Genomic DNA, 144,179 nt, shown 5'->3' with positions numbered 1-144,179 from the left:
TGTCCTCTATTATAAACATCATTTTGAGCACTCCATACAATTTTCTCAATGTATGGTTGTTATTGCATTTACTGTAGCACTGGACTGAGATGTGTGGGAAGAAAGAAGATTGAGGCACTGCTTGTTTGGCCAAAGAATGAATTTATCTTCAAGGAGGCAAATATATTCAACTTTGGCTGAGAAGGAGGAAAAGCATTGTAGTTCAGCGTGAAGCCAGCTGAATTCGATTCTACATCCATTACTTGTCCCACACATCTGGAAGGCATTAGATTGAAGAAAGCTGCCTTAAACTATTCAGTTATCCACTTCTATCTTACATTACAAGTCCATTATAAATGACCTGAGATGCCCTTTATGACTGTGGGAAGGCAGAAATCAACTTGTATCAATAAAAGATCAATCATTCCAAAAAGCTGAAAAATGGGAAGGAGTCTAGGTGAGAAGGTGCCTGGAAATAACACCAAATTTCACCAGAAAAGGGAGTACCTAGTTCTAAAACAAACTATCTTGTAGTTAATCTCCCTTGAACATGGAGGATTTACTCAAAGGCAAAGTTTATGGAACTTTGCCTTCTAGGCCATGCTGGAAGATAAAAGGAAAGTGGAATCACTAGGCTGGCTGGAAGACTTCTGATTTGGGCTGTTTGTTTAGTGTTTTCTTCTCAAACATACCACAAATCAGCATTTGATCAACCCGGTTGAGAGATGGCATGTAAAAGCAAGTGAATCAGAGAGTGAATGGGAATTAATTATTGAAACTCTTTAAATATGCAGACTTCTTTTATTCCTTTTCATATCTACTATTGTACAAGAATCCAAATCTTTTGAACTTGATCCCCAAGTGTGACCACCCCTACTTTAAAGTAGAAAATAAGGGAGCTCAGGTTAAACAACCACAATTTTTGTAACAGGTCCTGGGATTGCATTCAACCTTGTTCCTGCATCCTTTGCCAATATAACCTCTGGTTACTTCCTACAGTTCCGGGCCAAGCTGAAGGGCACCGCCCATCCATAAGGTCTGCTGAGGGCTTCTCTTTCTGCAGCTATGAAGCAGTTTGGAGAGTTACTCCATAGAAAGAAAAAACCCGGTTTCTATGTTTCCATCAAAGGACTGGAGCTGTGCTACAGAATCCCTGTATCTCTTTCCATCCTTTGTGCACCCTTGGGGCAGGAGTTCTTCTATCATGTTTTCATTTTTCCTTTTTCTTTGTGATGCTTTCTCCTTCCATGAACATCTTTTCTCTGTGTAGCCCCCCCCCCCCACATCCTCCTTTTCCCACTTCTCCTTATCCTTTGAAGATCAAGCAAGTCACACAATTTACCCCAAAAACTCTGCTGAGCTGGCATCCCCACACGCTTCCTTTCAACTAGCCTTTCTTTTAATATCCTTGCCCTTACTCTCTTCCCTGGACCCTTGGGAGATGCACATCTCCTCATCTTCTAAGACACACCCTGCTCACACCATGTTCACATTTCCGAACCTAGAAATCTTACTTTCCTTAACCAAATGTCGTATGGCACCAAGCATGCAGCCCCACTTTCCTTCCCCTCATCCCTTCAGTTTCATCTCACCAGCAAATATAATTACTTACTCTGAGCGGAAGATTTTTTTTTAAAAAAAATGTTGCCTTATTCCATTAGAGATGCCTCTGCTTCCTGCCAGATCAGCCTTCCCATTCCATGGAGTCTTTCTTGCCTCCTTCCCTCTTGAAAATAAAGACACTGAGGAAATTTCAGTCTCTCCTTGAATTGCAGCCTCTGCTTGTGTGTGAGTGTGTGTGTATGTGTGTGTGAGTGAGTGAGTGTGTGTGTGTGTGATTCCAACCAGGTCTTTCCCCACCTCCTTTCCCCTTCTTTCTTTCGCTCTCTCTTTCTTCCTTGAGGGCCAGGTACTGACGTTTCTCTGTCTCTTAGCAACTGCCTCCTCATCTCTGAGCAACAGGAGAGCGGAGGGGCTGCAGACCCCACTGAGCTGAGGCAGGGAGGCAGTGGCCAGGGTGGGGTGGAGTGTGAGGGGTGGGGGTGGGGGGTGGGCAGGAGGCAATGGATGCATAAAAAATGTGCCCACGAGATCCTAGAGACAAGCGAGGGAAGACACATGCTCTGAGGTGGGGGAAGCAGAATCGGGCAGACAAGGGGGCGGCTGGAAAGCTGGGAGACAGACGTGGGCAGAAAAAGATCAGACAGGGACATGCCAGTGCATGCATGCACGCACAGAAGCACAGAAACGGGTGGGTGGGGAGGAACCAGGAATAAAGAGGAGATGCCAAGGAAGCAGTTTCTCCTTGCTAGCGCTGAAGAGTTGCTTGCACCTTCTCACAATAGAAGGGCTGAGAAGAAATAGTCTTGCATGGCACACAACTCTTGCCTTTGCCTGGAGCAGATGTTTTGCCCCAACATCTGCATTAGCCTTCTTCTTAACCTTCCCATCCTCCTTTCCACCAATGGGGTTAACCCTTTCCTCACTCTGGTGCTTGTAGTTATTTTTCACCACCACTCCCACCCTCTTACAGGGATCTGTTTTCTTCTTTCTCTGTAGGGGACCTTGGCACTTCCTAGGGGTGGTTTCATGTATGTTTTATGGCTGCTATCTTGCTGTCATCTGATGGGTAGACAGCTGGTGCAAACCTTCCGAAGGGGTGCTTGGTGTTCCTCCCTTGGGTGGCTGTTAATTGGTTTTTCTTTCAAGATCCCACTAGGTTGTGAAGGAACTTCCTGTGTGAAATGGACTTCAGAAGGCAGATAGGATGCTAGCTAGCTGAATCTTAGAGAAGCACAGCAGTCAGTAAATGCCTTCTTTCAGATGCACAATTTTAAGCCTCACCAGGTGCCACTCCATAGGAAATTTGCTAAATGTCATGGACAGAGTGTCCTTACTGGCTCTCTCTGAAACTTGTGACTTGAAAATTATAGTCTGGGCTTCAGTTTATCCTGGCTTTACCTTTACCCTGAAGCCAGGGTTATAATTCTTTCTGCGCCATGGACCTTCTGAGAGTCCAGTGAAATCTATAGGCCTCTCCTCCGAGAAATGCCTTTAAATACATAAAATATCAGTTGTTTTATAAATGAAAGCAATTATGCTCACATACAGCTATATTTAATTTAATAGTTTAAATTATCAGACGATTAAATTAAATAATAAATATGTACCACAGTAATATTTGTGCTTCTTCATTCATCAGTAAGAAGACCAGCTAAATCTTAGAGGTTAAGTGAAATTAAGGCTATAATTTTTCCCCTCCTCCAAGGTCATGGACCCCCTGACATCTAGCCATTGACCCCAAATTAAAAATTCTTGCCTGATAGGAAGATTGCAAAATTCATGACCTCTCATAAGAACCCATAGGAAACATGAAACTGGACATTTTACAGGGGCAAAACTTGTTTTCAGCTAATCTCCTTTGCCAAAGAAAGATTCAGGTTGCACGAGCAATGTTTGTCATGCCTAGGGCTATGTGAACTTTTTTTTTGTTTTTAAATCTTATTTTGCACCAAAATATGCTCTATGGAGGAAAATAAAAATTCTGAATACACAGTGTAATGTATTCAGGAGACGGATTATCTTGATCAGTGAAAGAGCAAAAAATGGAACTAGCAAGAAAAATAATTAGGATATTGTCCATAACTTCAGGACCTTCCCCAGTTTCAGTTCTTAAGTCCTCTCCTTTAGAAGGATCCTGAGGCAGGATCTAAGTAGGGGTGTTTAGAATATCCTTATTATGGTGTTTGAGAGCTAGTTACAAACATATTTACAGCTACAAACCGGGAGACCATGAGTTCTAATCCTGCCTTGGGCACAAAGCCAGCTGGGTGACCTTGGGCCAGCCCCTGTCTCTCAGCTCACAATGATATCAATCCAAAAATCTTACTTAGAGTGCTTAGAGTTGCTTGTGCCCATTTTCTCCATTTGCAACTAATGAACAAACTTGGCTTTTGTATTAATACATTTATTTGCAGCCATATGTTTTAGCAGAATTCATATAAAATTGCAACAATCCATATGTTCTAATATTAACAGCACTATCTGTCAGCATCTGCTTTCTTATCTCCCTTGCAGCCATTGCAAACAATGCAACTGGCTTTGTTACATGTTCATCTACATTAGTCAGCAGGAAATAAGATTTTTTTTTCCTTCTATGCTAGACTGATTCAGTTGGCTTAACAAGAGCTTGATGAATGTAGATCTAGGTTCCTGATATAATTGACAGTGTAGTAATGAATGGATCAGATCTTCCTGATGTGAATTATTACAAATACATAAACACTGTGCAGTTGTTAACCCTTTCTATCTACCATTCAAATGGGCTGTTGGAAGTCCAATGAAACTGTGTTTAAGGGAAAGGGTAATTGTAAATAGAGATATAATAGATCCCTGTCCATCTTTAAAAGATCAATACCACTGGGCCAACTTTTATACCTACCCTATATCTTCATTTTCTTCAATTCTTTAAAAAATAAGTGGACCATCAATAGTAAAGGTAAAGTGCTTATCTCTGTTTCTTGGCCAAGAGAGCCAGTGTTATCTGAAGACATTTTCCATGGTCATGTGGCCAGCATGGAATTGGATATACTCCAAAGATGCATGGAATGCTGTTACCTTCTCATCAAAGTACTACTTATCAATCTACTTGCATTTGCATGCTTTCAAATTGCTAGGTGAGCAGAAGTTGGGCCAGGTAATGGGAGCTCACCCTATTGTGCGCCACTCAGGTCTTGAACCCAGGCTGTCAGCTTTCCAGTTAAGCTCAACCGCTTTAACCACTGAGCCATCCCACCCCTGGGGACCATTAGTAGTGAATCATAATCTACACTGTTCAATCACATTTTGTGATTTTAAACTGCTTTCTTAAGGAGCCATTGTGATTTATCTGTATTTGTATGTGTCATCATATAATTTGAACATTAGGTAATTTTATGTTAACTAATCTATCTATATCAGTAATTAAAACTTCTCCCATAATTTTCCTCTATTTATCATGCAGAAAATATATCAATAAATACTGCATAAAGTCATTTTGAGGGACCATTAATGATTTGTGAATCAGACGTTCTAAACTGAAACACTGATCTATAGTACGATGTTCCTTTCTGACACTTGCCTGTCCTTCTGCTATTATCTGCCTACCTATTGTTCCAATCAATAAATCTGTTTAAAAGATACCTGGTATATAACTTTCACTCTGTGTCAATAAGTCTTATGGGGTGAAGGTTAGCGAGGTTGTAGAATCTCCCTTTTTAAATATTGAAATTGCTACACTATTTTTCCAGTCTACAAGGATTTGCTCCCATGGCATTGATATAAGTAAACAAGGACATGAGAGTAGGAGACCATCAATCATGGAATATCTTAAAAAATTCTGGCGGTAACATATCTTCTCCCTGGGCTTTGCCAGCTGCCTGTTGTCAAATTATTCTTTTAACTTCTGCAGCAGTGATTGGGGGTTATTTTAATTATGTTTTTAATATATCTGTACTCATTAACTGCTGGCTTTATATTCTAATATCCTCAAATTTATTTTTGAAATAAACTATCCAAAATTTAGATGAAATCTGTGCTTCTCTTATTATTTTCTTATTAGTATTTGGCCTTGGGAAACTAGTTCCCAGAATTTTGCATCAGTATTTTGTAAACATAACAGTCTTCGGTCTTGCCCTGGCTTTATAGTACCCTTGTTTCCTTCTCCTTATCAATGCTCAATATTTTCAGTATTTATCTCTCATTGCATCTATTCTGCCAAATGATTTATCCTTTATAATTTGTTTCACTTAACTAAGCAGTTCCTTAATCTGTGGTTCTTTTTCCTTGCCATGATTTACACACCAATGGTTTAAAATTCCCAACCATATTCCTAGCCACTTCCTCATATTTGATATTTGCATTTTCAGGTTTTTGAATAAGTGTGACCCTCTGCTATAGCATTGTTGGGCTAGATCGTTGCATTGATCTTACAACTTTGGCCAAGGTGATGTCCACTTTAACTGTTTCTGATTCTAGTAGCTTTTATATGGTGACTGTCTTGTGCTACATTATTTCCACATATCCACATTAAGTCTGAGTCAAGTGGTAAGTGATCATTTTGGTCAATGTATAATATGAAAATATGGTGTTACTGGGATTATTGATGGTGATATGAATATATAATGAAAAACAGTAGTCCCACTCTGTAGCTGACTGATGTATTAGAACCCCAAGTCAATAGCAATAGCACTTAGACTTATATACCACTTCACAATGCTTTTACAGCCCTCTCTAAGCAGTTTACAGACTCAGCTTATTGCCCCCAACAATCTGGGTCCTCATTTTACCAACCTCGGAAGAATTGAAGACTGAGTCAACTTTGAGCCTTCGATTTGCCAAATTGCAGTCAGCCAGCAGTCAGCAGAAGAAGCCTGCAGTACTTCTCTCTAAACACTGAGCCACCGTGGCTCAATTCCATTGTTATCCATGTAAACTGGACATTTGTAATTTATACATTAATTTAAGTAGTTCTATTCCACATTTGTTTTGGATCTTGTCATGTGAAATAGAAACTAGAAGAAACTACCTTTCATTTAAAAAAAAGCCTTTACCCTTTCAGCTCTGTATTTCCAAACCTGAGCCCATTCTAGCATTATAATCCCCACAAATAATTAAACCTGCACTTGTAGGATGATGAAACATATCAAATAATGTCTCTTTCAGGTTATCCCAATTTACGTTGTCGGGGGACATTGTCCCTTGAGATTTTAGCCTTAGCATTTGAATTTCACATATTCCATAATTTCCAGATCAAGATGTACTGTGGTCAGGCTCTTTGTAAGCCACCTTTAACATCTTTTGGTCTTTCTTGGCCCATTTATAAAAACACCTATAGCCAAGGAATGTTATCACATCATTTCCCATCAACCAAGTTTCTTGGAGAAAAATAATATCTTGTAGAAAATAAAAACATTCTCCACCTATGCATTTACTATTTGGTCTACTCTCATTGCAAAGGGAATATGACAAACATATTGTATCTATTGGCCTTTAAAGAAACTGAATCATCCTCTGGCTATTTCATTTGTTCCATTGAATTTAAAATTCCCTGAGCATCTTTGTAAACATAATAATTTGTAACCCTGGAGATATTTAGTGTAAACTTTTATGTTGTGTCCTGGGCTTTCTTGAAAAGTCTCAAGTTCAATTCTAATTCTAGTTTCTTTCTCCTGTGCACTTCTGTAGTAGTCTTATAAATTTCTGCACTAGCCATCCTCATTGTCTTATTCATCTTGACTGGCAAAATATTTTATGATGTTCTGGAAATCACTGGCTCTCAGCTGTTCCAGTTTATGTCCCTTTGTATACTTTCTTTCATGACCCTTTACAGTGTTTACTGTATGTCGCTTTGCCATTTTCTTTTGATAATACGCATATTATTAGAAGGTTTACTTCTGCACACTCCAGCTCCATTCTGTCAATCCATCCACAATTCTTAGCTCAGTTGTCCTGAAAGTGCTTCTTCCAAAAAGTAACTGGACTTTTTGGGGGATGGGGGTTGAAAATGTTTCACTTCTCATCCAAGAAACTTTTTCTGTTCAGAACTAAAGAAGCTTCTTGGATGAGAACTGAAACGTTTTTAAACAAACAAAAAAAAAGTCCAGTTGCCTTTTGGAAAAAGTACCTTTGGGACATCTAATGACCTTGATGATTGAGACTCTCCATAGACATAGCTTGGTTGTTATGCTCAATATTCCCACTTGTAATATATATGAAACCTCTATTCTTTTGTTTTTCCATTGTTAATTGGTTCAAGTTGCTTGTTGGACTTACAATCTACATTTCCTCCAAAAGTTCAGTAGCAAGCATAGATCTGCTTTCTCCTACTTCTCTTCCTTCCTTGCCCAACAATTCCTGCACCACAATCTGTGAGGTAGGCTGGGCTAATGCAGAATGGTTCAAAGCTGAACCCTTGGTGTGAACCTGGATCTATCCAGCCTTTGCCATTTAGTCAGTATTTCTCAAACAGAGACATAAAAGTGCAAGGAAGAAAAAAAAAAGTATTTTTTTTTACTTTTTTCCTTCCTTGAACAAATGTTCAATACAATACTATACTCAAAAAAGCACTTTAAGAATAATATTTATAAAAAAACCTATTTTTAAGAACAATACTGATATGATAGAAACTTTTACAAGGATGATTGAATTGACATATACATTGTATCCCATTAGTAGGATTACTGTACCACTCATAAAAGATATAATGCATATTCTCCAACTTATCTTCCTGTTCTTTGTCTCTCCAAAATCCATACCTTTCAGCTGTTTCTATGATGAACCTTTAGAGTGGCTGTAGCTTCTATGTGTTGCTGGGCACAATATATTTCAAATGGCAGAATTATCAATTTATCTAGAGGACCCTGCTAAGGGAAAGTACACACTATTAACTGGAGCAGCAAAAATCAAGCTGGGGAGGTTTTCTAAATTGGCCTTAGGAAATTGTCTAGTTTTGATTCTTGGATAAAATGGGTGGTAAAATCTATTAAGAGCCAGCAAGCATCAAGAGCTGATGGGAGAATAGAAGCTGTAATCCAATGTTATGGGGAAAGGAGAGTTCTAGTTGTTGTTTTTTAAAAAAGAAAAGTATACAATAAAATGTGCTGGGACAAAGGGATAATCCACATTTGCAGGCAGGATATTGATCTTAGAATTCCTGCAAACACAGTAGCAGCTTTTCTTTTGTTATGAAAAAAAATGCCTGGTTTTCACCTTCTGAAGAGAATGAAATTTGCTCTGTTCTATTTGCCAAGACGTTATTAAGCTGCAATCCCATCATAGAAAAGTACTCCCACCATAGTGCCTTATATAGTAGCTACTGCCTAAATGCCCTTGAGAACATATAATGTACTCTTACGTTTTTGAGGATGACCAAGAATCCCTGCATTACTGGAGAAAATCACTATGCATTTCATATGGGGTTTAGAAATGCTCTCCCCCACCACCTCATTTAACATTGTAGAAAGAATCAATTTGAAAAGTGTGGATTTGATGTTAAAATAATATGATTCTGATCTAGTCAGATCCCTTATACCTGATGTGTAATAGCACACCACAACTTGTTATTATGTTAGCATGGTTCACTTTCCCCCCATTATATTCCTTACTTGTTTAGTTTCCTATTCCGCTCTCTTTTCTCTAAGATGTACCCGTTGCTCTCCTTCATGGACCAGCAGTTTTATGACAAGCCTGGAGAAACATGTCTGCTGGCATCAGCTAAAAGCCTTGAAAGCTTCAAGGTCTTTAGTGCAGGGACTTGTGGGGCCAAGGAGAAATGAGATTAAAAAAAGAGCAGGAGCAATTATAGAAGCATAATGATAGGGGATAAGAGAGTACAGAGCATGTGAGAGGTGGGATGAAATAAAACAGCCTGAGAGCCAACTCATGCTTACACAAATAAGAGGAATCTGAGGAAATCATCTGGTCTATTTACTCTGCAGGATAGAAGTAGACGGCAGATCTGCATTAAAAAAATATTATCTTTCTTTTTTCGTTTCTGTTATAATTTTGCACCAGTGAGGTTAAAACCAATTTCGTTGTATTTAAGTACAATGACAATAAAGATTATACTTATACTTATTAGGCTGTTTTGCAAGAGAGAAATAACAGGCATACAGTATGTTTTTCTTTAACCCTTCCTTATCTATGGGTCCACGATTCAGGGTTCCCCTATACGCTCCCCATCCTGTTGCTGTAAACGTGACCAACGCTACAGGAAGACATCATGGCTACAAATCACCCTTTGTCATTTTGTGACAGCGAAGCTACGTTGTCCTTGAAACTTCAGTTTTATTCAAAGAGTTAAATTAAAGTAATTACCCCTGACATACTCAAAAAAACCTTTGTGGTGTTGATGGTGATGACTTTGGGCATTTCTGCAAACTTCAGCTCTTTCTTCTCTTTAGCCTTTCTGACACAGACCCTGCTGTTTCTGATAACTGGCTGCCTTGCTGCCTTGTCCTTTTTGAGCCGTACATTTCTCCTTCTGCCTTCTCTATGTGTTCCTTCCTCCCCTGTTCCCTTTCACTGTCTCCCATTTTCCCTTCTAGTAGGAACTGTCTCCATTGAGACATTAGTATCTTGTTTTTCTATTTGTATTGATTATTTGTATGTATTAGTTTGTCAAACATGTACAAGATAGCAGGTATAAATATAAACATGGATATAAACAAAGGAAATGAATACAAATAGATTGGGACAGTAGGACAGGGACGTTAGGCACTGTGGTGCGCTTATGCATGCCCCCTTTACGGACCTCTTAGGAATGGGGTAAGGTCCACGGTAGACAATTTAAGGTTGAAGATGTGGGAGTTATAGGATGTAACAATGGAGTCAGGTAGAGCATTCCATGTGTTGACCACTCTGTTGCTGAAGTCGTATTTTCTGCAATCAAGTTTGGAGTGGTTTACTTTGAGTTTGTATCGATTGCCCTTGTATTCCATGTTGTTTTCTAGACCCTTTTCTCTTTCACGATTTCAAGTCATTGGATAGGACTAACCTTCCTTTAAGGTTCTCCAAATCAGCTTTTCTAAAGTTAACAGTGCAGATACAACTTTCTTCAATTTCTCTTTTTCCTTGATATCATGATTATGCCCCCCCCCGTTCCAAGTGCTTTACTTTCTCTTCAACCAACCAATTGCTCCCTCTTAGTAATAATTTGATCCAAGATTGTAGACTGACTTATTCCCATTTATACCTTATGACAAATGAAAATGTAAGAAAGAGAGGAGGAAAAAAAGCTTAGCTCTTGACTCTTGTCATAATTAGATTTCCTACAGATGTAAGACTCATGGAAATTTATTTTTGTTGCTATTGTGTGACTCTTTGATAGTTTGGTCATCTGACATAGAAAGGATTCATCCATACTTCTGCTTGTCCAGTCAGCTCCTCTTTTGTTTCTCTCTCCTCTTATTATTACCCAAACACAAAGAATGGAAATTAGTCTGATTCAGGACTTGCTTTCCAAAGCTACATTCCAATCATGTGTCATCTCACCAAGTTTCAGTGATGCATGTGATGTCATATTTGTTCTTCTACAATATGTTAGGATTCCAAGTGATCTGTGTTTTCTATACTCCATGCATTAGTGAAGAAATATCTGAGATTGTGCATGGTATCCCCTAGTGCAGTGATGGCAAACCTTTTAGAGGCTGAGTGCCCAAACTGCAACCTAAAACCCACTTATTTATCACAAGGTGCCAACATGGCAATTTAACCTGAATATTGAGCTTTTACTACCTAAAATAATGATAAACAATGCAGAGTTCAGATAATTGTTCTAAGAAAAATGTGATAAATGCACTTTTATGCCCCTTCACTTTTTCTGCTTTTGAAATATTACATTTAGCAACAATAAAAAATAAAAACTTTTGTAATATCATTTCTCCTCCCCTTCTCTCTCACTCTTTCCCCTTCCCTCTCTCTCTCCTTCACTCCCTCTCTCTCTCCCCCCTGTGGGAGAAATGCAAAGGAGCTGAGATGGGCGACCGCACGGGTGCCCAGAGGGAGGGCTCTGAGTGCCACCTCTGGCACATGTGCCATAGGTTCTCCCTAGTGATTTGTTGTTACAGTTGCATGCCAATCTTTCTTCCACCCTTGCACTTATTGCTTTGTTTCTAGTCCTTGATATTGTATTTAATTCTGGGCTTTTGCCACTGTCCTCCACCCCACCCCACCCCAGTTTAACATTTTCCTGATAAGTGAATGGTGGGGCACCTGATGAACACGTTCATCTCAGTCTTTATCAGATGTAGCTTATCTCTTGCTAGGATTTTCATGCACGTCAAGGAGCCCCAAGCTCTTCTTGACCACTCTATTTAGTCACTTCTTCACCACTCTCATTCTCTCTTCTTATGCTACAATGCTCAACTGGAAGGATTGATGAAAATACTACTTGAGCTCCCCATTCTTTCAGCTAGCTTCTGGAAATCTGTTCAAGGCCTGGCAGTTTTCATCTCTATATGAGTCAATAGGAAGAGATTAGATATTGATGGTTTTGAAGAATCTTGGCAGTCTGCCATCAGAAGAATACAAGCACCTGGCATTTACTGCAATGTCTTATCAGCCTCCGTTCCCCTTAGAAGGGATGTTCTAAAATGGTGCAATTGTTGATAGAACAGGAGATCAGACTTGTCTCAACCTCACCATATAAAGCATCTGTTCCTTTCCTTAGTCATATATATTATATGACTTCCATTGTATGATGTATGATATATAATATATGCGATACATGAAATATCGTATATGGTATGTGCTATATCATGTAACAATTTAAGGGAGAGACTGCAATGAACCAGTCACCATCTAAAAAAGAAAGTACAATCTGGTTTTGGGTATAGCCATGGCATAATCCAAAGAAGTATGACAAAGCAGGTGGATAAGAATAAAAAAGAAACTGAAATGAAAGAACGTGTAATAGCAGCAGAAATAATGGAAAAAAGGAAGGATGATTAAAAAAATTGATTAGCACGAGGTAAAGATGAAAGGCATGGTTTTTGGTTGAAACATCTGACTACTCTACATCCACCCATTGCCAAACAGTTTAACAACACACTGCAAAGGAGTGAAATTAAATATTGATTAACATCTGTCAAAATCCACTTGATAATGGAAGAGCCAAGAAAAAGGGCAGCACCAGACAACTGCAGGCCAATTACCTGCTTGTTAATAACTTTCAAATTCCAAGTTGTCAATTGTGACAACTGATGCAATCCTGTTGCAGGAAATTAAGGGACTCAGATATCAGAATCAAAAGAAGTTGCTTCATTGATACCAATGGTTCAGAGCAAGTTAAGGCAAGACAGCCATTTGACATCTGAACAACCACTTATAGAAAAGACAGCCTTTATATATTTTTCAAAAGCACCAGAACATGTGAATATAACATGCTAGTGCTGATGTGTTTGTAGTTTCTGTTACTACATTTCTTGCTAAACTTGTTCTAGTAATTTCTTGTGGCTAGCTTGTCCTTCTTGAGCCATATGTGTGAACTGTAGCTGAACCTGCAGTTTTGGCTTTTAACATTTCCTGTTTTTGTACACGTCTCAAAAGCAGATCTTTATTTCTTTTTTCTGCCATATCTTACTTTTATATTTTAATTTACTGTATATCCTGCCTTAATCCAACAGCATCTAGTTGAAAACAAACTCTTTCCACTTGAACAGAAAAGAAACTGCCCAAATAGCAGAGGAACAAGCTCCTAAATAAAGCAGAAACTAGTTGGATAGACCAGGTTGCCCTGATAAAAAAACACTTTCCTAAATGAAAATATGAGCCGAGGTGGCACAGTGGTTAAATGCAGCACCACAGGCTACTTCAGCTGACTGCAGTTCTGTAGTTCGGCTGTTCAAATCTCACCGGCTCAGGGTTGACTCAGCCTTCCATCCTTCCGAGGTGGGTAAAATGAGGACCCGGATTGTTGTTGGGGGCAATATGCTGACTCTGTAAACTGCTTAGAGAGGGCTGAAAGCCCTATGAAGCGGTATATAAGTCTAACTGCTATTGCTATTGCTATGATTGCAAAAACCTGCAAGAGAAGGAAGACTAACTTGAATGTAACTTGGATTGATTACTAAAAGACATTTGACTCCCTACCACATGACCAGTATGCACATGCACACACGCACACACAAGCAGGCAATGCAGATAACAATGAGACCTGGTGATGGCTAAGAGAGGAATGCTGAAGAAAGAGACAGAGAGGCTAACTCTGGCTGTATAAGACCAAGCCTTAAGAACAGATGCATGCAAAGTCAGGATTGAGAAGATAGCAACAGACAGCAAGTGCCTCCTCTGCAAAGAAGCTGAAGAAGCAGTAGACCACCTACGGGAGTTAGCTGCTGCAAGAAGATCACACAGACTGACTACAAACAATGGCATGACAGAGTAGCAACAATGGTGCATTGAAACATCTGCAAGAAATACTATTTGCCTGTAAGCAAGAACCAGTGGGACCATAAAACAGAGAAAGTAAAAGACAATGAAGAAATCAAAATGCTTTTGGAGTGTATACTTCAAAAAGACAAGCACCTGCCACATAACACCCCAGATTTAAGAGAATAAGAGAGATTTTAAAAAAGTCTGCATAATGGACCTGGCAGTAGGTTGACACAGCAGAATAGAAGGGAAAGAACTAGAGAAAAATCACAAAATATAAAGACCCACAAATAAAAGTAGAATGACTATAGCAAAACAAAGCAAAGACAGTGCCAATAGTATTAGGCACCTTGGAGGCAATTCCAAAACATCTGAAGTATCACTTGAACATCCTTGGCATTAACAAAATCATCTTCAGTTAGTTGCAAGATGCAGCTTTTGTTGGAACAGCTCACACCCTGCAATGATACCTTTTACATTGTAAAATAACATCTGCTGACCCCAGATTGTGAAGGACTTGGTAGACAGATAAAAATGTCAATCTAGACTAAACATCTGGCTGACTGTGCGATCAACCATTATAATAATAATATTTCACATAAATTCTACAGATATTTTCAAAGTGCTATAGAATGCTGTGATTGTCAGGAGTGGTTGCACTAAAGTATTGGATTTTGAAATGGTTTTCTGACAGACCATGACAATAGTGCTATCATTTTAAAATTTGCATTATTCAACCATCTGCTACATTGTGTGAAATCTATGTTGTGGGTGACTGTTGTTTCTGAGTTAGTATGACAGATGTATCTTGAATAGGTCTGTGTTAGAGAGTTATTTCTGTAATTTTTGACAGAACAAATGTCTTGTATATCTATGGATTTATGTTAGTTTGTCTGCCAGTCTGGATCCTGAAGTTACTCCCCTCAAAGGATTTCCATCACTGTGTTGTATTTGGAGAAAATATGTTTACAGATTGCAGAGATATCTGAGAACTTCAGCTTTTTATGTCCAGCTTCTGCTATAAAATATTTCGTGCACTTAAATGCTTGTACACATACTACCCCGAGCTCATAATATCTGTGGATGTTGTCCCTTTGTACCTCATGACACTGACACAAATCTGTTCCTGGGAACAAATAGTCTGTTATAATAGACCTCTAAGTTTCTCTCCTCATTTGCTGTATACGAGGCAAATTACTAGAACTTGAAAAATCTAAAGACTTTATACATGTACTTAGTGGTCTGATGAAATGCTAGTATATAGACTTTGGGATTAGACAATAGGCAGAGTTGGTTAAGAGATGAAGAGAAAATCTTTTGAGAGAAATGCCAGGTTTGTTCTTGATTGCTGGGCTGAATTACAACTCCAGAGTCCATGGCTAGTTACAAGCTTTTCACTGATCTCTAGGTTGCATGGCTAGCAGATAGAGCTGTGAGCTCATGTAGAATTAGATCTTATGTTCAAATAAGTTAACCTCCCTAAACAATCCCCCAAAATATTCACAGGTATGACCGAGGGGTGGTGGAAACTGAGGTATGTTGTGACTTTATGACACACTCCTCCTGACGCCTTTTGCCTCCAATAATAGGATGGAATCAGTAGTGGAATTCAAATAATTTAATAACCGGTTCTCTGCCCTAATGATTTCTTGCAACAACCAGTTCACCAAACTGCTCAGAAAGTTAACAACCGGTTCTCCCGAAGTGGTGTGAAGTGGCTGAATCCCACCACTGGATGGACATCTGAAAAAATGGAGATGTGATATCACCATACATGTCTTCATTACCTCATGGTTGCCAGTGAATGCCTGTACCAATCCCACTTTTAGGCTCTGCTTTTTACAAATTGATCCAATGATGGATCATTTCTGATTCCTGATGCCATACCTGTGAATGTTTAATTCTGTAATCAAATATTATTTATTGTCAAAGATGACAAGAGTGAGTAGAAGAAATACTTGAGAGATTTTCTGAATTTGGTGTGGAACTTGATTGGCTTTGGATATTACGCATTTGGGGGAATAGTGGGCTCTATTCACTGTTTTGCCTCTGATTGCCTAGGTAAGGCCACACTTGGAATATTACATCCAGTTTTGGTCACCACAAAAACAAAAGATATTGAGACTCTAGAAAGAGTGCAGAGAAGAGTAACAAGGATGATTATGGGACTGGAGGCTAATCTACAAAGAACGGCTGCAGGAATTGGGTATGTCTAGTTTAATGAAAAGAAGGACTAGGGGAGACATGATAGCAGTGTTCCAATATCTCAGGGGTTGCCACAAAGAAGAGGGAGTCAAACTATTCTCCAAAGCACCTGAGGGCAGAACAAGAAGAAATGGGGATTGAATTTAGGGGGTGGTTAGCTTATTTGAACATAAGATCTCCTTGTACATAAATTCACTGCTCTGTCTGGTAGCCATGCAGCCTGGCCAGCAGTGAGCATATTTAAGAAAGTGAACTGTGCTCAGTCTCATTTTGGTATCTGAGTGGAGAGTTAACATACTCTAAAAAATCCTGTAAGTGTCTTGAAAGCCGTAAGACTCTGATGCAGCTTCCCTGATGCCACTGGAGGGCTTGGCGTCTGAAAGCCTTTTCCCCTTCCCGCATCCTGCTCCATATCTGACCTTGCCATTTTCATTGAATTAAGTTGGAGGAAGCCATAACACTGAAGGACAGAAAATTTAATCAGCTGGAAATGTGAATATATCAGACTTCTCTATCTCTTTTGGCAGGTTCATTTGCAGATGGTTCTGCTTTACCTACTACAGCTGTCTATTTGTTTGCTTGTCTTGGTATAAGGATGGTGAGGGTTACTGAGATACAATGACTTTACAATAAAATATTAAGAAAAAGATGGCAAGATACTATATAATTGACTCATCAAGCTGGTCCTTTTCAGATGTGCACTGACAGCTCTGCGTAGCAGATTCTGACATCACAGAGAAAAATAAAGAGTTATCTAATTCTGTAATTAAATATTATTTATTGTTAAGGATGACAAAAGTGAGCAGAAGAAATACTTGAGAGATTTTCTTAATTCTGTGTGGAACTTGATTGGCTTTGGATACTATGCATTTGGGGGAATAGTGGGGCTCCATTCACTGCTCTGCCTCTGATTGCCTTGGTAAGGCCGCACTTGGAACATTACATCCAGTTTTAACCTTGGTCATCACAATGTTAAAAAGATATTGAGACTCTAGAAAGAGTGCAGAGAAGAGTAACAAGGATGATGAGGGGACTGGAGGCTAATCTACAAAGAACAGCTGCGGGAATTGGGTATTTTTAGTTTAATGAAGGAAAAGGGATGACATGATATCAGGGGTTGCCACAAAGAAGGAGTCAAACTATTCTCCAAAACACCTGAGGGTAGGACGGGAAGAAATGGGTGGAAACTAATCCAGGAGAGAACCAACCTAGAATTAAGGAGTCATTTCCTGACAGTTAGAATCAGTGGAATGACTTGCCTCCAGAAGTTGTGAATGCTCCATCACTGGAGGTTTTTAAGAAGAGATTGGACAGCGATTTGTCTGAAATGATATAGGGTTTCCTGCCTGAGCAGGGGGTTGGACTAGAAGACCGCCAAGATCCTTTCCAACACTATTATTCTGTTTTGTTTTTTCCTGCCTTTTTCTATCATACCAGGTTATGATCAGAAGGAAACTTTGCCCCATCCAAGAGAAGGACAAAGTGCTAGAAGTGGATATGTGGAAGACAGATCTTTGAAGAAGCAATGTATCCAGAAGTGTTATAACAAGGGAATGTGATGAGAAGGAGACTTTGCTGTGGGTGCTATTTCCTAAGGAAAATAACTTGCTATGCTGAGATAACATCGGCTATATGACATTAAGTTTGGATTATTATTGGTGTAGCTATTATTCATATCCCAACTTTGTGAATAGCAGGCTTATCTAAATGACTTACAAGCAAGATAAAAACAGTGTAAACAAAGCACAATGAATATTATTTATAAACAATCAAACCAAAATCTCCTAACGTCCTTCCAGCAGAGCAGCTGATCAGATTGTTGACTGGAGAGAGGATCAGTTTCCCGAATGAGAGTTGTTTAACTTTTTGCCTCACTTTGTGTGTCTGTGTGTGTGTGTGTGTGCGTGCGTGTGTGTGCGCGCGTATGTGCACCAGGGGTGGGTTTCAACCGGTACGGACTGGTACGGCTGTACCAGATGGTGAAATTTAGCATGCCTTCCCGTACCCCTTGGTCCAGAGGCTCCGTACCGGAACACTCACTCCCCTGGCCTGTCCCATTCACTTGCCCCGCCCATCCACACTATGCTACAAAAAAGTTTGCAGAAGAAGAACCAGAAGAAGAAAACTGGTGAGTGGCTGGGGGCGGGGGGAAGGATATTGGGGAAGAGGAAAGAGGCAGAGGGGCTGGAAGAGTGTTTGGGTTTTAAAAACTTTGGAGTGAATCCAGGAAGAGGAAAGAGGCAGAGGGGCTGGAAGGGTGTGTGCATGTGCACTGGCTGTGAGTTTTGAAATGTTGGAGGGAATCCAAGAAGAGGAAAGAGGCAGAAGGGCTGGAAGAGTGTGTCTAAGGTGGTCAGTAATGTTGAAGACCGGCAAGGACAGTCATTTTCCTTCTGTAAGTAGCTGTTTTATTGTTTTGTGTACTTATTTTATTCTTATTTAAATAGTAAGTACACAAAATAATAAATTTCCTTTTTTTATATCTTCTTTTTGTAGGTCATTCTTTGGGGCAAAGAATTCAGTGACATCGACTTGGCACTCCCACTCAGTCACATGACTGCCAAGCTACTCCCATCCAGTCTCATAATCACCAAGCCACTCCCACTCAATCATATGACCACCAAGCCACTCCCACAAAACAGGCCACACCTACAGAATAGATTCTAAAAAAAATTGAAACCCACCACTGGTGTGCACACATGTGCATGTGCATGCATGGCAGTGAGTGAGATGTGTGTGGGGAGGTATGAGGGGAAGCATTTCACTGACATAATTGCCTTTGTACAATATCAGCTTGTAAAGAACAAGCGGTGTTATTTGCCAGCTGCTCCTTCCTCCAAGATACATTTATGAACGCTGTAAGAACTGGACTGCAAGAATCCAGATGACTGCTAGATAACAATGCAGCAGAGACAGGCCAAAATGAACTCTTATCATCTTCTGAGTATTTGTTGCCTGTATCTGATAAATCCTCTGTAGATGCAATAACATTTAATACAAGGATGGCACTTGAGAAGGAAGTAGAATTAAGATTTCCCCCAAATCATATATTAAAGGAACTCACAAATCTTTCCTCATTTTTGTTCAAGGATTAATATCCCAAATTGCAAGCAGGAAATGGCTGTTGCCAAAGCCAGTGTGGGCATTCACATTTCCTGTCTGTTGTGGATTAAGCTGGCATAAAGAGATGAAACAGCTAACTGAATACACTACCTCACCATGCTACAAATCGGAAAGGGATCTACACATCACTGAGAGAATGTCAGAGAAATTTTAAATTTTTTTAGAAATGTGAATATAATGATTCAGTCTGAATTGTTAAAAAACATTTTAATTTATTTAAATATAACAAGCAAACAAAAGTATCACTGATAATATACTATGGTAATAAACTATCCACCGGGCAATGATTAAAATAAACGGAACTAAAAAAATAAAGAAATAAAATAAAATCCACATGATACCAATATGCAATTAATTCAGTCCTTAACGAATTATACCAGGATCTCAGTTTTATCCCCAAAGGTGTCTTTTCGAGAGGCAACTGGATTTTTTTTGTTTTTCTTTGAAGACATTTTGCTTCATATCCTGGAAGCTTATTCAGCTCTTCTCCAGCTTCTCAGATGAGAAGCAAAACATCTTCAAAGAAAAACAAGAAAGTCCAGTTGCCTCTTGATAAAACACATTTGGGACAACTATGACCAGGATGACTGAGAATCTCCATAGATAGTTTTAGAATATAAAGGCATTTTTAAAAAGTTGACATTCCTGAATATCAGGAGTGTGCATTTCTTTCTATTCACATAAGATCTTTTTTTTTTTTGCCAAGCTGGGCTCCAGGGTCAATAAAACCAGAATTGTACATGAAAAATCAAATGACATACTTTAGATCTATAGATGTCACTTTTACATCTCTATCTGCTATGCCTTCTCCCCCAAGATTATGTTCAAATAGTTTGGAACTTGAAACCAAAGGGCAGCTGTAAGTGGACATGACATTCAGTCTGATTGGTACAGCTATTCACATAAAGAGAGAAAAGAAGCAGTAGGTCAATGGAGAAGGGCATAAGATGTTCCTTTGCTAATTTATATAGTGGATGAATTTGTGTGGAGTAAAGTTTGGTTGCACATAGAACTAATTTCCGTAACTGAAACCGAAAGGGACAGCTTCTCAATATTGACCTGAAGGACAACTTTGTGATGGTTCAGTCTACTGTGAAAATATTCTCTACTGGTTGGCAACATTAGTGCCCCTGCATGCTCTTTCTTATTGTATGTAGTATATAGAATAACATTGTTGGAAGGGACCTTGGAGATCTCCCAGTCCAACCACCTGCTTAAGCCTATACCATTTCAGACAAATGGTTATCCAATCTCTTCTTAAAAACTTCCAATGTTGGAGCATTTACAACTTCTGGAGGCAAGTTGTTTTACTGATTAATTGTTCTAACTGTCAGGAAATTTCTCCTTAGTTTTAAGTTGCTTCTCTCCTTGATTAGTTTCCACCTATTGCTTCTTGTCCTGCCCTCAGGTGCTTTGGAGAATAGCTTGACCCTCTCTTCTTTGTGGCAGCCTCTGAGATATTGGAACACTGCTATCATGTCAACCCTTTTCCTTCTTTTCATTAAACTAGACATAGCCAATGCCAGCAATGGTTCTTTATATGTTTTAGCCTCCATCATCTTTGTTGCTCTTTTCTGCACTCTCTCTAGGATCTCAACATCTTTTTTACATCATGGCGACCAAAACAGAATGCAGTATTCCAAGTGTGGCCTTTTGAAGGCATCATAAAGTGGTATTAATATTAATACTTTATGTGTTAATGTGAATAGTTCGGTTTGAGAGTGGTAATAGACTCAGGCAGAAAGACCAATTGCTGAAATCTGGCTTTGGCTTGCAAAATTTCACAAAAGCTTGAACTCAAATACAAAGTTCCTCAGATTTATAACACTATATCTTATCTCCTATAGCTTTATGGATCCAGCTAATGAATATATTTACTTGTATACTGCTTTATAGCAATCCTATACTATATGTCATCTTCTAATATTCCTGATTTATTTTTCTTTCAATTCTGAGTCTTGCCAGCCAGCCAGGCCGGTATTGCAGCTGTCATCTGGTGCTTGGCCCTGCTATCTTCTCTGTCATCACTTCCCCACTTAGCTCTGCTGTCTCTAAAACAGCCTTACACAATCTCCTTCCCTTCCTGTCTTTTTGAAGGAATAGATCATTTAATTTTCAAAGGCATGATAAACCTTAAAAGCAAAATGGAGAAGAGGGGTGCAATATTTCTCTCTCTACATGTTTCCTTAGACACACACTTTTTTTAAGCTAAAGGTTTGGGTTTAAGATCCAGGCCTTAGCCCCTTACAGCCCCAAGTTTCTCTTTTTGCGTTACCTTTACAAAGTGCAATCTCTGTCTTTGCATTTTTTTGAGAGAAAATCTGCAATTAGATTTTGCTTGCTGCACAAATGTAGAAAGGAAATAGAAAGATTGCAGGGTAAAATATCACTAGATACAAATATCAACCTCATATATCCTTGTCTTACTCCTTGCTCAATCATCAACAATATGTGGTGTGATGTTACATGGTTTGGTGATGAAACTTCTGCAAGAAAACAGTGAAACTCAGAGAATATCAAAGACCACAAAAACTATATGATAAGCCTTTTATTTCTTCTCATACATGCTTTACTTTTATCACATTTCATTCTTAACATGTTCTGCAGCTCGTTTTCAACCGCATATTATAGAACATTTCTATAATTGAAGTCTACTTACTTTATCATATATTTTCTTCTAAATACACAAATATACAACATTTTTTTCTGACAGCCATACTCTTCTCAGTAACCTTTTGAAAAGCAAAAAGTTATTGAAACTGCCCTCTGCCTGGTATAAAGTTTTTCATGGTCACCTCTTATATCCTTTCAATCTTTTACTTTTTTTTTTACTTTTGCCTTTATTTGTATGCCGCCCTTTTCCCTAAGGGGACTCAGGGCGGCTCACAATTCAAAAGGGAGGGGGAAACAACAAACAATAAACAATACAGCATATTAAAAGAGAAAAACGCAACAATCACACAATTCGAGTGGGGCTATAATCTTAGCCCCAGGCCAGCCGGGACAGCCAGATCTTTACAGCAGCGCGGAAGGATTGGAGGGTGGTGAGGGTCCGAATCTCCACGGGGAGTTCGTTCCAAAGGGACGGAGCAGCCACCGAGAAGGCCCTCCTCCGGGTAGTTGCCAGTTTGCACTGGCTAGAAGATGGAATTCGGAGGAGGCCTAATCGGTGCGATCGAATCGGTCTAGTGGAGGTAATTGGCAGTAGGCGGTCTCTCAAGTACCCAGGCCCACTACCATGAAGGGCTTTATAGGTGATAAGTAGCACCTTGAAGCGCACCCGGAGATCAACAGGTAGCCAGCGCAGCTCACGGAGGATAGGTGTTACGTGGGTGAACCGAGGTGCACCCACTATCGCTCGCGCGGCCGCGTTCTGGACTAGCTGGAGTCGCCGAATGCTCTTCAAGGGCAGCCCCATGTAGAGCACATTGCAATATTCCAGCCTAGAGGTCACAAGGGCACGAGTGACTGTTGTGAGGGCCTCCCGGTTCAGGTAGGGACGCAACTGGTGTACCAGGCTAACCTGGGCAAATGCCCCCCTGGTCACAGCTGACAAATGATGTTCGAAGGTCAGCTGTGGGTCCAGGAGGACTCCCAAGTTGTGAACCCTGTCTGAGGGGCGTATAGTTTGACCCCCCAGCCTGAGAGATGGAGTACTTGGCCAATCAGAATTTTGCCAAACATTTTTCAGGCAATTTAACAAATTAACTGTCTGTAGTTTTGCCTCATGCTATTTCTTATTTTATGTAAAGGAACAGTAACAGTAACATTCTTCTGAATCTCCAGCACAGATGCAGTACTCACACAGCATTAAACAAATTGTACAAACTGCTGTAAGTAATTCACATTTTTATTTTAACAATCCTTCATTCACAATACTATTTAACATTTTGATGTTTTTTAAAGCAATTCTCATTCTTTTTCATTAACTAATTTTTAGAAACTAAAATGTACATTATTTGTTTCCATGTTTGACACATCTTTCCCACTTTTATACGTGGCCCTAAAACATTCCTCCCAGTATTCCCTCATTTTATTATTTATTTATTTATTTATTAAATATATTTATATGCCGCCCAATCCTGAAGGACTCTGGGCGGCTTACAAAAAATATAAGAAAAAAACACATAACGATAAAAGAAAACAATTTAAAAACAATAAACGCCCTCATACATTCATTCTAGTCGGGGCTGGGCTTCAACAGTGAGGTCAACAGCCTCAGGTCTGCCAGAATAGCCAAGTTTTTACAGCTTTCCTGAAGGCCATGAGAGTGGGTATGGTCTGGATCTCCGGGGGAAGCTGGTTCCAGAGAGTCGGAGCAGCCACAGAGAAGGCTCTCCTCCGAGGGCCCGCCAGCTTCTTTTAGCTTCTTCTCAGTTCACATTTCCACTTTAATTTTCAGTTTGACTCTCGGAGGGTCCTTGTTCAGCCCACTTAACCTATTTTCAAAGTTATTAGTTATTTCCCTAAAAATTCTCTGTATTTTCTCTGCCTTTTAAAATCTGAACAAAGAAAGAAGGAATCTGGATCTGCTTTTGATGTGTTTCTATTCAATTAGCAGGATTTTTTAATTTTCACACTAATTTTCTGAAAAGGGAGAGCTAACTCCAAAGTTTCAACTCCCTATCTATTTGAATCACCATGGAAAAAAAAATTGCCGAAGCGAACAATGTGGATGTTCAAATAAAAACATTATTAGAATTTCCTTGGTACTCCACCCCCCCCCCCCCCCGCTTCTAGGTGGCATTTGAAGACATTGTAGCATCTGGAGGAGCTTCCTTTTGTCACATTGAAACAAATGTTCTGTGAGTTAACTGCCAACCCACTTTCCCTTCTGGAGCACATTTTTAACAGATTTTAATGGAGGGTTGCCCCAGCAAATGACAGCATATAATTGGACGTGGTTGGTCTCCAAAAGAAAGTAGGGTTGGACTGGATCCTTTAATACTCGAATGGGAGACTGCTAGGGAATCCCAGAATTGTAAACTATACTTAAAAATCAGAAAAGCATCACAGAAGTCAATAACAAGCAACTGTTGTGTTGTTAGAACAATACAACAGTTGTTAGGAATATAATTCTAACGGTTGGGTTGGCAATATATAAATCATGTAACAATGTTGTACCTGTTGCTTTAAACATACTGTAAAATGTGATTGGTTGCTGTTTTCCTCAATAAAAGGAAATAAGGCCATAAGAGGGAGTCAGAATGACTGTTAGTTCTCTCTGTTCGTTAGATGCTGGGCTGATCTGATCTGAGTGCCGTGAGCTATCGTAAGTTTTGCAACTGTTAGCAAACTTTGAGTACTGAACTGATTATATGATACTGGACTATGTTATTTGGATTATCCCTTAACTGAACGACATTGATGACTGACTGTCTTAACCGTGTATGACTTGGACTGTTTGATGGACTCTGACACCTCTATTTCCACGAAAGTAAAAGCCTATTTAAACTGCAGTGTCTCTGTATGCTGGTTTGTGTGTTCTCCAACACCACTCTCACAACGTTTCGCTGAATGTACTCGCCCTCCCAATGGGGAGCTACCTAACAACAGTATTGCCCTTCTGGGTTCAGTTCCAAGTGGAGGAGAAAGACACTGGAAACATGGAGGATTCTTGGAAAGAAAGTTTAATGGTGGGCACATGGCTTGAGCTCCTGAGCAGAAAAAGGGAGGAGATGCTGAGAGTGCCCTGGTTTTTATGCCCTCTCTGGGTCCCATCCCAGAGTTTCCCTTTCTGTGTAAGAAATGCATTCTGATTGGTTGTCAGACTCCCAGGGGACGGCAGGGTGTGTGTGCTAACTTTGTAGGCTGTCCTGAGACCAAACTTGTTTGACTTGCTGGCTGATGTAATTTTCCCAGGTACCTCGTGGTGAGTTTCTATTTGCTAGATGGGTCTGCCTGAAGAGGGTACGATCATTGTTATGTAGAATAGACTGGATCAGGCCTTAGTGGCCCATTGATAAAGGTGGGAGGCAGAGTTTCTGCCTCTCTGAGTTTCTACTTCTCTTTTTAGGGGAAATATTCTGTCTCTTTAATATTTCCTAAAGTATTTCATTTTCTAGAAGCGTTTTAACTTCTTACAGTATTTTCCCTAAAACTTCAGGGCATGACCATACAATCATCTATAGTCAAACTTGAGTTAAAGATGTTTTCCTTCTCACTTATTGGTTGTGTTGGAAGTTGACTGGAGAGGTCAGTAAGTATGTGGAATGGGGTGGGGGAACTCCAGAAAGAAATAAGTGATAATGCAGTTTGCTTGGAAATATCAGGTTCTTCAAAGGGCTTATTGGAAACCATTTGTATGTATTCGAGGTAGTTGGTTATCTATTTTAATTCTCAGTATGCCATGACATGCCTGGGCTTGTCCAGAGGCACCCATATACACTCATGTGTTCTTTCAGGCCCAGAATAATTTACACCAGTTTGCCCTTTGATAAGCAAGTTGACAAGCTGACAGCTATCATGCAGTCACATTGAAAGAATGGATGGAGACAACCAGTGATCAGTTGTGAGAGATTTCAAGAGAGAAGTGCACTACTGCCATCTGCTGGAGTTGTCCATGAATTAAAAGCAAAGATAGCATTTGTCAGATTCAGGGTTTCGAAGCAATTTGATACTCTTTATGGCTTGGATTTTGCCGTCAGCAATGCCTCGTGATTTCAGCCAGCTTGGGGAATAGCAAAATTATGAGAGCTGGAATTGAAAATACTGGAAAGGCATGAGATGACCCATACTGTCCGTGGTATATAGCAAGCCAGTGCTATTTATTTATCTTATCCATTAGAGAAATAAAGAAAGCAAAAATAATGATTCCAGTGATGTAATTGTTGAGTTTTGCTGGTCTTTCAAATTGTTACTATTGGTAGTTCAAGCAATATATGTTCAATATTATTCCGGGGTAATTTAGGATTTTGCAAAGTGTGTTGCGGTATGAAAAAATTGATATATTTGCATGGAAAAGAGTAGATTGATGTTTTGTTTGTTGTTAGATGGCAAAGTTTAGTATTGATTAAAAAGGAGGAGGGGCATGATGTTGCTATGGAGAAACAAAATGAGGTCTTTGATTCAGATTCATGATATTTCTAATATATTTCCATGCATGTTTACTTTAAATCCTTCAGATCCTCTGATTCTATTGAAAGCTAATTTTTGGCGAATGGTGTAAATATGCTAGATTAACCAAGTAAATAATTTATTGTGGAAATCCTGCTTCACATACATCGATGTTGTGCAAAAAGCTTTTGAATGGGACTCTGGAGAGCCATGCTTGAATGTTGTCACTGTTTTAATGTGCATTGACCGTAGCTAACTCCTGCCATTCCCCAGACAAGTAGCTCTGCCCTAAGAACCTCTTAAGGATTCTCTTGGGCTGTTGATTTCCCCAATTTTCTTCAATTATTTCTGATGTTACAAAGCTTGCTGGGCAATCTTGCTAACAGCTGTGTTAACCTTTCTTTTTTGTAGGCTTAGCCTATCACTGAAAACCTGTCAGCACCACCCTTCCTGTACCTTCGAGCATCAGAGCAGTTTGCACTAGAAGACAGAAGGTCCTAATATATTCAGTATACAAGTTGGAGAGAGAGCCAACTTGAGAAGTACATGGTGATGCACAGATAATCTAGAACAATTTAAGAAAGGTAATAGTATTTCTTTTATTAATTAGACGTTATAGGGGCAAGGTGGGTCAGTGGCTAAGACGCAGAGCTTGTCGATCAGAAAGGTCAGCAGTTCAGTGGTTCAAATCCCTAGCATCGCGTAACGGAGTGAGCTCCTGTTACTTGTCCCAGCTTCTGTCAACCTAGCAGTTCGAAAGCATGTAAAAAATGCAAGTAGAAAAATAGGGACCACCTTTGGTGGGAAGGTAACAGCGTTCTGTGCACCTTCGGTGTTTAGTCACTGGCCACATGACCACGGAGACGTCTTCGGACAGCACTGGCTCTTCAGCTTTGAAACAGAGATGAGTACCGCCCCTAGAGCCAGAAACGACAAACACATATGTACCTTTACCTTTTAATTAGACGCTAGCTTAACATTTCCAAGGTTCCCCAGTTTCAGCTGGTTATGGATAATGTTACAATACAATACAATACAATACAATACAATACAATACAATACAATACAATACAATACAATACAATACAATACAACACAACACAACACAACACAACACAATACAATACAATAGCAGAGTTGGAAGGGACCTTGGAGATCTTCTAGTCCAACCCCCTGCCTAGGCAGGAAACCCTATACTGTTTCAGACAAATGGCTATCCAACATCTTCTTAAAGACTTGCAGTGTTGAGGCATTCACAACTTCTGGAGGCAAGCTGTTCCACTGATTAATTGTTCTAACTGCCAGGAAATTTCTCCTCAGTTCCAAGTTGCTTCTCTCCTTGATTAGTTTCCACCCATTGCTTCTTGTTCTACCCTCTGGTGCCTTGGAAAATAGTTTGACTCCCTCTTCTTTGTGGCAACCCCTGAGATATTGGAACACTGCTATCATGTCTCCTCTAGTCCTTCTTTCTCTTAAACTAGACATACCCAATTCCTGCAACCGTTCTTCATATGTTTTAGTCTCTTTGCTACACATTTTGTTCACATGCTTACTTCTGTGTGTAGCAAAAGTTTCACAGAAATTGACTGAGGCTGAAACTGGTACTTGCCAGTGTAATTTCAAGTATGTTATTGTAACTATTAAAAAGATTTACCATTTGCATATGATTTTTAATAATCTTCCTCTGGACAAGATTCAAGGTCATATTTTTCCAGTTTACCCCTACATCTTAATTCTATCTCACTGAGATTAATTTAACTTGTCTTTCACTCAGACCAAATCATCTCTTCTCTAATAGATTTTCATATCATACCTTCAAATATAACATTCTTGTAACATCTTTAATCTTAGCAAGATTAAATTTTATGACAACTAGAAGTGCTGTTTTCATTCTGATATTTCCTCATGTCTAATTAAGACTTCCTTTCATGGTAGCTGTTTCAGGCACTGCAGCTTATCACAAAAATTAGAGAACTGTGCTGGCCGCATCCATTGATACTGTAACTTCAAAACGCATGTTAGAAAAATAATGTAAGAAATTACCTTAAACTATGTTACATCACTGGCTGTGAAGCTCAGTAGTGGTTTTCGAATACTGCTGCACTGTTGGGAATTGTACTTTTGCCTTATCTGGAGGGCCACAGATATTCTACTTCTACTTTGCAAACTGATTGATAGCAATTCTCTAGGATGTCAGATATGAGCCTATTCAGTTCCTAAATAGACGTGGACCTGGATTCTTTTATATTCAAAACACTACAGCTAGTCGAGCAAGAAGGTGCACTACATTTCTTTATAAAAGTCAGGTATGGCCACAGCACTATGCAAATGCCTTTCAAGTCAGTGCAGTTTGCTTCTTTCTACAATTCCTCTTAGAATTGTATCGTCACCTCATTGGGAGACAATAGGAGCAACCTTGATAAAGTTGAATATGAATCATGTGAGAAAAATAGTATGTTTGAGCCTTTCTAAGAAAATGATGGAGAAGGTGGTAGAGAAGTGCTATAGAGGACTGTAGAGAAAATGGATTGGCAAGATTATTTTTAATCAGGATTCAGGTCTAATCATGGAGCAGAAACAGCTTTGGTCAATCAGGTAGATGGTCTTCATCAAAACTTGATTGCTCCCAGTAAGATTTGTGGTTCAGCACACTCCATCTTGAATCTAGAATGCATAATCAGGCCACTTCAAGGGTAAATGAATTCATGCCAAGAACACACAGCAACCAGGACACATAAAAAATAGCATTAAGATTTACATTAAAATGGGGCACTACCAACATATGATAGATTGCACTTATTATGGGCAATCTTCTCAAACATATAAAACCCATGTGCCATAGTAGGAGAGTGACCTTCCTGGTCCTGTTCTTTGTGGCATTCACTACCAAAATCCATTTTATTCTTCCAGATTGCCAACAAGAATTAAGGATTTGAGATTCCATTTTATAGTGCTGGGCAGGTCCATTTCAGAGGTGGGTTGCTCCCGGTTTGGCCCGGATCGGGCGAACCAGTAGTAGCGATGGCAGGAGGCTCCACCCATCTGCCCGGACGCTTGTGCGCATGTGCAGAAGCATTGCGCACGTGTGCGAGCGTGCACACAAACACAAGCAAACTAGTAATAATGGAAACCCACCACTGGTCCAGTTGGTGGTGCTTTGAGAGAAATACTTGAGCATTTTGAATTCTAGTAGGGTTCTCCTCTATGCTATTTAATATTTACATGAAACTGTGGGAAGAGGTGACCTCAGAAGTAGTCCTCTCTTTTCCAGAGGTAAATGTAATTGGTACCCTCCTTATAATTCAATTGAAGGTGAAAATATCCTTTTTCCATGAGATACCATGGCAATTTAAAAATGATTTGATATGGCACTGAGTGTAGTATTTAGGGATATTGTTTATGCAGATTTCATTTTCTGCTGTTTCTTTTCTGGATTGGGTTTGAAATGCCAATAGATAGCCACATTCATTTAATTCATTCCTGTGAGGAAAGAAGTTGGAAGCATCCACCTTATTAAAAGAGAACCAGGGTACAGAGGATAAGCAAGGAATGTTGAACTGATTGAGGAAAAGATCCTGACATAGCCTATGTTTCAACTTTGTATTTTTATACCAAATTAGGTGGTTTAAAAATGGACAGATGGAGTATTTTAAGAGAATAGCAAAACAGAATAGAGCCTAGATATGTACTTTAAAAAAAGACAGCTCTTTCATCATCTAAGGTCTCAGTCATCCAGGTCATGGTTGCCCCAAAGGTGCTTTTTCAAAAGGCAACTGGACTTTGTTTATCTTGAAGATGTTTTGCTTCTGATCCAAGAAGCTTCTTCAGTTCTGAAGAACCGAATAGAAGAAATTCTTGGATGAGAAGCAAAACATCTTCAAGGAAAGATAAAAAAAAAGTCCAGTTGCCTTTTGGAAAAGCACCTTTGGGACCTCTCTTTCATCACTGCTCTTCCTCGCCTTAATTTGTTTATTTGAGACTTACACAGAATGCTGAATCTTCCAATCAGCAGTTGGCCTGTTCTCTAAAATATGAGAAAAAAAAAACCTGCCAAATTGTTTGGAAGGACTGTAACTTGGAATAAAGTGTGGTTTTGGCATAAGACAATCTTGTATGGAATGAGTATCTGGGCACTCAGTGATGCTTCTTCCTCAGGGCTGAGTTAACATATTTTCTAATACATGAGTTAACATGTATTTCTATCTTGAGGCTGCAGAAAACTATACAGACATAAAAGTGACTCCCTCCATTGGAGATTCCTATCTTGCCACTGGGATGATATCAGCAAAAAGGGCTGCCCTTATTTATTGTATACAGTTCATGTTATGTACAGAGATTGTGGACTCCTCCAGGTTCCCCCCCCCATATCATTAGTTGGAAGAAAACATCCATCCATCATTCTGATTAGTGTGGGATGGTCTTGAACCTGGAGGAAGCAGCATATTCTGATAACCAATTACCAGGGTTGTCCAAACCTAGTCTCAGTTTGTGCAAATCTTTTGCATTGATGTATTCAAAAGAAGTCCCTCTTTGGGTGTGTTTAGCAGTACTTCAGAAGAGTGCTCTGCCCATTAAAAATAGCTTGAACAACTGACAGGCTTGGGGAGAAATTGAACTATGAAGCATGATCAAGTATCCATATCAGGTGCTGGCTTGGAGATCTGGTGGGTAGAATAGGAGAGTGCACTTTGAATGGACTGGATATTCGTGTTCTGAAAAGAACAGAATAGCCCTGTATCAGTCTGAAGATTGCCCTAGGGTAAGTGCTGGAAATCAGATGGAGACTATTTCATGAGGACATAGTAGAAGAAAGAGTTTAATAAAACATTTTTGGAAACAAATATAATTTTCTTAATTCAGATTTGTGGCTGCCTTTTCCCCTGCCTGTAGTTTTAAATAGAGAGAAAATGAATGAATGAATGTATGATTGAATGAATGAATTTGCAGGAACTTTTTCCAACCTGACCAACTGACCACATGAACCCCACACAGATTCTACAAATCTCTTTTAACCATAAAGCTATAAAACAAACTTTTGGAGGTCTGAATGCTGGCCTGTGCCAGGGTTGAGAAAATATCCATATATTTATGCAAGATTTTCTTTTTGGCAACCCCACAGAAATGATTTCTCATGGTTTCCTTCAAACAGGCATTTTTGGACTGGGATTCCTTCTAAAAAACAACGACGACTGACCTTGCTTAACTTCTGAGCTCAGACAAGGTAGGCCCTTGCTGAGACTCTAATTTTAACATAAAGTAATTGAAATCTGGTAAAAGAAATATAGTCAGCATTGTTACTTGTCGTTCAACTTTCTGTAGGAATTTCAATTCAATGGAACCTTTAGAAGGATTTTGGGGGCCACACTTAAGGTTGTATAGTATTGTATGAGACCCTTTGACTTTAGCCTATAGAGACACATTTGAAAAACCTAAAAGGAAAATCAACTTAAAAAAAAAATCCCAAACCCTTCTGCTTAAAGGTAGAAAATATTTTACCAGGCTGGTGGTCCTTAGGTATATGAAGATTGTAAGTTCCAGAATCTCCCAGTCAGGATGAGCTCCACATTCTATATGGAAAGTTATGGAAAACTGAATGTCCCCACTCCTTAGGGCAGAATGTGTATCTAGGGAAAAATAGGGCATTGTTTTGTGTGTTTGTGTGTCTGTGTGTGTGTGTGCGCGCGCATTGAAAAAAATTTACCCAAACAGAATTAATTAAGATTCAGACAAGCTCAGAATTGCCTCTATTGTTACTATGATTATTAAAACAGACTTATTCCATCAAAAGCAAAATATTAAGATCAGTCTTTTTCATTTTACACAAAGCTGGAAATCTTAATTTGGTTTATAAAAGTCCCTTTCTTCTGATCACCCTGCCTACAGCAGTTTGTACTTCCTTGTTCCTTATGCTGTAGATCAGTGGGTTTAACATGGGGGTGATCACTGCATAAAACACAGAAAACACCTTGCCCTGGGCTGGTAGAAAGCTATGGCTGGGCCGCACATATATACAGAAGAGGGTGACATAGAAGATGGAAACAGCAGTGAGGTGGGTGGAACAGGTGGATAAAGCCTTCCCCTGCCCCTCCGCAGATTGCATCCTCAGGATGGCACAAAGAATATAGATATAAGAGATGATAATGAAAATGCTGTTGAGAGAGCCATGAGTACAGGACATGATAAAAAGCACCATCTTGTTGATTTGTGTCTCAGAGCAGGAGAGGGATATGACAGCAGGGATATCACAGAAAAAATGATTGATCTTGGACTTGCAGAAAGTTAGTTGGAAAGTCATAACTGTGTGTGTCATGGCATTTAATAGTCCAGCAAAACAAAGTGGAACTAAGAGTAACAGGCATGTTTTCCTAGACATCATAACTGTATAAAGCAATGGATGAGAAATAGCTACATACCGATCATACGCCATGGAGGATAAGAGATAACCTTCAACACCCACGAAGAAGCCAAAAAACCACATTTGTGCTGCACATTCCCTTAAGGAAATGGTTTTGCTTTCCGTTAGAAAACCTATCAACATCTTTGGGGTGACCACAGAAGAATAGCAAAGGTCAAGTAATGACAGGTTACTAAGGAAGAAGTACATGGGGGTGTGAAGTCGAGAGTCTATTTGGATTAATAAAAACATTGCAAAATTTGCCAGCAACGTAATGGAATAAATTATCAGGAAGAAAATGAAGAGCAAAACCTGTAATTCAGGAGATCCCGCAAATCCAATCAAAATGAATTCATTAACCAGTGTGTGATTGGCTTTCGCCATTTCTGCTTTTTCTGCAAAGAAAAGTGAAATGTAAGTTTAGCTCAAAATATCATAAAACATTGACAATGAATGGAAGAAGATAAAAAAGGACATTCTAACAAAAAAAACCCCAATTTCAGCTATCATCTAACAAAAATAGAAAGTTTGGATAACAAGTGAAACTTGATTTAAAACAAGAAAAAAAACAGATTGCACACATTGTGTGTAATCTACTAAATATGCCTCTTAACCTTTCCAAATTTTGCAATTTTATATTTCTCTTGTCCTGAAATCATACCCCATAAAAAGCTGCAATCTCTTTATGCTGTAACACTGCATTTTCCCCTCTGTCCACCTCAACTATGAAATTTATTTCCTTCTTGTTCCTGACTGTAACCTTAATCACTCTTACCTGGGATTAAATTGTACTTTGCACAGAGAGGATCCTTTTAAGCAGTGAGATCAGAGAAAACCATGCATGGGTTCCAGAGAAGGGCTCCTTGGGAAGGATTTCTGGTCTTGCAACACAGAAAGACCTCTTTATATTTGTCCTCCAGCCTTCTTAACTAGCCTTTGGGGAGTGTAGTGCCACCATCAGGTAGTAACCAATAATTACTTTTTGTTGTTGTTCCAGAGGGCATAACCATTACTTGCACTGAAAAAAATTGTATTTAGTCTGAAAGTGCTTCAGTTTCTGCCTGTTAGTTCACATTTCTCATTGGTTGTCTTTGCAAAATACACCTATGTCTTAGAATCTGTGGAACACGTCAGATCTCTAAGAGTCAGGACAGCTGCCCTTATCAGGGCTGAAATCCAGTTACCTTTGCTACCGGTTCGGTAGCAATGTGAGCGCACATGTGTGCATTCACCACCTCTGTGTATGCACAGTACATCCTGCGCATGCACAGAGAGTTAAAAAGGTGAGGTAATCGAACAGCGGGGGGGGGGGGGGGGAATCCGCTGTACTGCATGATTTATATTAGCTAGAAAGCATCCTACTGGTTCAGGTGAACCAATCCAAACAGGTAGCATTTCGCCCCTGGTCCTTATGTATTTGAATGGTTGACATATAGAAGGTGGGTTACAGTAAGAGATCCTGTAATGTTAGGAATCACCTACTTGGGTGCTCCCTCCTTTGCTGGAGGGGATCTCTAAGATGATCTCCAGGATCCACTCCAGCTCTTTTATTCTAAAATTCTCTAAGTAGTTTTATACACATCTTTCCCACCAATTTCCTTAAACATTTTTAAAAAATTGTTTTCCGTGAAGTATTGAGCAGGCTTTTATTTTGCAAAGACACCTTGAAATGGGAATGGCACGTTCCTGCCTTCTTTCTTAAAGCAGGGACTCTGTAATTTGGCCAAGAGCTAAAGTGGTTCAGCATTGTGCCAGATTTTCTCCTTTGAAACACGGGAGGTGGTTATTTATGGAGATGAGGTTGAGATGTAATTGGTGAAACTATGTGAGAGATATCTTTGCTTACATGTTTTGTCAATCTTAACCTGGCTTTAATCAAGGGAATCTCACTTTGCAGTTTGGAAGAAAAAAGTCTAGCCAGGTCTTTCTTTGTAGCCAAAGCATTTTCCTCTGCATTTAGATTGGTTAGAGGGGAGAGTCATGCAGGGCACCAAAAAAGTAGATAAGGATCAATCAAGGAGAACCTAGGTTCAGCCACTGTGTTCTGACCCAGCTCTCCAAACATGTCAAACCCTCTGAAGTTAACTCAAATATTCCTTTATTAGGAGCACCAGCTGTCCTGGCAAAAGCAGTGATGTGCGGTCAGCTTTAGGGCTGGTGAGGCACTTTTTAGACTTGTGGACTTCAACTCCCAGAATTCCACAGCCAGGCATGCTCAGTTCCGATTTAAAGCGACAGCATTTCCCCCCCTTGCAAAATAAGTTTTCCCATTTTTTCTTCTCCCTCCCCCTCCTTCCTCCCTCTCTCCCTCCCTCCCCCCTCTCTCAAACAGACACACGCACACAGAGAAATTGGATCCCTCACTCACTCTCAAACAAACACAAACACAGAAGTTGGATTGGATATATTTTCCAAAGGCTTAAAAGTAGCTCCTCTGCTATACCCCTCCTTCCCTTGCTGCCTTCCGATCAAACTTTTTGAATTCCTCCCCCCTCCCCACACACACACCTTTTTCAGCTGTCTCAGAGGCGATTTCAACTCTGCTTCTGCCTGCCCTGTCCTCCCCTCATGAAAGGCCAGAGCTCTGAGTCAGACTGAGCTAGTTGCTCCCAGAGAACTCTAAAAAGCCTCTAAAAATGCCCTCTACGGGAGGCGAGAGAATACGTGCCTCATTTGCATAAGGAATTCTTTGCATTTTAACCCTTGGTTAACTTTTAAAGGGCGAAAAATTCCTTATGCACAGGAGGCCCCTATTTCTCTGGCCACCTCCTATGGTTAACATAAAGCACTGTTCCAAGTCACTGTGAATCTGGTAGCAACTACCTTGGCTTTAATTATTTTTAAAATATTCTTTAAAATTCTTTCCTTTTCCTCATGACTGGTGAGGCCATGCCTCCCCTGCCTCTAGGGACTGCACGTCCCTGGGCAAAAGGTTTCTCTCCCAATGCAGGCTAACAAGTCTGGCTGGCCAAGAAGATGAATAGTTGTATGCCACATCTATTCATCTCCGCTCCATGCCTTTTATCCCCAGACCTAGGGTAGGGCTTTGCTAGTGGTGGTGGCTCTTCTGTCCCAAGGATTGGCCCATAGATTTCCACTGCTCTCCTCTTCTGCACATGAGACATTGGACCCAGCTTTTCCTATTCTTCTTCATCAGCCACCTCCAGACCTGGGAGCTGTTGACTTGCCATCTGAGGGCTGACAGATGGCCCAGGCTTTGCCCCCCCCTCTCTCCGCCAGCTCCATTCCCTCTTCCCCCTCGGAGCTCTCAGATTGCCTTAATGCTGACTCTGACTCCCACTCCTCCTCCTCCTCCTCCTCCTCCTCCTCCTCCTCGAGGAGCCAGCAGGCGACAGGTCACAATCCACTGGCTATGCAAAATAAAATCTTGTTTGGGGTAGTCCATGTCTCCAAGCTGAGTACTCATTGGAGCTCCAGTTCTTGAAGATCAGGAGGAAAGAGGTGGACCTGCACCAACCTGATGTGCTTAATCGGTGCTATACTGATCCCATTCCCTGAATGGGATCCATTGAGTGCATCACCAGCAGAACAGGGGGCCAGCTGTCTCTGATTGTATCCAGGGCAAAATCTTTTCCATTATGGGGTGGAAAAAAAACCCTAGCTGAACACCAGGACAGCTAAGGAAAACCTAAGGTTACCTTAGAATGGAGATCAGGGGACTCTCCAGAGGGGCTATGTAGGTGAGGTCACAGCAGAAGAGTTTAACAAAACACAGATGGGCAACAGGTAGATACTAGATTCTTACCTGAAATTTGTGGGTACCTCCCTGGTCTCAAGTGAAAATCAAAAAGAGGATGAATGAATGAATCTCCAGGAACTTTCTCCCATCTTGACCAACTTGATCATAGGCATATTACATATAGTATCTTATAACAGAAAATTATATATCTAAACAACAATTTGAAGGGAGGGGGTATAGCTGAAGGCTGCACTTGACCTTTGAACACAATGACAGGAGATACATTGACTAAAAATCCATATATCCATGCAGTTTTCTTGGCAATCACATAAAACTGGTTTCCCATTGCCTTCTTTCAGGAAGCATTTTTTTTGACATCCCAGGCTAGCCAAGAGTCCCAGGTGTCACCTCGCAAAAACATTTCTTGACACCAGGGTTCCTTGGTGTCTCCCATCCAAAATGTAACCATGGCTGACTTTGCTTAATTTCTGTGCCCAGACAAGATAAGCCTGTTGCTGCCCCTTGCTGAACCTCTCTTCTTAGATTTCCTTTACTTTATGTTAAGATGAAACAAAATATGGGCAGCACTTTTCCCTGTTGTTTATCTGACAGTTTTCCATTTCATTCAGTGAAAACTTTGGGAGGATTCTGGGGGAAGCACGTAAGACCTTCAATATTGCAAGAGTCTCTCTTACCGTTGAACAACTAAAAGGGAAAAAAAACTTTTTTAAAACCTCTGCTTGAAAGCAGGCATTTCTTTCCCCTAGACGAGGGGTTCCTAGGTGGGTGAAGGCTGTGATTCCCTGCCAGGATGAGATCAACATTCTTTGTGGAACATTATGTAAAACTGCATGCACTCATCCCTCAGGACTAAAATGAGTAGAGTTAGTTAATACGGGGGAGACGGAATAAGAAAGGTGAAAAAATATTATTTACAACAGAAATAATTAGCAATCATAGAAGCTCAGGATTAATTTTATTGATTCCACAGTACTGTTTTGTAACTACTACAAAATAAAATTTTATTCCGCATGATCTTCATTATTAAAACCTTACCTGTTGTATTTTAAAAACAAAAGATCTAAATTTTATTTTATTTTATTTATTATTAAACTTCTATGCCCCCCCCCCATCTCACTGAGGCAACTCTAGGCCGCTTACAATTTAATCGCAATCATACAGTTTAAATGATTCTTTTTCTTTTTGGAGAAATATTCATCACTTAGGAGACGAGCTCAAGAGTCATGGAAGTCTTTTTCTTCTGATCACTCTCCCTATGGAATCTTTTACTTCCTTGTTCCTTATGCTGTAGATCAGTGGGTTTAACATGGGGATGACCACTGCATAAAACACAGAAAACACCTTGCCCTGGGCTGGTAGAAAGCTATGGCTGGGCCGCACATATATACAGAAGAGGGTGACATAGAAGATGGAAACAGCAGTGAGGTGGGTGTAACAGGTGGAGAAAGCCTTCCGCTTCCCCTCCGCAGATCGGATCCTCAGGATGGCACAAAGAATATAGATGTAAGAGATGATAATGAAAATGCTGCTGAGAGAGCCATGAGTACAGGACATGATAAAAAGCACCATCTTGTTGATTTGTGTCTCAGAGCAGGAGAGGGATATGACAGCAGGGATATCACAGAAAAAATGATTGATCTTGGACTTGCAGAAAGTTAGTTGGAAAGTCATAACTGTGTGTGTCATGGCATTTAATAGTCCAGCAAAACAAGGTGGAACTAAGAGTAACAGGCATGTTTTCCTAGACATCATAACCGTATAAAGCAATGGATGAGAAATAGCTACATACCGATCATAAGCCATAGAGGCTAAGAGATAACATTCAGCAGCCACAAAAAAGGCAAAAAACCACATTTGTGCTGCACATTCCCTTAACGAAATGGTTTTGCTTTCTTTTAGAAAATCTATCAACATCTTTGGGGTGACCACAGAAGAATAGCAAAGGTCAAGTAATGACAGGTTACTAAGGAAGAAGTACATGGGGGTGTGAAGTCGAGAGTCTATCTGGATTAACAGAAACATCCCAAAATTTCCTAGCAAGGTAATGAAATAAATTATCAGGAATAAAAGGAAGAGCAAAATCTGTAATTCGGGTGACCCAGCAAATCCAAGCAGGATGAATTCATACACCAAGGTGTGATTTGTTTTTGCCATCTATCCTTTTCTGCAAATAAATGTAGAAAGTAAGTTCAGCTATAAATGTTTCCCCAAAAACAAAAGTGAAAACAAAACAGACTTCAGTCCCCAATATAGCATACAGTGCTTTTCTCATGCAATAATAATAATAATAATTCCCAATTTCAACTCTTACTTAAAAAATGATTTGGTTAAGAATTCAAAGTTGATATATATATTTAAAAAAATCAGACTACAATACTACTAAACATGCCAGTTAACCTTTCCAGATTTTGGTAGTTCTATTGCATGCTTATCTTCCCCTTGTTCTGAAATTGTATCTCATAATCACTTTAGTGTGGTAATGCTGCATTATTCCCACCATCCACCTCAATTATGAAATGATACATTATTTAGATTCCTTTGTTTCTCATTCCTGACTGTTATCCTAGGTCCTCTTACCTGAGATTAAACTGTATTTTGCTGAGAGAGAAATCCTTAAGCAGTCAGATATGCATGGTCTTCAGAGAAGGACTCCTTAGGGTGAATCTCTGGTCTTGCAGCACAGAAAGTCGTCTTTATATTTGCTTGGGTCTTTCAGCTTGCTTGCTGGAGTTTTGGGGGAGTGTACTGCCACCATCAGGTGGTAATCAGCATTTTTTTGTTCCAGCGGGTATAAAGATTACTTGGACTGGAAAAATATATGTCAGGGTTCCAAATAGCATTCATAATTAAATCAGAGTCCAAGGCAAATCATTCCTCAAAGTTCCAATTTATTAAGAGAGCCATGTTGGCACATCTGGGAAAACCCGAATCTGAAAAGTTCCTGGTTTTCCCCACCCAGTTGAAAGTTCAAGATCTTGCCCTCACACCCACAAGTCCATCACATGGTCCAATCTTCTACTGCCATGCTCGCATTTCCACCCATCCAGTTCCAGGCAGGTACAGAAATGCAAAAACAAAGGATGACCTTGGCTTTCTAGAAATAATTTTGTTATGGCTACATATCATCTACAACTGTACAACCCCCCTCCCATTTCCCCACAATAGAAAATGCATAGTAGAATAATAGAAAGTGTGGCAGGCCAAAGATCCAAAAGAAAAGATGGCTGCAGGCCTGACAATATATTTAATCTGAAGATGCTTCAGTTTTTGACTGTTAGTGCATTATTAGCTATCTTTGCAAAATAAACCTGTTCCTTGGAATCTGCAGGACAGGTCAGATCTCCAAGAGTCTCATGTTCTTCAGCATTTTCTAAACCCATCTTGAGTGTCTGGCATCTCTTTCCACTTAGGGATCTTACAGTGGCATATAGAAATGGTCATGAGAGATGGGGAAGAGATTCTGCCTAGAGAAGAGCTAGATAAGAGGGCCCATAGCCTGCAGCTGCATAATGGTTGGAGAAAGAATCTTAGGGACCCACATCCAAAGTTCTCAGGTTGTAAAAGAGATGGCAGGTAATTTGTACTTTCAGATAGCAAAATTATGTTAATGCCATTTTACAAAAAAGTAGAATTTACTTACTTGGAATGACTGTGTTTGGAAAACAATTGGCTCACCTTATACCAAGGGCTTTAAATGAAAAAAACCAATTTTTCGGACCTAACCTCTAGCAAAATAGCACTAGTACTTAGACTTATGTACCAATCCATACTACTTTGCAGCCCTCTGAATGGTTTATAAATGTCAGCATATTGCTCACAACAGTCTGAGCCCTCATTTTACTGATCTCAGAAGGATGGTAGGTTGAATCAACCTTGAGAAGGTCAAGATCAAACTCCTGGCTATGGGCTGAGTTAGCCTGCAATACTGCATTCAAATCATTGTACCACCATGGCTCCATAAACCTCAAGACAACCAATGAAACATTGAGATAAGGACTAGTGAGAAGGAAAGAAAACTCAGATATAAAACATGTGGATATGTACAAAGCAATTAAAAAAGCCAATGCAGTTCTAAACTGTATTGACAGAGGGATAATATTGTACTGGTTTATATTGTGCTGGTAGGACCACCCTTGGAATACAATATTTAGTTTTGGTCACCACAATATAAGAAAGATGCTGAGACTCTAGAAAGAGTGTAGAAAAGAACAACAAAATTATAAAGGGTTTGGAGGCTAAGCCATATGATGAACTGTTGTGGGAACTAGGTATGTCTAGTCTAACAAAGAGAATGACCGGAGTGACATGATAGTCTCCTGGTACTTGAGGAGCTGTCACAGAGGAGAGGGGAGTCAACCTATTCTCGAAAGTACCTGAGGGCAGGACAAGAATGGGTGGAAGCTCATTAAAGGAGGTTCAAACTAGAATTAAGGAGAAATTTCCTCATAGTAAGAACAATTAATCAATAGAATGACTTATCTCTGGAAGTTGTGAGTGCTCATTCACTGGAGGTATTCAAGAAGAGATTGGACAATCATTTGTCTGGAATGGTACAGGAAGAAGAGCTTGAGCAAGAGATTGGATTACAAGACCTCCAAGGTCCCTTCCAACCCTGTTATTCTATGTTATTCTATGACTGGTCTTTCCGGGAATGTTGACAGTTCTTAAGCACTATTTTACTACATCTGAAATTAAGGACATAGTATGTTAGTTTGCATATTCTGCTAATTCCCCCTTTTTTGGTATTGGAATGTAGATTGATTATTTAAATTAGTTGACCACTATTGTTTTCTAGATTTGTTGGCACACTATGATTAAACCTTTATTGATTCTTCTTCAGTTCCTTGCCATATTTCTATTCATATTCCATCAGTTCCAGGTGCCTGGTCACTAAGCAATGTCAAAAGGGCTGATCTAACTTTATCTTCTTGGGATTTTTGTAAGTAAAGACTATCTTCTAAGGCAGTGGTCTCCAACTTTGGCAACTTTAAGACCTGTGGCTTTGCTTTGCTGGCTGAGGAACTCTGGGAGTTGAAGTCCATAAGTCTTAAAGTTGCCAAGGTTGGAGACCACTGTTCTAAGGTATCTCAGGTGTTGGCATGTCTCCTGTAGGATATTTCAGTGTACTCCTTTAAATCAGTTATTGTCTGTTCACTGGTATACTTTAGCATAACAGTTTGATATGAATCCTCCTTTCGAGTTCAGTGATGTTTTGAAATCTTATTTTTCCATCTTCTGTATCTTCATAGAAGCTGTTGTTATACTATTTTTTGTCTCTTCTAACAGGTCTCTGAAATTTTTGTTTAATTCCTTTCTGAGATTCTTGTTTTTCTTGTCTTCTCTTTTTGTTTCTTGTCAATTTCTGCAGTTTGTTCTGACCTTTTGTTTGCTTTCTTCTTATTGTTTTTCATTTTTGACCTTCATTCTTTACAACTTCTTTAAGTTCATTCCATAATTCCTGATTCTTTTCTCTTTGAAAATGGTGATTTTATAGGTGATAATCTTGAATGACAGCCAGAAAGAAAATGGAAGGCAGTGGGTCTCACATAGCAATGACACAATGTGGGAGAACTCTGGGGTGCCAAGAATTTTGTGTTCCGCTGCACTCTGGACCAGTTATAATTTCCAAATGAAAGGCTATAAGTCAGATTTCTCTCTTTTCTTAGGCAGAACTCATAAGTTCCAGATTAGATAAAGAGCAGAAATAAAAGCAACATAGAGGTAATTTTTATTAATAAAGGTGGAAATTAACTTTAAGTAGCACAATAAGCAAACATAATAAGGAATTAATGGATGAAGCCATTCTCAACCTTTCAAAATTCTAGATGTCTCATCCAGCCCCCTCCAAAACCATCAAAATCTTGTATTTCCACAAAACTACTGGTATTTTCTGAGATTTATTTTAAGAATACAGATATTTTGCAATCCTTTGAAATCTCATTAATGGACAATTGATTTGTTTATATTTAGGTCAGTTTACAATCTCTATAATAGAAAAAAACACAAAACAATGATGGAATAAACAACAATGACACTTCTAAAACAAAATGAATATAGGAGAGGCTAAAATAAGCCGTTGTATCTCAAGACTGGACCACACAAACTGGACTATTTTGAGCAGCATATTCTATAAATAAAATGGGTTTGAAGATAGGGCTGTAAGTCCATATTTAGATATAAACGGTGTTTTAACTGGAGATATTGCCATTTAGTGTTTTATTTATTTATTAATCAGATCTACACTGTCTATGGAGATTCTTAATCATCCAGAACATGGGTATTCCAAAGGTTTTTCCCCCCAAAAGGCAAATGGATTTTCTTGGTATTTTCTTTGAAAATGTTTATCTTCTGATCCAAGAACCCTTTGGGAGATCTACACGGAGGTCCTCAAACACAAAAATCCACCATCAGATCTAGACTGAATATAATACATTCTATGTTCCTAGCAAAAATACCTTGTATTTTCAGATTCCAATCTTTACAAATGTTATTTTAATATAATGGTAAGAATTAAAATGGACTTGTTTGCCCCTATATATCATATTCCTCTGTGTATGAGACAAGATGTTTTCCTAGTTGGATTCTGGCTACTCATGCCTATTTATTTTGTGTGGATGACATTGAATCAGACTTGACTTCTATTGACTTCATAGAGAAATACTTACCATATTGATCTGACCTTAGAAATAACTTTTAATTCTTCTAATTGACAAACATATACTTTTTTTGATTCCACCAGATTCCACTGGTTTTTTTTTACTTCTGATAACTTCGCCAAGCATAGTAGTTTTTCTGTTTCATCATCCATTTTCATCACACGCCCAAAATATAAGGGGCTACTCTTGTTGATCAAGGAAGTAGGCAAATTTTATTTTGTCCAGGACTGACTTTTCCAGTCTCTAATTTATGAATGGTATGAAATGAATATACAGTATATGGCTAAATTTCATATCACTTTATAGTATGCTACTTTGAACATAAGTTTATATCATATGGAAGTAAACAAAAGCTTAAAGCAATGCATTTCTTTTGCTGAGTAAAAATATTCACAAGCTACTTGAACAATCAATCCAGAGCTCTCCCCAGGCACAAATGAACAGGTTCAAATTATATTTGTACAGACACATTGCATGAAGATGTAGCTTTCCATAAAAGCCTCCAAAGATAAAAAGAAAGACAAGGAAAGTATGGACAGCAGCAAGAAAGGTTGACTCAGTTATAGTGATGAAGTCATTGTTGGAAGACATGAAAGAGCAGATTAGGGACAGATCACCATGGAGAAAAACTATCTAAGCAGTTGCTAACAATCAACAATTACTTGATGGTACATAATAAATCAAGAACAGAATCCATTATAGTACATGCCTATTTATTTTGTGTGGAACTTTTTGCCTATAGTCAATTTCCTCATTGCTTCTTTTACATCCTGGTTCCTCAAGCTATAGATGAAAGGGTTCAACATGGGGATCACCACAGTGTAGAACATGGAGATAATTTTGTCCTCATCTACTGTTGAGAAGGAGCTGGGTCTCACGTAGGTGAAGAAGAGGGTTCCATAAAAGATAGATACTGTTGTGAGATGGGTTGAACAGGTCGAAAAAGCTTTGCGCCTGCCCTCATTGGAGTGGATTCTCAGGATGGCTAGAACAATGTAGGTATAAGAAACAACAATAATAGAAGTGCTTACAATACCAAGGGTGCAAGATAGACCAAAAAGCACTCCCTTGTTGAGTTGAGTATCTGAACAGGATAAGGATATGACTGCAGGGATATCACAGAAGAAATGGTTAATTATATTGTCATGACAGAAGGTCAGCTGAAAAGATAAAGTTGTATGTGTGGCAGCATTCAGCATTCCTACAAGGTAAGGAATGATTGCCAACCTGGTGCACAATCTCTGTGACATGATGACTGTGTACAAAAGTGGATTGGAAATGGCCTTATATCGATCATATGCCATTACAGCCAAGAGGAAACATTCAGTGGCTAAAAAGAGACAGAAAAACCACATTTGTAGAGCACATCCAATCAGCGAAATATTTCTTTTCTTTACAGCCATGTCTAGTAGGATTTTGGGCGTGACAACAGAAGAGTAACAGAGATCTACAAAAGACAAATTGCTTAGAAAGAAATACATGGGGGTATGAAGTTGTGAGCTCATCCTGATTAATAGGATCATCCCAGCATTTCCAGTCACTGTGATAATATATACTGTTAGGAAAAAAACAAAGAGTGGGACCTGTAGGTTTGGCAAGTCACTAAATCCCAGCAAAATGAACTCATGCACTTTGGTATAATTCTCCATGGCTTCCTATATTTTGTAGGAAAAAGAAGGAAATATTTATGTTATCAGTATAACTTCCATATCCCTGGATATTGCAAACTAGTAAAGGTAATTTTGTAGATTTTCTCAATTAGGGAAAAACAAATAGTAGCCACTAGATTCCTGGGCTTTAGGGATGTTGCCTGAATATTTTAGAAAAAGCTCAAGAAAATGGCACCCATTTTTCTGGACACATGATTTAAAACAGTAGTTTTCAGACTTTATATTTTAAGTTCTACTAAGCACACTAATAAAAAACCAGTGTCTCACCAAGAGAGGAAACAAAAACGGAATCAAACAAAAATCTAAGGCTATATATAGATTTCCATTTCCATAGGTTTGAAGGATATAAAATTTCAATAATTGATAGACAATATTGTTATAATACCCTATTGAGATCTAATTAGGATGAAGCCATGTTGACCTAAGCCTCAGTCAAGAGATACATGCAAATAATGAAAGTTAACTAGGATTGAAGCAGTTGCTTTTCTGTTGAGCATTCTCTAACTAAACCCGAACAAGAAATATATCCCAAAAAATGAGAGCAAATTAGGACTGAAATGTTTGCCACAGGGTAGTAGTGTTCCCCCAAGCCCCTCCCCCATAATAAAACTCATATTATACCTAATCCAAAATTTCAGAAGCTGCTCCCATCACTGGCTATAGAAAATCCTCTGGTGAGATGCCATATTCCTTTGACTCTCAGCACATATAAATGCAAATATATACATTTATTCTATAGATCACCAGTAGCGATCTTTTTCATAGGCCTAGAAAGAAGGCAATGACAAATGATTTCCATTGCCAAGAAAACTGCACGGACTGTCCTTGTAATGGCCAAGAATCATGAGTGACATGAAGAACTGTAACAGCAGCATATATGGGTATTCTTGCTACTACAACATGCCCTAGATTTATTTCAGGTACAAACGACATATGATGTTAAATGAATCACTGGAAATTCTGGGATTTTTTACAGTGTTTGAGAAGGCTAAGCCAAATCTTTAAGGAACAGTGTTTAATTCTTTCTTCATCCATAGTTTCCTGAAAACCGCTATTAATAAAAATATTCTTAAAGGTGCTTACTGATTTTTGTGGTTAGTTGCAAAGTCGTGTCCAACCCATCGCAACCCCAAGGACAACATTCCTCCAGACCTCCCTGTCCCCTACCATCATCTGGAGTCCATTTAAGCTCACGCCTACTGCTTCAGTGACTCCATCCAGCCACCTCATTCTCTGTTGTCCCATTCTTCTTTTGCCCTCAATCTTTCCCAGCATTAGAACGGTGCTTATTGTAGTTTACTACAATAAGTTGTAGTTCATTACAATAAGTTCACTACAATAATTAGAGGACTCATTGGAAAAGACCCTGATGTTGGAAAAGTTGAAGGTAAAAGGAGAAGAGGAGAGCAGCAGATGAGATGGTTAGATAGTATGTTTGACACAATGAACATAAATTTGAGTAAACTGCGGGAGACAATGGAGGACAGGGAGGGTCTGGTGTATAATGAAGAGTTAGACACAACCTCGCAACTGAACAACAACTAGAATAATTGCAACACCAAGGAAGATGTTTGTAAAAAGCAAAAGAGAAAGGTTAAGAATTTCACTTTCACAATATGGAGCACTAAGTACAGTTCAGATGTACCTAGCTCATAAATAGCTGGAAGCATCTAGCGAGTGCTTTATTTGCAATATTGAAAGTAGGTGATGCATCCAAAATGAACATCTGGGGTTGCTAGCAACACCATTTTATTTTTCAGACTCTAAACTAGAATTTAAATGGGAGGAAAAAAATAGAAATGCATCAAGAGAAATGGTAAACTATGTTGCTGCAATCCTACTCACCTCTGGGATAAAAACAGTACACTTTTTTAAAACTTGGTTTTGAACTGAGATAGAAAGGAAGATAAAAAACCAAGAAGTTTTACCCTTCTTTTCCAATTCATCTCATCTAATGGCAGAGGGCAGTGATGGGATTATTAAGGTAGAATCTTGGGATAGATAAATGCTGTTTTTAACCTACCCGTTCTCTTGGGCTCTGCTACTTCTTTTTCCTCTTCCAGTTACTTTGAAATTCCTGTTTCACATTGCTGAGGAGGACACATTTGCTTATTTATTGTCAAAGAAGCCATTTCTGATTATATAAATGCAGGAAATTCCTGAAAGAGGCCATCGTGACTCTTGAACTCTTTCTCTGCAATGGCTATATTGAAAGAGACTTTATATACTGAGCGACTGGACCTAGGGATTTTGACCTCCCAATGGAATGTATCTCTAATGGCAATTACAATTACCTTAATAGCTTTAATGGTAGAAATTATTTCCACTGCAGTGTCATTTGAAGATTCATCTTCTACAGAAGAATATTGTGTAAGAAGTTGGTGATGATGGCATATTGACCCATCAGAATTCTTCAGGATGAAGATCCTGTTAGTTTAAAAAATCCTAGATTCCCTGATCAAGAGGAAAAGGTCCACCTAGAAAATAAGCAAATATTCTCCTCCAAGGCTTAGAAAAATTGCTATTGATGCTCTGGGTATGTTTAAGTAAACTTCACCCTGCCCCCAGGTTTACCAAAGAGTTCATCAAGTTCTTGTGGAATTCTAGGGTTTCACAGAACACAATTTGGAAAACCCCAACTTTGTTAATTAATCCAGGTATTTAAGTTCTGTTTTCCTATAACATCTCAGAGGTTATAATGGGTGGGGTAATATAATGCACTGAAGTGATTTCCCTTCTAGTGATTTATAACACCCTCTCATAACAAGTCATCATTATTAAAATGATGTAAATTATTTCTGAATTACTATTATTTTGGCACCAATCAACAATGCTTTATGTTAGTAGTGCATATATAACCTAAGTCAAACAAGCAGTAAGTCACACTAAGAAAAAAAGAAACGTACGTCTTGACATGCTTTATAAATCAGTTTTAACCTCCATGGGTTTTGAAGTCAGGCTCCATAAATCATACAGCAGCCATGGGTAGGGAGCTCTTTGCAATGGTGAAACTATTTTTTTTTACTACTGGTTCTGTGGGCGTGGCTTGGTGGGTGTGGTGTGGCTTGGTGGGCGTGGCTTGGTGGGCATGGCAAGGGAAGGATACTGCAAAATCTCCATTTCACTCCACTCTGGGGCCAGCCAGAGGTGGCATTTGTCGGTTCTCCAAACTACTCAAAATTTCTGCTACCGGTTCTCCAAACTACTTAAAATTTCCACTACCAGCTCCCCAGAACCTGTCAGAACCTGCTGGATTTCACCCCTGGTCCTTTGCATAGCCTTAGGTTGTATGTCAGTGTCTCCTGTTCCTGGACTGGAGGACCTTGATCTCAGTCACTCATGTCCCTGTGACTGCCAGGATGGGCTATTGCATGGGGTATTGCTCTATGTGGGGCTGCCCTTGAAGACTATTTGGAAGTTTCAACTGATACAGAATGTGACACACGGGCAGTTTCTGGTGCTAGTTATTTGGCACATGTGACACCCCTGCTCTGCAAGCTGCATTGGCTTCCATTTGTTTCATAGTGAAATTCAAGGTTTAAAGTTTTCATGGCTTACTTATAGGATTGTCTCTCTCCAATTGTTTCTACATCCTATGTCAGTTTGGCCTAATAGTTAAAGCACCAAGCTGGAAACCAGTACACCATGTATCTGACTCCTGTTTTAGGCATGAAAATCTGGCTGGCTGCCTTTGGACCAGTCATTCTTCTCTTAGCCCAACTCACTTCACAAAGGTTTTGTTGTGGGGAAAATAGGAGGAGGAAGGAGTAGTAAGTACATGGACTGCCTTGAAGTTTTTTTTTAAAAAATAATATTTTTTATTATTAAAAAAATAGCATACCAAGCCATAGGTTTCTTTTTCTAATAATTTTGTAAATTTATTTTTTAATAATGGGATTAAAACAAATCTTTTTAAAAAAGCATTCTCATGTTCAGTGTGATGTCAGAGCAGGATGGAGATACAACTGCAGGGATGTCACAGAAGAAGTGCTTGATCTATTCCAGTCTAACTGGAAAGATAATAGTATTTGTATTGTGGCACTTAGCACTAGAAAGAAATAGGATATAATTACCAAGAGAGTAAAAACTCTTTCTGAACCTCAATTTGCACCAGTTCCCGTTTACCTAAACTGTCATTAGGTTGACCATTCACCCAATTTAAATTGATCCTTCTCAAATTCTTCATAACTTGGAGTTCTTGAATAATGTAGTATAATCCACAGACTTGGCTGGTTTATTGCTTATCCATAAATCAAAATCTTTGATGACATGCATCAGGGAGGGTAGCAAAAAGACTCTGAGTTAATTACGGTACATGGAGGTAATTTCTGTGCCAGCAGGCATTGCTATCATATGGCAAAGAAGGAAATGGTAGTTTTGTCAGTGGGTCAAGTGGATGTTGCTGTGATACAGAAACAGCACAGCAGAAGAGGAAGATTTTGTTACCTGGTCTCTTTCAAGCTCTACTCAATCAACACTCAGCTGTTGCTGTAATTCATGATTCAGAGTCTGACTTTGACCTGGAATCTGACAATGTTGCTCCAGCTGAACCTGTGCTTCAGGATGGTCAGCCTCAGGAATCAAGAAGCTAGGATTCAAGTGAGGATGATCAACCATGGTAATCTCCTGTTCAGCTGGAGCAGTCAGGTGATGAGGCCCAACCCCTAAGACCCAGGTCTAGGCAAATTGAGATGTGAGCAGAGCAACATTCCTCAATGAGGCTTCTCTCTAAACATAGGGCAAGACATAGGTGACTGCAGCCAACTGGCTACGAAGCTTTAAATAGCCTCTTTGCTTGCAGTTTTTGTTGGAGATTTTGATTTGATTTTGATTTTATTAATATTTGTAGGCCGCCCTTTTCCCTGAGGGGACTCAGGGCGGCTCACATAAAATCGGGAAGGGGAATACAGACATTAAGATAAGACATATAATAAAATATATGTCTTATCTTATCTGTAGTATTATTACTACATAATACTATGTAGTAGACAACATACATTCATCATTCGGGAGGGGAACTATCCTTGTCCCCAGGCCTGACGGGCGAGCCAGTTCTTCAAGGCTGTGCGGAAGGCCTGGACGGTGGCGAGGGTGCGAATCTCTACGGGGAGCTCGTTCCAAAGGGTCGGGGCTACTACTGAGAAGGCAATAACTTTCTTATTTCCTAGCTTTTGCATCTCATTTATGACCTTTGACCATTGGACCAACTGATTACCCGATTTGGCATTCTGTTATTCTTGGGCAGTGGTGAAATCTAATCCCCTCCCAGTTCTGTGGGCATGGCCAACTTTTTTTTTCACTTTCAGCTATTTTATTTAGCCTTTTTAAAACATTTTTTCCCTGCCGGTTTGCCTGAACCAGTTGAGCTGAGTGACCCTCAAAAGCTTTTTTTTTTTTTTTACTACCAGTTCGCAGAACCAAGGAGACTCATCCCTGCTGGTTCAGCCAAACTGGGCTGAACCAGGAGGATTTTGCCCCTGATCTTGTGTGATATTTGGGCGATGCTATTTTTTCTTAGACTGTATTCTGCTGTCTTCAGGCAAGCTCTTTCACTAGGCATTTGACTCACATTTGGTGTCTGAGCATTTTGCAACATGGGGATTATAGCAGTGATGGATGCTTACCAAGGCAACTGAGCTGACACATAAGATAGGGGAGATGAGGAACATTAGATCAGTGTTTTTCAACCTTTTTTGTGCAAAGGCACACTTTTTTCATGAAAAAAATCACGAGGCACATCACCATTAGAAAATGTTAAAAAAAATTAATTCTAGGCCCTAGAAGACAGAAAGGAGGACCCAAGCAGTGGGGGCGGGGGAGGGGAGGGTCCCCTGCCCGGTCAGCTTGGAAGGATCTTTCCCTGCCCAGTGAAGGTTGAAGGGGCTGCAGGAAGGGCCAAAGTGACATCCACGAAGCTGATCACTCCAATCAGGGAAGGGGAGCGGCACCTTTGTCCCATCCTGAGAAAGCCCCTGGCAGCCCGGGCTGCCTCTGGGTTCCCCTCCTCCAGGGAAGGGAGCATTGGTGACGGGCAGGCAGCTGCCCGGGGCAGTCTTGGAGAGCGAAGGTGAGGACCTCCTTTGTCCAAACGGGGATCTCTCTTCCGCTACCCACACCGCCAGTGGTCAGCCTCTACCCCCCCAGCCCGCTTCCCTCCCTTTCTTTGGGTCGGGCCGTTGGAAGGGGCGGCTTGGGCTGAGCCGGGCGGCGGACGAGACTCCTTTCTCAGTTGCGCAGGGCTCCTGGCGGACCCTGGCCCCGCGGGACTGCAGCCCCCTTGGACGTTTGAGGATGAGAGGGGCGCTTTGGCCCTGGTAGTGGTCCTTCGTTTATTCCCTGGAGCCGTTGGCCGGGCTGGGCATCTTTGGCTTGAAGCCAGCGAGAGGGCCCCTGTGCCCCAGCGGAGGGCGGGCGGGCTGTGGGCTCCCGGTCCCCACATCAGTTTGCCTCAGTTGGCGCGGCTCCAGGGTCGCTGCCCATCAAGCGGGACATCAGGTTAGATAATAAGTTTAATGATTTTGTCTTTTAATACCTTTTGGTCTCTTTTTCATCTGAATAATAATGCTTTCCCTTTATGCCATGTAGGCAATCTGCAGGACACCTTCAGTCAATGGTGTTTCATTTGTGGCATTCTAGCATGCTGAGATCAACTCACTGAGATTTGGCGGGAAAATGATTGATTTTCAGTGGTATGATTTTTGGTAGGCAAATCTACTACCATACACTCAATCTCTCCCTGTAATGACCTAAAATCATGCCGACAAACTGCTTTGGTGTGCAATTTGGTACCTTTAAAAATGATTAAAAACCTGGGGGCCCATAATCTGGCCTTACCTCATCAGTCATTTTATATTGTCAATCTGTGTGGTTTTCTGGATAAAATACAGGAGTGGTTTTACCATTACTTCCTCCTCTGCAGCATGAAATCATGCATTTGCTATTGTTGTTAAAGGGATCATTTGTCTCCAGAATCTTCTTGTATCCCTATTGCCTGATCCAGGTGCCCACGTGCTTGGGCTTGGCAGCTGGGATGACCGTCACATCCTGGGTGACTGTTCTGGGAGGATACAGTCCTCGATGTATGACCACAACTGAGCCCCAAATTTCTGGTAAGTGAGAAATTTGTGAAGTGAGCTTTGCCCCATTTTACGACCTTTCTTGCCACAGTTGTTAAGTGAATCTGGCTTTCCCATTGACTTTGCTTGTGAGACGGTCGCAAAAGGTGATCACATGACCTTGGGTCATAGCAACGGTCACAACTTTGACCCAGTTGCCAAGCATCTGAAATTTTATCACATGATCATGGGGATGCTGCAAAGGTCATAAGTGTGAAAAACAGTCATAAGTCACATTCCTGTTGTAGCTTTGAATGGACAAAATGAGCTGTTGTTATTCGAGGACTATGTATGTGGCTGTCATAAATTCCTGGAGTTGCCTGCTCTTCCCTCCTAGGAACACCCCCCCAACCCTTTCACACACACAATGAAGCAGCATATCAGTAACCTAGGGGGAATCATTCTCATATATAACTCTAAAACATTTCTTCCAATATTTTCTTCCTTCAGTTTCATTCAAAATAATTTCATAATTTTAAATTTGAATTCCTAGAGGCTTCTTGTTTCTCCCCCACTACCCACTATCCCATTCCCCCTCTCCCCCCTCTCTCCATCCAAATCAGTGCACTTTTGCCTTTCTTCATCATAACTATTCCTTGTTTTATTTCAGTTCACGTTTTTCTCTTTATATACATTGTATCAGTGTATTTTTCATTACTTTTTCTTAGCCGCAGTTTCTTTCACTTTCTCATTCTACACAGAGTCTTTTTCATATCTTCCAGAAGCATAATTCCACACAATCTTTCATTAAGCATGTATTTAAAAGTTAACATTCCTCCCTTCTCTCCTTTATTATTTCAAAATAGTAAGTTATTTCTTGGTTATACAACACAATCCTTTATGTCTATGCTTTCTTGGAAGAAAGTCACACTGTTCGGTGCCCAGTGCAATTTGTAATTCTCAGTACGAGGAAGTGTTATGCCTGAGCAGAAACCCATTTCTTTCTCACAATCCTTTTCAGCGCTTCCTTCACCTCCTTATTCCTTAGGCTATAGATGACAGGGTTGACCATAGGAATCACTACTGTATAAAAGACAGCAGCAACTTGGTCTTGTGCTTCAATGTCACTTGAGGAAGGCTTCAGGTAGATGAAAAGAATTGTGGTGTAGAACAAGGTAACAGCCATCAAATGGGAGCCGCAGGTAGAGAAGGTCTTCTTCCTTCCCCCGCTTGAGTGGATTCTTTGGATAGCAGTGATAATGTAGATGTAAGAGATAAGGATGATGAAGAATGAACACAGTCCTATCAGTGAAGAGATGACAAAAAGCAGAATCTGGTTGAGCTGTGTGTTTGAACAGGCAAGCTTCAGAATTAAAGGTACATCACAAAAAAAATGGTTTATGACATTGGAGCTGCAAAAGGGAAGGCGAAAGGTAGTGTTTGTGTGTACCATGCCATTGGCACAACCCACAAGATAGGAAGCGAGCACCAGGCAAATGCAAACCTTCTTGGACATGACAGTAGGATACAACAGTGGGTTACAGATGGCCACATAACGGTCATAGGCCATAGCAGCTAGCAGGAGACATTCGACACTTGCAAACACAGCGTAGAAGTAAAACTGAGCAGCACAACCAATGAAAGAAATGGATTTCTTTTCAGCCAAGAAATTCACCAGGGTTTGAGGGACAATGACAGTAGAGTAACAAAGATCTGAGAAGGACAGGTTGCTAAGGAAAAAGTACATAGGTGTTTGGAGATGGGAGTCAAGACGAATCAGTGCAATCATCCCTAGATTTCCAAGAAGAGTGATCACATAGATAGCTAGAAACACCACAAAAAGAGTGGTGCTGAGCACTGGATTATCTGTGAATCCTACAAGGATGAATTCTGACACTGTGGTTTGATTCCATTGGGCCATGGCATTAGTTCAGTAAGCCTGTAAGATAAAGAAGATTGTCAGGTCCAAGCCCAGAGGACAGAGCCAAATCCAACCCAATCCTTTACTTCAGTGGTTCCCAAACTTGGCAACTTTAAGACTTATGGACTTCAACTCCCAGAATTCTGGGAGTTGAAGTCCACAAGTCTTAAAGTTGCCAAGTTTGGGAACCACTGTTTTACTTGCTAACCCCTAATGGACAGAAGGTTGCTAAATTAGCTATAACCTTCTAACCGAGTAGAGATATCCTGAAGGATTCTAGGATGAAGCTACCCCGAACTTCTTTCTCCCTCCTCCTAGGACTGCATACACTCTTAATTTGGGCTTCTCTCTGAAGGGAAGTATTCCCTCCTCCTTTGAAAAGCTTTGTGATGCCAAAGCTCCACTATTTCTCCAGGTGCACATTCTACACAAAGATGGATTGACTCATACTCCTGTAAATCTAAAAATGTGAAGAACAGCTTAAAATATATAGCTGTTATTATTATTCATTCTCTTTTAAGCTTCTTTTTGTTGCAATTTATTAGATATGTTAAAACAACCCAGGGACACATATAATAATTAAAGATGTAAATGTGATGCTGAATTATACTCCAGATACATGGAATCTAACATTTTATGGAGAATTCAGCAAAGAAAATTGTCCTACAGAGATTTAAAAAAAAGTATGCTCCTGGTATTGAACTGTGGAATTGATAGATGGGTTCTTTTATGAGTTTTGAACATGTTGTTATATTGTACAAATAAGAAGATGGAACACCATGTTTCCATATGATCTAGATTTAAATATGTTAATGAATTTAGTTACTGCAATATTAATATTATATGCCTCATTTTTCCCCTTCAGTTTTAGTTTATGTTAATCACTATTTTGTATATATTTTTTCTGATTGTGTTACCACTGTTGCATCATTATTAGGATATACATATTACAAAATAAATAACTATCCTCCCTCCCCCAATATGAAATAAATCTTTGCAGGTCTGTCTACATCGTAGTATACATCAAGATCAAAAACCATATGTGGAAAAATCAAAGGGTTCACATCCACTATAATACTGGCATAAGCACACAGAGGAAATAAATAGACTATAAACAAACTTGAACCAATTTGATTTTGTGAAATTGTAGAACACAGCTGCCACCTGTGACTTTTTCACATTGAAATATTTGAAAATGCACTTGAAATGAAGAACCTTGTTAGAAACATATTATCAAGGGAAGCCTTAATGTGTTTAGATTATGCTTAATGAACTCCTATTAGAAGCTTTTAACATTTTATTTTTAAAATCAATACTAGTGAATAGGGTAGAAGATAATGCATTCTTTTGGCTTAAAGCTAAGTCTACCCTATTCAAACAGGTATCACTATAGTCCATCTACCTGCTGCCTAAAAGAAAAAGACACTAAAGTGCATTTCTCTTCAATTGATGTGTGCTGTCACATCCAGGTCCAAATATACCGCACAAAATCTTGAGTTTGCAGTGTGGAGAAAAGAAGATGAAGGGAAGCACATTTGATATGCTCAAGTACATTCAAGAAAATGCAGAGTAAATGGGCAGGAACTGCTTCTCATGCAGAAACTAAGAGTCCAAGTAACAGGTGGAAATTGTAGTTATCTGGAACAGTCAAACCATGAAGGTTGTGGATTATCCATTTCTGGAGGATTTTTAGAGGGGTTGGACAGCTACTTCTCAATGGCTGAATTGGTATTCCTGCACATTGCAGAAGGTTGGATTAGATTATCTGTACGGCTCCTTCCAACCTTGCAGTTCTGTTACTCTATGAAAATTGCCCATGCTTAACCTCATCTGAAGATATAGATGGGCAAACCATTTCTTGTAGGCAGTGGATGGACTCCACCCCTAGCTTTTGCAACCCCCTATGATCATTCCTGCTGTTTTGTGATGGCACATATCCCCCCCCTCACAAGCATAGCATAGGTATAGTATAGCACTTAGCACTTAGACTTGTATACCACTTCATAGTGCGTTTATAGTCCTAAGTGGTTTATAGAGTCAGCATATTGTCCCCAACAATCTGGGTCCTCATTTTATCCACCTCAGAAGGATGGAAGGCTGAGTCAATTTTGAGCCGGTGATATTTGAACTCACAAATGCAGCTAACAGTCAGCTGAAGTAGCCTGCAGTTGCACTACATTCTAACCACTGTGCCACCTCGCCTCAGTATGTTAAATCTTGCAGCTTAATCTTTCCCAGTCAATGACAAATGAGAGGGGGAAATCCATTTTAAAAGGAATGTGCAGCTCTTGACTGGAGAACTATTTCCTACTATTAACGAATCAGCCACAGCTGCCACAGCCAAAGCACAATAGCTTGTTGCTCTCTAAGAAAGCTCATTGATATTTACCTTCCTCTGAGGAAGATGTTGTGGGGTGTCATCTGAGATGGCTGCAACTTATTTGTGGCAACAGAAACCGTTAATAAGCATTCTTATGACTGATTGTAATATCTCCATGTAATCTTTGTTTTGATTGTATCTGTGGAGAGAGATATTTGCCTCAGTTCTGAATGAGTGATGTACCAAGCCAAAGCTGATCTATCACATGAATTTTAACTGAGTATGAAATATGTTCAGAAGGATTTTAGCTCCTGTCCTGTGCTTATCTCATTATAAATCAATGAAACTACTTTGGAACATGTTTCAAAGGGGTTGCCATGCTGATCCATTCTAGAAAAAACAACAGATAAGAGTCTTTAGAGCAAGTAAGCGCTGAAGTGCAATGTGGGTTCTGACAAAATGTTACTCATTGTTGAGTAATTTCTACAGGTTTCTGTTCATTTTTTAAGCATTGCATTTTTTTTTTAAATCTGAGAGATCTCATAGGATTAATTCTCCTGAAGCCTCTGAAAAATCTGGTGACATGACAACAATTTAGCATGGGATAACAGGAACTAAATATTCAGACTTCTGTGTAACATAATTATTCCATAGGTTTAAGGAATTGCAAAGTTTGTGACATTGCTCAAATTATATTTCTAAAGTAATATTTTGCAAAGACTTACTTATTCTGACATTCACAGAAAATTGAGACTTGTAAGGAATCAAACCCCCATCTACACTTGTTTAAAACTAATGTTGAGATCAATTTCCTTTTAAATGGGCATGTTATAATTGTTATTGAAAATATCAAAGACCAAGGCTTTGAACTTTACTCTTTGTCTCCACACCTCACATTGCTTCAGGCCATCCCTGATTCATTTCAAGTAAAGAATTAAGACTGGAATTTGGAATAGATAGTTCTGGGATTGTGAAGGAATTTTTCTCCAGTAACGCCATGAACCCACAGTTGGCTCAAAATATTTTGCTTCTTGAGACAAAGAAGAAAACAACATCTCTTCTCCCATTCATTCTACAAGACTGAACTGTGTGGGCAATAGAATGTTTAACATTGACATGAGGGCAATATCTCCATCACTCTTGCAGGCACTATACTAATTTAGAATCCATGGTCAGATTTCAGTATATAATATTCTCTCTCTCAATATCTTGCTAATGCTTCCCTGGAGGAGCTACAGCACTTTGTCCAAAAATAGGACTAGTTTTGTATTAATTTGGCAAAAAAACTCTTACAAGGTAAATATTTTGAAAAGGCAGCCCCTCTAACGATAAAGAAGACATCAATTATTTAGTGAGAGAATTTAAAACCACTTTCTGAAGCTCTACCTCTTTACAAAGAACATGTTTTTGCTTGATCTCTGGCCAAGGGAAAGCAAGCACTGATGTGGACACAAGACACAAAATGTACTCTGCATGATCCTGAAAGTGACTTTACAAAGCAGAACTTGCCATTTTTGAAAGCCAGTAGTATTGCTCATGTTTTAACCATTAAAATAGCCATTAACTAGCTTCTATAAACATTAGAACATTATAAAAAAGAAAACATTTGAACAGAACTTTGATCAAATAAAACTGTGTCAGTTTCATGGCAAGAATAGCTGTTGCTTAAGAATGCATGCATTTATTAAAAGAACAGTGCTAATGTCTAATGGTTTATTTCTCTCAATGCTTTTGGGAGCATTTTCTTTTCACACTTTGAATTAAAATTATCAATTTATCCCAATAAGGCAATAAAGGCAAATGTTATCACTCTTTTTTATGCCCAGTGGTGGGAATTTCAGTAGATGTTGCTTTCCTCGCCACTGTAGGAGAAACAGCACCTGCCAATATTCTATACCTCTTCATTTTTGCATCATGACATCCTAAATTTCATTTTTCTCTTGTAAGGTTCCAGCAGTTGTTCAGAGCCACTGAAATGCCAAAGAGAGTGAGACTCAAGACGAGGCTTGCAAAAAATATCAGCTTTTATTTATGGCCATAGCAAAAGCTGGGTGACAAAACTATATCCAAAACATACAAACAAATGCATGTAAGGAATAGCCACCCCCTGGAAGAGTGGCTCAGAGTATTATGTACATTTTAGGCAGATAGAAACAAAGTTTATCCAATCAGAGACAAAGATTCGTTACCAACATGATCTTTAAAGTGTTCTTTTATTCAAGCTCCTGTCTCTTGTCTACCTTATCTATGGAGTATTCCTATAGCCTTGTGTAGGGGGTGGCAGTCCCCCTTTGCCAAGTTGTTTTTCTGCAGAATGCTTTAAGGATTTATGAGCCAGGAAAACTTCCTACTTTGGTTTCTTTATCTGTGCGTGATGATATTCCCGTGTAACAATTTCTTCTATGTTTTCAAGAATGTGTCTAGCTTTGAAGCCAAGAATAGAAGCGAGACACAGCAGTGAGATAACATTTGCAGTAATGCCATACAGTATTAAGGTTACAATTTGCTAGGCTAGAAAGCAACTAATTTCTGACAGTATACAATAATATAAGCAGAAGCCAATATTGATTCATATTGATTCATATACACCTTCACTTTGATAAAAGAACTTGATAAAAGTTCTGGGCAAATGACACAAATGAAGGTAGAATTTTGCAATGCTCCTGTGCTGCAAATTAATTCTGAACCTATTTTAATTGTTTGGGGAGGAAATCACACTTCCCTAGCACAATATAAAACATTTAAAAGTCTAATGGGGAATCTGCCTTTGATGCAGGCTGTAAGTTTTCCTATCTTTCATTCCATCCTATGGATGAGGAAAAGAATACTGTCTGATTAGGTTGTCCTTTTAGAGTCAATTAGCATCGTTTTACACTTACCATTTATGTCACAGCTCGTCCCCCTTTTTTTGCTTCTGATATAGCTAGAGACTCTCATAAATATTTACAACAATTCTGGGCCTACAATCTTTCTTTTAATATTAATTCTATGAAAAGACATATTTCTTTCCCTCTATATTCTCCTGTCTGCTTTAGCCTTGCTACTACATCTCACTAAGGACAGTTTTGGTGCTCCTCCCTATTTATGGGCTTTTATCATTAGAGACAAATCTTTATATGGTGGATTTGTGACTTTGGGTCCTCCTCCCTGAGGATTTCCTATCCTCAGCAGCACAGATAAAGTAATGATGGCTATTAATTGGCTTATTTCAGAACAAAATAAATACAAAGTGAGTGCTGCATCTATATTTAGGCCACAGAAAAAGATAGACTGCTAAATATCTCAAAGTGAATTAATTTAGTTGTGCCCAGGATCAATTTAAAGAGTTTGGAGACCCAATGCAATTGCCAACTCTGCAAGGTAGACCAGAACTGAAAAAGAAATTCACAGGAAGACTAAAATAAGATTTTATTGGGAGTGTATAATAACAGAATTTTACAAGTTGGACTGTCCTTTTCCTCCTTGCCCTTTTGTGCTCAGGGTATTCTTAATGCTATTTCTATTCCCAGCACTTAAAGAATGCTTTTGTCTTTGCTGCTTACATAACAGTTTCAGTATGCTTGCTTCAGAATGACTTCCCTTTCTATACCACCCAACACAACCTTAGCTTGATACTGCAGATGGGTTCTTCCAAATGAGATGGAAGCGGAAACAATAGTAGGTTTGTTTGCATTGACAAATTAATTTGGGAACACTCATCATGTAGTAAAATCCTACTTAGAAGAATTATGCCATTGGTTTGATCTACCCATTGCCTAAGACGGTGGACTTGGCTTGCTTTGGCCTGTATGGCCAAGATGCATCCCACTTAGCCCTATACTTCAACTTGACCTCTTGAAAATCTTTTTAGCTCAATCTACCCACTGGCTAACAAAGAGCTGCCTTGGCCAGCAGGTAGACTGGACTTTTCAATTGGTCTGTGACAAATATGAAGCACTTTTTCAAGAGTAGAGTGACAAGGACAGGCAGTGTTCCCCACCCCTCCACTTTTGCATGCTCATAAGTAACATCTTACTGTTGTTCTGCTCCAAGCTCTGTTTTTCTGGGCTACCGTGTAGCTACATTATGATTCCTGAAACTGGCACTAGTTGTGATTCAGGATAGTCAACATGTTCATTTCATATGCGATTGTCCACTGTGAACTGAACATCATTTTACTATGTGAGCTCTTTATCAAATTACTATGTGAGCTCTTTACCATATTTCTTCCAAATTATTATTCGTTTTCTAGAAACTTAAGAACTATGATATCAGACTACTGTACATTGTGAATATTTGAAAAACAAATGAAAATTAACTGAAATATTGTTCAACACTGTTACTGTGATTACATGGGAAATAACACACAGGTGACAGAATTCACACTCACTGGATTAACAGAGAACTCACAATTTCAGCTCATCTTCTTTGGGATATTTTCTGCTGTTTATGCCATCACCCTGGTGGGTGATGACCACCCTCTGTCTGGTGATTAATGCCGACACAGGCTTACTGTTAGCCACACTTTATTCACAGCAATTACTGACAGGCAAGACATTGGCAGCAATCCAGACTCCCACAGATAAGAGATACAATACACACAAGAGCTTCTCCAGCTTGTAATGAACGGTTGTGTCCTGCAAAAGGTATCCTCCCAAAGTCTCTTCTTATATACTCTCTTGGGAGGAGCCAAGCCACAACCACCTGGACTTGATTATCTCTTATGAGTCTGTCTCCATAACTGCTGCCTCCGTTTCTCCGTCCTTCTTTGCCTGACATCAGGGACAAACTCCCTTTGATCTTCCCCACTGCCCCATAGCCGACTCATAGGGTCCCTTGCTATTGGAGTCCATCGGCAGCTCCAACGGCTCCTGCTGGGACACAACAGAAACCTAAGCATGATTATCTTGATCAGAATCAGTCCTTCTCTTAACACATTTCTTCCTTACCAACTTATCTTTTTTGAATACTTGTTATTTCTCCTTTGTTACCCCACAATTCCTAACCAGTCTTTTAAAAGAAAAGTTTATTTCTTATGGGGGTTGTTTAACTTAGCCTTACTTTTATAGTCTTTTGACCACCACAGAGACGTGCAGTCAGGGGAGGCAGGGGAGGCAGGAGAGGCGGGGCCTCACCAGTGTCATGAGGAAAAGAAAAGAATTTTTAAAATAATTAAAAAGGCTAAGGTAGTTGCTGCCAGACTCCAGAGTCACAGTGACTCTGAATCTGCTTAGTGCTAACTGTAGGGGGAGGTGAGAGAACTATGGGCCTCCTTTGCATAAGGAATTTTTCGCCTTTTAATGCTTGCTCAGAGTTAAGCAAGGGTTAAAAGGCGAAAAATTCCTTATGCAAAGGAGGCACGTGATTCTCCTGCCCCCTGATCTGGGAGCAGCAAATCATGCCTTGGCAGCCTTGCCTAAGTAAGTTGCTTTTTTATTAATTTTTTTACATTTTCATCATGGTGGGCGGACAAGAGGAGAGTTGAAATCCACAGCTGGAAAAAGTATGTGGATCGGACGGAGGGACGGGGGAGAGGCGGCGGAGCACAGCAGCAGCAGGGACATTCTTGCCACTGTGTCCAACAGGCCAGGCATCTCGTGTTTATGTCCGCCATAAATGCGAGACACCTGGCCTGTTGCACATAGTGGTGGTGAGGGGAGGAATGGGCTGGCTGGGCTGGCTGGCTCACCTGGTTGAGTTCCCAGGGAGCCGCCTTGGGCACCGCGACTCACCCTGCAGCTGTCCGGCAAGAGGACCAGGCGAGCGATGGGCCCCGCGTCCAGCGCAAAGCGTTGCAGTGCTTCCCCGGTGAAGAGGTCCCACCAGACGACGCAGGAGTCCCAGCTCCCGGAGAGCAGCCAGCAAGGTGCCAGCCAGCTGGGCGGCACCAGCAGGGCTGTCATGGCGCTGCCGCTGGCGCAGCTCAGCACGCGTGCCGTGGCAGTGTCTGCGAGAAAGAGTCAGCCAGGTAGCGGCCAGTACCACCAGGATCACCCCCCGCCCCATGTTTCTGCAGCCCAGGAGACCCACCCGAGGCGGCTCCCTGGGAACTCAACCATGTGGGCCGGCTTCTGCTTTGCTCCAGGAATTTTGGGGCGGGCTAAAGGGGGCTCCTGCCCAGAGCGCAAGTGCCCCCGACGCCGCCCGCCACATGTAGCTCTTCCCGACATCCCTCTTGGGCCTGACCGAGGAAGTCTTCCTTGGCTTGTCCCGGGCAGCCTCACCGGCCATGAAGCTCACTGCACGTCACTGCACAGAGTGCTACCTCCTAGCTAAGATGATCTATGATCACTATTTGGCAATCTGCATTCCTCTACTCTACTTCATCAAAATGTCCCAAACAAAGTGTGTTCAGCTAGTAACAATTTCCTGCATTGCTGGCATCATTAATGCTTTCATTCATACAATGGCTGCATCTAGACTTTCCTTCGGTGGCCCAAACATCACCAAACATTATTGTGAAGGTCCTCACCTTTTTTCTCTTTCCTACTCAGATATCTTATTCTTAATTACCTGCTGGTATTTGTATTTATTTCAATTTAATAGCAACAAGCCTGACTGTTCTCACCTCCTACAAATATATCCTGGTTACCATTTTAAAGATACGATCTGCCATGAGCCATAGGAAAGCTTTCTCCACTTGTACATCTCACCTTGAGGTCATCACCATTTTCTATGGATGTTTCAGCTTTATGTATGCACGACCAAGCTCTAGGTCAAATTATAACCTAGACCAAACAGCCTTTGTGTTCTATGTAGTCGTGACCCCCATGCTCAACCCATTAATTTACAGCATGAGGAACCAGGAGGTAAGAGGTGCCTTCAGAGGTGTAATAGGAAGAAAGTTTCATCTTCAACAGATATATTTTTAAAAACTATTGCTCTTTGCCAAAATTCAGGTTTAGAAAACAGCTGCTCTAAGTAGAAAATTTTTTACTATTGTGTTTCATTAGTTGTTGCCTTTGTTTTATCAAGGCCATCTGAAAATTGGTCGTGTGTGCTTTTTTTTTTTGATGCAGATGCTATTCCTAAAATTCCTTTCCTTGGAAGAGGGTATGAGACTTGCAGAATTGATGTTAGCATTCCCAAGTAGAGCAGACTGGAAACACAATCAGAGGAGCTAATTTGACATTAGTGTAAGGCTACATTACCAGAATCTTGCTTGTCTGACAGTATAAATTTCCCACTGTCTTTTTTGTGCCTTACAAAGTTAGCGGGTTTTCTTTCTGAGTTTCCTTCTTTGCTCATTATGCATCTGAGGGCTATATCCTCACTTACCTAATCACCCTCTATGCAGCATTTCTCTCCTCCTCCCCATCTTCCATTGACATTCCCACACAGTGTTACAGTGAAGTTTCAGTTACAGACCTCAGATTTTACTTGTTTAACTAATTTATACATTCAGTCAAATGAGTGCCTAACTCAGGTAGTGTGCATCTTCAATAAAAATATTCTGTTCCAAAGGATGGGAATAGGAACTGAGAAGAAATGATTCCAGGGAATATCTGACAACATCTCTTGGAGGTCCATGGTTGAGATATAGAATTGAGTATCATCAGCATCCTGATGATATCTTGTTCCATGCCAATGCATGACTTCATGCACTGGGTTGTGTAGATATTGATCAGGAGTAGAAAAGAACTGAATTATGAGGCACATCACAAAGTAAGTGTCTTAGGCAAGATCTCTCTTTCTCTCATTGTTCACCCACAAAACTGACTGAAAAGGCCACAAGGAAGGACTGCAGCACTGATATGCAACACTTACATCCTTGAGCTCCCATGTTGATGGAATTCAAGTTTGACAAGGGATCACAGAGGGTGAGGAAGGTGCACCACCTCCATCATCGTCCCATCACAAGTTATGAACAAGCACAACTAGTGATGTTTCTATGAAGTCTCCAAGTGTTAAACTTGACTGAAAAGAATCCTGATAATCTGCTTCATCCAAGCACCTTGGAGCTGCTGGAAATTATCCAACACAATTGAGTCCAATGATGATTTACTGAAATGGTAAAGATCACAATCTCCAAAAGGGCAGGTGCAACCAAACTACAGTCAAGGAAGAATTTCCCACATAATACATTTTGGAAGACCTTTATCAACCAGGAGCAGCATGGATCTAAAATACCCACAGCTCTCAAGAATCCAGTCACTTTCTCTGGGCCCAAAATATAAATTCTCAGTTCTCACCAAATAATCACAAAAGATTGTGCATCATCCAGCTCCACAGGATCTGCACTTTCAGACTTCAATTCCTAGCGAAATCACATCAACAAGCTACTACCACTATTAAAGAGTGTTTGAAATCACTGGTCTCCAACTCAGTGTAGGTTTTTAAATGTTTTCTCTGAATGATTCTATTACTATTCTGAACAGTTTTGTTAATATATATATATATATATATATATATATATATATATATATATATATATATATATATATATATATATATATATATATATATTATATATATATAACTTTAAATAATAATAAAAACCACATTTTCGAAAGGCACTGTCTGTCTACATGGGGTTTAACATGTGTGAGAAAAGATATGATAAAATACTATCAATAAATAAAGTGAAAGAGAGAATGTGATCTCTACTGAATACTACATTTTCCACTAGTAAATATTTCGAATTGCAATTTGATTTATTAAATCCTCACTGTGTAATTAACACAAATTAGTAGATGGAGCAGTTTGTAGTACTTCAGGGAGATGTTTCCCAAACCAATATTTTTCTCAGTAGAATTATCTTCTCCATCACTCCAAAGAGAGTTGAAGGAAACATTAATATCTGCAGCAGTGTATAAAGCTGTTGAGTTACTGGAGATTGAAGGAAAATATTTGAATTGTTTTTAGAACTGCGAAAGTTTCAAAAATCTGCAAATCAAAGCTTGAAAAAAGGCAGATATTTTAATATGTGAAGGAAGTTGTTGAGCTGCAAGAAAGCAAGTGAGTTTGATAATCAAAAAGGCAACTATACATTTGTTGTGTTTTATTGTTTGTGAGAGTTTGCTTTAAGAGTTCATGGGATGACAAGTTATAGTTACTTCAAAGAGAATTGTCTGTATGTTCAGAGAAGATTCAGATCAAGCCTGTATGTCATGCATATAACCTGCACAATGCCATTTAAAATGTTTAAATATTGTCTTTTATATAGTTCATATTACATCAGAAACCATGGGAAGCTTGGTAATCTAAGAAGACCTCAAAATTTGCATCTTTAAAAAAATCCCTTTATATATTAGGAAATTTAGCAGTTCAGTGAGGAATTATCATTATTATTAGATACATAAGATATGAGAGTCAGTATTGTTCACTATTCAGAATTCATTTCATCATTTATTTTATTTTATTTATTTATTTATTTGTCAACATGTACAAGGTAACAGGTATTAGTATAGACATGGACATTTTCACATGAGATGGTATAAATAGATGCAAATAAGTATAACATGAACATATAAAATGAGTACATATCAATGGGGACAGTAGATTTCTTGAGACATCATCTCAAGAAATGAGTAGCCCAAGTAGTCTAAAAATCAGCTTCTACAAGTCATAGAACATGTAGATCCAGCAATGAACCAACAAAACAATATATACAGTTGAAAGCAGTAAGAACCTTTCTTCACTTAGCTTGCTAATTCTTTACTGCAGCTTCTGAAAATATCTTGTGAGAGAAAAAGTCAATACAAATCATATTTTGCTCTGATACCTTTTTGCTGTCTTTCCAGGTTTAAAAGAGCGTTCCTCACCTTGAAGATTTCAGTAGCATTCCCTTGGTCATGAATTGTCTTTAATAGTCTGTGGATAAATTTATTCATGGGCAGAAACTAGTCTAAACACAAATAGTATGTTATATCCAATCTGTCCTTTTATGTAGATAGCTATTGTTATTACATGGGAAATTGATTCTGATCAGAGAGAAATATTAGAAAAACTAAGGGAAATTGACTGAAATGTTACTGTGATTACATGGGAAATAACACACAGGTGACAGAGTTCATACTCACTGGATTAACAGAGAACTCACAGTTGCAACTGTTCCTCTTTGGGACATTTTCTGCTGTTTATGCCATCACCCTGGTGGGAAATCTAAGTATGATTAGCTTAATCAGGACCAGTCCTTCTCTCCACACACCAATGTACTTTTTCCTAACCAGCTTATCTTTTTTGGATATTTGTTACACCTCCTCTGTCACCCCAAACTTTCTATCCAATCTTTTAAAAGAGAAGAAAAGTATTTCCTATGGGGGCTGCTTCACTCAGCTCTACTTTTATGCCCTATTTGGAACCACGGAGTGCTACCTCTTAGCTGTGATGGCCTATGATCGCTACGTGGCAATCTGCAGTCCTCTACTCTACTTGATGATAATGTCCCAAAGGAAGTGTGTTCAGCTGATAGCAGTGGCCTATGTTGCGGGGATCATCAATGCTTCTGTGCACACAATGGCTGCAACTACTAGATTGTCCTTCTGTGGTCCAAATGTCATTAAGAGTTTTTATTGTGAGGGTCCTCCTCTTTTTGCTCTTTCCTGCTCAGATATCAGTCTTAATTATCTGTTGGTATTTGTATTTGTTGGTTTCAATTTAATAACAACAAGCCTGACTGTTCTCACTTCCTACACGTATATCCTGGTTACCATTTTAAAGATCCGCTCTGCCACGAGCCGTAAGAAAGCCTTCTCCACTTGTACATCTCACCTCATGGTCATCACCATTTTCTATGGATGTCTCAGCTTTATGTATGCACGCCCAAGCTCTAGGTCAAATTATAACCTAGACCAAATGGCCTCTGTGTTCTATGTAGTGGTAACCCCCATGCTCAATCCATTAATCTACAGCATGAGGAACCAGGAGGTAAGGGGTGCCTTCAGAAGTATACTAGGAAGAAAAGTTGATGCTCAACAGATATGATTGTCGTTACCAAAATTAAGTATTAGATCAATTTGTTCTAGTAGCAAATCAGTGGTGGGTTGCAGGCAGTACGCCCCAGTACAGGTGTACCAGAGCCTGTCCAGAGCACCAGATACCATTCTGGTACGGTGCTCCGGAAAGCCCACCCGCCCGCCCAAGCTCCTTACCGGTCTTTTAAGTATTCAGTGCTTCCGCGCACACGGACAGCGTGTACAGCACTTGTACTCAATTCCGCTGAGTGCACACGCTGCACACGTCCATGTGGATGCCCCCAGGCCCGTTCCAACCGTACCAGTTGGAACGGAATCCGGAACCAACTACTGTAGCAAATGGTTTATATCATTCCGTCTTATTGAATAAAAACTATTAAGCTATATACATTTCTTTAGGCTATATGGACCTTTGAATTCAAAAAATGAAATCTGAACTCTGAAGAAGAATTATTCCATATTTTCTTTTTATAGCTAATTGTTTCCAAACCGAAGGGCAGAACACAGAAGCTAGGAAAAAGATTAGAGAAATCAGTTCTTTAGAGGTAGAATGAAACCAGCATTTATATTTTGCTTAACCCAGGCTGACCTTTTTGAAGTATAATTACAAAAATAATGACCTATTGCCATTTTAATTACTTTAATAATTTAATCAATAAGTAATTATCAAGAATATGAGCAAAGCATTTTGCTGATGTACTGATGTATTACATCTCCAATATCCAGTCTAATAAATTTAAAAAAGAATTTTAATATGTTGACCTTGTTTTAAATTCATAAATACTATTCTTAATAAATACATTAAACATTTCTTAAAAGTTGCAACCAATGATTATATAATTCAGGAAAATCCATTTCTCTGTTCCAAATTTCTGTTACATCATTGATATTTACTTTTCTCATTGTGGAGAAGCAATATTGTTAGCTTAGTCTCTAAAAAAATCTTCACCTGGGGCATTCAAATTCATTGACGTTTTCAAGGCAGTTGATATTAAATTAAATATAGCATTAATGTGACAAATATTACAGCTGAATATATTGCTATTTACTTATAGTTTTTTTATATCTTTCAAATATCTTGCAAGTGTGATGCAAAGCCATTTTTATAACACCTTCCAGAAAGATATTATAGTGTACTTGTAAACCTTGAAGGCTTTTTCTTAAAACCCTCGAAGACTTTTTCCTATATCTAATGAAGCCATTACATATTTTTCAGAATGTACTGTTTAACCTATTTACCAGTTATTCGATATTATCAAAAGTTTCACAAAGCTAACATTTATAGGATTAATTACCGACAGTAATACTTTCAGCAATTTTTGTGCCAGGTTACAATCAAAATGTTTTATCCTTACTTAACAAAGTTCCTGGGAAATCCATTCCCATTTTTAGACCAGCTATAATACAAGTGTCATGAAATGAATCAATCCCAACACAAAATAGCCATATATTCATTAATTACAGAATCACAATTTCAGTTCAGATCCCATTCAATGATTTGTAGGATATCCCTACATAACTCCTTACTACTTTCCTTACTTTGACTAAGACCTAAATGTCAAATCTCATTCTCCTTCACCTAGGTGAAGAAAATGCCATACCATTTTTATGGTATTCCATTCAATAAAATCATTTTAAATCATTCATCTAATTGAATACAATTTGTAGGAACAGACCTTCATTAGAAGATTAAACAAAATTACTGTCATATAAATAGGAACAAGATTTATCATTAGGTCTATTATAACTTTTTACTAGAGTAATATTCAGGCCAATAACATTCTGAGCCAGTTTGCTTTGGAAAGAATCCTGCTTCTCAATGAGTCTGATCAGTTGGTCAGGTTTTAAAACACAGCTGAAGCTTATGATTAATTGTGATCTAAATAGGCTAGATTATTTTAGAGACAGATAGAAATTGAAATCCTTATCATAGTGCAACCCCGGGAATGAGGGGAAGCGGGGGAAAGGCATAGAGTAGACCTGGTGGCCATCTGCAGCGAAGGGCGTCCGTGTCCATGCCTCCTCTGGACGGGAACCTTGATACAAAGCTTGGCAGCTGGGCATTCGCTGGGGTTGTGAAGAGATCTACCGTCAGGCACCCGAACCTCTCACAGATCTGCAGGAAGATGCTGGGATGAAGCTGCCACTCTCCGTTGTCGACCGTTTTCCTGCTGAGCCAATCCGCTTGCTGGTTCTCTGTCCTGGAGATGTGTTCTGCTCTGATGGACTGGAGATGCCTCTCTGCCCAGTTCCCCAATCGGAGGGTCTCATCGCGAAGGGCCTTGGAACGGGTGCCCCCTTGTCTGTTCAAATGGGCCTTGGCTGCCACGTTGTCCATCAGGACCAGGACATGGTGACTGGTCACAGTGATCTTGAAGTGACGTAGGGCCAGGTGGATGGCCCTGAGCTCCAACCAGTTTATGTTGTTGCGCAGGTCTGTTGGAGTCCAGCGGCCCTGGGCTATCTGGGATTCCAGGTGTGCTCCCTAGCCGAACAGGCTCGCATCCGTTGTGAGTACCTTCCTTGATGGTTCCTTGAAGAGAGATCCCTTGTCTAATGCTGGGGTCAGCCACCAATGGAGCAAGAGCAGCACCTGGGGTGACACTTGAACCTTGAAGCTGGTGTTGCTTGTCCCGGCTCTCTGGTATGGAAGCAGGAACCACTGAAGCTCCCTGGCGTGTAGGCGAGCCCACGGCACAATTCCTATACAAGAAATGAATTTCCCAAGGAGCCTGGAAAGAAGAACTACAGGGACAGAGCGTAATTTGCGTAGCTCATGAATCAGCTGCACAATGCTGTCCTTTCGATCCTGGGAAAGGAAGACCTCCCCAGACACGGAATCTATAATGGACCCTAGGTGCTGGAGACTGGTAGATGGGACCAGGTAGCTCTTCTCTAGATTGATAGAGAACCCCAGGGACCTGAGAGTGTCGAAGGTGAGCCCCAGGTCCTGCCTGGCAGTGTCTGGGGACCTGGCTAGGACGAGGATGTCATCCAGGTAACAAAAGAGTTGGACTGGGAAGGAACGCAGGTGACCCGCAGCCACGGTCAGCACCTTGGTAAAGGTCCTGGGGGTTGAAGCCAGCCCAAAGGAAAGGGCCCTATATTGAAAATGACTGCCTTCGTGGGAAAATCTGAGGAACCTACGATGTTCCAGGGCGATTCTGATGTGAAGGTAGGCCTCTGTGAGGTAGATGGAGGCCAAGAAGTCACCCTGTTGGATTCCTTCTAAGATGGATTTCAGGGAGGCCATCTTGAACCTATGGTAGACCACCCTGGAATTGAGCAGTTTAAGATCCAGGATGGCTCTCCACCCCCCTGAACTCTTGGGGACCAGAAACAGGTTTGAATAGAATCCAGAACCCTTCTCCCCTTCTGGGACCTTCTCAATGGCCCTGATGTCTAACAGGTGTTTGATGGCCTTGGCCTTAAGGGCCCGTTTGGCCAGATCTGTGGAAGAGGCGAAGGTGCGGAATCTATTCGGGGGCTGCGATCGGAACTCCAGCCGGAGCCCGAGCCTAACCATCTGGAGGACTCATTCGTCCGAGGTGACGCGTTCCCAGGCATCCACAAATAGGGAAAGGTGACCACCGATGGAGTGATCTGCGATTGGATCACTTGAACCTGCGGAATGGACGGCCGCCCCCTCCTCGAAAGGGACACTTGCCCTGCTGCTAGCCTCTAAATCTGTCCCTTGGGAACTGCCTATCCCCTTGTCTATGATATCTGGGAACTGGGTACCTCTGATTCTGGTAGTCCATGTCAGGCGGGCGGTAAGATGTTCTCCTGGGGTAAGGAGCCTGTCGGTGATCTGATCATCTGGTCGTAGTCGGGAAGACCTTCCGCTTATTCTTGTCTTCCACCAAGATCGGATCCAGCAACGCACCAAAGAGTTTGTCCCCAGTGTAGTCAGCTCCTGCCAGGTGCCACTTCACCTGAGACTCTGCCTGCCAGTGGCGCAGCCACAGCAGGTTCCTGGACACTACCAAGGATGACAAAGCTCAAGAAGCAGACTTAACTGCATCCAATGTGGCGTCTGCCGAAAACTGTGTGGCTGCCAGCACCTTGGAGATGTCCTGCAGGAGACGTACCTCCGTGGCTGGGGTCCTGTCTCTCAGCTGTTCCAGACACAGCACCGTTGACCTATTAAAAAATGATGCAGAAGCGGCCACCCTAATGGCCCAGGTTATTGCCTGAAATGACTTACGCAAAATCATTTCCGCCTTCTTGTCTTCTGCCTTAAGACAATTGGTGATGTCTTCAGTCACCACGGTCGAAGCAGAAGCCAGGGTGTCGACCGGAGTGTCCACCGAAGGAACCTGCAGTGCTTGAGCAAAGGTGGAATTGAGGTTATAGAATCTCTGCTCATTGCCCCCCGAGTTGGGAAAGGATCCTGGCTTAACCCACTGGGATATAAGCACTTCAAGAAACATCTCTGGAGTGGGGATCTCCTCTTTCTCCACCTGGTGCATGCAGGGGGCGGAGGTGTCGTGTGCACATGCACGGGGTGGAGAACCATGCAGGCATGTGAGGGGGTGTCATGAGCACATGTGGGGGGAAGCACAGGGAGGTGCTGCGCCCTCCCTGTGGCCCGTTTCTGCTCACAGGAGGCTGCAGGGAGGCCTACTAGGCCCAAAACAGGGCATGGGGGGTTGCATGCACATGCATGGGGAGAGCTCCAGGGTAACATGTGCATGCATGGAGGCCAGGGGGAGTGCAAGGGGGTCACATGCACATGCACAGGGGCAGGTGGAGCGCAAGCAGGTCACATGTGCATGTGCGGGGGGGGGATGGGCATGCATTGCATTGCTTTTGGCACACGGCAACATAAAGGTTAGCCATCACTGCACTACAGGATGTATAGTCTGTAGAAAGAGAGGCGGTCAAATTTTCCTGTATTTTACACAATTTTATTTTTAGGTGCACAGAAGTTTCAAATGGTAGTTAGTGGTCCATAAAAAAAATAGAATCAAACGAACAAAACAATGTCAGAGCTTAGCAGAAGAGTGTTGCTGTTTCAGGTTGTATTATATGCTATCAACAGTTAGGAGATCAGAATTTGCATTATTGCAAGAATGCATCAGAATGTAGATTCAGTGGGAGTTGGGAGCATATAAATTATTATAATTATTATATTATTTTCTATTGAATTTCTTCAGGTATAAAACCAACTAGGATGTTGTGATAGCAACATCCTAGTATTCATAGGATGAATAGGTGTTTTCAAAAACATCAAAATAAAACACAGAAGTAGCAGGGAAATGGGAGAGTAATTCATGGGAGAGTGCCATATAATTCAATATAATATTTTATTAATAAACGTCGTTGTATACTAAAAGCCTTGTTTGGACTAACCCAAGAATTTATGGGTCAATTAACTCAGCTTTCTGCTGGAAAGGTACTGTGATTTAAAAGATATGGAAATAATTATTTTGTCATTGTTAATTATTATAAAATATGTAGTAATTATAACTACAGCTCAAATACTTTTTTGCTTGTTTATTGTGTAAATCAATTTGATTCCAAAAAATTCCACACTGGCATCAAATTTAAAAACCTTGCAAATACATTTTATCCAAGAACATTTTCCTGGACTTAATTCAGCATTAATCATGTCCCATCTTTCTCAGCATACTTTTTCCTTGTTTATTTGGACAACAATTACTCTGCTAACATAATAGTGTTCCCAAATTTGAAAAAAGAAATAATTCCTTTTGTTAGCTGTCTTATTCAATATTTTTTTTTTTTATCATCCATTGAGTACAACAAAGCCTGTCTCCTCCCTTGGGATGGTCAATGATCCCTTCTATGGTAAGAGGAAATCCAGTACTCTGTTAGGCTAGGAGTCATGAAAAAAATGGAGCTTATCATTCATGCGAAAGGTTTCACCAGTAGACTATTGTTGGGATATTTTTCAAATACTTTTAAAATGACTATCTGGCATAATGTTGCAACATTTCAAGATAGAACGATTGAAGAGGATGAAAAGTCCATGTCAGCTGGATAGCCAATGGCATTTTGATAGGAGTAGGGACTGGTTATACCATTAACATACCACCAGACCAAGGGAATCCTGCATCATTCTGTCTTTTTGAATGATGGTGTGCCATCAAATAAGTACTGACCTTTTCAGCCAAAAAGATAGAACTTCTCTGGCTTGATTTGCCCCAATGATCCATTCATCACCATTGTAACTGTGTGTATCTGTATACCTTTCTTCCTTTCCATCTTTCCCAATGTAATTTCCCAGAGTTCTCAAGAAAGCTAGCTCTTCACATTACGTGTCCTAAATATAATAAAAATATTAATTTGAGCCATGCTATTAGTTAAGCTAATGTTACTTTGTATCACACAATGCAAGGAAATGTCTGTGTTTTATTAATTATCTTCCCCCTTTTAAAAATAACCATGCTTGTCTTGTTTTATTATAAAATGTTTCATAAATCACACATCAGTGTTAAACCATGGCATGTATAATTGGAACTCAAGACCCTTACTGTTTATTTAATGTTCAGTAATCTATAAATATGTGGAAAGAAGATGCAGACAACTATATTTACTGACATATCTTCTACACTGTTGCTACGTCCTCAGTCTTGGGGATAGGTTAGGCAACAAGAGAAAATTTGAAGAGAGACCGCTATTCAAACCTGCTATAGGTTACTGTGACACTTGTTCAAGAATGGTGTCCAATTGGTGCTACAGTAGTATTTCTTTGGGCCTGTGGAATGCAATTGCTTTTTTTTTTTTTTAGTTTCCCCACCAGTAACATTTTTATCCAGATATTATGAGAAACATCTAAAATGATGTCATCTCTGTTTTACATAAATGTATTTTCTATTTATTGCCAAAGATAACATTTTGATAATGCAATCTTTTAGATCATCTTCTCCAGCATGTTACAAAGAACTCCGATGTTCAGGCGACAATTTTTTCACCTGAGCTTTTTTCTCACCTCCCCCACAATTATTTTTCTAGCAACTTCAGAAAGCTCTGTGATAAAAATGGCAAGGAATTTATTAATCCAGCTTTTGTAAGCTATTGGATCAGGCTTTCCTAAAATAATTGCAAGATTTTCAGCTAAAAAGTTGGAGACAGAAAAATGGTTGAAGAAGGGAAAGATTTCTTATTTTAATTCCATTTCATCCTTTAGGCAGAAACTTATTAAAATGATTGCTAGAAATATTGTAGATACTGTTCCTAAATAAGGAGTAATTATTTTAATCTTAAAGAGAATGAGATCAAGAAAGGAGAATATTTGTAGCTCAGGATTGAAATGAGGGGTTAGGTGATATATTGATGGACTTTTTATTTTCTACTAATATAAAAGATAATGATATTTGAATGGAAGAATACTAGGAAATCTCAAATAGAAATCAGTCTAGTAAGGTGAAAAGCATCCCAGAAAAAGATCAGGATAAAGAAAAAATTTCTGTATCATAGATTATAGTAGAAGACTTTACCCAACTCTTTTATTTTATTAAATCAATGCTGTAAGATTATTGGTTTAATATAATTTATTGAGACTAGCAAGCTATGAAATATCATAGATGACACATAATATCCTTTGAATCCATCATGACAGCATTTGGTAATGATATTAACAAAAAAAAATAGAACACATGTAATTTTGAAATGTATGGAACCATAAGGTAAAATTAAAGCTCTCTGCTACCTAAACTTGAAAAAATAAAAATATGGACATATGACAGAAAAGAAGTAGTAAACATAAAATGATTAATTCATATATATTGCTTTCAAAAACTAACCTGTCAATATAATTTTACATAAATATTTCCAACTGGAATGAATTCAAGTTAGAATGCTATACATAGAGAATAAGCCAAAATGAACGCATGGAAGTTTTTTCTCAGTACCTAGGCATGCAGACTATAGAATAGAATAAAATAGAATAACAGAGTTGGAAGGGGCTTGGAGGTCTTCTAGTCCAACCCCCTGCTCAGGCAGAAAACCCTATAACATTTCAGATAAATGGTTGCCAATCTCTTCTTAAAAACTCCCAGTGTTGGAGAATTCACAACTTCTAGAGATAAGATGTTCTACTGGTTCATTGTTCTGTCAGGATATTTCTTCTTAGTTCTAGGTTGCTTCTCTCCTTGATTTGTTTCCATCCATTGCTTCTTGCCCCACCTTCAGGTGCTTTGGAGAATAGCTTGACTCCCTCTTCTTTGTGGCAACCCCTGAGATATCGAAATACTGCTATCATGTCCTTCTTTTTATTAAAGTAGACATACCCAATTCCAGCAACGGTTCTTTATATGTTTTAGCCTCCAGTCCCCTAATCATGTTCGTTGTTCTTCTCTGAACTCTTTCTGGAATCTCAATATCTTTTTACATTGTGGTGACCAAAACTGGATGCGGTATTCCAAGTGTGGCCTTACCAAGGCATTATAAAGTGGTATTAAGACTTCACAGGATAATAGCACTTTATAATGCCTTTGTAAAGCCAAACTATTGTGTTACAAGAAAATATACACCTACAGTGTATAATGGTGTATATAAATACACCTATATGCACACTTTTACCAGTATGTAGTTCTTGAAATACCACAATATCTCATGTAAAAGTACTTTGTTAACAGCTTGATTTAAAAATAAATGGGCATTGCTTTTTTTTGTAGGGCTTTTGTGATGGCAGTTCTAACCTCCTGGTTCCTCAGGCTGTAAATCAAAGGATTTAGCATGGGGATCACCACTACATAAAATAGGGCAGCCATTTGGTCTACATGGTGAGATTGTCTAGAGCTTGGTCGTGCATAGATAAAGCTACCACATCCGTAGAAAATGCCAATGACCATGAGATGAGATGTACAAGTGGAGAGGGCTTTCCGATGACTCTTGGCAGAGCGGTCCTTTAAAATGGTGACCAGGATGTAAGTGTAAGTGGTAAGAATGGTCAGGATAGTTGTTATTACATTGAACCCAATAAGTATAAACATCAACTTTTCATTAAGGCTAATGTTTGAACAGGCAAGTTCTAATATGGGAGGAACTTCACAATAAAAATTCTTAATGATGTTTGGACCACAATAGTGTAATCGAGCTGCAGCAGCTGTGTGTACTAAAGCATTGATGATCCCGGCAATATAAGAAAATGCTGTAAGTTGGATACATTTTTGGGGGGACATGGTGATGAAGTAGAATAGAGGATTGCAGATGGCTACATAGCGGTCATAAGCCATCACTGCTAGAAGGTAGCACTCTGTGGTGGCAAATAGACCATAAAAGTAAAGCTGAATGAAGCAACCTGCAAAAGAAATAGCTTTATTCTCTTTTAAAAGATTGGAAAGGAACCTTGGAGTTACAGACGACGAATAGCAGATATCCAAGATTGATAGGTTGGTGAGGAAAAAGTACATTGGTGTATGCAGTGGAGGACTGGTCCTGATTAAAACAATCATGCCCACATTTCCCACCAGGGTGAGGGCATAAATGGCAAAAAATATCACAAAGAGGATGCGTTGTAACTGTGGATCATCGGTTAATCCAGTCAGCATGAATTCTGTCACCCATGTGCTGTTTCCCATTGAATCACAATAACAGTGTGGAAACTGAAAGAATGCAGAAATTATTATTACATGTTCTCTTAAACATTTCAAGTACAAATCTAGTGACAAAACATTAAAAAATCCTATGTACGCTGTGTTGTGGTACTGTGTCTGAATATTGGAATATTGAAATAGGTATATTCTTTACTGCCAAGTGTGATTGGACACACAAGGAATTTGTTTTCGGTGCATAAGCTCTCAGTGTACATACAAACAACAAAATGATAAGTCATAGATCATAAATCATAAGTTACAAACAAGAAGTGATAAATCATAAGATACTTATGGTTGAGAAAAAGAAGATAAAAATGAGGTGGGATTATTCATTAGAAATAATATCTCCATAGTAGAGCAGATGTCTTCACTATGAGAAATATCCATAATTGGGCCAAACATTTGGTGTTTTTTTAAAAAAACTATACTATATCAGTGTGATGGAGAAGCAGTGAATAGTAGTTTTGGCAACATAGAGCTTTCCCAGAAAGAGAGCCAGATTAAGAGACTACAAAGTCTGAGTTGGAGGAGGGAGGTGGGAAGACATTCAAGGCAGCCACATCATAGAATCTCTTAGGACATACCTATTGATTTAGGTTTTAACTTTAGTTTGATAAGATTCTATCCATTTGGTATAAGCAAATAAATGATTGGACTCAATTGGATTTTACTGTGTCATCTTTGGTCTTGGGTAAGGTGACCAGATTTTAACATTGGTAAAGAGGGACACCATTGACTGGGGGGTGGGGGGTGTTCTTGATTAATTTTTTTTTTAAAAAAATCCGGACTTCTTTAAAACGCGTGGGATGCGGGACAAATTGTTCAAAAGCGGGATGTCTGGTCACCTTAATTTAGATGCCCCTCAAAGGAAAAACTCAGGGGGCTGAATTCTACAGGGGGAGGAGTAAAGGGGGGGATTTGAGGGGCAGCACAAAGCACCATCTGTCTAAATTTGCATCAGGCAGGCAGTTAACATTTTCATAGACCATGATCAGAGGAGCAGCTGATCCTATGGAGAGACTCCTCCTGCATTCAGACCCAGGCCTACAAGTGGAAGTACTCCTTCCTTCCTTCCTCCTTTCACCTTCCTTCCTTCTTCCCTCCCTCTTTCTTCCTTCTAGCCTTCCTCCCTTTCCATTCTTTCTCCTTCCTTCCTTCCTCTTGCCTATCTACCTTCTGTCTTTCTGCTCTTTAGATCTCTATTCCCCTTCCCTTCCTTCCTCCTTCCATCCTTTCACCTTCCCTCCTTCCTCCCGTTCTTCTTTATTTTTCTGTTCTTCCCCTTCTCTTCCTTTCTTCTTCCATTATTTTCTTCTTTCCTCGCTCTCTCCCTCCCTTCTTTTTCCTTCCTCCTTCCATCCTTCCTTCTTCTTTCCTTCATTCCTCTTGCTTATCTACCTTCACCTTATCCGTCTTCTGCTCTTTCCCTCTCTTCCTTCCTTTCTCCTTCCATCCTCTCTTCTTTCCTCACTCACTCCCTTCCTCCTTTTCTTTTCCTTCCTCCTTCCATTCTTTCAGCTTCCTTTCTTTTGCCTATCTACCTTCTCTGTCTTTCTGCTCTTTCCATCTCCCTCTTCCCCTTCGCTTTTCTTCCTTCCTCCTTCCATCCTTTCACCTTCCCTCCTTCCTATTTCTTCCTTCTTCCATCCTTCTGCCTATCTACCTTCACCTTCTCTATCTTTCTGCTCTTTCCCTGTCTTCCCCTTTCCTCCCTCCCTCCCTTCTTTCCTTTCTAGTTCCATCTTTTCTTCTTTCCTCTCTCCCTCCCTTTTTTCCTTCCTTCCTTCCTCCCTCCTTCCTCTTGCCTTTCAACTTCATCCTCTTTGTCTTTCTGCTCTTTCCCTCTCTTCCCCTTCTGTTCCTACCTCCTTCCTTCTTTTCTCCCTCCCTTCCTCTTTTTCTTCCTTCCTTTCTTCTTCCATCTTCCTCCTCCTTCCTCCTTCCTTCTATTCTTTCTCCTTCCTTTCATCTTTTCTCCTTCCATCTTTCCCCACCTTCTTCTTTTCCTTTCCCCCTCCCTCCTTCCTTCGTCTCCTTCCCACTCTCTCCTTGGGAGGGGACAAAACCCAAGGGCTAACAGGGTCAGGGGTATGGGGGCAGCAGAGACCAAACAAAGTCAGAAGATCATATTAAAATTTTCCTATTTGTTGGATCGCATTGCTGTGAACATATAAACCAAATCAGGGGAACATTTTGCAACCGAGGATGCTGCAAGGAAAGGGGGGAGGGAGATGGCCTTGCCATTTCCCCAGTTTTGCAAGGAATGAGAAATGGTGCTTTAATCCAAAGCAAAGGATGACTGAAATCAGAACCGCAGACAGGGAAAGAAAGAAAGAAAGAAAGAAAGAAAGAAAGAAAGAAAGAAAGAAAGAAAGAAAGAAAGATCCTTGTAGCACAAAACCCACCTTTGCATGGTTGTGAGAACATAGGTAAAATAAAACAAAAAAAATGCGAATCTCTTAGAATGGCAGAAAGGTATTAATAAATTTGTATGGGCAGGAAAGAAGCCGAGAGTAAAGTTAAAAATAATGCAAGATGTACGTGAGAGGGGAGGTTTGAAATTACCCAATCTAAAACTATATTATGACGCAGTAGCATTATCTGTAATCAGTGATTGGATCGATTTAACTAATGATAGGATACTTAATATCGAGGGACATGACTTGGTATATGGCTGGCATGCTTACCTATTATATAACAAAAAAGTGGACAAAAATTTTAAAAGTCATATTTTAAGGAATGCTTTATTGCGGGTTTGGAAAAAATATCAACACAAATTAAATGACAAGATATCCATGTGGGCAATTCCTAGACATGCAATAGAAAATATGAATATAGCACAAAAACAGGATAGAATTACTTACAGACAGCTTCTTACCCTGGAAAGGGGGGTATTACAACTAAAACCCTTAGAGGTATTAAAAGAGGAAAAGGTAATTCAAACATGGTTCCAGTATGGGCAGTTACAGGCCAGGTGGAAAATAGATCAAAAAATTGGTTTTATCCAAGTTGAGGATAATTTATTTAAACAAATAAGAGATCAAAGTTTAATGCATATAAAGAGGATATACAATGTATTAGTACAGATGGATTCCGAAACAGAATTAGTTAAAGATTGTATGATAAAGTGGGCTCAAAATATTGAAGAACCAATAATGTTGGATACATGGGAAAGAATTTGGGTAAAAAATGTGAAATTTACACAAGCCCAAAACCTGAGAGAAATTTTTTACAAGATATTTAGATCCTAAAAAGTTGGCTTCTATGTATTTGAATTTACAACCCAAATGTTGGAGATGTGGTTCTCTTGATGCTACATACTTCCATATATGGTGGACTTGCCAAAAGGTTAAGGCATTTTGGATAAAAATATGGTGGATTATACAAAATATTCTTAAAAAAAGGATAAAGTTTACTCCTCAGTTATTTTTGTTAGGTATAATTACTGACTGCACAGCGGTAGAGATTAACTTGATTTTGCATTTAATAATGGCAGCAAGACTGTTGGTGGCGCAATACTGGAAGAAGGAAGACCTGCCTACAATCCAAGAATGGACATTGAAAGCCACAAATTTAGCTGAGATGGCTAAAATATCTGCATATCTTAAAGACCACTCAAATGAGAGATATAAGCAAGACTGGACAAAATGGATCGATTATATACAAAATAAATATAGGACTAAGAAATTCCAGATAGCCTATGCTTAAGATCAGGAATGATTTAAATTGTTTAAAGTTAGTTTAGCAAGGAGGAGCTAAGTTCAACGCAAAGATGTTATTAATTTCTTATTCTTTTTTTCTCAATATATCTTAGACTATGTTTGTTAAATATCTGTACTGTGTATGGGTTCTGGGAAGTCAGGGGGTGTAGGTTGTGGGGGCTTTGGGGGGAGGGCGGGAGGGGGGGAAGTATTTTTTGGCTTGACGAGGGGTGTTAGATTTCAAAATAATATAATTGCACATGTATACTGTCTTCTCTTACAACATGATATTGTCTATGTAATAGTATACATGTGATTATATGTTATGAAAATGGAAAAATAAAAATATTGTTACCCCCCCCCCCAAAAAAAAAAGCACAGCGTCCCTCCGCCCTATGAATGGGACTCAGCATGACTCTGATTTGAATACAAGCACATGGAGCCGGGCGGGGAGATAAGCACCTTCATTGCATTTTCTGCGACCATGATGCTTTGTGAGGAACAATCCCCGGGGCTCCCCATGACTTTTTGTAGATTTTTCCTTTCGTGCTTAAAAAAAAAATCGGGACTTTTTTAAAATGCTGCAGGATGCGGGACAAATTGTTCAAAAGAGGGACTGTCCCACCAAAATTGGGATGAATGGTCACCTTAGTCTTGGGCCTGACAACCACACTTATATATCCATGGGAAAATATCCATGGGAAACAGACTGGAGTTTTAATCAAAATAAAATGGAACTAGAAATAAATACATCCAAAGGTCAAAAGGCTGTTGCAGGAAGAGAAACATTGTTATTTTAAGGAGTAGTAAAGCAAAGAAGCAGGTCTTCATCTTAGACTTGATCAAAAATATGAATCAGATTAATCACCTGGCTAGAAGAAGAATATATTGACCAAAGCGGTGGAGACTCATATGAAATATCAATATTCTTCCAATCTATTAGCATTTCTTCATTATTCTTACTGAGGGACATAACAGGGTAGAAAATACTGCAAGACAGGCAGTTAAAGGGATGAATCTTTGTGATCCAAATTAAGGGACCAAAGGGATGTCTAAAAGAAAGCAACATCCCATTTGTTGTAAAACACAGCAACTGGCACAATTGTTTGTCAACAGCTATTGTTAGAATAATATGTGTGTGTGTGTGTGTAATTTTCAGTCAATAATACATAGCAGAACAGAGCAGTTTTGAAAATGCCATATTAATAGAGATATGCAGTTAAACTTACCCAATTATACTAAGCTCAGCAACATCTACCATACTTTAAAGCATATTCTTCCTGTAGAGTTTATATTTGGTTGTGGATGAATAACTTCCATGTAAAACCAATTGCCAAATTGTTTGAGCGTCAAGAAGGAATTCAGATGTATTGCAACTCTAGCTAATTCTAGATGTTCTTATTAATATGGTAATAAGATTTCCCCATGCTGTCTTTGGGATTATGCACAGGAACTTAATTCTACAGAAGAAATCCTTGGTATTCCCTAAATAGTTCAGATCCCACAATACATAACATTTATTCTAATAATTACCAAGGGAAGTGCATCAAAGCTCAATTGTAATGTTTTGACTATATGACAGAACAAAGCACTTATTGTCAATTTCAAAGCACAGATTTCTTTATAAAATGTCACCTTGAACTGACAGGCTTTTTGTCCCACTCAGTTCTGAAATTCCCTGCTGAGTGCATCTTTTTGTCTATGAATACCATGGAAATGCCAAAAATATTCTTGCAGCAATAAATTTAAACTGACAAAGTCCAATTTTCAGTATTCCTCCCCCCAGCTCATCCAGTTCCAATGGAGTGAAATCTAAGCAAAACTGAATATATGGCACAGGGCCAAGTTATCTATGGGGCCTCCTTTCCATAAGGATATCTAGCTGTCCTTCCAAATTACGTAGCTCCTCGGCCATTTCCTTGCCAACTTATGGGAAAACTGCTTTTCTGTGGAGCCCTCCTATGTGACACTCAGTGATGTGCGGTGAGATTTATGGCTGATGAGGCACTGACACAGTGGTGGGTTTCAAATTTTTTTAGACTTGTGGACTTCAACTCCCAGAATTCCATAGCCAGGCATGCTCAGTTCCAATTTAAAGCGGCAGCATTTGTTTTTCTCCTTTGCGAAGTTTCCTTTATTCTTTTTCTTCTCCCTCCCCCTCCTTCCTCCTACTCTCCCTCCCTTCCCCCTCTCTCAAACAGACATATGCACACAGAGAAGTTGGATTGGACTATCTCTCCTACCTCCTTTCCCTCTCTCACACACTCTCTCTCAAGCAAACACAAACACAGAAGTTGGATTGGAGCCGATCCAAGCCTTTGATTGCAGGCGGAGCCATGTTGCCTTTTCAAACTTGTAATCAGTGAAGCTGGGCTTATATAGTTTTATCCAGCTGTGTGTGTGTGTGTGTGTGTGTGTGTGTGTGTGTTTGAAAAGGCAACGTGGCTCTGCCTGCAATCAAACTACACTTGGGGAGGGATCTACGCTTGAAGATAAAGTTTGAATTCCTCCCCCTCCCTCTGACCCACACGTACCTTTTCCAGCTGTTTCAGAGAGGATTTCAACTCTGCTCTTGCCTGCCATCATGAAAAGAAAAAAATGTAAAAGGAAAAAGGCAAGGTCAGGCTGAGCTAGTTGCTGCCAGAATCACAATGAATGACTCTGCTTAACTGTTTAAAAACCCTCTAAAAAAGCACCCTCTACAGGAAGAGGCAGGAGAATGACGTGCCTCTCCTACGTCAGGAATTTTTAGCCTTTTGACCCTTGCTTAACTCTGATCGAGTGATCATAAAACGCCTAAAGTCAGACTAGATGAGGCACATCGTTCTTCTGCTTCCTCCTGTAGAGGGTGCTTTTTAGAGGCTTTTTTAAACAGTTAAGAGTCATCCATGGTGACTCTGGTAGCAACTAGCTCAGCCTGACCTCAGCCTTTTTCTTTTTACATTTTTTTTTCTTTTCATGATGATAGTGGTGAGGCTCTGCCTCCCCTGCCTCCCCTGACTGCACATCCCTGATGACTGTGTTCCCCCTAGCCTTCTGAAAGCACTGAAGACCTGACCTTTTCCCTCAAGAATTGAGACATGTCAGAAGTTTTAACTTAAGTCTCCAATTTTTCTTTCTAATATTTAAGGTTTAAATAATTTTAATGTGAGTTTTATGTTATTTTATAAGTGATATTGTTTTAGTTCTTGATTGAGAGCTGCCCAGAGTTTGGTATAAGATTGGTGACCATATAATGCTTTAAATAAATACATTTATATTATTATTTTTGCACTGGAAGAGTTATTTTGTTACCAAGGAAATATCTATAAATAAGTATAACCATTTTTTCTCTTGCTTTCCCTTCCATGTATTTATTTCATTGTTCTTGGAAAGCAAATGATTATAGCAAAGCCATCATGACATCTTCTATCATTTCTTCTTCATCTCTGTGATATTATCAAGAGCACCTATCTCAGATATCTATTAAATATTAATAAACATTCACTGTAAAACCCAAACTTTTGGTAGAGACATCTGATTCCATCTTTGTGCCTTCTCAAATTGCTATCAATGACACACTGCTATTTAAATTACATAAAGTTCCTTGTGCTGTTTTCATATATAGTTTGCAAAGTCTGTAGTTTGGGGACTATGTGAAGACAAGCAGCTGTCTGTCTTTCAACAGAATGGGAAGTAGTTCTTACTGCAAAGTTGAGCTCAAGCAGTCTCTTAGCCATTTTGGTCCAAACATTCAGTAACAGATGAAATTTCATCCTCTCCAGTCATCCTATCTTTCAAATGTTGCAATGTTATGTCAGATGGTGGTTTTTAAAAGTATTGAAAAATAACACAAGGACAGTCTTTTGGTGAAATCATTAACATAAATGATAAGCTCCATTTTTTCATTTAGATTCTTAGCCTAAATAAAGGATTTGAGTAATTGCTGTCCAAACAACAAAAACAAAACCCAAGAAAAAAGTAAATTGAAGTACTTTGAGGGAGGCAAGATCTGATTAATGTAGAATTGGGTTCAAAGAGGTATTCTTGAGTAAAAATATTTTTTTCTTCTTCTTAAATTCTTAAATTCCATGCCGGTGTGGCATGTTTGGGTATCGAACTGAATAAAAGGAGGGGGAGAAATTATTTGAGTTGCAATTGTTGTTCCTACATATTTTATAATAATTGACAATGTCAAATTAGCTACTTCACATCTTTTATATTCAGTACTTTTCAGATAAATTGCTGGAATATTTCATAATCTCTAAATAGGCTTATTCAAAATTATCTTTTTTTTTCATTTTTTTTCCCTTTTTTTTATTATATATATATTTTATTATGTTTTCATTCTATACAATCACATATTCACTGTGCTTGATCAGGGCATATAACATTGAATAATAAACACGGCCCTCACTTATATAGAAAATGCCCTCTACAATACAAACCCAGTATACCACCTTGACCTGCCATACACCCTCTTTCAACCCCCTCCAACTTTCATTCTTCCTTCTCACACACCCCTCTACGCCTACTTCCCCTCCCCTTCTTTCTAACCTTAACCCTATCACTCCCTCTCCATTCCCTCCCTCCCTTCTCCTCTCTCTCACCCTCTCCACCCTCCTTCTTCTTTCACTCGACTCTTTCCTTCGATATCTATTACCTTCCAGTATATTCGGTTTGTTCTATTTTCGCACTAACATTGAAAAGCCACAGTATACAAATACAATCATGGAATTTAACACATATTGTATTTCCCCCCTCCCCCCTCCCCCTAAATCCCCACCTCCCTTCCCTCCCCCCGACTTCCCAAAGACCATACGTGGTATAATTTTTGAACAATCACAGTCTGAAATATCTCTACATTGAACTCAGCTTCTTACTGTTACCCAAATTTTAAACAATTTAAATTATTACTGATACTAAGCATACACTATCTGGAGTTTCTTAGTCCCATATTTACTTTTTATGTAATCAATCCACTTTTTCCAGTCTCTTTTGTATCTCTCGTTTGAATGTTCTTTGAGATATGCTGAGATTTTGGCCATTTCGGCTAAGTTCATAACTTTCAAAGTCCATTCTTGAATTGTGGGTAAATCTTTCTTCTTCCAACACTGCGCCACCAAGAGTCTTGCTGCCGTTATTAAATACAGGATCAAATTAGTCTCTGCTACTGTGAAATCAATACATATACCCAGTAAAAACAACTGGGGGGTAAATTTTATCCTTCTTTTAAAGATGTTTTGCAGGATCCACCATATTTTTATCCAGAATGCCTTAACATTACGACATGTCCACCATATATGAAAATATGTAGCATCACAAGAACCACATCTCCAACATTTAGGTTGAACATTTGGATACATAGAGGCAAGCTTTTTAGGATCTAGGTGCCATCTATAAAACATATAAAAATTTTCTCTCAAGTTTTGTGCTTGTGTAAATTTCACATTTCTTACCCAGATTCTTTCCCATGTTTCAAGCATTATTGGTTCCTCGACATTCTGAGCCCACTTTATCATACAATCCTTAATCAGCTCCGTTTCAGAATCCATCTGTACTAATACATTATATATCCTCTTTATATGCATTGAGCTTTGATCTCTTATTTGTTTAAACAAATTATCCTCAACTTTTACAAAGCCAGTTTTTTGATCTGTTTTCCACCTAGCTTGTAGTTGACCATACTGAAACCACGTTTGAACTACCTTCTCTTCTTTAAGTACCTCTAAAGATTTTAGTTCCATCACCCCTCTTTCTGAGATAAGAAGTTGTCTATAGGTGGTTCTATCGTGTTTTTGTTCTACATTCATATTTTCAATTGCATGTCTAGGAATTGCCCACATGGGCACTTTATCATTTAGTTTATGTTGATATTTTTTCCAAACCCGCAATAAAGCATTTCTTAAGATGTGATTTTTAAATTTCTTATCCGTTTTTTTGTTAAATAACAGGTAAGCATGCCAACCATATAACAAATCATATTCCTCGATATTCAAAATTCTGTCATTAGTTAGATGAATCCAGTCACTAATTGCAGATAATGCCACTGCGTCATAGTATAATTTTAAGTTAGGTAATTTCAATCCTCCTCTTTCACGTGCATCTTGCATTATTTTCATCTTTACCCTCGGCTTCTTTCCTGCCCACACAAATTTGTTGATACCCTTCTGCCATTCTAAAAGATTCGCATCTCTTTTAAGTATTGGTAACATTTGAAAAAGAAATAAAAATTTTGGTAAAATGTTCATTTTTACTGCCGCTATTCTACCCAGCAAGGACAAATGCAGTTTTTCCCACCTTTTCAACTCCAGCTGTGTACTATGCCAAAGTGATTCATAATTATACTTGTATAATTTCCCATTTGAAATTGAAATATTAACTCCAAGATATTTAACTTTTTTAACTACCTCACATCTTAGCGTCGCCCCCAGTTCTTCCTTCTGTTTGATAGTCATATTTATAGCTATTATTTTGGTTTTTCCTAGATTTATTTTAAATCCCGAGACTTGACCATATTGATTGATCGTATTCAATAATACCCTACTAGTTTCCTGCGGTTGTTCCAATATTATAACCAGATCATCCGCAAATGCACGAACTCTATATTCTTGCTGTCTAATTTTGATCCCTTTTAGACCGCCCAGGCCCCGTATCTTATTCAACAGTATTTCCAAAGTTATAATAAACAATAATGGGGACAGAGGACAGCCCTGTCTTGTACCTTTTTCAATTTGAAAGGAGTCTGTCAGACTTCCATTGACAATGATCTGGGCTGTTTGCTGCTGATATATTGCTCCAATTGACCGTAAAAAGCCATCTCCTATCTGCATTTTTTGCAATGTCTTCAGCAGGAATTGCCAATTAACTCGATCAAAGGCTTTCTCCGCATCCAAAAATATGAATGCGGCCGGGATTTGATTGTTCTTTCCCAAGTATTCTAAAGCGTTGATAATTAATCTAACGTTATCCTTCATCTGTCTGCCCTGTATAAAACCAGTTTGATCGGTATGTATCAGTTGCTGAGTTACCCCCATTAGCCTATTTGCTAATATTTTAGTAAAAATTTTATAATCTACATTGAGTAATGAAATAGGTCTGTAATTTTTTGGTTGGGTAAGGTCTTGATCTTCTTTGGGTATCAACGATATGAACGCAGTCTTCCACGAGGGAGGCACTTTCCCTCCCGATTGAATTTTATTGAATAGTTCTCTGAGGGGTTCTACCATTTCTAACTGTAGATATTTATAGTAAACAGCTGTTAGACCATCTGTGCCTGGTGCTTTCCCTAACTTTAATTGTTTAATTGCCTGCAAAATTTCCCCAGAGGTTATAGGTTGGTTCAGCTTATGCCTATGTTCTTCTCTGACTAGGGGGATTTTCTCTTTATCTAGGTATTTGTCTATATCTCCGTCCTTAATTTTGTCCCCTTTATACAACTCTGTAAAAAATTCCCGAAATACCTTTTGAATCTCTTCCTGTTGAAACACTTCCTTCCCTCTGTAACACAATTTGGATACATTTCGAGCTTTCCTTTTTTTTCTAATCTGATAAGCCAACCACCTACCGGGTTTATTTGCATTGCAGAAAGTATTATGTTTAGCATATAATAAACTAGTAGCTACCTGGTCAGAGATCAGCATATCAAACTGAGATTTTAATATAGCAATTGTTTCCCTAATTTTTTTATCTCCTGGGTTCAATGTTAGTTCTGACTCTTTCCCTTTAATTTCCTCTTCCAATTCTTTTCGTTTTTGCCCTTGTTTGTATCTATGTATTTTATTTATATTCATTAATACTCCTCTCATATACGCTTTGCTTGCATCCCATACATGTTCCAAAGATGTACCCTTGTTCATATTGAAGACAAAATATTCCGATAGCAATTTTTTACAATCATTAAAATACTTTTCATATCTAAATAAGTTTTCATTCAACCTCCAAGACCTTCTTGCCTGGGCTACCCTTCCCAATTCCATCCAGACTGGATTATGGTCTGAAAGAACTCTCGCCATAATCTTTGTCTTCTTCACCCTACAAAGTAAATCATTTGTAATTAGTATAAAATCAATCCTTGAAAGAGATTGATGTCTATTGGAAAAAAAGGTAAAGTCGTATTCTTCTGCATGCCTCTCGCGCCAAGCGTCTCGCAATTCAAAGTCGTCCAGCATGTCAAAAAAGGGTTTGGGTAACTTAGCTCGAAATTTGGTGTTCGGGCGAGCTGTCTTCTTATCTCTTTTGGAGTCGATCACGCCATTCCAGTCACCCATTAATATACAAGACTCAAAATCCCACTGTACTAATTTAGCATGGAGATTTCTATAAAATCCATCTTGTTGTTGATTAGGAGCATAAATTCCCAAAAGTAACGTCTTTTTCCCTTCTAAGATTAAATCTAATGCAATATATCTTCCAAAGGGATCTGCTTCAATTAGCTCAGCTTTAATGTCTTTTCTTAAATATACTACTATGCCATTTTTCTTTTCCATGGCTGAGGTCGCAAAATGTTGGCCCAGTTTGGGGTTAAACAAATATTTTTGATCGGTTGATTTGATATGAGTTTCTTGCAAGCAAATTATGTCATTCTTAAACTGTTTAAGATAATGAAATATTTTCTTTCTTTTCTGTGGAGAGTTCAGTCCGTTAACATTCCATGTCAAAATCTTAGTTGTCATTTTTGGTTGCCTGAAGCTTTTTTAGAGCCTCCCGCAAGGCCTGTCTCACCTTTGGTTTGGCTCCTCCCACAGCTTCTGAGCTTGTTGCAGTAGCTCCTTGGTCAGTGGCCAATGATTGTTGAGATTGTTGCATAGTAGCTTGTTTATCCGTTTGTCTGGTGGTCTTACGGTTGGATCTTTTTTCCTTGACTCCTTGCCCTTCCGGAAGAGGGAGATGATACATTTTATCTAATGGTTGTGTGGTTTGCTGTTTATCTTGTTCGTCTCGTGGTTTTTCACCATATCCCGAAGGTTCAGGGTATCCCATCTTCAGAATCTTATGATAAAAATCACGAGCTTTCCATACAGAGCTGAGACGATATCTTTGTTTGTCCATTGTAACTATAATACCGAATGGGGCATCCCATCTGTACTGTATCTGACGCCTTCTGAGCTCTTCCACCAGAAAAGCATAATCTCTTCTGGCTCTTAGCATCTGAGGCGGTATTTCTTTCAAAACAATCAGGTCCTGTCCACCAATTTGAAGCTTAGTATTGTAGGACTCTTGTAGTATCATATTTCTAGATTCTCTTGTAACAAAGTATATTACCACGTCTCGGGGAAGTTGCCTTTGTTTTGCCGCCCATGAGTTAACACGAAAGATCCTGTCAATCTGCCAATCAAAATTGGATCCCGGTTTTCCCACCAGACAGTCAAAAGCTTCAGAAAACATTTGCTTTAAGTTCTCCTGCTTTTCTTCACGCAGCCCCCTCACTCTTAATGCAAGCTCCATCTGCTTATACTGTATCATAATAATTTGTTTTTCAGCATTATCAATTTTTTGTTCCACCACTTCAGTTTTGGATATCAGGTTAGTTTTAGCTTCATTAAGAGTTTCTAAATTATCTTCCATTCCAGAAATATATTCTGTTATCACATTTACAATTCCCATCATATTATCATTCATTTTAGTGACCCTGGTATCGAATTTGTCATATAGAACTTCCATCTCATTCCTTATTTCATCTTTGAAATCTTTAATCATTTCTAGATTCTGTTCTCTGAATTCTTTAAACATTTCTAAGTTCTGTTCTCTGGATTCTTTGAACATTTCCAGAAAAAATTCTTTTGTTAGTACATCTCCACTAGGGGGCATAAATGGTGGGGGCTGCAACTTTGTGCCAGGTATGGGAGACGTTTTCGGAGGTAATTTAACAGAGGTTGATTTGGATGCCATTATATTTTGATTTTAATTATTTATTCTAAATTACTAATCCACTGTGCTATGTGGAGAAAAAGAAATTCCTCCCCCCCCTTTTTTTTCCTTCTTTTTTTTTTTTCAAGGGGTTTTACGGAGGATTTCAAAAGAGAAAGTCCGTTTGGAATGTTTGGAATGTCTCTGAATCAACAAAGAGTCTTGAGAGCTTTTAGGGAGTAGCTCTAATTAAATTATAAGAGATTATTTCTTTAATTCTGTAGCAGGAAGCCGGAGATAACAAATGCAGAAGCTGTAAACGCCATTTTGAAGACAATTAAACAAAAGAGGTTTTTATAACATTGAAGCTGGTATTTCAGATAGAGAAGGGTTTTAAAGTTCACAAGTTGGTCTTTGCTCGTATTGATTTTTAATAGTCTCTTTTCTAAAGATTGTCCTGAGGGGGAGGGGATCCTGTCTAGTGCTGTGAGTAACAGCTGCGAAGTTCAGGTCGGAGTTGAATGACTCAGCTTTGGGTTGATCCTCCCCCTCCGTCCACAGCTCACAAAGAAACAAACTGTGAACTTCAAAGAAGATTCTTACCAGCTGAGATTCCTCACTGCTTTTTTCTTGTCTGAAAAAAGAGTTATCTTCTTGATATTGAGTAGATAACGATCCTGAATTCTGGGGGCAGCTCTGTTAAGCTGCCGACCGGCGACAGGCCACTCCCCGGAAGTCCCCTCAAAATTATCTTCAAAACGTTGGTGTTGAACATTTTTTTCCCTGTACTTGGAAAAAACCCACATTGTTCTAGTTTAGGAAAGCATCTTTTTGTGGGAACTTTCAAAGCAGTGAAGACAGGTCTAATGTTTGATTTTTTTTTTGAACAGCAGTCCTGTTATGTGAGTCTGTCTTTCTATAACCATCCATTGTTTAAGATCTCTACAAGTTCTTGATTTTAATTTTGAAATCTATGGAATTAATTCTTGGCAAAGCATTATATTTATCATTTCTCTTCCACCCCCAATTCAACTGAAACAGGAAGTCATATTCCAAACACTAATGCAATCTTCTCTCTTTTCTTATTAAGCCAAGTAGTTCCAATTCATGACTTCTGTGGTGCTTACGGGTTACAAATGAATTGTGGGATGGACTCAGAGGATGCTAATCAATGTCTTTTATTTTATTGTAGAAGGGAATAGCTGTGCAGATCTACACTTTCTTTTTACTTGCTTTCCAACATTTTCAAACAAAATCTTGCAGGAGGCTGGGCTTTCAGAGTTGAAACAGTTTTGAACCAACCATAACCTGCATGTGGACAAAACAAAGTAAGATGTATGTCAGAAAAAATGCAAGGATAAAACAGTTCCCCATCACCATCCCAGAGGGCTTTCCCCAATATTATACAGTAACATACCCCTCTTGTTCCTTAGCATCTAGTTTTTAGTAGTTGAATGGTTTGGTAGCTAAGAACATCACCCTACATGGACATAAAAGACATGAATAAACAAAAAGTATTTTCATCTCCCAAGTAATTATCTCAGTACAATTTTCTAACAGACATGCAGCTCCAGGATTTCAGGAATCCAGTTATTAAGATTAAATGAGTTTATGTATTTACTTATTTAACTTTATTTGAGTTCTATGGACACCTATCTGAACAAGTGCCTGTACATCATAAGTCATAAAAACAATTAAAAACAATTTAAACAGTACAAAATAAATATATATGGCATCAAGTAAAACTGTTATAATGGATGTTATAATGGATAGCTAGGAAACAATGCCCTTAACATACTCGGGCATGAGCATATAATCAATTTTTTACAGCATTATGAAAAGCCAATAGAGTTGAGGTCATCCTGAAATCTGAAAGTAAAATATTCCAGCAGGCAGGGTTGTGGCAGAGAAGGCATGATTTTTGGTTCCTGCCAGCCAATATTCCTTATCTGATGAGACTCATAGCATGCTCAATTTCCTTCACCCAGAGGTGGTATTCAACAGGTTCTGACCAGTTCTGGAGAACCGGTAGTGGAAATTTTGAATAGTTCGGACAACTGGTGAATACCACCTTTGACTGGCCCCTCCCCCATCTATTCTCTGCCTTCCGAGTCCCAGCTGATCAGGAGGAAATAGGGATTTTGCAGTAACCTTCCCCTGGAGTGGGGAGGGAATGGAGATATTACAGTATCCTTCCCCTGCCATAACCACCAAGCCACACCCACCAAGCCATGCCATGCCCACAAAGCAATGCCCACAGAACCGGTAGTAAAAATTTTTGAACCCCACCACTGGCTTCATCCAATTGGATAGATATAAACAACTGTGAGAAGACAGTATATTAGGTAACTCGGCTCCAAGCCATGAAGGGCTTTAAAGGAAATAACCAGCCCCTTGAATTCTGCCCAGAAACAGACACAATTTTCTAGAAAGGCCACTCCTACCAATATTCAGAACCAGGCTTAATGGACATTAAACCTTTTAAAATCATGAGCTGAGCCTAGGAACAACTTACAAATGTATTTAGATAACCTGTGGTTCCACAGTTTCCTTTGCAGACTCAAACTTATCCTCCTCCTCTGAACTCACATCTGGAGATAATATTATATATTATTAATTATAAAATGTTCCTAACTCCCAGTAAATCTGGACTCCGATGCATTCTTACAATACTGTAGATTTTGATCTTAAGTATTGATAGAATACAACACAAGCTGAAACAGTAATACTGTTCACAAGTTTCAGTTGTGAAAAATCATCTGAATCTGATTCTTTTTTTTATTAAGGAACCCCTGGAACTTAAAACGTCTGTGTGCATAAATATAGAATGCATAAATATATAGAAAAAAGTGGAAGCATCTGTTCTTGCCAATATCTTATAGTATGTGAATTCCCCCAGAGTGACACAAAACTTTATTCAATTTGCTCTCTGCCATTCTACTATATTTAGGATATATACCAGGGGTGGGTTTCGACCGGTTCGCACCGGTCCCTGCGATCCGGTTGGTCGCCGAACCCGGAAGTAAGTAACTTCCGGGAATGGCAAAGCCCCCCCCCGCGCCCGCCCGCGCCCGCACACCCGCGCCCGCTCCTTACCCGGTTTTTACGAATTCTGCGCTTTCCACGCATGCACAGAACGCATACAACGCCTGCGCGATCCTCCAGGAGCAGCTGGAGCATCGCGCAGATGCTAGTACGCATGCGCGCGCCACGTGCGTGCACGCGCGCACCGCGTGCGTGCGCGAGGACGCCGCGTGCGTGTGCGAGGACGCCGCCGGCCTCGTTCCAACCGATCCGGTTGGAACGGGGCGAGAAACCCAGCCCTGATATATACCATAGTTACAAAAAAGGATATTGTTGTGACATGGACTCTTCTGGAATTATATTAATTGTTGACTGAGAACACATGCAGCTAAATGACTTATCCCTAGGAACGGGCAATTAAAACTCAGAATGGGGGAGGATATTGGAGGATATGGGGATTCTAAACCATCCTTCATATGATCACACTTTCTTCTACTAGCATACCCAATCTTTACCACATAAAATTGCAGTCCATTTCATTCTCCATCATAAATATATTAGCAAAACCTTGTCATTCTTCCAATCAGATTGAGACTATCATCAAGATATTATTTTTTTGTTACTATACTGTTAAAGTATACATAAAGTATGCTTTTTAACATAAAGTATATTAAAGTGGCTCAGTGGCTAAGAGCTTGTTGATCAGAAAGGTTAGTAGATTGGTGGTTCAAATCCCTAGTGCCACATAATGGAGTGAGCCCCTGTTATTTGTCCCAGCTTCTGCCAACCTAGCAGTTTGAAAGCATGTAAAAATGCAAGTAGAAAAATAGGGACCACCTTTGGTGGGAAGGTAACAGCATTAAGTGTGACTTTGGTGTTTGGTCAGGCTGACCACATGACCACAGAGACATCTTCAGACAGCGTGGGCTCTTTGGCTTGGAAACAGAAATGAGCACCACCCCCTAGAGTTGGGAACAATTAGTATTTATGTGCGAAGATAACCTTTACCTTTAACTTACTATACTGTTCTTTGGATAAAATACATTAACTGCCTTAGAAACTTATATATTTGACTGCCCAGATAATGGTTTTTTGAAGATGGAACAATTCCATTTTATCTACAATAAAAAATAAAAGAAATTTGGAGCAGAGAACTGAATTTTCCTATACTCTAAAATCATTGGTATCAACTTTAAAAATATTAAATGCATTTATTAAAAATAGTATTTACAAGCATAAAAGAAGAGCAACAAGATAAGAAGTTTTATTGGGTTTATTGGACTAAAAAATGTACATTGTTCATCCTTCATTGAAGATGTAATACATGGACAAGTAAATCAATTAAATACTTCGCTCTTATTCTTGATTGCTCCTTATTGGTTAAACAATCCTATTATGGTTCTAATATGAGGAAATTAAAATGTAAATGTCTCATTGTTCTTGTAATTATACTCCAAAAAGATCAGCCTGGATTAATCCTCCCCCCAACCCCTCCCCCATAGCTAGCTTTGTTCTAACTCTGAAGAATTTATTCCTTCTGTTCTTTTGTTCTTTTTCCTCCCTTCTGTCCTCTGCCTTTTTGGTCTGTAAGGAGCTAAAAAGCAGAGCTTGTCATTCCCTTTTAATTGACAACATTCATTAGGGGATGATAGCTATTAAAAAATGGGATAATTCTTCTTTAGATATAAATGTTTAGTTTTTGAACTCAAAAGTAGATATATAATTACCAGAGCCCTAAGAAAACTGTGCAGCATAGTGGTTTAATATTTAATGATACAAAATGGTAAAAAAACATTTTCTTCTCTAAACCTGAGCAAAAATATCATATCTGTTGAACATGAAATTGTCTTCCTAGGATATTTCTGAAAGCACGCCTTACCTCCTGGTTCCTCATGCTGTAGATTAATGGGTTGAGCATGGGGGTCACCACTACATAAAACACTGAGGCCATTTGGTCTAGGTTATAATTTGACCTAGAGCTTGGTTGTGCATACATAAAGCTGAGACATCCATAGAAAATGGTGATGACCATGAGGTGAGATGTACAAGTGGAGAAGGCTTTCTTACGGGTTGCAGTAGAATGGAGCTTTAAAATGGTGACCAGGATATAAGCGTAGGAGGTGAGAACAGTCAAGCTTGTTGTTAATAAATTGAAACCAACAAATACAAATACCAACAGATAATTGAGACTGATATCTGAGCAGGAAAGAGCAAAAAGGGGAGGGCCCTCACAATAAAAACTCTTAATGATGTTTGGGCCACAGAAGGACAGTCTAGTTGCAGCCATTGTGTGAATAGAAGCATTAATGATCCCAGCAATGTAGGCCACTGCTATCAATTGAACACACTTTCTTTGGGACATTGTGATGAAGTAGAGTAGTGGATTGCAGATTGCCATGTAGCGATCATAGGCCATCACAGCTAGGAGGTAGCACTCTGTGGTGGCCAATAGAATATAAAAGTAAAGCTGAATAAAGCATCCTCCATAGGAAATAATCTTATTTTCTTTTAAAAGGCTGGATAGAAATTTTGGAGTGACACATGATGAATAACAAATATCCAAAAAAGATAAGCCGGTAAGAAAAAAGTACATTGGTGTGTGGAGAGAAGGACTCATCCTGATTAAGATAATCATGCTTAGATTTCCCATCAGGGTGATGGCATAAACAGCAGAAAATATCCCAAAGAGAATGAGCTGCATCTGTGAGTCGTCTGTTAATCCAGTGAGTATGAATTCTGTCACCGGTGTGTTATTTCCCATGTAATTACAGTAACAACGTTGAACAATATTTCAGTCAAGTTTTGATTGTTTTTCAAATATTTGTAATGTAGTCTCAGATCAGAACTAATGTTTAAGTTCCTAGCAAAAGAAACAGAAGTTGGAAGCCTTTTGATGAAGAGGTCAAGTAATAAAATAATATTCATTTTAGAGGAAGCAATATTCAGTCTGCATAAATATCTGAAAGTTGAGTCGTGGCAGTAGGGCCTATTTTCTGTTGTTTGAGATGTTTTGCTGCTTATCCAAGCAGTTTCATCAATCAGAGCAAATTAGTTAGGCAGAGAGTCATTGGAATGTAGCTATTTGTCACCTGGGTGACTTAGAATCCTCATTGATATATTGGCACTTTGGAGGGAAACCCACGAGGTTTGTATGGGATGAGTTGCTACATTCCAAGTATTCTCTGCCTACCTTGAAGAAATTGCTTGAACGAGTAGCAAAACGTTCAAACCAATAGAAAATAAGTTCAGTTGTCATAAGTCAACTTTCAGATAATTTCACATGGATGTCTAAGAATCTTCATTGACAGCTACATAGACATTTTCTTTCAAATTATAACTACATTACCATATTTTGAATATTACGTGCTATGCAATGAAATAATGAGGATTATTAGAATGCATTAGACATATCCTGCTAAATATGATTAAAACAGCTCCATCCCATGAATAAATTTCTCCACAGGACTGTTAAAGGCAAGTAGCAACCATGAGAGTGCTACTGAAATCTTTGAGGTGAGGAACTCTTCTTTAAATCTTGGAAGACCTCAGACAAGTATCAGAGCAAATATGACTTGCATTTACATTTCCTTTAACAGGATATCTTGAGAAGCTGTTGTCTATTGCTCTGTTGGTTCATTGCTGGATTTATATGCTCCTTGACTTGTGGAAGCTGATTTTTGGGCTACAAGGGTTTCTCATTTTTGAGTTCATTAAATGAATTATGAATGGCAAAAGCTACCCTGACTCTCTTGTCATACAGTAGGTGATTCATCACTGTCAACCATGTTCTTGTATGTTGTTCGTGATGGTTTTTAATATAATCAACTCTACAGAGAAGTTGTTTTTCATTCTGTAAAATAGTTGTTCATTCTACGAAACAGTTCAAAGAACTATTTCTATAAAAATTTTTTGAAGAATTACTTGTTGGTAAATATAGTTCCCTTTTTTATCTTGGTTTTGCCATGTTAATGCCAGTTATGTTCTGATGGTTAGCCTTACTTGCTTTTTTGTACTACCCATTATTAAAATTTAACATAATTTGTTACATTGTTAAATGTTGTTACATTTAATAACATAACTTTTACAGTTTTAGAAACATAACATTTGATTTGTTCCATCTCAAAATACCTTATTTTCTATGCCAAATGAGTAGATTTGTTCCTCGCCAAACTTGTAAATTTCCTGAAATATTAAGGAAATATTTTTTAAAAACTGGGGAATCAGACTGTACACTTACCATGAGAGATAGCTCTTGCCATTTCTGACTATCCAATCAGTGCTCTTTGAAGTAACAATAACTTATCTTCCCATAAACAATAAAGCAAACTCTCATAAGCAATAAAATGTATAGTTATCTTTTTGTTTTCTTCCAGCTCAACTGCATCTTCACATTTTATAATATGTATTTTTTTTCAAGCTTCTGTTGCAGGTTCTTGAAACTTGTATTAGCATTCTTTTGTTGTTTTGGATGTTTTCCTTCTATCTTCAGCAACTCGGCAGCCTTTATACAGAATTATATAATTCTGTGGACAATAATATTTCCTTCAATTCTCTTTGGAATGATGCAGAGAAGAATTCTACTGAGAAAAATAATGGTTTGGGGAATGTCTCCCTGAAGTGCTTGAAACTGCTCCATCTACTGACTTGTCTTAATTACACAGTGAAAATTCAGTAAACTGAATCACAATTATTTGAAATATTTACCAGTGGAAAATGGAACATCAGAGATCACTTCTTACTAATAGTATTTTATCATACCATTCCCCCCACATACACAGTGATGTTCCTCATGTAGACAAAGAGTGTCTTTCAAAAATATGGTTTTATTATTTAAATAGAAAAAAGATTAACAAAACTGTGTTCAAAATAGTAGCAATAGCAATAGCAATAGCAGTAGACTTATATACCGCTTCATAGGCCTTTCAGGCCTCTCTAAGCGGTTTACAGAGAGTCAGCATATTGCCCCCAACAATCTGGGTCCTCATTTTACCCACCTCGGAAGGATGGAAGGCTGAGTCAACCCTGAGCCGGTGAGATTTGAACCGCTGAACTGCTGATCTAGCAGTAGCCTGCAGTGCTGCATTTAACCACTGCGCCACCTTGGCTCTAACCGAATCGTTCAGAGAAAATATTAAAAACTTATGCAATGTTGTGAAGCAGTGATTTTAAAGACTATTAAATGATGGTATGAACTTGTTGGTGTGATAGCTGTGTGTGTGCTCACTTATGTTTTTAGACCCTTGCCCCTCTAGTTGGTGAAGGCCTCCCAGGAGGTCACATGTGTCTGAGTCCAAGCAGTGGTGAATTCTTCCTTGGCAGAGAGACTGGGTACATCTACACTTAGGGAGACAGTGGTCTTTACCCTCCTCAGGAAGGCATCATTGGACTCAACTATGTTGGTTAATTTCTAGCAGCTCCAAAGGGCCCTGGATGAAGCAGACTATCAGGATTCCTTTCAATTAAATTTCACATGGCACAGTATAGAAACAGCTTTAGTCATGCTTGTTGATAACTTGTGGAGGGACACATGATAGAGATGATGCACCCTCCTTGATCTCTTGTCAATTTTCAGTACTAACAACCATGGTAACTCTTGACAACTCAAGAATGTCAGTGTTGGATATGGATTGAGGCAGTGGTGCTCCTCCTTCCTCCATGCCACTTCAGTCACAGTTGACAATGGGAAGTGAGAGAAAGAGAGAGGCCATTACATTGTGATGCGATTCAGGGTCCAGTTCTTTCCCACTCCTGATTGACATCTACATGAGAGAACTGGGTGAAATCATGCATTGGCAAGGAGCAAGATATCATCAGGATGCTGATGATACTCAATTTTACATCTTAACCCAGGCCCACCAAGTGATATTATCAAAGTTTTGTCTTGGTGTCTAAGAGGCTATAGGTGAGAGAATTGAGGTTCAGACTGCACCATCACAAGACCAAGTGGCTGTGGATTGTGGGATCTTCTGCATCTGGGGATCTGGGGATTTCTGAAGGGAGTTACACTTAGGCAATGTGACCCAGTATTCTCTGGAACAATATCTTCACAGTTCCCTTTGAAATAGGTCATGAATTAAGATTTGAATGGTATGATTAGCTATGGTATGACAAAATTAAAGTAAATGTTGATTTCAACAACCATTTTGTCAGACATAGGAGCAGTATATAAGTCTAAGTGCTATTGCTATGACTCCTAGCCTAAATGGATTACCCATTACCATAGAAGAGGTCATTGACCATCCCAAGGAGAAGACAGTCCTTGTTGTAATCAATGGACCATAACAAATAAGTTTGCATAAGACAGCTAACAAAAGGAAGTATTTGTTCTTTCAAAAGACAATTTGGGAACACTATTGTGTCAGCAGAGTAATTGTTGTCCAAATAAACAAGGAAAAAGTCTTCTGAAGTACTATGAGAAAGGTGAGACACAATTAATGCAGAATCAGATCCAGAAAGATATTCTTGGATAAAATGTCTTTTTGCAAGGTTTTTAAATTTGATGCCAGTGTGGAATGTTTGGCAATCAAATTGAATAATGCAAATAAACAATAAATGAAATATTTGAGCTGAGTTATAGTTTCTATATATTTTATAACAATTAACCATGACAGATTAGTTACTTCCACATATTTTAAATCACAGTATCTTTCCAGCAGATTGCTGAATTAATTGACCCCTTAAATTCTTGAGTTAGTCCAAATGAACCTTTTAGCATACAACCACACTTACTAATAAAATATTACATTGAATTATTAGGTACTCCACATATTCCTTTCCCATTGTCCTGTTATTTCTGTATTTTATCTTACATTTTCCAAAACAAAACAGAACAACAGGAGGAGATGGTGTTGGGGATCATCCATTAGGAAGTACCCGCTGAATGCTAGGATGTTGCACAATTACCCAATACAAAATGATATAATAATAATAAGATATCATTATACCATTTTATTATAATAATTATAATAAATTATATGTGCCTGATTCCCAGTGGGCTCTGATGCATTCTTTTATTAGTGTAGACTCTGAGCTCCTGAGTGTTGTTACAATATAATGCAACCTGAAACAGCAATACTATTCTGCTCCATTCTAATATTGATCTATTCATTTTATCTTTTTTTAATGGACCATTGACATTTGAAACTTCTGAGTGTGTAAGAAGATAATGATGTACAATACAAAAAAATATGAACCCATCTGTTTCTACAGACTCTTGTAACTTGTAGTTTGTGATATTTTTTATAGTTTGACTAAGGTGACCAGACATCCCGCTTTTGGCGGGACAGTCACAATTTTTTACAATTTGTCCCGCATCCTGCGATGTATTTAAAAAGTCCCGATTTTCATGGGTGAGTGGACGAAAGGGCATCGGCAGTGCTGCCAGGACCCGCTGTGCGAGGGCGAGGGAAGAGCAGGGTGGGGCCTGAGGAAGCTGGAGGGAGGGGGCTCAGAGGGAGGGGGAGCCAAGATGGTGGTGGCTGAGGAGGAGGAGGTCTCGTGGCCGCCACTGCCACTGCCCGCCGCCACCACGGAATTGCAGGATGATAGTGGCTGTGCGCCAGAAGGGCAGCCTGCGGGGTTGGAGGCTGTGCGGTGGCTGCGCACTGCCGAGCACTAACAGGAGTCACGGGGCAGGCTGGCCAAGCGGCCTCGCGTACGTAGCTCGCCTTGCCGCCCGATGGAGGCTGCCTGCTGCTGGCGCTGCTGCACCTCTGCTCTGCCACAAAGATTAGTTGGTTTATTAGTTGGTTTATTAACATTTATAGGCCGCCCTTTTCCCTGAGGGGACTCAGGGCGGCTTACATAAAATCAAGGGAGGGATATACAAACAATAACGTAGACAAACATAGAATAAAATAATGAGCAACATTCATTCATCATTCGGGAGGGGCAATTATCTTTGTCCCCAGGCCTGACGGGCTAGCCAGGTCTTAAGGGCTATGTGGAAGGCCTGGACGGTGGTGAGAGTACGAATCTCCACGGGGAGATCGTTCCAAAGGGTCGGAGCTACTACTGAGAAGGCTCTCCTCCTTGTAATTGCCAGCCGGCACTGGCTGGCAGATGGAACTCGGAGGAGGCCCAATCTATGAGATCTAATTGGTCGCAGGGAGGTAATTGGCAGAAGGCGGTCTCTCAAGTACGCAGACCCACTACCATGGAGGGCTTTGTGGGTGACTAATAGCACCTTGAAGCACACCCGGAGATCAACAGGTAGCCAGCGCAGCTCGCGGAGGATAGGTGTTATGTGGGTGAACCGAGGTGCACCCACGATCACTCGCGCGGCCGCGTTCTGCTGAAGTCGCCGGATGCTCTTCAAGGGCAGCCCCATGTAGAGCACATTGCAGTATTCCAGCCTAGAGGTCACAAGGGCCCGAGTGACTGTTGTGAGGGCCTCCCGATTCAGGTAGGGTCGCAACTGGCGCACCAGGCGAACCTGGGCAAATGCCCCCCTGGTCACAGCCGTCAGATGGTAGTCAAAGGACAGCTGTGGATCCAGGAGGACTCCCAAGTTGCGAACCCTCTCTGAGGGGTGTAGAATTTGACCCCCCAGCCTGAGCGATGGAGTACTGGTCGAATTGTTGGGAGGGAAACACAACAGCCACTCAGTCTTTTCCGGGTTGAGTACAAGCTTGTTAGCCCTCATCCAGTCCATAACGGCCTCAAGGCCTCAGTTCATCACGTCCACCGCTTCATTGAGTTGGCACGGGGCGGACAGATACAACTGGGTATCGTCCGCATATTGATGGTATCTTATCCCGTGCCTGCGAATGATCTCACCCAGCGGTTTCATGTAGATGTTGAATAGTAGGGGGGATAAGACCGAACCCTGTGGCACCCCATATGTTAGGGGCCTAGGGGTCGATCTCTGCCCCCCCCACTAACACCGACTGCGACCTGTCCGAGAGGTAGGAGGAGAACCACCGCAGCACAGTGCCTCCCACTCCCACCTCCCGCAGTCGTCGCAGAAGGATACCATGGTCGATGGTATCGAAAGCCGCTGAGAGGTCAAGGAGAACCAGGATGGAGGGATGACCTCCATCTCTGGCTCTCCAAAGATCATCGGTCAATGCGACCAAAGCGGTTTCTGTGCTGTAACCGGGTCTGAAGCCTGACTGGAAGGGGTCGAGATAACTTGCTTCCTCCAAGGACCGCTGAAGCTGGAAGGCCACCACCTTCTCAACAACCTTCCCAAGAAAGGGAAGGTTGGAGACTGGACGGTAGTTGTTAAGAACAGCTGGATCCAAGGATGGCTTTTTCAGGAGGGGTCTCAGCACCGCCGCTTTTAGCGCGGCGGGGAAGTTCCCTTCCCGAAGAGAGGCGGTAACAACCGCCTGGATCCAGCCTCGTGTCACCTCACTGCTGTTAACAACCAGCCATGAGGGACACGGGTCCAGTACACAGGTGGAGCCACTTACAGCCCTCATGGCCTTGTCCACATCCACAGGGGCAACATCCTGAAACTCAACCCAGAGGTGGTCTACTTCATCCTCTTGTGCCTCGGCTGGAATTGCAGAGATGGAGTCCAAGTCCGACCGAAACCGAGCAATTTTGTCCGCTAAGAATTGGGCATAATCCTCAGCTCTGCCCCGTAAGGGTTCCCCCGCTTCCCTCCTATTTAGTAGGGAGTGGGTTATCCTAAACAGGGCGGCTGGGCGGGACTCAGCGGACGCAACCAAGGTGGCTATATGAGATCTTTTCGCTGCCCTAAGTGCCCTGGTGTATTCCTTGGTGCTGATGGTTACCATTGCTCGGTTCGATTCGGACTTATCGGACCTCCATAGGTGCTCTAGGCGTCTCCTCCGGCGCTTCATCTCCCGGAGTTCCTCGGTGAACCAAGGAGGTCTCCGGGATCCGCCGCCTCGGAGGGGCCGTAGTGGCGCAATCCGGTCAAGGGTCTCCGATGCCGCCGAGTGCCAGGCAGCAACCAGAGTCTCTACCGGACTGTGGGCGAAAGTATCAGGAATGACCCCAAGCTCCGTCTGGAACCTTAACGGCTCCATAAGTCGCCTGGGGCGGAACCACCTGGTTGGTTCCTCCTCCCTACAGTGGGGGTTTGGTCTCCACCGCCACCCCCACCAGCTCTTCCCGCCCGGACACCCGCCACCCAGGAGCCACCTGAAGCCTTCCTACCCACCACTGGCTGCACTGCAGCTGACTCGCCCCGGGCAGGTTGGAAGGCTTCGGGCATCTGGGTGGGAAGAGCCGGCAAGTGGATGGCGGTGGCATCGCCACCCAGGAGCTACCCGAAGCCTTCCTACCCACCACCGGCTGCACCGCAGCTGACTCGCCCCAGGTGGACTGGAAGGCTTCGGGCGTCAGGATGGGAAGAGCCGGCAAGTGGATGGTGGTGGCATCGCTGCCCAGGAGCCGCTCGAAGCCTTTCTGCCCACCACCGGCTGCACCACAACCGACTCACCCCAGGCAGGCTGGAAGGCTTTGGGTGGCGGGCGTCCAGGCGGGAAGTGCTGACGAATGGGTGATAGTGGCATCGCTGCCCAGGAGCCGCCCGAAGCCTTCCTGCCCACCATCAGCTGCACCGCGGCCGGCTCGTCCCGGGCCGTCTGGAAGGCTCCTGGGCGGCGAGCGTCTGGGCGGGAAGAGTCGGCGAGTGGGTGGCAATGGCATCTTCAGCCGCGGAGCAGAGGTGCAGCAGCACCAGCAGCAGGGCAGCCTCCATCAGGCGGCGAGGTGAGCTGCATGCACAAGGCCGCTTGGCCAGCCTGACCCGCGACTCCTGCTAGTGCTCGGGCTGGAAGGCTTCGGGCGGCTAGAGCGTGAAGATGAGGCCAGGCAAGAAGAAGGACCTGGGCACGCTGGGTACATGTTGGGCACCCCTTCGATTTCTTCTCCCCCCCCCCCATCAATGGTGTCCCGATTTACCAATTTTAAAATCTGGTCACTTTAACACAAAACATTCCACTGAATTGGAATCTGAACTGAAATCTGTGAGCTCTGTAATCAATGAACACACAGCTATTTTTGTTGGGACTGATTTATTTCATAAGGTTTGCATTACAGCTAGTCTGACAGAAATGGATTGCCCAGGATCGTAGGTAAAATCAATTGAATTGCAATTGTAACACAAATGTTGCTGAAGTTATTACTACCAACAATTTGTCCTTTAAATGCTGGCTTTGCAAAACTTCTGGTAATATCAAATAATTATTGATTTCAACTTTTAAGAAATCTTAAATGTATTTATTAAAATAGTATTTAGGAATTTAAAACAAGACCAATACATTAAAAGCCTTCTTTGGGTTTATTGTACTCAACAGATATTTAAGAAATCTGGTTGTTGATCTTACAATGGAAATATAATGTGAATTTATTACATGGGCTGGGTTTTTTAAAAACAGTCTTATTAGTGTGAACTAGGTTCTTGGAAGAAAATTAAAATGTATTGATTTTGTAATTATACTCAAAAAAATTTGAATTTGCCTACTCATGAAATATACTGACTTTATATTAAACTTGGACTGCTACCCAAAGAACATTATGTGTTCCTGGAAATTATTTCTGTGTCAGAGGCTACAGTTTGGCTTGATTAACTCTCAAAGTTTAAATTGGCTATCTATTGACATAAAACTTATAAAATACAATTCTGAGTCAGGTTCAACTTTTTAAAAACTGTATTGTAGCAATTTATTATAGATGTCACAAGTGCTGAATATTTGTTTGTATTTCACTTAGTTTTGGAGGATGCCCTTTATTTTTCATTGTTTTAAAGGGCTCTTTTATATTGGAGTGTGTGTGTGTGTGTGTGTATACACATACACACTTTTCTAGTACTATATCAAAACTTTAAAAAATATATTAAAACCTACATATCCTTCCTGCTAGAAGGGTATATTCTGCTGTGAACAGGCAGGACAAGAGACATTGTCCAGAAGCATTCTGGGGAGGACATGCGAAACCTCACCTTTCTCCTTTCTCCAATTCATATGAATTGTCTTTCAGTTCCCTTCCCCTGTGCACAAGGATTTGCTAAATACCTTCATCAGTTTGGAACCACATTAAGTTTTTGTCATCTTTATCTCAGTGTAATGGGACTTGCAAACTCCCTTTGTGCTGTCTGGCTTTGTTGCTGCTGATCTTAATTCAACAAAATGGAAGTAGGCGTTGCCTGCACAAAAGGCACAAAGTTTTGATTTCCCTTCTAGTTTTCACATGTTCCCATGGTCAGTTACTTATAAACATATTCATAAATTCCCAGTGTTTAGCACAGCAGGGTTCGATTTGAGTTTACAGATTATTTCCCCTTAGAATGGGTAACTTCTCCTTTAAAAGTAGATTTCAGGAAGCTTGTTAAAGCAAGCTGAAATAACTTATGTACCCTATAAAATTTGTCCTTACCAAAAAGGACTACATTTGCACCCAAGTAGCATTTGCCATGGTACTGAGGTACACAAGAACAATAGCTTGATATGCTTGAATAACTGCTACTCAGCTAAGAACACTAAAAAGGGGAGATCAGCCTGGATGAAACCAAATATAAATGCCAGCTTGTTCTAACTCTGAAGAACATATTCTCTCTGTTCTTTTTTCCTCCTGTCCGTGCTCAGCTCCTTGCTTTGTAAACAGCAAAGAGCAAAGTCTGTTATTCCTTTCTAAATGATAATAATTTAGGCATGATAGCTACCCCAAAATAGGACAATTTTTTAAGATTACAAATTTCATTTTTTTAAACTCAAAAGTAAATATATAGTTACTATCAGAGCCCTAAGGAAACTGTACAGCATAATGGTTTATTATTTAATGAGACCCAATGAAAAAATGTTTGCTAATAGAAGAGCCTTTATATAAAATTAAATTTTGGCAAAAAGCAATGACTCTTAAAACTGTTGAACATGAAATTTCCTTTCTAGGATATTTCTGAAAGCACGCCTTACCTCCTGGTTCCTCATGCTGTAGATTAATGGGTTGAGCATGGGGGTTACCACTACATAGAACACAGAGGCCATTTGGTCTAGATTATAATTTGACCTAGAGCTTGGCCGTACATACATAAAGCTGAGACATCCGTAGAAAATGGTGATGACCATGAGGTGAGATGTACAAGTGGAGAAGGCTTTCTTACGGCTTGCAGCAGAATGGATCTTTAAAATGGTAACCAGGATATAGGCATAAGATGTGAGAACAGTCATGCTTGTTGCTATTAAATTAAAGCCAACAAGAATAAAAACCAACAGATAATTAAGACTGATATCTGAGCAGGAAAGAGCAAAAAGGGGAGGGCCCTCACAATAAAAACTCTTAATGATGTTTGGGCCACAGAAAGACAGTCTAGTTGCAGCCATTGTGTGAATAGAAGCATTAATGATCCCAGCAATGTAGGCAACTGATATCAGTTGAGCACACTTCCTTTGGGACATTGTGATCAAATAGAGTAGTGGATTGCAGATTGCCACATAGCGATCATAGGCCATCACAGCTAGGAGGTAGCTTTCTGTAGTGGCAAAAAGGGCATAAAAGTAAAGCTGTGTAAAGCAACTTGCAAAGGAAATGGACTTCTTCTGTTTCAAAAGATTGGATAGAAAGTTTGGGGTCACTGTTGTTGAATAACAGGTATCCAGGAAAGATAAGCTGGTAAGGAAAAAGTACATTGGTGTGTGGAGTTGACGACTGGTTCTGATTAAGACAATCATGCCCACGTTTCCCATCAAGGTGATGGTATAAACAGTAAAAAATATCACAAAAAGGATCAGCTGCAAGTGTGGATCCTCTGTCAACCCAGTGAGTATGAATTCTGTCACCCATGTGCTATTTCCCATTAACACTGTGAAAATAAAATATAGTACTCAATGTTACATTTTCTCTTAACATTTCAACTACATAAACTATTTTCTGTGATGTTAAATAAGATATTGGAAAGAGGATTTAAAATTAAATTCTAAGAAGATAAAACTGGGTATGTCATTGTCAATATTCTGATGATACAGTATATTATAATATTAATGTTTCTTCATTTAATTGAAGAACAATCGAATCAAATTCTATAAATGAAAGGAAGCTAGTATTTGTGACCTAAAATAAGTCCTTAGAAGGAAGGCATGGAATTTTATCTATCAATAATAGTTTCTCCATCTCAAACAATTTTGAGATTCTTACACTATTCTGATAAACCAGAAAGCCCCCAAACATCCTCAACTTACCCAGTCACTCTGAATTCAACCACAACTACAATAGGCTAAAGCATTCTTTCTTTGCTGGTTGTGAGTGGATTGCTTCTATGTGAAATGAGTTAGGAAATTCTTTGTGTGTGGGTGGAAATCCAGATATATTCATTTCCAGCTGGCTATAGGTCTTCTTATTAATTTGATCACATCACTTTCTTGGCTGTCTCAGCAAGGGAATATTTTCTACTGGGAAACCTTAGTATTCCCTAAGTAGTGTTAATTTTAGACAAATGCTTTCTAGAAATGGCAGCTGCATGGTACTTACTTAAAAGCTCCTAAGATTACATGTTGAATTAATATATTTTTCTTGCAACTTTTATTCTAAATTTAAGGTTGAAATACAATTGAAGTAATTAATACAATCAAGTGGGTGTGCAAACGAACATATAACTAAAACCTACATTATGTTTGTCTGTTTGTCAAATTAGTCCAAAGTACATCATACCACAATTCTACAAACAATATTCTTAAAGTCCACTAATTTAAATAATGTGTACAAAATCTTGGTCCCATTACATCAGGATGTCCAGACCAATTTTATTCACAAAATTGTGCCACTAAAGCATCCCTGTGGTCATGTGAACATGTTTTCCATGTTCCTTTCCAGCGTCCCACAAGGAGAATCAATGGGAAATTCAGCAGGAAGTTGGAAGTCATTCCTTCTTTTTGCCTACACACAGGCATACATGTCATCTGTTTAGGTAATTCAATATTGACTTATTATTGAAGTTCATTTGCCACTACAGTTATTTTTCTATTTATGATACAATCATTTTAGATGACTATCTGGCAGTGGGATATAAATAAATATGATCAACCTAATTTTGCCTTGTGGAAAGAAAAGGGGGATGTCATGTTCAGGAGATGACACCAAATGTCATTGAAGGTCTAGTAGGTCACATGTTGTCTTGTATAGTCTATACTTACCATAATATAACACAGGTATTTCATCTACAGACTTATACCCAGTATTATTTATGAGTGATTGCATATATTTATTTGTATTTAGAATAATAGCATCATATAATCATACAGCTGGAAGGAACATTGGAGATCTTCTAATCCAACTCCCTGCTCAATGTAGGGGACTTTATTACATCCCAGACAAATGCCTATTCAATCTTTAAAACATTAGAGCAATAGGTCTAGAGCACCCACAGCTCTGGGAAGCAAATTGTTTCAGGGATTAATTGTTCTTAATATCAGGGAATTTCTCCTTAGTTCCAGGTTGGATCTTGTCTTTAACAAGCTTCCACCATTGCTTCTTGCCTTGTCCTGCGGTCCTTTGGATAATATGTCAACCCTCTCTTCCCTGTGATTGCCCTCAAGTTCCGGGTGATATCTATCATATCAAACCTAATCCTTCTGTTTGTTATGCTGGACATACCTACCTGTAGTTCCCTTAACCATTCATCATATGGTTTAGCCACTAGACCCTTATCATCTTTTTGGTCTTCTCTATATTTTTTTCTATGGTCTCAGCATCTCTTTTGTATTGCGGCAACAAGAACGGGACTCAGTGTTCCAAATGTGGTCTCACTAGTACAGTATATAGAAGAGTACTATCATTTTTTTTATTAGTGGATCATTGAAACTTGATCTATGTCCGCTTCCAGTTTGGGAGTTGTCTGTGAGGAGTTTTTTAACAGCTCCGGACCCTTGGCTGCGTTAAGCTGTCTAAACAGCATCCATCAACTGTTTGACAGTTTGATTACCTCTCCTCCGGGCATAGGAAAAGAGGTGAGAAAGCTGTGTTTGGGAAGTGCTCCATTCAACCCCCCCCCCCCGAACATAAACATTTAAAGATCATTAATTCAGTAATGATTTATTACTAAACTAAATAATAATTGCTGGACAAGTGGCTTGCCTGGATTTAGTAATTGGCTGGAGAAGATTAAATGAGAAATGGCCTCTAAGCAGCAAAAAATAAATGCCTCTAAAAGCGCTCATAATTCACCTGCTCCGGGATCTAAATTAAAGTCACTACTCCCCCCCCAAACCCCCTCCTACTCCTACAGGAGAACCTTTGACTCGAGAAATACTGCAAAAAGAACTAAGTGTGGCCTTAGCTGAGGCCTTAAAAAATCATGCAGCTGTGATGGAAATTAAAATACAGGAAAAGATATCTGTTGCCCTTAAGAAACTGTCAGAAGAAGTTATGAATTCGGTCCAGATTTGTAATCAACAAATTAAAGACAATATTTTGGAGGCTTTTAAATGCTTATCGGGCTATGTATCAGGAATCGAGGATAAATTGGAAGATCTTAATGATTCCAATATTAACCTGGTAACGAAAATGGACGTGGTCCAACAAAAGGCTGGTGATGCAGAAAATGAAATTATAATGTTGTAGTACCGACAGATGGAATTTGCTTTAAGGATAAGAGGCCTCAAAGAGAAAAACCAAGAAAATTTGAAGCAGATCTTCTCAGAAGCTTTTGATCAATTGATGGGACAGTCAGGAGGGATTTTCGATTGGCAGATTGACAAGATATACCATGTTAATTCCTGGCTCACCAGACAAAAGCAACTCCCAAGAGACATTGTGGTGTATTTTGCCACGAGAGATATGAGGAATTTGATATTGCAAGAGTCTTACAAAACCAAGCTGCAAATTGGGGGTCAGGAGGTGACTGTTTTGAAGGAAATACCACCCAAAATGTTGAAATCAAGGAAAGACTATGCCTTTTTAGTTGATGAGCTAAAAAATCGTCAGCTACAGTTCAGATGGGAGGCCCCAGCCAGGTTAGCAGTCACTTACCAGGGGCAAAGATATTGTCTTAACTCAGTATGGAAGGCTCAAAATTTTTATAATAATATACTGAAGGCTGGACATCCCCCCCTTCAGGACCCAGAAAAAGAGAACAAGAAGGACAGGACAGACAGCAAGATTCCCAAGGATCATCAAGGCTGGATCAACTTCCTCTCTCAGAACTAGAAGGAGCAAAGGAGCAAAGAAAAACCTGTGTGATTACTAGGCGAATGGAACAAGAGTTAAAAAAGCAACAAGCTTTGCAACAAACACACACTACCATCCAAGAACTCACAGGTTTTATCTCAGAAGCAGTGGGAGGAGCCAGGCCGAAAGCCAAACTACAGGATTTTCAGATGGCTCTTAAAAAGCTTCAGGGAGCTAAAGATGATAACTAAGTTTTTGGACTTGGAGATTAAATGAAAATTTATTTAGATATGAGAAAAATATTAATGAATGTAAAAAATTGTTAAGAGAATATTTTGTTTTTAATATGAATAAGGATACATCTATGGAAATGGTCTGGGACACAAGTAAAGTGTACATGCGAGGAGTCTTAATAAATTTAAATAGGTTACATAGACATAAACAGGGGAAAAAAAGAACTGAACTAGAGGAAGAGATCAGGAAGAGAGAACAGGAGTTAATATTAAACCCAGGAGATAAGAAGATTAAAGAAGCAATTACTTTATTAAGAGCGCAATTTAATATGCTAATGTCAGACCAGATGGCTACTAATTTGTTATATGTAAAACATAATACTTTTTGTAATGCAAACAAATCTGGTAGATGGTTAGCATATTTGATTAGGAAGAAACAGAAATCTCGCAATATATAGAAAATACATTATAAAGGGAAGGAAGTGTATCAACAGGATGAGATTCAAAAGGCCTTTTGTGAATTTTTTACAGGATTGTACACGAATGACAAAATACAAGGTTTAGATATAGATAGATACCTGAAAAAAGAAAAAATACCCATAGTTAAAGACGAGCAGAGGGAAAGATTGAATCAACCAATAACTTCAGGGGAAATGCTCCAGGTAATTAAACAGCTAAAGGCAGGGAAAGCACTGGGTACAGATGGTTGACAGCGGCTTATTACAAAAATTTACAATTAGAAATGGTAGAACTCCTTAAGGAATTATTTAGTAAGATCCAAATGGAAGGGAAGGTACCCCCATCTTGGAAGACAGCCTTCATATCCTTGATACCTAAAGATCAAGATCTTAGTCAACCAAAATTATAGACCTATATCATTACTTAATATAGATTATAAATTTTTCACTAAAATATTAGCAAATAGGTTAATGTTGGTTATTCAGCAATTGATTCATAATGATCAAACTGGTTTTATACAAGGGAGACAAATGAGAAGTAAGGTAAGACAAATTGTTAATATACTGGAATACTTGGGAAAGAATAATCAAATCCCTGCAGCGCTTATATTTTTAGATGCCGAGAAAGCCTTTGATCAAGTGAACTGGCAATTTTTAATGAAAATAATGCAAAAGATGCAAATAGGAGAGCACTTTTTACAATCAATTAAAGCAATATATCAGGAACAAACAGCACAAATTATAGTCAATGGAAGTTTAACAGACCCATTTAAAATCGAGAAAGGTACAAGACAGGGTTGCCCCCTATCCCCATTATTGTTTATATAACAATGGAATTATTGTTGAATAAAATACAGGGATCAGATGATTTACAGGGAATCACGATTAGGCATCAAGAATATAGATTATGTGCATTTGCGGATGATTGATTATAACATTAACCCAACCAAAGGAATCTAGCAAGGCTTTAATGAATATGATTAATCAATATGGCCAAGTATCTGGATTTAAAATAAATTTAGGGAAAACAAAGATGCTAGTTAAAAATATGAACACTAATCAAAGGGAAGAATTAGAAGAAATGACAGGATCTGAAATAGTTAAAAAGGTTAAATATCTAGGAGTCTATATCTCAATCTCAAATGGGAAACTATACAAGTATAATTATGAGCCACTATGGCGTAGCATACAGACAGAGATGAAAAATTGGGAAAAATTACAATTATCCTTATTGGGAAGAATAGCAGCAGTGAAAATGAATGTTTTGCCTAAATTTTTTTTTTTCAAATGATACCAATTCTTAAAAAAGATGCAAATTTGCTAGAATGGCAGAAGGGTATTAACAAATTTGTTTGGGTAGGGAAGAAGCCGAGAATAAAACTTAAAATAATGCAAGATGTACGTGAGAGAGGAGGTTTGAAATTGCCAAACTTAAAACTATATTACGAAGCAGTAGTTTTATCAGTAATCAGTGACTGGATTAACTTAACAGATGATAGAATACTTAATATCGAAGGGCATGATTTGGTATATGGTTGGCATGCTTACTTGCTATGTGACAAAAAGATGGATAAGAATTTTAAAAGTCATATTTTAAGGAATGCTCTACTGCGGGTCTGGAAAAAATATCAATACAAACTAAATGATAAGATACCTATGTGGGCAATTCCTAGACATGCAATAGAAAACATAAATATAGTAGAAAAACAGGATGTAACTACATACAGACAGCTTCTCACCCTAGAAAGAGGTGTATTACAATTGAAACCCTTGAATACTACTAAAAGAGGAAAAGGTAATTCAAACATGGTTTCAGTATGGGCAATTACAGGCCAGATGGAAAAAAGATCAAAAAATTGGTTTAATGCAAAATGAGGATAATTTACTAAAACAAATTAGGGATAAAAGTCAAATGCATATAAAGAGACTATATAATGTATTAATAGAAATGGATTCGGAAACAGAATTAGTTAAAGACTGTATGATAAAGTGGGCACAAAAGTTTGAAGAATCAATAATGTTGGATACATGGGGGAAAAGATATGGGTAAGAAATGTAAAATTTACGCAAGCCCCAAATCTGAGAGAAAACTTTTATAAGATGTTTTATAGATGGCATTTAGATCCTAAAAAACTGGTTTGCATGTATCCGAATTTACAACCTAAATGCTGGAGATGTGATTGTGTTGATGCTACATATTACCATATATGGTGGACTTGTAAAAAGGTTAAAGCATTTTGGATAAAAATATGGTGGATTATGCAAAATGTTCTTTAAAAAAGGATAAAGTTTACCCCTCAGTTATTCCTGTTAGGTATAATTACTGACTGAAAAGTTATAGAGACTAATTTGATTTTGCATTTAATAACGGCAGCAAGACTGTTGGTGGCGCAGTACTGGAAGAAGGAAGATTTGCCTACTATTCAAGAATGGACAGTAAAAGTAACAAACCTAGCAGAGATGGCTAAAATAGCATATCTCAAGGATCACTCAAATGAGAGATATAAACTGGAGTGGAGAAGATGGATTGACTATACTCAAAATAAATATGGGACTAAGAAATTCCAGATAGTTTATGACTGAAGAAACAAGGAATGATATAATCTGTTTAGAGTTAGCCTAGCAAAGAGGAGTTAAAGCTCAAATGAAAGATGATACTAACTTTCTTTAAGTTTATTTTAGAATATCTTTGTTAAAGATTTATACCCTGTATTTGTTCTGGGAAGTCTTGGGGGGGGGGGAGGTTGGGGGGTGGGTGGGTGGGGAGGGCAGGGGGGGGAGGTAAACATTTGTAAAAGTTTTTTTTCTAAAATTTTCAATAAAAAAGGAAGAAACTTGATCTATGTCCAATAATATAAGTTGCAAAAAACAGTAACTGAATGAAACAATACAGGATTGAATTGTCCATGGCATGTTGTCCTGCAGCAAATTGGCCATGGTGAGTTGTCCTGTGGTGAGTTGACTGCGGTGAATTGTCTGAGGTGAATTGACCATGATGAGTTGGCAATGGCATGTTGGCCTCAGTGAGTTGTCCTAAACCTGAAAAGCAGAGCCTGACATTCCTTTCTAATTGATGGAAATCACTAGGGCATGATAGCTACCCCAAAAAAGGACAACTCTTCTTTGGAGTTCAAATTTCATTTTTTTGAACTCAAAAGCAACTATATATTTAATTACCAGAGCCCTAAGAAAATTACATAGCACAATGATTTATTATTTTATGGAACACAATTTAAAAAAAAACATTTGCTACTAGAACAGCTTTTATCTAAAGCTGAAGTTTGACAAAGAGAAAAGGTTCTTAAAGGTATGATCATATCTGTTGAAGATGAAACTTTCTTCCTAGTATACTTCTGAAGGCACCTCTTACCTCCTGGTTCCTCATGCTGTAGATTAATGGGTTGAGCATGGGGGTCACCACTACATAAAACACAGAGGCCATTTGGTCTAGGTTATAATTTGACCTAGAGCTTGGTCGTGCATACATAAAGCTGAGACATCCATAGAAAATGGTGATGACCATGAGGTGAGATGTACAAGTGGAGAAAGCTTTCTTACGGCTTGCAGCAGAATGGATCTTTAAAATGGTAACCAGGATATACGTGTAGGAAGTGAGAACAGTCAGGCTGGTTGTTATTAAATTGAAGCCAACAAGTACAAAAACCAACAGATAATTGAGACTGATATCTGAGCAGGAAAGAGCAAAAAGGGGAGGGCCCTCACAATAAAAACTCTTAATGATGTTTGGGCCACAGAAAGACAGTCTAGTTGCAGCCATTGTGTGAATAGAAGCATTAATGATCCCAGCAATGTAGGCAACTGATATCAGTTGAGCACACTTCCTTTGGGACATTGTGATCAAATAGAGTAGTGGATTGCAGATTGCCACATAGCGATCATAGGCCATCACAGCTAGGAGGTAGCTTTCTGTAGTGGCAAAAAGGGCATAAAAGTAAAGCTGTGTAAAGCAACTTGCAAAGGAAATGGACTTCTTCTGTTTCAAAAGATTGGATAGAAAGTTTGGGGTCACTGTTGTTGAATAACAGGTATCCAGGAAAGATAAGCTGGTAAGGAAAAAGTACATTGGTGTGTGGAGTTGACGACTGGTTCTGATTAAGACAATCATGCCCACGTTTCCCATCAAGGTGATGGTATAAACAGTAAAAAATATCACAAAAAGGATCAGCTGCAAGTGTGGATCCTCTGTCAACCCAGTGAGTATGAATTCTGTCACCCATGTGCTATTTCCCATTAACACTGTGAAAATAAAATATAGTACTCAATGTTACATTTTCTCTTAACATTTCAACTACATAAACTATTTTCTGTGATGTTAAATAAGATATTGGAAAGAGGATTTAAAATTAAATTCTAAGAAGATAAAACTGGGTATGTCATTGTCAATATTCTGATGATACAGTATATTATAATATTAATGTTTCTTCATTTAATTGAAGAACAATCGAATCAAATTCTATAAATGAAAGGAAGCTAGTATTTGTGACCTAAAATAAGTCCTTAGAAGGAAGGCATGGAATTTTATCTATCAATAATAGTTTCTCCATCTCAAACAATTTTGAGATTCTTACACTATTCTGATAAACCAGAAAGCCCCCAAACATCCTCAACTTACCCAGTCACTCTGAATTCAACCACAACTACAATAGGCTAAAGCATTCTTTCTTTGCTGGTTGTGAGTGGATTGCTTCTATGTGAAATGAGTTAGGAAATTCTTTGTGTGTGGGTGGAAATCCAGATATATTCATTTCCAGCTGGCTATAGGTCTTCTTATTAATTTGATCACATCACTTTCTTGGCTGTCTCAGCAAGGGAATATTTTCTACTGGGAAACCTTAGTATTCCCTAAGTAGTGTTAATTTTAGACAAATGCTTTCTAGAAATGGCAGCTGCATGGTACTTACTTAAAAGCTCCTAAGATTACATGTTGAATTAATATATTTTTCTTGCAACTTTTATTCTAAATTTAAGGTTGAAATACAATTGAAGTAATTAATACAATCAAGTGGGTGTGCAAACGAACATATAACTAAAACCTACATTATGTTTGTCTGTTTGTCAAATTAGTCCAAAGTACATCATACCACAATTCTACAAACAATATTCTTAAAGTCCACTAATTTAAATAATGTGTACAAAATCTTGGCCCCATTACATCAGGATGTCCAGACCAATTTGACCTAGAGCTTGGTCGTGCATACATAAAGCTGAGACATCCATAGAAAATGGTGATGACCATGAGGTGAGATGTACAAGTGGAGAAAGCTTTCTTACGGCTTGCAGCAGAATGGATCTTTAAAATGGTAACCAGGATATACGTGTAGGAAGTGAGAACAGTCAGGCTGGTTGTTATTAAATTGAAGCCAACAAGTACAAAAACCAACAGATAATTGAGACTGATATCTGAGCAGGAAAGAGCAAAAAGGGGAGGGCCCTCACAATAAAAACTCTTAATGATGTTTGGGCCACAGAAGGACAGTCTAGTTGCAGCCATTGTGTGAATAGAAGCATTAATGATCCCAGCAGTGTAGGCAACTGCTATCAATTGAAAACACTTTCTTTGAGACATTGTGATGAAGTAGAGTAGTGGATTGCAGATTGCCATGTAGCGATCATAGGCCATCACAGCTAGGAGGTAGCACTCTGTGGTGGCCAATAGAATATAAAAGTAAAGCTGACTAAAGCATCCTCCATAGGAAATAATCTTCTTCTCTTTTAAAAGGTTGGATAGAAACTTTGGGGTAACACAGGATGAATAACAAATATCCAAAAAGGATAAATTGGTAAGGAAAAAGTACATTGGTGTGTGGAGAGAAGGACTGATTCTGATCAAGATAATCATGATTAAATTTCCCATCAGGGTGATGGCGTAAACAGCAAAAAATGTCCCAAAGAGGATCAGCTGCAACTGTGAGTTCTCGGTTAATCCAGTGAGTATAAATTCTGTTACTGGTGTGCTGTTTCCCATGTAATCCCAATAACACTTCAGTCAATGTCCCTTTGTCTTTCTAATATTTGTAATGTAGTCTGAGATCATAATCAATTTTTAATTTCCTAGCAAAGGAAACAGAAGTTGGAGCATTTTTAATGAAGAACTTTAGTAATAAAATAATATTCCGTTTAAAGGAAACAATATTCAATCTGCATATATATATATATATATATATATATATATATATATATATATATATATATATATATATATATATATATATATATATATACAGATTGAATATTGTATATATATATATACACATACATACATTCACACACACACATATATACACACACACATACATACATATACATACATACATACATATATTTCAAATTGCAACCTGCTCATCATACTTTGAGAATTAGGTCCTTTGCAATGAAATAGCCATGGTTATTAGAATGGATTAAGTATATCCTACTATCTGTGATTAAAATAGTTCCAGCCCATGAATAAATTTCTCCACAAGATTATTAAAAACAATTAATAACATGAGAGAGCTGTGAAATCTTTATATAGACCTATGTACTTTCATGGGAAGACATCCAACAAATATCATAAGAAATATTAGTTACATTTACATTTCTGTTCACAGGCTACTTGGACAAGCTGTAGTATAGAATTAGCAAGCTAATTGAAGAAAGTTCTTATTGCTTTTAACTGTGCATATAGTTTTGTTTGTTCATTGCTGGAACTGCATATTCTATGACTTGTAGAAGCTCATTTTTGGATTACAAGGGTTTCTCATTTCTTGTATTGATTAAATGAATTACAAATAGCAAAGCCACATTGACTCTCATGTCACAGATGGCTGACCACCGTCAACATTTTTGTATATCTTTCAAGTTGGTATTTAATATAATTAACGCTACAAAGAAATTGTTTTTCATTGTATAAAATAGTTGTTCTGTTGGCCACATTCTAAGAACTACTTCTATGGAAATATTTGAAGATTTACTTGTAAACAAGCTCCTTTTAATCTTGGTTTTGTCATATTAGTGCTATTTTACTTATGCCCTTTTTGTACCATTCATTACTAAAATCACAGTTAAAAACAAAGCACTAAAGCTTTATAAACATAATATATGTTTCATCTCAAAATACCTCATTTTCTATGCCAAATGAGTATATTCATTCCTCACTGAATTTTTAAATTTTCTGATGCATTCAGATTTTTTTAATAGCAAAACCCCCTGCAAATCTGAAAGTCTTCTTGAATGGTCATCTCAAGCACTCCATTGTTTCTAATGCAATCTGAGCTGTGTAAAAGACAATATTTGCACAATTACTTGGCCTTGTGCATCAACTTGCATGCTTGCCATACGGGCTTGATCTGGCCCTTCTCTGAATATCCAATCAGTTCTCTTTGAAGTAAGTTGTCATTTCATGAACTCCTAAATCAAACCCTCAAAATCAACAAAATGCAATAGTTTTGTAGTTGCCTTTATGATGATCAAACTCACTTGTTTTCTTCCAGATCAATAGCATATTTCACATTGTAAAATATGTGTATTTTTTTCAAGAGTCTGAGTGCAGACTTTTGAAACATACTAATATCTTTTGCTGCTCTGAAGAAATTTAGATGTAATCCTTCAATCTTCAGTAACTCAACAGCTTTATACAATTCTGTAAACAATACAATCTCCCTTAACTCTCTTTGGAGTGAAGGAGAAAAGAACTCTACTGAGAAAAACATTGGTTTGGGGAATGTGTCCCCAAAGTGCATCTATTGATTTGCATTAATTACACAGCGAAGTTTCAGTAAACCGAATTGCAATTGTTTGAAGTATTTACCAATGGGAAATGTAGTATTCAATAGATATCACATTCTGTCATTTTCTTTATTTATTAATAATATTTTATCATACCCCTTTTTCCACTCAGTGATGATGTTCCATTAACAGCATTTTTATGAGTTTTGATTAGCTCTAATTCTTTTTTCCTCAGGCTTTGGATTCAGAAGTTGTTTGATGGTCTTTTCTGGTGGCTTATGTCTTTGTCGGTTGTTGTTTTTAAACATTTTTCTTTATCATTTTTAATTAATTCATTATTGTTACTGAATTATTATTAAAGAAGCACACTGCCTGAGTTGGGCACTCATTGGAGGGACTGTACAAATTAGTTAAATAAATTTAAACTGAAATCTGTAATTGTAATAGTATGTGGGAATGCACCTGGGAAATGGGAGAGAGGGTGCTGCCCAGGAAACATAATTAGAGAGAACACAGCCTGCACATGTATTACAGGCAAAGAAACAAACTCAAAAGGGAACCTCCCTAATTTTCAGCCTGTAAAAAAAAAGACATTGGGAGATTTTTATTATTTACCACTCTTGCAAGATTTTGTTAATGTAGCCTAACAATAAAGTAGAATTAGCTTATCTGGTTGGGCTTCCTGTCGGTTTTCCTGGCAATGCTGAGATAAGTTTCGCAAACTTCATGCTCTTTTCCAAAGAAAGGAATTTCAGGAATGGCCTCTGATCCTCAAATAGCCCCATTATCCAATGAGTATCTGGCAGCAGTATTGTTGAAACACCAGCAGCAAGTAGTGGCATAGATGATCAATTTGCAAAATGCCATGATAATACTAACACAAGAACTGGAACAGAGTTTGCCTCAACCTGCAGCAGCACAATAGCTGGCAGTCTAACCAATGCTCCTGCTTCCCGTGGCAGCTTGCCAGGGAAGTTCAGAGACCAGCAACATCATTTACAAACAAGGAAACCTTACACCCCCCCCCCCAAACACTCACCAATGCATATCATTCATGACTACAAACACCTAATTAGGGTAATAATTAAAGACCATTATCCACTCCCATTTATATCAGATCTAGTGTGGTTGCAAAAGGCCCACATCTTTAAAAAGCTAGACTTGAGCAGTGTTTACAACCTAATTACAACGAAAGAAAGTTATGAGTATTAAAAAGCCTTCTATACAAGATACAAGTTTGAATATAAACTTATGCCTTTTGACCTAGTTAGCCGTGGAGCTTGTTTTTATAGATGCATTGTTAGGAATATAATCTAACGGTTGGGTTGGCAATAAAAAAAAGTAATGGTGTGATTTCATTATTGCTATTGTTCAATGATAACATAGCATTAAACACTAAAAGTGAGCAAGAAGCTATGAGGATTATAACACTGTTAAGGATACAGTTCAGTATAAAACACCTTGGTGAGATTAGGCAACATCTTGGGTTAAAGATAGATAAAACTAGGGGAGGATACAAAAACTCACAAACTGAGAAGATTAACCAGCTACTCAGAACGTTTAGGATGGAACTGTGTAAACCAGCTAAAACTCCAATGGGTCAGGATTTAGCTATGATGATGTAAAAAGCCCTGTGTTTGATAAAGGTATTTATCAATCATTGATTGGTAGTTTATCGTATCTGAGTAATTGGTCAAGGCCCGACATAGCATATAGTGTAAATCAATTAGCCAGGTTTAATGCTGAACCTACTGAAAGGCACTGGCAAGCTGCTAAGAGGATATTAAGATATCTTAAGCAAACAATGCATTATGCATTGTATTTAGAACCTAGAAATGATCTGAGCTTAGCGGCATATGCTGATGCAAGTTTTGCTACAGATGTGTCTACATGAAATCAACATCAGGATTTGTTGTATTCCTGGGAAAGGCACTAATTGGATGGCAGTCTATTAGACAAAAACATTTAAGTCTATCGACTATGGAGGCTGAGTTCTCATGTCTTTCATTATTGTGTACAGATTTGGTTTGCTATAAACAACTCCTACTGGATATGGGAATTGACATACAAAAGCCTATTGTTGTTTATGAAGACGATCAAGCAGCAATTCAGATGGCATTGAATCTTGCTGTAAAAACTAGGTCAAAACACACTGATATAAAATATCTGAATGTAAGGCAAAGTGTGAATAGTAAATTAGTGTCACTGGAGTATTGTATGTCTGAAAATAACATCGCAGATCATTTTACTAAGGCCCAAGGCATATAAAGCATAAATGTTGTTGCGAGGAATACAGATTAAGATTGTAAGATTTATATATTGTCCTACCCAACGAGGAGAATGTTAGGAATATAATCTAATGGTTGGGTTGCCAATATATAAATCATGTAACAATGCTATACTTGTTTCTTTAAATCATACTGTAAAATGTGATTGGTTGCTGTTTTCCTCAATGACTGTTAGCTCTCTGTTTGTTAGATGCTGGGCTGATCTGAGTGTTTTGGAAGCTGGCTGTTAGAAAGTGCCGTGAGCTATTGTAAGTTTTGCAACTGCTAGCAAACTTTGAGTACCAGACTGTTTGTATGATTATGGACTATGTTATTTGGATTATCCCTTAACTGAAAGACATTGATGACTGGCTGACTTATGCATGTATGACTTGGATTGTTGATGGACTCTGAAACCTCTATTTCTCTGAAAGTAAAAGCCTACTTAAACTGCAGTGTCTCTGTATCCTGGTTTGTGTGTTCTCCAACACCACTCTCACAACGCTTCTCTGAACGTACTCACTCTCCCAACGGGGAGCTTACCTAACATGCATAAATGACACATTTTCAGAAATTCCAGACAAGTATGTTGTAGTGAACTTAGATGATATATTAGTTTATTTTAAATATCTCTTGTTACATATCATCCATGCCAGAAATGTATTGTAAAAACTATAGAACAACAATATTTTTGCCAAAGTAGAAAAATGTACATTTGACGTGCATGGGTCCCTGCATCTTCATCCCGCATTTGCCACCCTGACCCCACCCTGTGTTGTGCAAACAGACACCTCAGATGGGGAGGTATGAACAATTTTGCTGCAGGCAGAGAAGGAAAGGAGGACAGATTTACTATTGTATGTGCCTTTTATTCCAGAATGCTCTCCTAGCAGAAAGGAGCTATGACATTTTCAATGAAGAGTTGTTTGGAATAGAAATGCCTTTCAAAAATGTGGACTCCTACCAGAAGGAGCACCCACTCTAGTTCATATAGATCATAAGAATTTAGAGATTCTGCAAATGTCTTCTGGAGTGTTGGCTATTCCTGCCAGCTTGGTGTCATCTGCAAATTTGATGAGTTCACCATTTATTCCCTTATCCAAATAATTGATGAAGATGTTGAAGAGTACTGGGCCCGAAACAGAGCCCTGGGATATTCCACTGCATACTTCCCTCCATATAGATGCAGTTCCATTGGGGACTACACGTTGAGTATGGTTGGTCAGTCAGTTACGAATCCATCCGGTGGTGATGCTGTCTAACCCACATTCTTCTACTTTATCTAGTAGTAGGTTATGGTCTACTTTATCAAATGCCTTACTGAAGTCCAAGTAAATTATATGGATGACATTCCTCTGGTTTACTAATTTTATCACTTTGCCAAATCAGGTAGACACAATGACAGATTAGTAACTTCCACATTTTTAAAATCATAGTACCTTTCCAGCAGATAGCTGAGTTAATTTGATCCATAAATTATTGAGTTAGTACAAGCAAGGCTTTTCATATACAGCCACACTCACTAATAAAATATAATATTGAATTATATGGCACTCCATATGGTTTCCCCATTGACTTTGCTTGTCAAAAGAGCATAAAAAGTGATTACCAAATTTTATGACCTTTGTTGGTGATTACCAGGAAAGTTCATAAATATGAACCAATTGCCAAGCATCTGAATTTTGATCACATGATTATGGGAATGCTACAATGGTCATAAGTGTGAAAAATGGTCATAAGTCACTTTTTCAGTGCTGTTGTAACTTTGAACAATCACTAAACGAACTGTTATAAGTCAAGGACTATCTGTAAATGTGAGCCAATTGCTAGGTGCTGGAATTGCAGTCACATGGAGAGGTGGGGTTGACTCTACAGTCATTAACTTTGATCACAAGTTGAAAGTCAACTTTTTCAGCATAATCATAACTTTGTACCATAATTAAATAAAAATTGTAGTCAAGGTCTACAGTACCCATACTCATTCTTCCATTTAGTCTGACCCCAAAACCAAGATATTAATGTTTGTCACTACCAGAAAAAATGACGAGTGCTGTTATTTTATTTCTTGCTCCCAGCAATGTTAAAAAAAACTTACTACAGAGCAAGAGAAATTCACCTTGTTGTGCCCTGAGTTGCTTCCATAAAACTGTGCTATAGTAAGGATGCCAGTTTTAGTTGGTCTCTAAAATAATCTAGCCTACTTAGGCCATAGTTAATAAGCTTCAGCTGAGTTTTGAAACCTGAATTAAGTCTGGCTGATCAGACTCATTGGGAAGCAGGATTCTTTCGAAGGAGACTGAATCAGAATGTTATTGCTATTCCAGTAGTGATTAAGAATAGACATAATAATAAATCTTCATGGTAATTTTATTTAATCTCCTAGTGAGGTTCTGTTCCTGAGAATTTTATTCAGTTAGATGAATCATAAAAATAGTATAGCATTTTCTTCACTTCTGGTGATGGAGAATGGGAAGATTTGGGATTTAAGTCTTAGTCAAATTAAGGAAGGAGTCATCAAGCAAGTAGGAGATTAAACAGGTTGTCCTACAAGTCACAGAACAGGATCTGAACTGAAATTCATGACTTTTGTAATTAATGAATAGACGGCTATTTTTACTTGGGAATGATGTATTTCATAAGGTTTGTATTATAACAAGTCAAAAAACAGAAATGGATTGCTCAGGATCATAGATGAAATAATTTTGATTGCAACCGTGACACAAATATTGCTGAAGGTACTAGTGTCAATATTTGCCTTTAAATGCTGGCTTTGTGAACTTCTGATAATACTAAATAACTGGAAGATATATTTATACATTCTGAAAAATATATAATGGGCATTGTGACTCCATTAGATATAGGAAAAGTCTTTGATACAGTACAAATTAAATTTCTGAAACATGTTATAAAAATGGATTCACATCAAACCTTCAGAATTTTGAAGGATTCAAAAAACTATGTCTAAATAGCAATTTATACAGTTACAGTATTTGTCACAATCGTGCTATGTGAAATGTAATATCAACTGCCTTGGAAACTTCTATGGATTTGAATGTGCCAGATCAAGACATTTTTACAGAATAAACCAACAATGCCATTTCACACACAATGACATACATGCATGTATATGGTACATACATAAACTTGGGAAGAGAGAACTAGATTTTCCTGTAGTATAAAATCATTGTGTTTTAACATTTAAGGCATAATTATTTTATAATTTTTAAAGAATGTTAAATGTATTTATTACATTATTTTGAACTCAAAAGCAAATATATAATTAATACTAGAGGTCTAGGAATATTATAGAGCCTAGTGATTATTATTTAATGAGACACAATGCTAAAAACCATTTGATACTAGAACAGCTTTTATGTAAAATTAAATTTTGGCAAAAAGCAATGGCTCTTAAAAGTGTTGAACATGAAATTGTCTTCTTAGGATACTTCTGAAGGCACCTCTTACCTCCTGGTTCCTCATGCTGTAGATTAATGGATTGAGCATGGGGGTCACCACTACATAAAACACAGAGGCCGTTTGGTCTAGGTGATAACTCTGCCTAGAGCTTGGCCGTGCATACATAAAGCTACTACATCCATAGAAAATGGTGATAACAATAAGGTGAGATGTACAAGTGGAAAAGGCTTTTCTACGGCTTGTGGCAGAGCGGATCCTTAAAATGGTGACCAGGATATACGTGTAGGAAGTGAGAACAGTCAGGCTTGTTACTGTTATATTGAGCCCTACAAATACAAATAACAGTAGATCATTAAGACTGACATCTGAGCAGGAAAGAGCAAGAAGGGGAGGACCCTCACAATAAAAATTCTTAACAGTGTTTGGGCCACAGAAGGACAGTCTAGATGCAGCCATTGTATGTATAGAAGCATTAATGATCCCAGCTATGTAGGAAATTGCTATCAGCTGAACACACTTCCTTTGGGACATTGTGATGAAGTAGAGTAGTGGATTGCAGATTGCCACATAACGATCATAGGCCATCACAGCTAGGAGGTAGCATTCTGTGGTGGCAAATACACCATAAAAGTAAAGCTGTGTAAAGCAACTTGCAAAGGAAATGGACTTCTTCTCTTTCAAAAGATTGGATAACAGCTTTGGGGTCACTGTTGTTGAATAACAGGTATCCAGGAAAGATAAGCTGGTAAGGAAAAAGTACATTGGGGTGTGGAGTTGCGGACTGGTTCTGATTAAGACAATCATGCCCACATTTCCCATTAAGGTGATGGCATAAACAGCAAAAAATATCACAAAAAGGATCAGCTGCAAGTGTGGGTCCTCTGTCAACCCAGTGAGTATGAATTCTGTCACCCATGTGCTATTTCCCATTAACACTGTGAAAATAAAAGAAATACAGTACTCAATATTACATGTTCTCTTAACATTTCAACGACATTAGAAGCAATTTTCTGTAATCTGAAATAGGATCTTGGAAGAAGGAATAAAAAAAATAGGTTCTAAAAAAATAAAATTGGGTATGCCAGTCTCAATATTCTGATGATATATTATAACATTAATGTTTCTTCATGATTATTATTGAAAAATGATCAAATCAAATGCCATAAACAATAACCTAGTATTTGTGATCCAAAACAAGTCCTTTGAAGGAAGACATGTAATTGTATCTATAAATAATAGTTTCTCCAACATTAATATCAAACAATTTTGAGATTGTTACACTATCCTGATATACCCCAAAGCCTCCCAACATCCTCGACTTACCAGTCACACTGATCTCAACCACAACTACAGTACTACAATAGGTTAAAGCGTTCCTTCTTTTCTGGTTGTGGGTGGATTGCTTCTATGTGAAATGAGTTTTTCAGATTCTTACACTATACTGATAAACCAGAAAGCCCCCAAACATCCTCAACTTACCCAGTCACTCTGAACTCAACCACAACTACAATAGGCTAAAGCATTCTTTCTTTGCTGGTTGTGGGTGGATTGCTTCTATGTGAAATGAGTTAGGAAACTCTTTGTGTGTGGGTAGAAACCCAGATATATTCCAGCTCCAGCTGGCTCTAGGTCTTCTTATTAATTTGGTCACAGCACTTTTTTTTGGCTGTCTCGGCAATGGGAATATTTACTACTGGGAAACTTTGGTATTCCCTAAGTAGTGTTAATTTTAGACAAATGCTTTCTAGAAATGGCAGCTGCATGGTAACTTTTAGATCCTCATCTGAAAGTTCCTAATATTAGATGTTGAATTAATAGGTTTTTCTTGAAGCTTTTATTCTAAATTTAAGGCAGGGGTAGTCAACCTTTTTATACCTACCACCCACTTTTGTATTTCTGTTAGTAGTAAAATTTTCTAACCACCCACCGGTTCCACAGCAATGGTGATTTATAAAGTAGGGAAGTAACTTTACTTTATAAATTTATAAAGCAGAATTACAGCAAATCCCTACCGCCCACCATGAAAGCTGGAACGCCCACTAGTGGGCAGTAGGGACCAGGTTGACTACCACTGATTTAAGGAAATGAAATACATTGAAGTAATTAATATGATCAGGTGGGTGTGTAAGTAGACATATTACTAAAATTCTCATTGTGTTTATCTGTTTGTACCCTCAAATTATCCTGAGATGCATTAGAGCAGGGATGTCAAATTAAATTTCATTGAGGGCCACATCAGGGTTGTTTTTGAACTTGGGGTCTGGAGTGGGCATGGCCAGGGTAGGTGTGGCTAGCTCAACCTCACTCGTGTCGGGGGTGCCTGTGGTGGCCCGAGCACTTTGTAGTGAAAATGGGCTTTTGAGCTCAGTTTTCAGCTGCAAGAGCTTCCTGCAACCCTCTGTCAGTGAAAACAGAGCTCCATTTTTGCTGGCAGAGGCACTGTAGGCCAGTCCTTCACTGTTTCCAGGGCAGCCCTGTGGGCCAGATCTAAGCACCCTGCAGGCCGGAGCTTGACACCCCTGCATTACAGCACAATTTTACAAAGAAGGTGCCTAAAATTCATTATTTTAAAGAATGCATAAAATATCTGGGACCTATTACATTAGGATGTTCAGACCAGTTTTATTCATAGTGGCTGCTGTAGCATCCCTGTGGTCATGCAAACATGTTTTCCATGTCCCTTGCCAGCTTCCCACAAGCAGAGTCAATGGGAAATTCAGCAGGAAGTTGGAAGACATTTCTTCTTTTTGGCTACACATGTGCTTTTTATTTATCTGTTTAGGTAATTAAATATAGACTTATTATTGGAGTTCATTTGCCACTACAATTGTTTTTCTATTTATGACATATAATTAATTTAGATGATGATTATATCCCATCTGGCAATGGGATATAAAAAATATGGTCAATCTAATTTTGCCTTGTGGAAAGAGAGATGGGGGGAATGGGGGAGAGATCATGTATAAGTGGTGACCTATATAAGACCTGACATGTATGAGACACCAAATATCACTGAGGACTTAGCAGGTCACAGGTTGTTGAGTATATACATTCCCTAATATAACACAGATATTTCAGCTATAGATTTGTTCCCAGTTCCCAGGATTACAGCTAGTCTTTGATTTAGGGTGACAATTGAGCCCAAAAATTCTTTTGCTAATTGAGACAGTTGTTAAATGAATTTTTCTCCATTTTACAACCTTTCCTGCCACAGTTGTTAAGTGAATCATTGCAGTTGTTAAGTTAGAAAGATAGCTGTTACTGGCTTTTCCATTGACTTTGCTTGTCAGAATGCCTCAAAGGGTGATCACATGACCCCGGGACACTGCAACCGTCATAAATATGAGTCAGTTGCCAAGCATCATAAGCTACTTTTTTCAATGCCACCATAACTTTGACCAGTCACTAAATGGATTGTTGTAAATTGAGGACTACCTTTATGAGTGATTGCATATATTGATTTCTATTTCGAATCATAGAACCATAGGGCTGAAAGGGACATGGTAGGTCTTCTAGTGCAACTTCCTGCCCAAGGCAGGAGACTTTTTTGCATTCCAGACAAATGGCTATTCAATCTGTAGTTCTGTTTATTATATAGCCCTACATATCAAATACAATATACAGCCTCCATAGGCCTTGCTGTTTGTTTTCACTGTAACAGGAAACTCTCCACAGAACAAAAGAACCATAGGCTATACCGTATATCTGGGATGGTGAACCTATGGCACATGTGCCACAGGTGGCACACAGAGCCATTTGTCAGGGCATGCGCGCGCTGGCCAGCTGAGTTCAGTTTTTTTTTAAAGCCATTTTTCACTCTCACCAGGCTCCAGAGGCTTTATAGGAGCCTGGGAAGGACGAAAACATCATCCCCCTCCCTGGAGGCCCTCTGGAGCACAAAAAAACGGCCCTGTGGGCAAACTGGAAGTTCAGGAATGGACTTCTGGTTTGCTCATAGGGCCGATTAAAGCCCTACGGAGCTTTCAGGGGCCTTCTGGAGGCTTCCCTGAGGGCTCCGGATGACAAAAAATGACCCAACGGACAAACCGGAAGTCACTTCCAGTTTGCTTGTAGGGCTGTATTTTGTGACTTCCAGTTTGCTCATAGGGTCATTTTTCATCCTCTGGAGCCTTCAGGGAAGCCTCTGGAAGGCTCTTGAAGGCTCCGGAGGGCTTAAACCGGCCCTACAAGCAAACCAAAAGTCCATTCCCGAAGTTCCGGTTGGCATGTAAGGTTGTTTTTTGTGCTCCTAAGGCTTCAGGGAAGCTCCTGAAGCCTCAGAGGGCCTTTGGGGGGCGGTGAGGAGGCTGTTTTTGCCCTTCCCAGGCTCGTATAAAGTCTCTGGAGCCTGGGGAGGGCGGAAAAAGCATGCAAAAATGAGGGGTAGCACCTGCCATGCACGCATGCACACTGGGGGGTTCTCATATTGCATTATGGGTGCGGCACACCCATGTATGACTCCCCTGTGCTCCCCCCGCTTATGGCACATGACCCAAAAAAGGTTCGCCATCGATATATATAGATCTATATATAGATCAAGAGCCAAGGTGGCGCAGTGGTTAAATGCAGCACTGCAGGCTACTGCTAGATCAGCAGTTCAGCGGTTCAAATCTCACCGGCTCAGGGTTGACTCAGCCTTCCATCCTTCCGAGGTGGGTAAAATGAGGACCCAGATTGTTGGGGGCAATATGCTGACTCTCTGTAAACCGCTTAGAGAGGGCTGAAAGCCCTATGAAGCGGTATATAAGTCTACTGCTATTGCTATTGCTATCTATTATCTATATATTATAGATTATAACTAATAAACCTACAAACAGTGCCATCTACTGGCTGAATACTTCTGTAGTTGTTGCAATACAAAACACATTCCAACATGTATTCCAACACAATATTTTCTTGAAGACTTCAACAATGGAGCACCACAACTCCAGAAAGCAAGTTGTTCCATTGATTAAGTGTTCTTACTATCAGGAATTTCTCCTTAGTTCCAGATTGGATCTGTCTTTAATGAACTTCTATTATTCTTCTCAGGGACGTGCAGTCACTAGAGGCAAGGGAGGCGGGGCCTCACCAGTCTCCTCAGGGAAAGGAAAGGATTTTAAATAATTTTCTTAAAATAATTAAAGACAGGGTAGTTGCTACCAGATTTCAAGTCACAGTGGCTTGGTGTCTGCTCTCAGTATTAACTAGGAGGAGGCCAGAGAACTAGGGGCCTCTTTTGCATAAGGATTTTTTTGCCTTTTAAAAGTTAAGCAAGGGTTAACAAGGGAAGAATTTCTTATGCAAATGAGGCACGTATTCTCTCGCCTCCTGTAGAGGGCATTTTTAGAGGCTTTTTAGAGTTTTCTAGGAGCGACTAGCTCAGTCTGACTTCAGAGCTCTGGCTTTTCAAGAGGGCAGTGTAGGGCAGGGAGAAGCAGAGTTGAAATTGTCTCTGAAACAGCTGGAAAAGGTCCGTGTGTGGGGAGGGGGGAGGAATTCAAAAAGTTTGATCGGAAGGCAGCAGGGAAAGGGGGGGGGGGTATGGCAGAGGAGCTGCTTTCAAGCCTTTGGAAAATATATCCAATCCAACTTCTGTATTTGTGTTTGAGAGTGAGTGAATGAGAGAAGGATCGAAGTTCTCTGTCTGCGTGTGTCTGTTTGAGAGAGGGGGAGGGAAGGAGAGAGGGAGGAAGGAGGGGGAGGGAGAAGAAAAAGAATGGGAAAACTTATTTTGCAAGGGGGAAAAATGCTGTCGCTTTAAATCGGAACTTAGCATGCCTGGCTGTGGAATTCTGGGAGTTGAGGTCCACAAGTCTAAAAACAGCCTCACCGGGGCTAAAGCTGACCGCACGTCACTGATTCTTCTTGTATTGACTCAGTATGGCCTCACTAATGCAGTATAAAGCAGTATTATCACTTTTCATGATCTTGATTCTATTCCTCTGTTCATGCAGCCTAGAACTGCATTGACTTTTTTGTCAGTTGCATCACACTGTTGGCTCAAATTTAAGTGACATCCATTTGGACACCAAGATCCCCCTCATAGTTGCTACATGCCTTGCTTTTCTCATCACTGAACTGCATCTTACTGGATAGGTCCCAATGCTCGAGTCTGTCAATATTCTTTTGAACCAGGAGTGTCAAATTGGATTTCTTCAAGGGCCAGATCAACATTATACTTCTCTGTGAATGGTGGGTGGAGGGTGGTGGTGGAGGGGGGGAAATGTCTCCTGCAGCACCCTGCTGGCCAAAAGAGGGCATAGGGGGTCAGCACATACTCCCCCTGCATCTTGTTTTCACCCGCCATGGCCCATTTTCAGGGCCATATTTTCAGGCCATTTTCTGTGCCATTTTTGGTTGGCAGTGTGTTGGGGATGCCATGGAGGGTGAAAACGAGGCTCAAGGGGGCCACACGCAGTTCATTTTAGCTGTCAGAGGCACCACAGGCTGGTCCTTTGATATTTCCAGGCTGGCCCCATGGGCCAGATTTAACCACCCCATGGGCCGGATCCAGCCTGCAGGCCTTGAGTTTGACACCCCTGTTCTGAACTATTACCCTATCTTCAAAGATGTTGGCAATTCCCCTCAGCTTGGTGTTGCTGGTAAACCTGATGAGCTCCCATTCTATACCCTGATCTGGATCATTTATGAATATGTAGAAGAGTACTAGGACTAAAACAGAACCTTGAAGTAACCCATTGCATGCATCCCTCCATACAGATGTAGTTCTATTAAGGATTTTATGCTGAGTGTGGTTGTTCAGCCCACTGGAAATCCATCTGGTGGAGTTACCATATTGTTCTATATTAGCAAGAAGTAGACTGTGCTCTGCTTTGTCAAATGCCTTACTTACATACTTTTATAATGTGGATAGGTATTTTTTAAACATATTTTGATCTGCATTCTTGTTCTCTCTCCCACTGTACTGCTTTTGATAGATTGGGCTATTTTTTCCCTTTTGTGTAAAGACAGAGGTCACCTTCTTGCCTTCTTCTCCCATTAGAGGACTAATCATTTTGTTGGGTTCCTTATATATTGAAAGAAACTTTTTTTTTGTTAATTTTGGCATTTGTTGAAAGTCTTCGTTCTTTCCTGACCTCAGGCATCCTGACTTCATTATGCAAATTCAGGCTATTTGCTAGTATTCTTTTTAGTTATGGGTCTCTCTTACCACTTTTATGCTTGTCCTTTTTGTCCCTCAGTATGTCAGAGAGCTCTCTAGACCATTCTGGTATCATCTGGTGCTCTCTGTTTTTCTTTCTCTGTGATATTGTTTTTGTTTGGATCTTTAATATTTCATTTTTCAGAGTTTGCCATACATCTTAAAAATTTTTTCCTTCTAGTATTTCCATCCATGGAATCCTTCTTATTCTCAATCTTAATTTGCTGGAGTCAGTTCTTTTAAAGTCTAGAATACTGGTCTTTTTTTAGTTACCTGTGCCTGCACTATGGCAAATTTTAATACAACATGGCCACTCTTCCCCAGAGTTCTTATAGTTTCCATTCCCCCAATTGTTTCATCCCTATTAAGTCCAGTATAGCTCACCCTCTAGTACCAATCTCCACATTTTAGGTGGCAAAGTTGTTAGCTAGGCATTTCAGAAACCTGTTCAATCTTTCACATGGTTTACAGTTTCTTTTCCAGTTAATATAAGGGTAGTTAAAGTCCACCATTATTACACAGGTGTTTCTGCATGCCTCAGCTAACTGATTAGAGTTCATCTATATCCCCCGCTTGGTTTGATTTTCTCTATTGATGATATTTGTTTGAATCCTTTATTTATTATGCATTTTCTGTCATTATTATATTGAAGGTATAAATGGTCCAATTTTAAGACTGAGTCCAAGCTTTTGGGAAGGGGATGCTAGTGGTGATTGATTTTTGTTTTTTCTGCATAAGGAAAAAAATCCAGAATAGCTGCCCAAAGATTACAAAGATGGTAAGCTTACTGAAGTGAGGAGCACAGCAGAATTGTGCTGAGGAAAATCAGTAGAGGTCCAAGCTGGACCTGTCCAGTCCTGTAATAGTAATAGTTATAATTTATCAAACTTGATTCTTGTAAGAACTGCATGAGATTTTGCCTGCTGACTTCATGAAGTTCCATCATGTCCTCATAGAACCCACACCAGACAAAACAAGTTCCCCACAAATTGGTAAGCAGGAATTTTAAGGGACAATTTCCTAGAATAATAGCTATAGATCCCTTCGATTTTACAACAATTTCTCCGAGTTTAGAATTTTGTTCTGAACCTGCCTGCTGGGGTTGGGGAGGAAATAAACAAAACATAAGCCTTTATCTTATTAAAGAAACACCTACAATTATTGGCAAAACATTCATAAACTAAGAAATAATTTGCAGTTCTGTTCTGGTAGTCCATAGCCATACGGTGACTCTTGCGTACCAATGAGTGATCAGCATGGGGGATTTCAATTCAGAGAGCACAGAGCACAAGAAGTTTCCACAGTGCCATGTTTGTTTTCAGTTAGTGTTCTATTTGAATGCACCCCTGTTACACAAACATCTGTGGACACTACATCATTGAGATTTTTTGGGTCAGAAGATTCCAATGTAGGGTTTTTCATGAAACTGCCACTGAGTGATCCTTGAAAAAAAAATCCAGAAGTAGACTCAAGGCATAATCTAGGCCACCTGTGTATATATTTTATTACAAAAAGCAACAAGATGTTTATGGCACATAAATTGAAGCAGCAATAATTGAGTCAAAATGTCACAAAATACAGATCAGAGGAAACTTGGTTGAAATTATTTGTTTTTAACATGACTATTTAAGATCACAGTCTTTCTCTTTATGATCATATAATAGTCCCAGTTTGGTTTTCTGGTTCCTTCATGCCTCATCATTCTTATCATATCTAAGATTTTTAAAATACCACACACAAACAAACACACACAAACATCTATATAGACATAGACCCAGGCAGCTCTTTGAGGTTGCATCATTAACATTTAGCAGTTGGATACAATGAATTGATTTAGGAAAAATATAGTATCTTGGGTTAATTTTCAAATGTATGAATCCCAATACTCCCTTAAATGAAAGCAAGACAAATTCATTTAAATAGTCTTCCAAGTATAAATATGTTAGGTAATTATTAACGTACACAAATATTCCTCTAGCCAGATATATGTTACTGTAGTTCTAAGAGTATTCAGTGTTTGGTATAAAAAAGTAATGCAACTTTTCCCCCCAGAATTTTTCTGAAGGCAACTTTTACCTCCTGGTTCCTCAGGCTATAGATCAAGGGATTGAACATTGGAGTCACTATTACATACAACACAGAAGCTATTTGATTTGTATAATGCGACTTGCCAGGTTGTGCATAAACAAAGGCAAGGCCTCCATAGAAAATAGTGATGACCATGAGGTGAGAGGTACATGTGGAGAAGGCTTTCCTCCGAGCCTTGGCAGAGTGCATTTTTAAAATGGTAATCAGGACATAAATGTAGGATGTGAGAATAGCCAGGATTGTTGCTATTAAAGTGAAGCCAATAAATACTAATTTCAACAAATTATTTAAACTGATATCTGAACAGGCAAGTTGTAACAGTGCAGGACCCTCACAGAAAAAATTCTTAATGATGTTTGATCCACAGAAGAACAACCGAGATGCAGGAATGATATGCACTAAAGAATGTAGGAGCCCAATAATGTAGGAAATGACTACTAGTTGAACACATTTTAATAGGGACATGATGACCAAGTAGACAAGAGGGTGACAGATGGCTACATAGCGATCATAGGCCATGATAGCTAGGAGGAAACACTCTGCAGTGGAAAGTGCACCATAAAAGTAAATTTGAGTAAAACAACCTACAAAAGAAATATCTTTTTTCTCTTTTAAAAGATGGCATAGGAACTGTGGGGTGATAGCTGATGAACAGCAGATATCCACAAATGATAAGTGAGTGAGGAAAAAGTACATTGGTGTGTGGAGTTGAGGACTGATCCAGATTAAGGCAATCATGCCCGCATTTCCCAACAAGGTGATAGCATAAAGGATAAAAAATGTCACAAAGAGGATGAGTTGCAAGTGTGGATCATCAGTCAACCCTCTGAGTATGAATTCTGTCACCCGTGAACTGTTTCCCATTGAATCAAAGAAGCTCTGTGGAAACTGAAAGAATGTAATAATCAGAATAATATAGTATCTGACCAATGGAAAGGTGCAAACAAGAGTAAGATATTCATAATGAGAAATTAGTTATGATTTCAATCAAAATAAAATGAACCTGATTAAAATTCAGCTTATGAATCATCACCCAGTGTGGATGCAGAAGGATGAGAATATACAATATAACATCCACACAGGATAGATTTCTTCATTATGTAGTGACCAAAGATACAAAACGTTGAACATGACATGCTGAAAAAACACATGGACCAAGAATGAAAAGCCACCTTCCTAGGTAGGGTATGTCAATAATATTTTTACCCTTCCTTATTATTACTGAAAACCAAGCAAATTTCATGGAGTAAAAGATGAGAGGCTAGTTTGTGACTTAAATGGTTATCAATGAAAGAAAATGAAACATTTGGTCCTAGGAAAAGAAAATGGAATGGTTAAAGAGAAATCTGCATGTTATTATTTTTCAATTCCTCAAATTGCTGAAAAATAGTGAAAAAGAAGAAAATAATTCCATTCCCCAATCTTCCCAGAATGATATAGCATAGTGGCTTATCAGTAGTTTCTATTAGAATTATGTTTATAAAGAAAGTTTTCTGTGTTTTTAATACTGAGCGGTTTTAAAATATTCAGACTAGTCTGATAAAACCCAGAAAATCCCAAGCACCCTGAACTTACCTATCGACTCCGATCTCAGTGAGTAAGATCTCTACAATAGCATTCCTTCTTTTCTGGTTGTAAGTGGTTGCTTCTATATGAAATGAGTTAGGAAATTCTTTGCTTCTGGGAAGAAATGCAGATTTCTTTCAGGTTCCAAGTCTTCTTCATTTGGTCCCAGCATTTCCTTGTCTGTCTGTTGATCTTGGTTTGTGCAAGAGATCCTGAATCTATTGGGAAACCTTGCTATTCCCTAAGTAGTCCTGACCTTAGAAAAATGCTTTTTATTAATTATCATTAACAGAAATTGGAGCTATATTGCAACTATTTAATGTTCAATTAATAAATATGATTGAAAATTGTAGCTTACTTTTGAAAAGTTGCTATAAATTTGAAATGTTATTTGACGTATGCTAATGGACATCTACAATTTTCCTTATATGACACAATGATTTCAACCATCAACTTGTTCCCAGTGTTATTAGTGATTGTATCTATTTGTTTCTATTTGTTTATTTCTTATTATCTCTTGGTTATAATGAAAGTTTGAATGGTCATATATTAAAGATGACATACCTAAGACTGACTCAAGGCTATCTATTGATGAAGGAGCATTTTGGAGGGGAGTGCTTGAAATATTTTTGTTTTTAAAGCTTTGGGGGATGAAGAAAGAAAAATAGAAAATAGAAAATAGAAAATATCTTGATTCGCTGCCTCTAAGTAAAGGCCACATAACACTGCAAATGTTTGCATACAGAGATGGTGTCTTGTGACAAAGCTGGATCATCTACAGATACTTTCTCTGTTACTGGTAGCCCTTGACTTATGACCAAAATTGAGCCCAAAATTTCTGTGATTAAGTGAGACATTCATTAAGTGAATTTTGCCCCATTTTTTGACCTTTCTTGTCACAGTTGTTAAGTGAATCATAACAGTCATTAAATTCATAACAAAGTGGTTAAGAGAATCTGGGTTCCCTATTGAATTTGCTTGTCAGAAGGTCACAAAAGATGATGATATGACCATGGGATATTGCAACTGTCATAAATATGAACCAGTTGCTAAGCATCTGAATTTCAATCACATGACCATGGGAATGCCACAACAGTGATGAGTATGAAAAAATGGTCATAAGTCACTTTTTTCAGTGCCATTGTAACTTTGAATGGTCATTAAACGAAGATGATTGTTGTAAATCAAGGACTACCTGTATTCTCATTAACTTTTCATCTCTGCTTCTCATCATAAGATATGAATAATAGTAAAGGTAATTGATTAAAGTTGATTCTTGTAACACTTGAATGAGCCTTTACCTGCTGACATCATGAGGTTCTCTAATGTTCCCATGTCTAAGATAAACACTTTCCTGGAAAAGGGATTTTTAAGCTATAGATCTCTTATTTTACAAGAGATAAAAAAGAAAGAATCCGACCAGTGTGTACTTTTTTTGTTTTTAAATCTATTTCTTGGACTTATACTCCTTTTGCTATCCTCCTAATCTTCCATCCTTCATCAATTTTTTCATATATTCTTCACTGTATTTTCACACCTTCCTGATCATTGACACAGATAGCTCTCAGCCTTAGATGGATGATCCTAACATCATGGGGGAGAAAATCTCCCTAAGGTTGGGATGGCCACCAAAAATGGGTCATCTTCCAGAGCAGCTGGAGTGGAAGGATCTTGAACTTTCCTTCCGGGAATAGCTAGTGCAAGGGAACTTTACAATTTGGGAGCTAACAAAAATTTGACTTCTGCGTATAAATGTATCGGTGACCAGATTGTTCCTGTGATATAGTTTTTCTAAATCTAAGCCAGTCCTGGATAGTTAGCAAACAAGCCCATGCATTGTGAATTGAATTTCCAAGTAACCTCAGTAGTTAATATTTTTACAAATTAATAAGAATTGAATAACTGATGTCAGAACAGTCTGCTCTTGCAATAATTGCATCTGATCCAGCAACCAAAGCTAGGCAAAGATGCTCCTGGCCATGGTTTCCATTTTGAAGCAGGATTCTTGAAAAAAAACCAAGATCATAACCTGCTCCTTTTTCAGTAGTGTAGTGTAATACAATTCAGAAGCATTTTTTTGAAGTATCTAGGAAGATTTCATCTCCCTGGTCATGATACCCCAGGTTCTTCAGTACCTAAAATGCTTGCGTGTCTTGTGATGAAGTGGCTGCAAACGAGAACTAAGCTGAGAGAGCACCAGGGATTCCACAATCCAAAACTCAGCCCACTAGATTTCTGACACAGGAACCCCAACCCTATTTTTTATCTGATTAGGTATGATAAAGTCTATTGCCTTTTCTCCAATCACACATGTTGGTGCATGGTCTTATTGTGGATCCAAAACTTTGATTCCATTGTCAAAAACCTTCCTGGGTAAAATTTTGTTTTGGACACTCCTGCTTGGAGAGGGGGTATGAGAGAGAGAGAGAGAGATGGGAGGTAGGGAAGGAAGAGGGGGAAAGAAAGCTATAAAAATTGTTTTGGTGAAGAAAGAAAAGAACAATTTTTTTTCATTCTTACCATTTTTATTATCATTTTTGCTTCTTTAAAATGATTCCTATTTACTGGGTATTAAAAAGTACATAGATGCCACTGAATTTATATCCCTTTCCTATTGCAAGAATATATTTGAAATCAAAGGAAGTATGGGCAAAATTTTGTAAGAACAATTACATTCTGCTCTGGTAACCAAAATGAACATAAAATGACCAGCATATTAATGAACATTATCAGCAAAAGTACGAAAAGGCGAAGAAATAATTTGAAATACATTGTGATTGGCCTTTGACTTTATGTAAAGATATGGCAATGGTGGGTTTCAAATTTTTTAGAACCTCTTCTGTAGGTGTGGCCTGCTTTGTGGGAGTGGCTTGCCAGCCATGTGACCAGGTGGGAGTGGCTTGCCAGCCATGTGACTGGGTGGGCATGGCCAACTTGTAAAATGTGTTGAAACTCACTTAACAACACTCGTGCTTAGCAACCAAAATGTTGGCTCAGGAACTCTGGCATTGAAGTGTGCAAGTCTTAAAGCTGTCAAGATACAAGACACTTGCACCCCTAACCCTTTAGAAAAAAAACCCCAGGGGTGTTCAAACCTGACAGCTTTAAGACTTGCGGACTTCAACTCCCAGAATTCCTCCTCTCGCTCTTCATCTTGATGATGTGCAGACGGGCAGGGGGAGGGAGCTGGAACTGGTTCTAAATGGCACTGTAGATTTGTGAAACCTCTTCTATAGAAGAGGTTAGAACTGGCAGGAACCCACCCCTGCCATATGGTAACCCTTGTGTGCAAATCTGAGTGACCAGAGTGGGAATTTCAATGCAGAAACACAGAAGACATAGATGTAAAGACAATTTCCACACGGTCCCATTTGGTTTTACACAGAGTGATATTTCAATGCTCAGCCCTGTTGAACAATGGTCCATGGGAACTAAATTACTGTAATTACTTGGGTGGGAAGGTTGCAATTTAGGATTTTGCATACAGCAGCCACTCAATGGTTCTTTAACGAAAATGCATAATTGGACATAGGACATTAAACTAGGCCATCCTTGTATATATTTTATTTAAAAAAGCAATAAAAGATTTAAGCCACCTAAATTGAACCAGCATTTATTAAGTCAAAATATCAGAGGAGACAGACCAGATCAGACTTTGATTGAAATGATTTCTCTTTAACATGGATGTTTAAAATTGCAATTTTTATGATTACAAAACAATCCCAGTTTGGTTTTAAATATGTATTTTACATTATTATTTTACATACATTTATATTACATTACGTATATGTCACCATCTTTAACATTTAGCAATTAGATTCCATTAATTGGTTTTAGGAAAAATATAATATCTTGGAGAAATATTTAAATATGAACGTTTTTGTTGTCAAAATATCCCTGAGGAACATTGCTATAGTCACTGAAATGGTAGTAAAACTAATTTAGTCAAGAGGTTTTCCAAGCAGAAGTGTGTCAGAAAAACACAGTTAATATACACATAATTGCTTCTACAGTTCTATATTTTACTGGTCTTTTCATGGTATTCAGTTTTTGGTATAAAAGATAACACAGTTTTTTCCCCCCAGAATTTTTCTGAAGGCAACCTTTACCTCCTGATTCCTCAGGCTGTAGATTAAGGGGTTGATCATCGGAGTCACTACAAGATACAACACAGAAGCTATTTGATTGATGTAGATAGACTTGGTAGGTTGTGATTGTGCATACACAAAGCCAGCACATCCGTAGAAAATAGTGATGACCGTGAGATGAGATGTACACGTGGAGAAGGCTTTCTTCTGAGATTTGGCAGAGTCCATCTTAAAAATAGCAATCAGGATATAAATGTAGGATGTGAGAACAATGACCATTGTTGCTATTAAAGTGAAGCCAATAAATATAAATTTCAACAGATTATTGAAACTGACATCTGAACAGGCAAGCTGTAATAGTGCAGGACCATCACAGACAAAATTCTTAATGATGTTTGGTCCACAGAAAAACAACTGAGTTGCAGGAATGATATGCAATAAACCATGTAAAACCCCAGTAACGTAGGAAACGACTACTAGTCGGACACATTTTAATTGGGACATGATGACCAAGTAGAGTAGAGGGTGACAGATGGCTACATAGCGATCATACGCCATGATAGCTAGGAGGAAACACTCTGCAGTGGCAAATACACCATAAAAGTAAATTTGAGTAAAACAGCCTGCAAAAGAAATAACCTTTTTCTCTTTTACAAGATGACTTAGGAACTTTGGGGTGATAGTTGATGCACTGCAGATATCCACAAATGATACATGACTGAGGAAAAAGTACATTGGTGTGTGGAGTTTAGGACTGATTCTGAATAAGACAATCATGCTCACATTCCCTAACAGGGTAATAGCATAAAGAGTAAAAAATATCACAAAGAGGATGAGTTGCAACTGTGGATCATCAGTCAATCCAGTGAGTATGAACTCTGCCACCTGCGAGCTGTTTCCCATTGAATCAGATAAATTCTGTGGAAACTGAAAGAAGGCAGTAATCAGAATTATATACTATTTGACCAGTGGAAAAATGCAAAGAATAAGATATTCATTATGAGAAATGCACTATGGTTTCAATCAAAATAAAATTGCACCAGATTAATGTATCCTACAACTCAAGGTGGATGTACGAGAGGGATGGGAATATATTATATGACATCCATGTTCTTTATCTTATATTTGATCAAAAGTACAAATTATTATTTATTTATTCATTTGCAATTTATTTTATTTTATTTTTATACAAGCAATTCATCTTCCATTAAACAGTGTGTCATCTGGGTATAAATGTTTTGTGCAATAACAATTAAAATTTACAGTCATATTCATTATTTAATCTATTCTTAGCTTAATACCGACAGCATAAATGTCTAATACTATAACAATCCTCTTCCTGATTTATTTAACTCTATTAACTATATTAAAAAGTACAAACTATTGACATGTTGAAAGAACACATGGACCAAGACTGTAAAGCCACCTTTGTATGATGTGACAATAACATCAACTTTCTTCCTTAATATAATTAAAGAATAATCATATAGACTACAGTAAGAGGTAGAAAGGGAGTTTGTGATCTAAAATCTTCAAAGGATGACACAAGACAGTTTTGTCTTCGAGAGAAGAGGAAACTGGAAATACTTAAAATGATGGACGGTAAATCGACATGTTATTGTTGTATTCCTCGAATATCTGGTAAGCAATGAAAAAAGAAGAAGTCCTCTTCCCTGTTACCCCTGAATGTTGGTTGAGCAACTTTATCGGATTGTACCTGATAAATGGTATAATAATTTATCATTAGTTTCAACTAGAATTAGGTGTAAAAATAACAGTTTCTGTCTTTAATACATGGCAATTTCAAAATTCTCACCCAAACAGGCTAAATTTACCCATTTACTCTGATCTCAGTGACATCAACAATAATTTAGAGCATTCCTTCTTTTCTGAATGTAGGTGGATTGCTTCAATATGAAATGAGTTAGGGAGTTCTGGGAGGAAATGCCGATATCTCCCAGCTCCAGGATCCTGGTGTTCTTAATTTGGTCATAGTGTTTCCTCGGCTGTCTTTTGGTCTGTGCAGGAAATCTTATTTCTAGTGGGGAAACTTCTCAGTCTCTAAGTAGTTTCGAACTTAGACAAATGTTTTCCATTAATTCCCATTATCAGAAATGAGAACTGCACTGTAATTTTTCAATGTTTAATTAATAAGCTCCCTTGAGCTTACTAGTTTATTTCACTTTTGAGAAGTTGAAATTCACTTGGAAAAGTTAACATGAGTCAGTTGAGTGTGGAAATGAATATCCAGAACTTTCCTTAGATGACATAACCATTTCAACCACTGTTGTAAACTCTTGTGTATATTTAATTTTACTTGTTTGTTTATTAATATCTGTCAAGTATATTTATAATGTAAATATGAATGGCCATACAGTAAATTAATGATGGAGTATCCTATTGATGAATAAATTTGTTTTTGGAAGGAGAGGGTGTTGATAAATTTAGGTTTCTACAGTTGAAGGAAGGGAAGAGAGGGAGGAAAGAAGGAAGGAAGGGTAAAGCGGTATATGTATCTATGTAAATAACAGGAATATATATTGCTAGAGATCACTACAAAATCTTCTTTGTTGCCCACTGAGAAAAAAATGCAATAAAAGATCCAAGGCTCAAGAACACATCAGTTAACCCACCTTTGCAGGATCTTCTTATCATTCTACAGGGTGGATAGAAAGACTGATACCTCTGCCTACTATCCCTGTGAAGCTTGGATATAACCAAGAAACTACCTTCAACTATCCTTTTGTTTTGTTTCAGAAGCAACTTTTCCCACATTGCCTGGAAAGCAGAATGGGGAAGGGTTATTCTTAATGAGTTTTAGTGCCAGGGAATGTTTAACACAACTCCCTTTCTATTCTAATGTTTCCTATTTGAATACTGAGATCTTATGTAGGAATGAAGAACCTGAGAAAAAAAACAGCAGGCAATATCTGTGAAGCTCTAAGCCCGTGATGGCGAACCTATGGCATACATGCCAGAGGTGTCACGCAACATCCTCTCTGTGGGCATGCGAGCCATTGCCCGAGCTCAGCTCTGCTGCTCATGTGTGCATGCCTCCCATCGGACAGCTGGTCTTCGGGTGTTTGTCAGGTATGCGTGGGGGGTGGGGTGCATGCGGGGGCCCGCACATGCGTTGCATTTTGGGGGGTTGAGCACGCATACATTTGCACACATGTACACGTGCTCTTTGGACACTTGGTCCAGAAAAGGTTAGCCATCACTGCTCTAAGCATTGCCAACTACAGTTTCTTAAGCTTGTTATTTTCCCAGCTTCATACTCAACAAGTTTGTTTTCACTGGGCAGCAATGTAAGGACTGTTGGAGAAGACTGAGTGTTTGGAACAATGTTTGCATGCAGGGGTGGTGAGATGGTGGCAATGCTTACTCCTATGCCGATACTTGACTCTTAAGAGTTATTCTCATTAAGTTGTCATCTCTACTTCTTACCACAAGATAAGAATAATAGTAAAGGTAATAGTTTATTAAAGTTGATCCTTGTAATAGTTGAATGAGCTGGTGCCTGCAGACATCATGAAATTCCCTAATGTCCTGATGTCCTAAAATAATCCAAAGAACACTTTCCTGATCAGCAGGGTTTTTAAGGAAACTTTCCTAGAATGATAGATATAGATCCCATCCATTCACATCAAATAAAAAAAGAAAGAACTCTATAATTTCTATCCTTCCATTTTTTTTCAGCCATTATAGTTTTATCCATGAACTCCTTCACCATAGTTTCACACCTTCCTGACCACTGATGTTGGGTGTCTCTCAACCTAAAGAGGGTGATCCTAAAATGAAGGGAGAGATAATCTCCCTTAGGTTGGCATGGCCAAACAATAGGCTTCCTTCTCTGGATCATATTCCAGAGCAGCTGGAGTGGAGGAATCTACAACCTTCCTTCCTTGTTTGAACACCCAGTGCATTTTTGAGCTCACAAAAATTCGAAATCTATTGGTGGCCAATGTTAGTCCTGTAATACAGTTTTTCTAAAGCTAAGCCAATCCTGGATGGCAAGCAAGCAATTCCTTGCATTGTTAACCATATTGAATTTCCAAGTCATCTTCAGAGGTAATCTTCAATAAAGTATATTGTGGTAATCTAATTACAACATAATGAGAGTTTGATACCAGAACCGCCTGCTTTAGTAATGGTTGTATTGGATGCAGTAATCAGGATCAGTGCTCAACTCCACACACCAATGTACTTTTTCCTCAATCATGTATCATTTGTGGATATCTGCTGTGCATCAGCTATCACCCCAAAATTCCTATGTAAAAGAGAAGTGCCGATTCCAGCGACCCAGTCTGCCAGGTTATTACCAGTTCAACCGAACAGGTCCGAACCGGTAGGAACCCACCTCTGGATACTAGTTCTTTTCTCTGTCAATCTTGGGGCTGTATGGTCCTATTGTAGATTCAGAAGTTTAATTTTATTTGCAAGAATCTTCCTGGGTAGAATTTTGTTCCAAACTGGTTGTGGGGGAGACAAGACAGAGGGGAGGGTGGGAGAGAGGAAAGAAAAGAAAAAGAAAGCTATGCAACATCTTTTTATTGGAGGTAGAGAAGGCAAACTCCTTAATTTTCATTGTTACCTTTTTGTTATCATTTTAGCTTGTTTACAATGATACATATTTTATTGGTTATTAAAAAGTATTCAGGTATTGAATTTATACTCATATCCTGTTGCAACAGCCCATTAGCTGAGGTAAAAGGCATGTGGTAGTATAGGCAAAATTAGAAGAATAATCAAATTCTGCTCTTGTAATTATACTGAACAAAATAATCCTTCTGCATATTACTGAATATTATTAGTATAAATATGAAATGGGTAAGAAATATTTTTCAATTCTTTTAGTTTGGTCCATGATATTGATATTTACCATATGGTGACACTTGTGTGCCCATCTGAGAGACCAGTGTGAAATTGAACCAGATTAAAAAGTTAGCAGAAAACTCCTCACCACAAAAATGGTTGTATATAATAAAACCCCAATAGCTTGAACAGGCTAAACTTTCCCCTTTTACTCTGATCTCAGTGACATCTACAATAGTTTAAAGCATTCCTTCGTTTCTGATTGTAAGTGAGTTTCTCC

The 144,179-nt window shown here is 39.1% G+C and overlaps 13 protein-coding genes and 1 pseudogene across 13 annotated transcripts; 2 read left to right on the top strand and 12 right to left on the bottom strand.

Annotated features, from left to right (window-relative positions):
* Positions 1-31,991: 31,991 nt before the first annotated feature.
* Positions 31,992-33,106, bottom strand: LOC116518803 (olfactory receptor 1009-like). The gene has a single exon (XM_032232336.1). It carries the CDS (start codon positions 33,050-33,052, stop codon positions 32,120-32,122), a length of 933 nt encoding a protein of 310 aa, XP_032088227.1. The 5' UTR covers positions 33,053-33,106; the 3' UTR covers positions 31,992-32,119.
* A 4,504-nt stretch (positions 33,107-37,610) lies between these two features.
* Positions 37,611-38,543, bottom strand: LOC116512737 (olfactory receptor 1009-like). The gene has a single exon (XM_032223369.1). The coding sequence runs from the start codon at positions 38,541-38,543 to the stop codon at positions 37,611-37,613; it is 933 nt and encodes a 310-aa protein (XP_032079260.1).
* Positions 38,544-43,758: 5,215 nt separating this feature from the next.
* Positions 43,759-44,694, bottom strand: LOC116503003 (olfactory receptor 1009-like). Its single transcript, XM_032209091.1, has one exon. The coding sequence runs from the start codon at positions 44,692-44,694 to the stop codon at positions 43,759-43,761; it is 936 nt and encodes a 311-aa protein (XP_032064982.1).
* Positions 44,695-52,746: 8,052 nt separating this feature from the next.
* On the bottom strand, positions 52,747-53,715 carry LOC116517576 (olfactory receptor 5AS1-like). Its single transcript, XM_032230655.1, has one exon. It carries the CDS (start codon positions 53,689-53,691, stop codon positions 52,747-52,749), a length of 945 nt encoding a protein of 314 aa, XP_032086546.1. The 5' UTR covers positions 53,692-53,715.
* A 6,627-nt stretch (positions 53,716-60,342) lies between these two features.
* On the top strand, positions 60,343-65,739 carry LOC116505019 (annotated as a pseudogene).
* Positions 65,740-65,912: 173 nt separating this feature from the next.
* Positions 65,913-66,916, top strand: LOC116505012 (olfactory receptor 1020-like). The gene is made up of 2 exons (XM_032212307.1): positions 65,913-65,927; positions 65,975-66,916. The coding sequence occupies exon 2, from the start codon at positions 65,975-65,977 to the stop codon at positions 66,914-66,916; it is 942 nt and encodes a 313-aa protein (XP_032068198.1). The 5' UTR covers positions 65,913-65,927.
* Positions 66,917-75,515: 8,599 nt separating this feature from the next.
* On the bottom strand, positions 75,516-76,454 carry LOC116505003 (olfactory receptor 1052-like). The gene has a single exon (XM_032212299.1). It carries the CDS (start codon positions 76,452-76,454, stop codon positions 75,516-75,518), a length of 939 nt encoding a protein of 312 aa, XP_032068190.1.
* A 12,556-nt stretch (positions 76,455-89,010) lies between these two features.
* Positions 89,011-95,783, bottom strand: LOC116509646 (olfactory receptor 1052-like; the record flags this gene model as incomplete). The annotated part of the gene is made up of 2 exons (XM_032218895.1): positions 94,902-95,783; positions 89,011-89,052 (listed from the first exon to the last, which is right to left on the bottom strand). Coding segments are annotated over exons 1-2 (924 nt in total), but the record flags the coding sequence as incomplete, so codon positions are not given.
* A 10,072-nt stretch (positions 95,784-105,855) lies between these two features.
* LOC116504994 (olfactory receptor 1020-like) lies at positions 105,856-106,794 on the bottom strand. The gene has a single exon (XM_032212287.1). The coding sequence runs from the start codon at positions 106,792-106,794 to the stop codon at positions 105,856-105,858; it is 939 nt and encodes a 312-aa protein (XP_032068178.1).
* A 7,308-nt stretch (positions 106,795-114,102) lies between these two features.
* LOC116509653 (olfactory receptor 1020-like) lies at positions 114,103-115,056 on the bottom strand. The gene has a single exon (XM_032218908.1). The coding sequence runs from the start codon at positions 115,039-115,041 to the stop codon at positions 114,103-114,105; it is 939 nt and encodes a 312-aa protein (XP_032074799.1). The 5' UTR covers positions 115,042-115,056.
* An 867-nt stretch (positions 115,057-115,923) lies between these two features.
* Positions 115,924-116,775, bottom strand: LOC116504983 (olfactory receptor 8D4-like). The gene has a single exon (XM_032212276.1). It carries the CDS (start codon positions 116,773-116,775, stop codon positions 115,924-115,926), a length of 852 nt encoding a protein of 283 aa, XP_032068167.1.
* A 7,414-nt stretch (positions 116,776-124,189) lies between these two features.
* On the bottom strand, positions 124,190-125,137 carry LOC116504979 (olfactory receptor 1052-like). Its single transcript, XM_032212262.1, has one exon. The coding sequence runs from the start codon at positions 125,126-125,128 to the stop codon at positions 124,190-124,192; it is 939 nt and encodes a 312-aa protein (XP_032068153.1). The 5' UTR covers positions 125,129-125,137.
* Positions 125,138-131,025: 5,888 nt separating this feature from the next.
* On the bottom strand, positions 131,026-134,303 carry LOC116504972 (olfactory receptor 1052-like). The gene is made up of 2 exons (XM_032212249.1): positions 133,391-134,303; positions 131,026-131,063 (listed from the first exon to the last, which is right to left on the bottom strand). The coding sequence occupies exons 1-2, from the start codon at positions 134,292-134,294 to the stop codon at positions 131,026-131,028; spliced, it is 942 nt and encodes a 313-aa protein (XP_032068140.1). The 5' UTR covers positions 134,295-134,303.
* Positions 134,304-139,039: 4,736 nt separating this feature from the next.
* LOC116504969 (olfactory receptor 1052-like) lies at positions 139,040-139,987 on the bottom strand. The gene has a single exon (XM_032212235.1). The coding sequence runs from the start codon at positions 139,985-139,987 to the stop codon at positions 139,040-139,042; it is 948 nt and encodes a 315-aa protein (XP_032068126.1).
* Positions 139,988-144,179: the final 4,192 nt, after the last annotated feature.

The sequence above is a fragment of the Thamnophis elegans genome, chromosome 1, assembly GCF_009769535.1.
Source record: "Thamnophis elegans isolate rThaEle1 chromosome 1, rThaEle1.pri, whole genome shotgun sequence".
Taxonomy (NCBI): Eukaryota; Metazoa; Chordata; class Lepidosauria; order Squamata; family Colubridae; genus Thamnophis; species Thamnophis elegans.
This window is presented reverse-complemented; position numbering and strand designations above follow the sequence as displayed.

Coding starts and splice junctions, on each gene's coding strand:
- LOC116504972 (XM_032212249.1), bottom strand. CDS start 134,294: ATGGGAAACAGTTCACGGGTGACAGAATTCATACTCAGAGGGTTGACT. Junction 131,064..133,390: donor TGCCTTCAGAAAAATTCTGG/GGGGAAAAGTTG, acceptor CAAAATATGTTT/AAAAAATACCTATCCACATT.
- LOC116518803 (XM_032232336.1), bottom strand. CDS start 33,052: ATGGCGAAAGCCAATCACACACTGGTTAATGAATTCATTTTGATTGGA.
- LOC116512737 (XM_032223369.1), bottom strand. CDS start 38,543: ATGGCAAAAACAAATCACACCTTGGTGTATGAATTCATCCTGCTTGGA.
- LOC116509653 (XM_032218908.1), bottom strand. CDS start 115,041: ATGGGAAATAGCACATGGGTGACAGAATTCATACTCACTGGGTTGACA.
- LOC116505012 (XM_032212307.1), top strand. CDS start 65,975: ATGGGAAATAACACACAGGTGACAGAGTTCATACTCACTGGATTAACA.
- LOC116517576 (XM_032230655.1), bottom strand. CDS start 53,691: ATGGCCCAATGGAATCAAACCACAGTGTCAGAATTCATCCTTGTAGGA.
- LOC116504983 (XM_032212276.1), bottom strand. CDS start 116,775: ATGGGAAACAGCACACCAGTAACAGAATTTATACTCACTGGATTAACC.
- LOC116504969 (XM_032212235.1), bottom strand. CDS start 139,987: ATGGGAAACAGCTCGCAGGTGGCAGAGTTCATACTCACTGGATTGACT.
- LOC116504979 (XM_032212262.1), bottom strand. CDS start 125,128: ATGGGAAATAGCACATGGGTGACAGAATTCATACTCACTGGGTTGACA.
- LOC116503003 (XM_032209091.1), bottom strand. CDS start 44,694: ATGGAGAATTATACCAAAGTGCATGAGTTCATTTTGCTGGGATTTAGT.
- LOC116505003 (XM_032212299.1), bottom strand. CDS start 76,454: ATGGGAAACAGCACATGGGTGACAGAATTCATGCTGACTGGATTAACC.
- LOC116504994 (XM_032212287.1), bottom strand. CDS start 106,794: ATGGGAAATAGCACATGGGTGACAGAATTCATACTCACTGGGTTGACA.